General features: G+C 41.4%; 2 protein-coding genes across 7 annotated transcripts; both read left to right on the top strand.

The window, feature by feature from the left end:
• Positions 1–1588: 1588 nt before the first annotated feature.
• On the top strand, positions 1589–52191 carry emp2 (epithelial membrane protein 2). Of its 4 annotated transcripts, none has more exons than XM_020700052.2 (7): positions 1589–1712; positions 38529–38581; positions 38926–39034; positions 42739–42992; positions 43083–43191; positions 43289–43429; positions 50768–52191. In XM_020700052.2, the coding sequence occupies exons 4-7, from the start codon at positions 42915–42917 to the stop codon at positions 50935–50937; spliced, it is 498 nt and encodes a 165-aa protein (XP_020555711.1). In that variant the 5' UTR covers positions 1589–1712; positions 38529–38581; positions 38926–39034; positions 42739–42914; the 3' UTR covers positions 50938–52191. The 4 variants fall into 4 exon arrangements, with proteins under 4 accessions (XP_020555711.1, XP_020555710.1, XP_023813454.1 ...); XM_020700051.2 differs by having other exon boundaries at positions 38926–39038; XM_023957686.1 differs by lacking the exon at positions 38926–39034.
• A 466-nt stretch (positions 52192–52657) lies between these two features.
• Positions 52658–92273, top strand: atf7ip2 (activating transcription factor 7 interacting protein 2). Of its 3 annotated transcripts, XM_023957683.1 has the most exons (14): positions 52659–52808; positions 76997–77198; positions 80582–80654; positions 80991–81116; positions 83094–83159; positions 87040–87065; positions 87183–87223; positions 87320–87372; positions 88886–88931; positions 89282–89349; positions 90846–90995; positions 91067–91201; positions 91281–91468; positions 91552–92273. In XM_023957683.1, the coding sequence occupies exons 2-14, from the start codon at positions 77008–77010 to the stop codon at positions 91760–91762; spliced, it is 1374 nt and encodes a 457-aa protein (XP_023813451.1). In that variant the 5' UTR covers positions 52659–52808; positions 76997–77007; the 3' UTR covers positions 91763–92273. The 3 variants fall into 3 exon arrangements, with proteins under 3 accessions (XP_023813452.1, XP_023813451.1, XP_023813453.1); XM_023957684.1 differs by lacking the exon at positions 87320–87372 and having other exon boundaries at positions 52658–52808; positions 87183–87234; XM_023957685.1 differs by lacking the exon at positions 76997–77198 and having other exon boundaries at positions 52663–52808.
• Positions 92274–121896: the final 29623 nt, after the last annotated feature.

Below are 121896 nucleotides of genomic sequence, written 5' to 3'. Positions count from 1 at the left end.
GGTTCTATCTCTCTCTCTGACCGAGTCTGAAAGGTCCCGCTGTCCCGCCTTAACCCAGAGGGAAAAAAAAAAATAGGGGACCTGATTTATAATTATTGTATAGATTAAAATATAAAAAATATGTCTTAAGATTCAGGAGAAGGGTTTAGGATTACAGATATGTGCCAACAACAACATTTTGCTTTGCATGCATTTAAACTCCGTGCGAGCAATGCCGCAATGTGCATCTTGGATATATTATAGTATATTATATTATAGTATAGGGTAACATCAGCCTTTATTTTGTCTGGACACGATTGACAACACAAATTCACATGATTGCATGGTTTCTCAGGACTGCTCGAAGTGGCACTTCCGCCTTCATAAGCGCCTCAAAGTTACTCCTCTGCTCAGAGACTCGGTTCTCCCAGAAGACACGGTCCTCCTGGGCCTGGCAGCTCACTCAGAACAGTGGGATGGACTGAGGTCTGAAGCGTCCTCCGGAGAACCCTACGTAACGTTACAAAGCACCCTTCCCTGCCCGCAAAAACACGAAAAATCTGGCTGAACTGAACAGAGACATGCGGGGCTCGTGCAGAGCATGTAGCCACACCAAGTGAGCACTGACGTCATCCCCCCGCCTCCCTCCTGGAAATGCTGACTGGTATTGAATTTTGCTACACTTTTTGCATGGGTGAATGTGAAAACGCAAATGCAATCCCCTCTTTGCATTTTCGCTTTAATTATGTCACAGAATGAGCAATGTTTAAGTAGAAAATAAATAGCATTTTAAAGGAGTGACATTTAAATTTTATTTTTGAGTGATTTGATGCAGTTACATTTTGAAAATTAAAAAGCATTTCTGTTAATCCATTTTAATAGTCAAATTAGACATTTATAAATGAAGTTTGGTACACATTTACTAGAGAAATTTTTGAAAATTAAATGTCAAACACCATTTTCATTATCATTTTAATTAAGTGACAGAATAAGCAGTGTTAAAGAAGAAAAAGAAAAAGTGGTTTGGTGGATTGCTTTTTCATTATAATTTTGAGTCAAAAAATGCAGCTTCATTTTGAAAATGAAAAAGCATTTCTGGTATTGACTTTTATTTTTAATTATGCTACAGAAAAACTTCCATAGGAAATGTTACCGGCAGGTGATCTTTTTAAAACAGCATTTTGTAGGGCTCTCCGAATCTACAATTCCAAAATCTTGTTTGAACTATTTTAGTGAAAAAAAGTGTTTAAATGTATTTTTTTTTTAAATAAACCATCAATATTTTCATCTTAGGAACTCAGTGACTTTAAAACTATTCACAAATAGCCAGTGTAAAATGCTCGTATTGATTAGATTTTTCTTGTGAAATCAGTGACGTCGTATTTCCAAATCATGAAAGAAAAAAGTATAAAGCATTGTGCCAAATTCAAATTTAAAATCCAGGGCACTAGATAGTCCAGCACCGTATAGTTTTTTACTAGTTTGGAATTCGGACATAGCCTATGAGATTTTGGCTTCTTTGAGGTTTGGAGGTATACTTCCGGTTTGGAACGAGAGAGAGAGAGAGAGAGAGAGAGAGGAGAGAGAGAGGGGGGGGGGGGGGGGGTCAGGCTGTCCAGTGATATGCTCCAAAGCCACACCCACCCGCCGTTCCTCCCTCTGTGCTCTGCGCTTTGCCTTTTTTCCACATCCATACATCCACGCAGTTCTGCTCCTTTTTTCTCGCCAAGTCGGTACGTAGTTTTTCTTTTGTCTAAAGTGCTTTTTTGAACTTTCCACGTCGTATGTTTGTAGAAGAAACAAGAAGACTCCGTTGCGGTCGTTTAGCCGTTGATTCCAAGTCCAACTCCAACAAGCCTAGCAATTCGGAGAGAAGGGGATGAAATTTTGAAATAATTTCCAAAATAACATTCATTTTTTTTGAGAGAGTTGTGCAAATAGATACAATTTATGTATGTATGAAAAGTAATGCTTGTATCCTGGTACTCTTGATTTCTTAAATCTTTCTTAAATCAAGGTAAATTGCAAGTTTTTTTTCATTAAACCGAAGTTTTATTAAGGTTGTCTGTATCAAATTATCTTATTTAGTTTATTACTTATGCTTTGTGAGAGGTATTTGTGATTTGTAACTGGAAAGAAACACGAGCTTTGACGTGGTTTTAGTGTTAGGTGCTCTTAAGAGTTGTTTACGAGAAGAAAAACTTGCGAGTTGGACATCAGGCGAAGATGTAGGCAAGCTATTATTCTTTTTCTCTTTTTATTTCCCCAAACATATGGTGCAGCGTGGTAGCCATTACTCAATGTCATAAGGCAAGACATGCTTATAAAAGCATGAAGGAATACCTCTGTTAGAGGGAAGCCTCTTAACAAAGCAGGAAAATATTTATGTGTGCATTTAAACGGTTCCAGGTTAGCTCTTTCGCGGTAAAATAGTAAAATACTCAGGATGCCTGTAAATGCATCATCGTACATTGCATCGAAAATAAAATGAAAAGAAATAAAATTACATTAAAAAAGTAAGAGAAGCAGGAGATGTCAGAATTTACTAGTTTAGATTATTTCACTGTGTCCCCTGCTGCTATAAACCCCCTCCCACGGGTTACAGACGGAGCAGCGGCTTTTTCCTGCCACAGTGCGGGGCAGCTGCTGCTCTTCATTCATCATTGGGAGAGTCTTTGAATGATTTCATGGAGATCTGAGCTGCTCATTGATGTTTTTGTACAGTTTTTTGAAATACATAAACCTGATCTTTTTACGGAAGCTCCGTAAACACCGGAAAGGGATACAACAGGTTCTGAAGATGAATGGATGGGGTGCAATCACTTCCAGAGCCACGGGTGCATAAAATCATGAAGGGCATGCAGACTGCTTCTCCAAACATTTGTGAATCTCATTCTCAGGAACTCTGTGAACTCTAGCCAGGTATTGTGATAAGATATCCAGCTTTTCATGCTTTTCTGTCTTTACGGTCAACTGTCAGTAAAAGTGAAAAACAAAGTGAAAGTGAGTATGAACTAGAGTGGTAGAACACATTGACTGACAGAGGAGGGTCTGTGGATGTTGAGGTGTGTTGTGCATAGAGGTGGCCAAGTTCATGCAGTTGATCACTACAGAGCTCAAAACCTTATGTAGGTTTCAGATTAGCTGAAGAAGCAGATTTTCTGTATAGAAATTCTGTTTGCATTCACATATCAATAAAGTGCACCAGAGCCCACTTTGTTTAACTAAGACCCTTGTTTTGAACTGGACCACAGTTCATCTGTTTGATCAGTACCAGTTCACATAAGATTTAACACTTGCCAAATGTTGCGAACTGTTCGAGGTAAGGTACCATAGTGGGAATCAAACCTGCTAGTTTGAATGTTCCCTTCGTTTCAGTGAAAGGAATGTTGAATGGTTCAGCATACCAAGAGGTTTTGGACAATTTCATGCTCTCCAACTTAGGAGGAACAGTGGGGGGATGGGCCCCTTCCTGTTCAAAAATAACTAAACAACACTGCAATGCAACGAATGACCATGGAGACATGAATAAGCTTGGTGTGGAAGAACTTGATTAGCTAAACTTGACCTCAATGAGCCAGATTCTGTTCAATATCTAAAGTGTGTCTGAAGGAAAGATCAAAGAATCCTTTAGGGTTCTAAGGGAGGAAAAACATATTAAACCCTTTGATGTGTGAATCAGATGTTACTTATGTTCATATGGTAACATATGAACAAATATGTTCACATATGAAGGCAAATATACTTTAAGCATAACAACCATTTTAAGCTATGATGCACTACCCACATAATTACCCATAATTACATTTAATTTTTGTGTAAGCATTCTGGTTATACACTACTATAGTGGGTTTGACCTAAGAATAGCCAAATGCTGAAGATAAAGCAAGTGAAATGAGAAATAACCATGAAGGTGTAAACCGAACAGTTAAATATAAAAAAAAAAAAACAGACTAGAATAAAACAGACCTGTATTAACTATATGTGTATGTATACCTTTTAAAGACCATTAAAACTCATCACTTGACATGACATTGACAATTCTTTTTAATCTCTTGTGTGTGAGTGAGGTTTTCTAAGAGGCTAACTTTTGACAATTGGGTTGTATTTTATTGCCTTTTTGTAAATTAACTCTCCGTGGAAATAGACTGCTCAATCTTTAAGTTTTGTGTGTTTATCCCTGCAAGTTGCTGTCTATAATGATTTGCATTAATATTTTTAGGGTCCGTTCATAATATTAAGAGACATCTAGTGACAGAAGATACAATTTGCAGCCAAAAATTGTATATCATGGTGCCTCCAATGAAAACTATCGACAACGTATTCCTTGTTTCTTTTGGATTACTGTATAAATTTGTAAATGAAAGAAAAGGGGTAAAGATAATATTGCATTTGAACGTTTAAAGTGGCCATTTGCAAAACATTTAGCAGCTTAACGTGTCTGATCAAGTAATAGTGGTTAAAGGAGCCAATAAACTACTGTAATTCCTTTAGCTTTTCTTGATTTTCCATGGCTAGACACGAGAGTTAAAGATAAAACAGAGACCACGGCAGAGGGTGGAGAGGGGGACAGTGAAAGAGAGCTTGATTCAGAGGCCCAGTTAAGTCTACTGCTTTGTGTTATATGAAAGAGTAACAAAAAGGACATTAAAAGTCAGCATTTTCCAGCCCACAAGAGAAGCAGTAGACATCCGTGCACACTCACACATCCACACACACGCTGCTCTCATAACCTAAACATCCTAGCCACCTATTATAACGCTGAGTGGAGAGGAGGAATGACAGCTTCTGGATGGGTGTTAGTGCATGATAGGGACAGGAGGCTCCAGTCGTCTGTCTTCATGTTGCTTCGTGTTCGGCTACACAAAAATAATAATTGTGTTTCCAAAAATTGAAAGGTCATGTGAAGCCAAATGTGAGATGTGTACAGTAACATGACTTGCATTATGCAGCATCACTTCTTTTTACAAGCTTGTGCTTTTTTTTTCCATCAATCGACATTCTGTAGTCTCTTTATGTGCAGAGTTGATCTAATAAATCCAAAGCTTATGATCACATCCCCCTTGGAAACGTGGGTTCAAGCGGCCACTTTTACTCAAAAGTCTTTGTAAACGTGCGTAAACGCGCATTTCAGGCTTCCGCATTTAAAAGTCTTGTGTTTACATGCAGCAATGAAGTTTTGGGTCTTTGCATCAGGGATTCAAATTTGGTAGTGATGTATTGATGATGTACTGACATGATGGTAATCCATATCCACCGTTGCAAGGAAACTAACAATAAGCGGAACTGTTTCTGTTTCGTACCAAAAACGCAAGATTTCCTCCTCTTCAACATATTGCACCAAGCCTCTTCCAAGCGTAGGTGGCAGACATGCACTAGTAAACTGTAGAGAAATAAAAAGAAGCCCCTGCCTTCTTGTCCAATGTGAACACCACAGGCTAAACATCTGTTTAAGAACATGTGTTCTTGAATGCGTTTAGCACGATGCAGAATTCCGGCGTACGTAGCTTAAAGCGGCTAAAAGACGTTTTGAGCAGAGAAAGATTCATTTTCATTTTGTACTGATGTTTTTTATTTTTATTTATTTGTTTTTAGTAAATACACCTGATCCAGGTGACCAGTAATTACTGAAGCAGGGCTACCTAGGTTAGCTCAAAATAAATAGGGTTCAAGAGCTCTGGGTCTCTCTTCATGTTTCTCAGTAAAATCATATCTTATGAACACAAACACATGACACATGAATGTAATGCAAATTGACCAGCAGAGGGTCTTGTGTGTGTGTGTAGAGCGAAACACGAGATGTGAAACATTAATGTTATTCATTCCATCATTTCAAAGCAAATGAATTCAGCATGCAAATGGTTTAGTTGTACGTATTTCCTGGTTGTCACTACGTTTTGTTTAGATTCTCACAGTTAGCTCTGTTTTTTTTAATCCTTTTTTTTTTTAAGTTTACATGAAAATATTTTAGAAAGTCTTTATTTTTTTGCTACTATAAGTTTTTACTGCCTTCATTTTCTATTTTCATGCTTCAAGGTGAAATGACGACCATTTGACCTTTATGTCACTTGAGATTCTGCATTTGAGTGAATATTGGCAATGTTTAAACTTGCTTTTGACTGAATTGTAAATTTTTTTCTTTGTCTTTCTTGCACATTCCTCCAACTGGGCCATGTCTCTTATCCCTCCATGTTTCTGCATTTTTTCCCTGAAAGCCAATAGTTTGCTGCCTCCAGAGTTCATCAGATTAAACCGAAATTACACTAGAGGTGGTGTGCAGCCACTGAAATAATACAAATAGCTGGTTATTTGTTTTTTGTGTTTTTTGACATGCCTGTTTCTTGCTTTCCCTATATGGCCTAAATTATTTAAGATTTAATCTTTGAGTAATTGATGCAAAGAAACAACGTTACTAGAATAAATTTCAAATTATTGCTCGTGTCTCACTATTTAAAAGGAAAACTTTGACTTGTGCAGTTTATAGAGTGACTCCAGGGCTCCAGACTAACTTTTTTCACTAGGAGCACAGTGGCCCCTAACTGAAAATTTTAGGGGCGCAACCAGAAAATTTAGGGGCGCATACCGTAAATCAACATTCTAACCAAATCTACTAATTTCCACTGTATTACTAATAAGTGCTTTAATAATAGATGCAGAAATTACAATGTGCTGTTTCAAATTCAGTGTCACATTTTATTCTGCACTTTTGAAGATGCAACAAAACAAAAGCATCGCTGTCATGACAGTACAAATTTATCTTTGTGACACCAAATAGGTGCAGCCAAGATGCACAATAAGCGTGTTTGAGATCACCCAGGTGAAATCAACGCTGCGCAGATCACCTGGTGTGTGACATATATTTTTGTTTTTGCTCCAACATCAACTGTCAATCGAGAAAGGGGTGGGAGCAAGGGGCAAACCTACCCGGACACAGCTGGAAACTGAACTGACTGAAAGCTGCTCTACAGACTACAAAACAATGCATTATGGGACATGTGTCCTGATGGTTTTTGTAGTGGAGTGATTAATTAAAATAATTTAAAATACCAATTCATTAAAAAAAAGGCTACATACATCACAAAACATTAAAATAATCATAAAATATATAATAACACAGATCATACTAAGGGGGAGAAGAATATTAAAACTAAATTGAATGTTAAGGACAATTCCAATTTCCTGTCCTCCTTCAGTCTTGCTGCAGATTCGCTTTCATCTCACAGCCCCCCACCCCCCCCGGTCTCCCCAACGATCCAGGCGAGCCGCTGGTTCATCTCAAACATGTCTATCGTTGCATTTTCCCCACGTATTTTCAGTGTGTCTAAAACTAATGTTGTTTTTGCTCGCACGTGTTTAAAGTTCAAGCCCCGTTAGCTGTCACGCATGTAGGTGTGGGACATTTATTCTCCTCAGCTGACCCGACTCCCGCGGGAGCGGTGTGCTGCCGTAACAACCGCGCATGACCGTTTTATTGCGCCGCCGTAACCGTAACCAAAACCTAAACCTTCCTCCGGTTCTGTGCGGCCCAGAGAAAAGTTCAGCACGGACTGCATGTATGTAGAAAATTACGCGCGAATAAATGCGTTCTAAAGGAAAGTAAGGAACTCCTTAATGTGGTCCGGGGAGGGGGCTGTCAGGTTTCCTGCTTTCAAACCCTGTCATTGTCACGCCCCCCAAGTGTCATATACTCCACTGTGATTGGTTGGTCAGCTTCGCGCACGACAATGAAAAAGTGTCTTTCATACAAACTGGCGGGCTGCAGTAACATTAAACCTTCATATTAAGGCGGGGACCGCAAAATATCATCTTGGGGGCCGCAAATAGCCTGCGGGCCGCGAGTTTGAGACCCCTGCTGTACACTCTGGCCCTGGTACACCAGCCGCAGGTGGGAAGAACGAATCAATAGTTCGCTTGCTCATAGCTCAGACGCACATATCAGTTTGTGATGATATTTGTCTCTCCGTTTCCTTCCCACAGATGTTTACGCGCACTCGATTATCTCTAGGCCCCTCCCCCTACACGCATTTTAGCCACTCACAGTGGCTTTCCCTATTCTTCTCACACGCAGTGGCCGCCTCGCACACAGGCATCACGCGAGAGTGTACGTGCTCGCGTTTCATGAGTATGTGCGCGAGTGTGTGTGTCTGCCTGCGTCCGTGTGCGCTCGCGTCTCATTAATTATTTCATTGATCATTGACGTGCCCCTTCCACGTTTAATGTATAAAAAATACGAAGGGTGGGGGAAGCAAATTTACTGGTCGCGCATGGGCGACTGGATGTAAAATTCAGTCGCACACTCTCAAATTTTGGTCGCAAAATGCGACCAATTGCTCGCAGTCTGGAGCCCTGGACTCCCAAATGTGTCTTCAGAGTATCTCCTCAGCTTTACTTTGTGGTCTCTTGCACATTTTACTAAATAAGTAAAATGAAACATAGTAGATCATTCATCTCCTATCTGGTTGTAAGACTGTGTATATGACTGTAGACACATTTTCTTTCCCTTCCCCTTTTAAAAAAAAAGGTGTTGCTAACAGCCAGTTGGAGATCTTTGATAGAGATGCAATCACCTGTCTCACACCTGTGAGCCGCGACGCAAGTCTCGTTAGCTGCGACTCATGAGACTTGAGTTGTGACTTATAGGCGTGAGCTGTGACCCGGGAGCTGGCTCATCAAGGGGCGGTCCAAAATGGCGGCTTGAGCAGACGCTCCTTTTCATCCAGCTGCGCTAAAATTTGTATTACTTTGGAAAACCATTCATTTAAACGCTAAATAATCTGTTTTGCTGAGCCTGAACACCTTGAATACTTACCAGAATAAAAATGGCTTCTGAAAACAGAAAAAGAAGCTCAAAGCCAGACAATAATAGTTCGGCTAATGCTAATTCCACAACTGCTAGCGGCAGCGACTCAGGCAATGCAGATTATGACTGCATTTAATTACCCGACGAACAAGATATGATTGGAGCACGTCAGACCTAAACGGGCAACCCAGGCAGAGAGAAAAGCACTGACCACGTCAGCGGATTTAGTGGAGGACATAGGAACTACCTCAGGCCATCCACCATGGTTAACAAATGAGTGTAATCCTGTGAGGGAGGCAGTAGACCAACCAAATCCACGTGAACATGGTAGAAACGCTTGGCTGGGATCGGGAAGGTTTTTAGGGGGGCTTTAGTGTGCCGGTGAACTGTGGCAAGCTGAAATGCAATGCAAGACGCGGCCTATCCCTTAACGTCCTTACACAACCCAAGCCACACAAAATGGCACTTACCAGCTTCACTGATGCGCGGACACCTGGGTGCGAGAGGGAATGAACAAAATCAAAAATGCCGCGACGCCATCCCGCAGCTGCACATGGGACAGTGGGAAAAGTGATCATGTCTATTAGGGGTGTAAGAAAAAATCGATTCTGCAATATATCGCAATACGTCATTTGGCAATACTTGTATCGATTCATATGCTGCCAGATCGATATTTATTTAATTATTTCTGAGCGGCCTTCAGCGTCTGACTCTTGTTGTCCACTTCACCCTCCGACCGCTAGTTGGCAGCAAGGGCACGGAGCCTCTTTGAGCAGATCTACTCTGCACAAGACAATAGGAAGACTGCAGCCAGAGCAGAGGCAGCTTGTTCTGTTGTTATGAGACATGAACTATTTAGTTTTTACTTGGAATGGATACCAAACAGAAACTCTGAGCCATGTTGCTGCCAGTAAGATATGAAAACGTGGATTGCTGTGCTTTTTAGCGGCTCATATAAATAAGATGGACAATGAAGCAAGGCAGCAGCTAATAGGCTAATGTGCTTAGCATCTGCTAACATACTAGCAAAGCGGGCTAAAGTTCTGCAGAACCTCAAAGCAATAGATTCTAGTTTAGGGACCTTATGGATCAGAGGGATGTGTACAATGCTCTGAAAAAGGCAGACATTGTGGTGATCAGCATTACCAGTTTACTTCCGTGTGTGAGAAGGGTGGCTGCAAAGGTGCAACAGAGCAGATATGTAAACAAAGCCCCTTTTTTTGTCACATTAAAGCAACTTTCCTTCGTTCTGTCATGCTGCCTCATCATCACACTTTGTTTCTGGAAAGAATCAGTGTGTGTCCCCCACCCTTTATTTTTAAAGCACCATTCAGGCTCCTGAACTGTTTAAAAGCACTAGAAAAGCTACATTAATGCTAAAAATAAACAGCATTTTATTTCCCCAATAGAAACTTATTGGTTAAGGCTCATTCATTCTTTGTTTTTTCTTACACTGAAAAAAATATATACATTTTTTAAATCAGACAATGTTGACTGTTCCCTTTCTATATTTTAACTTACCAAAATAAAAGCACTATGAATTTGCTTTGGTAAACAAAACTTATATATGAGATACAATTGCAGTGCTTAATATTGTGATCATTAAACGGAATTTGACCATTTTATTACAGTGGAAGACATTAAAGTTCAGGTTGAGTTTTTTCAAAGTCATATTTAAAAAAACAGAAAGAAAACATGTTTTGGTAAAATATCGGGATACGTATCGTATCGCAGGGCGCGTATCGGGATACACACCCCTAATGTCTATTAGTCTGCGGTTCCCATGTCAAACAAACTATGTGTACACTAGAGCTGTGACAGTGTCGAATTTTTCATCACCGCAGAGATGAACCACCAGGGGGCGCGGTGTCGCGGTTAACCTCATATAACCTCATAATAGGGTGAGGGGGTGGGGGGCTTAGCCTGCGATGAGCCTGGGGGGGGGGTTTACTAGGCAGTGGCCCCCCTCCTATGGTTGCCGTATGGAGTGGGCCCCCCTTCTTTCGGTTTTATTTGCACCTTAGACATGTAGGGCCCTTGGTAGGGGGGGTGCTTGGACATCACTGCCAGCAAGCAGCGGATGTCCTCCTAGCACCCTACCCGCCAATTTTAACCACACTTTAGACATTTAGGGTCCCTTGGTGGGGAGGGTGAGGGGACGTCACTGTGAGTAATCAGGAGATGTCCCCTCAGTGCCCTACCCGCCAATTTTAACTGCACCCCCCTTAGCACACACACCCCTCCCCCCTCAATATATACATTCCAACATAAACACACACACATGCACACACACACCCTCTCAAACACACATACACGCACACACATTTTGCAAGGAAGGTGGGACCTAGGACCATCTGTCCCCTGCCTCTTCCCTGGTGGGGGGTACGGGCCCCTTTGCAACGGCGGCCGTGTCCCCGGGGTGCCGGCTTCCTGGGCCCGGCGGTGCTCTCTACGCGCGGCGGGGGGGTTCACATTACATCTGAGCCGGGACTGTTCGTGTTCCTGGGGGGTGGGTTCTGGTCCTTGCTCCTGAGCGCTGGGCCCCGCCAAATTTCCAACTGTGGCCGAGCCTGGTCGGGCCATATTTACAACACCCCTTGTGGGCCCTCTTTTTTCCCCGGGGTTCCCCCCTCTTGGGCGGGGGCCGCGGGCCCCTGCCTCGCTCCTCCCTGGACCAACCGTGGGCCGGGCGGATGGCTGCCTGGAGTGCGGAGCGGGTCTCCCTTGGGGGGTCCTGGCTCGTACCTGGGGTTGGGGCGGGGGGATGCCCAGAACTCCTGGGTGGTGGTGGGGTGCTCGTCTGGGGCTGTGGGCGTCTTTCTCCGGTGGGGCCCTGCGTTGGGTTCTCCCGGCGCGGCGGGGGGGCTGCTCTCCTGGTTGGGCTGGGGCGGCGCTCTCTCTCCCTCCGTGCCTCCCTGCTCTCTGTCTCTGGGGGCCTTGCAGCGGTCCTGCTGGCCCTGGCCTGGGTGGCGGGCTTGGTCGCCCGGGCGGCGGTTGTTCCCTGCCGGTTCCCGTGTGGCGTTGGGGGGATTCCGGCTGCCGCTGCTGCTGCGGTGGGGGTCTTGGGATGGGGATGGCTGGGCACTCTCCCTCCTTCTTTCCACGTTCCACCATCCATTTTAGGAGAACATAAACACTCACCTGAGCACAGGTGTTAGCTCACCTTTGCACATAACAGTTTGCATGACTGAATGACTGAAATATTTCACACTAGTTGGTTTTAAGGCATAAGTATGCGTGTGAACACTATCTGTTTTGTATACATGTCGACAGGTGGACATTTTTTGCAGCTAGCAGGTGTGTTTATAACATTTGAATGTGTGTGTGGACAGGCTCCGCCCTTATTGTACTACATTTGAACCTTACCATAATGATTAACAACCAGTAAACTTGTTGCTTTATGCTGCTTCATGGTCTTATCCCCCTTCCCCTCCTATTATCACCCCCTACCCCCCCTCTCTCTATCGTCCCTCTCTCTTCTTCCCCTCTTTCCTTTTCCGTCCGGTCCAACACCAAAGATTTTCAGACATGATTGAAATTAATAAAGTTTGGCCTCAATTACAAAAGGGGTTTATCCAGACATACCTTTGGTTTGTCTGAAGATTAATAACCCCTCTTGTTAAAGTAAAATCTGTCCAACACAAGAAGCCCTCAGCTCTCATCTGTCTGCCCAGCTGTTGGACAGGACAAGTTAAAAAAAAAAAAAAAAAAAAACCGCAGCGCCCCCCCCCCCCACCCCCCCCCCCCCAAAAAAAAAAAACACAAAATCCCCCGGCGGCAAAAAATAGTTCCCAGACAAAACATGTAGTGATAATCATGGAAATCTAACAGTGCGCGCTCATGTTTGGTGTTACGGAGTGAAGGAGGACAGTAATAACCCCCCCCCCAACACAAAATCCTCCGGTGGGCGGCCGGGGTCGCGCACTTAAGAACGCACGCAGCTTGTAATGGAAATGAATACAATGGAAATTAACAATTAGAAAGCAGTAAATTTGTGGTATTTCCTTGCGAGACGGAAACTTCTGTTGTAGATTAAGGATGTGTGCTTCTGAAATCGCGCGCCTGTTTGTGTAACTGTAAAGGGAGCCGCGTGCCACGTGCAGCGCAGAGTCAGACAGTGAGAGCGCGCGCGTGGTGGGAGATAAGGAGACAACAGTCTGAAAGAAAGAAGGAAAGTCTGAACACAGGACTAGCAGAAAAAGGAAATTATCAGCAAAGATGAATGCGTTTAATATGTTTATTATAGTTCCAAACACGCACCATATGCAAAAAGTAAAAAAAAAAAGTGCGTAAAAAAAGTGCGGTGATGCGGTTATCGTCACAGCCCTAGTGTACACAATAAATCTGCACCGATAATGGGAACAGAAACTGAGACAATGACAAATTCTTAACTGAACTTGCGTCCATGAAGACAAACAGATGTCCTTCTGGTCCCAAAAGTCCCAATAGTAGATCTGTTAGTCGCATGTAGCGGCGAGCCACCGGTGGATGTCTCCGAGCCGGTGGGGGAACCAAACTCTTCTGGGAGCCATAGTCCACCAAGAAGCGATGTCCGGAGCGAGAGTCCATCACAAACGGAAGTTCTCCATGTTCGCCAGCACTCAGAGCTGCTACTGAGTGCCGGCTGCTGGGTTTCCCGAACTTGAAAACGCACATGGTGGATCACAGCGCTTTGCCTTCTTTCCGAACCTCTGATGGAAACAGCACAGGGATCTACCGCAGCGCGAGCCCACGCCGACTGCAGACACAGACACCAGGTCGTACTCCGTCATTTGAAACATGTGACACATGCGTCACATGCGTCACAGCATGTGACATTACATCAGACGTCACATACTGCATGGTGAAACGCCTGGTAGCCAGCAGAACTTGGTCAGGTTCTTCAGCCAGTCCTCTGTAATCTCCAGCCGCCAGGTAAGGAGAGTTGGCCAAAGCCACGCGCACTGCGGCAAAACAAATTTCGTAAAAAGAAAACCGCCTTCATCTGAGCTGAGCAGCGAGAACATGCTGTCCATTAAATCCACAAGCGAACTGTCTCCCAGGCCTGACATTCTGAGGATCTTCTCTACTCTCTCTGAAGCAGACAGGCTGTATCTAGGTAGGTGAAGCTCCTTCATAGCCGCATAATTAACCTGCGGGGGCCGGCTGCGCAGATGAAAAAGGGCCTCAACATGCTAGAACTAGGATGCAAGATCGCTCTACCAGAACTCGGGCAGCTTCACGGCGGCGGCAGCTAGCATGGCCGGGTCCCCGCGCGTGAGAGATGGCGAAGTCATTGATGATGATGTTGAAACTTGCGCGTCTGCTGGTTCTGACAAAATTCACGATTGGGGTCACCAATGTGGCAATGATGAGGAGACACGTCTTGACTTCTGCACGTGAAGCTTTTATTCACTCATATGCCAACACAAGATAAGGCGGGCAAATCATCCTATATATAAACACAGTATCAGACCACGCCCATAGCAACTGCAAAGCCTGTTGGGTAACACCTCACAATGATCAAAAAAAGGGAAGCAAAGAAGCAATACGAAGTTAAGACTTTTTCTTATCGTGAATAATTGTCTTCCACTTCTCACCCTGTACCATTTTTGCCACGGATGTTACTTATGCTTCAGGTCTAATTACCGGTTTTATGATGGAGGAAATTGGGCTGTCATGAATCACAACCCATGGAGTCAGGTAAGCCACCGAAAGTAGGTCGGAGCTATTTGCAGCGCTTGCCGTCTCTGTTATTTGGAGCGGTTGTAGCTCAGTAGTTTATCATTCATTGCGCTTTTAGCATATGGTCTTTACACTGGACTGTCACTATCTGATACTTGCGCATGTACCTATAGTTGGAAGAGGCTTGGTGCAAAATGTTGAAACGGTGCAAATCTTGCACATCTTCTTCCAGTCTTTTTCTTTCACAGATATATTCCAATATATGACTGACTTGGCATCCTATAATTCCACCTTGGCACAAACCCTCATTATTGGTTTCTCCTTCAAGATCAATTTTTAAACAGTCTGGCACTTCTGTGACTTAAAAAGCACGCTACCCATACATCTCTACCAAATCCTAGTCCCTTATTGGTCATAGTTATACTAGTTTACCTTCAGTGGTAAACTAGTATAGCTAGTTCTATGTTCTATATTTTGTACGTAGAGCCTGAAAATGGACTTAAAAACTTGCGTAGCGATGCATAAATCATATGCATATAAACACATTTACATAGACTTTCCATTGAAAGGGCTCGTTAAATGTGTGTTGCTGAGGCTGTTGTGAACAAACCATTAAGTTTGAAGGTTTAATATCTGGCTACACAGGTACACATTAAAGCAGGGGTTCTCAAAGTTTTGTAGCAGAAGGCCAAATTAAGAACTCGACATTTGACTGGGGGCCAATTTTGGTGAAAAAATTGATGTTTTTATTAACTTTAATGACCAAGTGTAATTTATGCAATTAACCAGGCCCTCCAGGTGTTTTCCCGGAGGTTGCTGTCCAGATTTTCTACTCGTCTAGTATTTGTATCATTTGACAGACTTATTTCTTCAAACCTTTTCTTTTGCTCTAGATAAACAATAGCCGCGTTAACATGGGCAAAAGTAATCGAAAAGAACGCCTGATCGGAAAGAAAATGCGTCATGTAAATGCCCGTTCGGAATACTCTGCCCCGATGAGACTCGTTCGGATTAGAATTTCTTTCCGATCGAGATAGGTTGGTTATACTGATCGTTTATCCGATCGTGGAGCATGTAAACGGTCATTCCGATCGTGTGTCACTTCTGCTCTGGGTTACGTCACGCATAGATGGTATTTCGCTGAGAGAAAGCTTTGGAGCACATACGGGACCCATCAGCTGCTCTGCGGACGCCCCGTGAAAAGCGCCGCTCCGCTCTCGCCCCGCTGGCTCTCCCCTCTCTTTCGCCCCTCACGAGGGAGATGAGGGGCAGGAGCGCTTGCCACCCGAGGCTCACTCGGTCCACTGGCACCCGAGTGATCAGAGCAGCTGGATTAATAACTTCGTGTCTGAGGGGAGGAGGATGCTTGTTCGGTGTGCGTTTTTTTTGTTTTGTCTTGTTATGTGTGGGAGAATTCAGACTGCGAGCCGTCCCGCCGCTCTGGGTTAGCGGCTGCAGGACTCAGGAGAGCCGCCAGCTCACGCAGCGAGTTAGGGGAAGCAGAAAGAAATGTCGCTCAGTCCTTTTCAACACTACTGCGCATGCCCAAATGATTCATTCCGACCGAAAGTGTGAGCCATGGGAACGTTTGTTCTAATCGGAAAAAGGTTTTGTGATCCCATGTGCACGGGTGAATTTTAACCCGACCATTGATCCGATCAAGATATTCTGCCCATGTAACCTTGGCTAATGTCAGCTACTTTTAGCATACATTCTTATTACAAAGTCCCCGTCACTTAAGGGCTTTGCTGGGCCATTTCCAAAGCCACAACGTAGCTAGCTTCTCTCACAGCTTCACTGGATTTAGCCATTTTTGTAAACATCAGGTGTGCATCATAGCTTCGATGTAGTTGTGGCAGCTTATTGTTGCTCTCCTCTCCGGTAAAATTTGTCATCGTTTTTATGATTTGTAACATAGTGACGATTTATATTAAATTCTTTGAGCATTGCATTTGTCTGCTTGCAAATATGGCACATGACTTTATCCAGCCCTTGAGGTACAACAAAGTAAGCATTTGTCCACTTAGCTTGACATTGTGTTTCTTATCGCCAACACAACGTTTTTCCTCAAAGGAACCTGCTCTGGCTCTCTTTTATTAAGGGCCACAAAAAATCTTTCTGCGGGCCGCCATTGGCACCCGGGCTGCACTTTGAGAACCCCTGCATTAGAGTGTACTTGGGCACTGAACTAGTTATCTTCCGTGGGATAGTTTAAGTGGCTCATGAGTGTTTAAATTTGCGAACAAATCCTTAGATGTTAAACTATAGAAGAGCTAAGAGTTTGATTTGTAGTAATGTGCTATATTAGAATGTTTTGCAGAGATGACAAATCACTTTTGTTGATGTACATTGGATTACACTACATGGCACAATAATGATGAACTGATGTTGTGATAACTCTTAGGCTCTAGAGGTGCAGCCCCAGGGCTCCAGACTAACTTTTTTCACTAGGAGCACAGTGGCCCCTAACTGAAAATTTTAGGAGCACAACCAGAGAATTTAGGGGCGCATACCGTAAATCAACATTCTAACCAAATCTATTAATTTCCACTGTATTACTAATAAATACTTTAATAATAGATGCAGAAATTACAATGTGCTATTTCAAATTCAGTGTCACATTTTATTCTGCACTTTTGAAGATGCAACAACAAGGTAAACTGACAGCACCATTGTTGTCATGACAGTACAAATAGTAAAGAAAACGGATGGAAATGTATCTTTGTGACACCAAATAGGTGCAGCCAAAATGCACAATAACTATGTTTGAGATCACCCAGGTGAACTCAACGCTGCGCAGATCACCTGGTGTGTGACATATATTTTTGTTTTTGCTCCAACATCAACTGTCAATCATCACAAAAATATCGCTAGAAAGGGGTGGGAGCAAGGGGCAAACCTACCCGGACACTGCTGGAAACTGAACTGACTGAAAGCTGCCCTACAGACTACAAAACAATGCATTATGGGACTTGTGTCCAGGTGGTTTTTGTAGTGGAGTGATTAATTAAAATAATTTAAAATACCAATTCATTAAAAAAGGCTACATACATCACAAAACATTAAAATAATCATAAAATATATAATAACACAGATCATACTAAGGGGGAGAGGAATATTAAAACTAAATTGAATGTTAAGGACAACTCCAATTTGCTGTTGTCCTTCAGTCTTGCTGCAGATTCGCTTTCATCTCACAGCCCCCCCGCCTGGTCTCCCCAACGATCCAGGCGAGGTGCTGGTTCATCTCAAACATCTATCTATCGTTGCATTTTCCCCACGTATTTTCAGTGAGTCTAAAACTAATGTTGTTTTTGCTCGAGCGTGTTTAAAGTTCAAGCCCCGTTAACTGTCACGCATGTAGGTGTGGGACATTTATTCTCCTCAGCTGACCCGACTCCCGCGGGAGCGGTGTGCTGCCGTAACGACATAACCGTTTGATGCGCCGCCGTAACCGTAACCAAAACCTAAACCTTCCTCCGGTTCTGTGCGGCCCAGAGAAAAGTTCAGCACGGACTGCATGTATGTAGAAAATTACGCGCGAATAAATGCGTTCTAAAGGAAAGTAAGGAACTCCTTAATGAGGTCCGGGGAGGGGGCTGTCAGGTTTCTTGCTTTCAGGCCCTGTCATTGTCACGCCCCCCAATAGTCATATACCCCACTGTGATTGGTTGGTCAGCTTCGCGCACGACAATGAAAAAGTGTCATTCATACAAACTGGCGGTCTGCAGTAACATTAAACCTTCATATTAAGGCGGGGACCGCAAAATATCATCTTGGGGGCCGCAAATAGCCCGCGGGCCGCGAGTTTGAGACCCCTGCTGTACACTCTGGCACTGGTACACTAGCCGCAGGTCGGAAGAACGAATCAATAGTTCGCTTGCTCATAGCTCAGACGCACATATCAGGTTGTGATGATATTTGTCTCCATTTCCTTCCAACAGATGTTTACGCGCACTCGATTTTCTCTAGGCCCCTTCCCCTACACGCATTTTAGCCACTCACAGTGGCTTTCCCTATTCTTCTCACACGCAGTGGCTGCCTCACACACAGGCATCACGCAAGAGTGTACGTGCTCGCGTTTCATTAGTATGTGCGCGAGTGTGTGTGTCTGCCTGCGTGCGTGTGCGCTCGCGTCTCATTGATTATTTCATTGATCATTGACGTGCCCCTTCCACGTTTAATGTATAAAAAATACGTAGGGTGGGGGAGGCAAATTTACTGGTCGCACATGTGCGACTGGATGTAAAATTCAGTCGCAAAATCTCAAATTTTGGTCGCAAAATGCGACCAATTGCTCGCAGTCTGGAGCCCTGAGCCCCATGTTGCTCTAAGTAATCATTAAATACTTAATTTCATTAATGGTCACAGTTAAGTATAGAAATATTTAATACTATACTGCTTATCTGGAGTTGGGCCGTGACGGCAGCAGTCTGAGCAGACCTTCTTCTTCAGAAAAACCTCATCTAGTTCTAACAAGAAAACCAGAAGGTTCTCCCTGGTCTGCCAAGAGACAAAGTCTCTTCATGGTGTCCTGGGGCCTCATTTATAAACGTTGCGTACGCACAAAAGAAGGCGTACGCCACTCTCTACGCAATAGTTGAGATTTATAAAAAGCAAACTTGACGGGAAAATGTGCGGTCCTCCACGCAAGCTCTGACCCAGGCGTACGCACAAAAACGGGTGAAATGAGAAATGGCGACACCGTCGGCAGATGGAAGAAACACGTGAAAGTGACAGTGTGTGCCAAATCGTGCTGGCATGTGCTGTGCTACACAATGTGGCACAGCTTAAAAACGTGCCTCTACCCCCTGGCGCTGATTGCTGTGTTGGCCCCGACCCTGAACCCCATCCCCACGCATTTGAGCCAAACGCTGCTGCTGTGCGCCAGCGTTTGGAAGTGATGCGTCGCTTCTAAAGAAAAAGAGGTGTGGAAAATATTATTTATTTAAGAATTCCCTCATCGTGCAGTTTATTTCAGTCAGGGCGATCTTGATTTCGCCCAACTCCTTGGCCACCTCTCTGATTGAACTACTGACTTCCCTCTGCATTCAAGGACTGCATCGGTGAGGACACGTCCACTGCTGGAGGGTTGAGAGCCGCGTGCCATGGAGACGCTGGGTCCAGACGGCTACTCAGCTGCAGCATCGTAACCACTGGCCCCGCTGGAACACCCAGCAACTAAAATAAAATTGTTCTATATTAATAATCTGTAATTGTGTAGCCTGCATACATGTGACTTGACTGCATTCATTTTAATTATTTCTCTTACCTGTGTCACCCTGACCCTGGCGCGTCGGCGTCCCCTCCGTCTCAGTCAGGTGACTGAGGCGGAGGAGGACGCCGATAAGGGGGACTTAATAGGGATTCCCCAATAATAGCGGACAGTTTCTCATCAAGAGGGGTCAGCTCCGGTGTCCCCCCCCCCACACACACGTGGCGGACACACTCTGCCGATGCAGCGCTAGACGTTTTTTTGCCTCGACTTTGATGTCCGATCATTTCTTTCATTTCTTTTTTATTTCGGCCACGTCCGAGGTTGTGAGGCTGCAGCATTTTCGGCGTCTGCCACCGTTTGCCGCTCACGTGCCTTTTTGGCATTAGTAAGGCCACACTGTGCCCTCCAAACAACACTATTCTCCTCTTTTCCACCTCGCCAACGATAACTTCTACTTCACATTGAGTGAAGTTACGTTTTTTTGATTTCCCCTCTGTGTTTGCCATGATTTAGCAAGCCATGAATATTAATTTGTGGGCGTTTCACGGACTATTTATGGGCAACTATGGGCGTGTCATGTAGCCGCAAAAGCTGCGCTGCATTTAGAATCGGTTGTGATTTATAAAGGGAAAGATGCGTAGGATGTGCGTGCGCACGGTTTTATAACTCCGAATATTTCTGTGCGTACGCACGTCCTATGTTTCATCCGTACGCCACTTCTGACGCAAATCCTACGCAAAGTTTTATAAATGAGACCCCTGGTGTCCTTCCTCTCAATATCTCCCCAGCAGGTCTTTATGAAGTCCTCCCAGGCATCCTCATCCTGTTTCTGAGGGAGTACTCAGCCACACTGCAGAGGAAACTCATTTTATTGTCACTTTACTATTTCAACAAAATAGTAACTTTAAACTTTTTTAGTTTTGTATTTTTGGTTTCTATTCTTCTTATTGTTATTTAACTCATCTTTTTGTATAGAATTTCTTAAATATTTCTTTTTGTCATTGTGGTCCTTTTTTTTCACACCAGGATTCAGTTTTCTGTCATCACAGTTGCTTTCTGTCAGTTGATTTTCCTCAATGTTTTTAAGAGTTTGGTTTTCCATTTGTTTTAGTCCGATCTTCACATTTGCATTCCTCTTTTTAGCCTCGGTTCAAGTTTTTGTAACTTTTATTATTTGTATTTGTGTCGTGCTAAGATTTGAATTATTAAATCAAGTTCTGACTCCTGTATTTGGATTTTCCAATACCACAATCCCTCACATCTGGCAGCAACGTGTACCAAAAAGCTCAAGCTAGGAAAAAAAGATTCTGTAAATCTGGCTTTTTTTTTCATTTCTTTTTTTTATCATTGTAAACAGTTAAATCTAGGAGTGTAGTTGGAAAAAGAACAAGGTAGATGAAAATATGAGACACAAAATTGTAATGTAAAAAAATGTAAAAGCTGACTGCCTTCCACGGTTGTAATGAGATGGTTAAATGAAGATTGCATCTTGAGTGGTTCACACACAGAACTATTATGACTGACAACAAAACAACTGCAGGTCTCTTGTGTACTAATGATACAAAAGTTAAGGTCAAACAACATAAAAACAAAGGCTGAACCAGCATTTGAACCATTCCACTCAAAAACTACCTACTTATGCACTCCAAAAAGAGTATTTGTATTGTAGTTGGAAAGAAACTTTTTACATTGATCTAACTTCATTATTTAGTTTGGTGAAAGTAAATAATTTTTTGAGTTCAGTCATCTTAAAAATAACATGTAGTTGTCTGACAGTTATTTTACTTTCAATCAACTTAATTCAATTAAGTTGGTGTAACTTGGAGTGAAGCTGTCAATGCGTCATGACGTCATAACGTAAGGGAGCACAAGGAATTGTGGGATACCATTTTCTTTGCCTGTCTGGGCAGATTGGGGTTTAAGTGTGAGTTTTTGTCTATGTTTTTTGTTGTCTAGCTGTTTTGTTCTTTTTTTACTAGTTTTTTAACCTGTTATGTTTATTTCTTTCTGCACCATGTGTTAGAGTGTGGGAAAGGATGATGTCCCATTATTGAAGACAGAGTTTACGACATTTGATCTCCTGCCCTGTAGTGCAAACACAGCTTGGTCATCCATGTATTCGATATGAAAATGGCAAGGCCTGTTGGCCTACACTTTAATGTATGTAAAATCAATTAAATCATAATTAAAAAAATAAATAGAATAAAAGCCAAAGCCAGAAATACATTTTATTGAGTAGGATAAATACAGTCTGGACCATAAATATTTGGACAGAGACTCATTCTTTCTAATTTTGTTTTTGTACATTACCACAGTGAATTTTAAATAAAACAACTCAGATGCCATTGAAGTGCAGACTTTCAGCTTTTATTCCATGCGTTGAACAAAAAGACTGCATAAAAATGTGAAAAACTAAAGCATTTTTTAAACACAATCCCTTCATTTCATGGGCTCTTAAGTAATTGGACAAATGAAATAACTGCAAACAAAATGGTCATTACTAATATTTGGTTGAAAACCCTTTGTTGGCAATGACAGCCTGAAGTCTTCAACTCATGGACATCACCAGATGCTGGGTGTGACAATGAGCAGTTGTCACATTTAAGAAACAGGCAGAAAAGGTTAATTGACAGAGTTTATTAGTTTGATGCAGCTAAGGTTGAGCAGCAGCAGCGACGTTCTTCTAGGTCAGGAGCACCTGTGAAAGCACATAGATTTAAATATTTATGTTTTACAGCTGCTGGATGTATGTCTATTAGGGGTGTGTATTGGCAAGAGTCTGGCGATATGATACGTATCCCGATACGCGCCCTGCGATACGATACGTATCCCGATATTTTACCAAAACATGTTTTCTGTTTTTTTAAATATAACTTTGAAAAAACTCAACCTGAATTTTAATGTCTTCCACTGTAATAAAATGGTCAAATTCCGTTTAATGATCACAATATTAAGCACTGCAATTGTATTTCATATATAAGTTTTGTTTACCAAAGCAAATTCATAGTGCTTTTATTTTGGTAAGTTAAAATATAGAAAGGGAACAGTCATCATTGTCTGATTTAAAAAATGTATATATTTTTTTCAGTGTAAGAAAAAACAAAGAATGAATGAGCCTTAACCAATAAGTTTCTATTGGGGAAATAAAATGCTGTTTATTTTTAGCATTAATGTAGCTTTTCTAGTGCTTTTGAACAGTTCAGGAGCCTGAATGGTGCTTTAAAAATAAAGGGTGGGGGACACACACTGATTCTTTCCAGAAACAAAGTGTGATGATGAGGCAGCATGACAGAACGAAGGAAAGTTGCTTTAATGTGACAAAAAAAGGGGCTTTGTTTACATATCTGCTCTGTTGCACCTTTGCAGCCACCCTTCTCACACACGGAAGTAAACTGGTAATGCTGATCACCACAATGTCTGCCTTTTTCAGAGCATTGTACACATCCCTCTGATCCATAAGGTCCCTAAACTAGAATCTATGGCTGTGTCCGAATTACCGCCCTAACCACTATATAGTGCACTATATAGTGCGGTCGCCATTTTGTAGTGCTGTCCGAATCTACAGTTCAAAAATCATGTGCACTAGAAATTTCCCAGAATTCTCTACGAAAAACCAGTGTGGATCGATGCTCACTCGATCGGCGAATATTGCCCAGAATGCACTGCGTTCATACCAGAATGCATTGCGTGTGACCCACAATACACTGAGCTTGAATTATTCGAAGATGGCGGACGGTTGCGCGAGAAAGAGGACTTAAAAATGTAAGTATATTTAAAAGTATCAAGTATCTGTTGTAAAATATATTTGTAAATACGTAAGATGATGTGTTTAATATGTTTTATTCCTCAATCGACTATCTACATTGCTTGGAAGCTCATCAATTTCGGTAATGCTAAAGCTAACGCTAGCGCGAATTAGCGCCGAATGCTAAAAACAAACGCTGTTGATATTACATAAAAAAACGAGTGAGTTCTAACCGTAGTAATAAGTTAACACATTTTTTAAATGTATTTATATATGTAGGGACTGAAGAGGATAAGGAAAATCTGATCCATCTGTGGTGGAGAAAGATAGCCTGTTTGTTATCAGGCAAGCTCGTGCCGGATGGGAGTGAGAGACACTTGATCAGATTTGTATTTATTTATCATAAACTGTAATCATTGTCATGTTGGGGTAAAGGTTGTTGTTGAAAGAGGAGAGGAGGAAAGAGCACGAAGGGACAATGAGTGACAGGAGAGTCTGTTAAGCTTACCTGAGTTTAAAATATTGTTCACAAAATGTAACGTCGTCGTTGTTTTTGCAATTTGTTTAATAAATGCAGTAACAAAAATGAATTATTTACATGCATTATTTAAATCTGAGCCATTTTTAACAATCTCAAAAGAATTTTCATATAAATATCAAATGTACATATTTACATTTTCGTTTTATGTTAACATTTATTTTTATACATCTTAACAATAATCCTGGTCTTCTAGAGTCATGTGTGTCACAGTTGGAGCTGAAAGGAATGCAGAGATTTGTCTTCGCAGACGGACGCCACTTTACCCGTCCTACTGGTTCCTGCTGTGGCTCAACATCTGTGGCTCCCAGCAGTCCCCTTCGATGATGCACAGATTGTGCAGAACTGAACTGCAGGCAATGATTTTCATTGCGAAGGTTGGTTTTACTTCCAGTGCCCCCAGAAATATTGCTCTCCTCCTCATATTCATAATGCCAAATGCTCTCTCCACCACAGAGCATGCCTTGGCGTGGTGCTGGTTGTAACAGGCCTCAACCACATTCCTCATGGGTTCAATGTAGGGTGTCAGCAGCGTGATGGGATGAAGAATGCAGGGATACCCACCATCACCCAAAAGGATCCTTCAGGTGGGTAATGTTTTATTTACATAAATTGGGCTTTTACGTAGAAGCTGTGAACTGTGGACTGATCCTTGATTCCCAACAAAAATATCTCTAAATTTGGCATTAGTCACGTACAGCCTGCAGTTGAATGGAATAAAAAAGCTTCCTGTTAAAATAACAAGCTGCATTTTCTTTTAGGGCCTTTATTCTTAAGTGGCAGCCATCGATACTCCCTACGACCTTTTGGAAGGTGGAAGACTCAGCGAGCTGCTAAAAAACCAGAGGTGACTAATGGCAGTTCATTCCCACTGGATGCTGGGTGACCCTGCTCATCAGCTGGAGGATGCGGTCTGCCGTCCTGTGGACAACGTCGCTCACAGTGGACCGTGGCATGTCAAAGGCCCTGGTTACCACACCGTAAGATGTGCCACACGCCAGCCAGAAAAGAAACACCAGGACCTCAGTCTCCTGTGTGCCCCCCCCAGAGTGTGAGGAACCCAAAACTGCTCCACCAGATGCTTGATGGTCCTGCGGGTCAACCGATCTGCGGGTCTGCCTGTCTGGTCTTGTGTCGGACTGACCGTCAGCGTGAAGGGCCACGACATACACCTTTATGTTGGCAAAGCAGTAGAGACATGGAAGACCCTGTAAAATAGAAAAATAATTATTTCATTGAGAAAATTAAATCTGATTTTTTTGAATGTTTCATTTTATTCTGATGTCTTAAATTTTAGTTTATGATGTATTTATAAATGCTGGAAAATCTCGTGGGTTTTTTTTGGCTGGGTTTTTGGATTTTTATATAAATATTTAAAAATTAAAGTATTTTTGTTTAAAACAAGTGATATGGTTTGACTCTGAATAAAAAATACTAAACTTTGATCTCACAAGTGTTTCATGTAGTTAGACTATACAGTTCATAGTCCAGTGTTGAAAAATAATGTTAAAAAGTCTTACCCAGCAGACGGTGTAACCTTGAGCACAATTAGTAACAAATGCTTAAATTGAACTAATAAAAAAAACTTTAAGTTTAACTCACAAGTTGTTCATGTCTGGCCAGGGCTTCCAGAGGAAATCTTCTGAGACGTCTGCTTCTCCTCCTTGCTGTCCTGTGATGCTGCATATCTGCTCGTTTTCGGTTTGATCTCACGAAAAACGGTTGAATCATTGCCAGGAACACGGACAGATTCATATATAAAGCTATTTTCAGTAACGTAGAAGATAAAACTACAGAAAAAAAATGCTTCCTCGCAAGAGCCCGTAAATCGTTCAGCGGCACAAAAATAAATATTGCCATGGACTAATGACTTGAGGGTTTATTTATCAACTAATACATAAAATCTACACCAATTTGTTTGTAATTTTATTATTTATAAATCAGCCACGTTTTCCATGATCAGAACACAGCAGATTCATAAATAGTCTTCATAAAATGTTTATATTTATTATATTTTTACTTTGACAAATGGGTGTCATTCTCGGCGTTAAATAGAAGTAGTTCCCCTCCAGACCAGGTGGTGGCGGTAATGCGCCACTTTGTTTTCGTGCCGAGCGCCATTTGAAAACACCCGAAAGAGAAAACTAGTGAGCACGGGTGTCCGAATTGCTTTTAAAATTCAGAGAACTATATAGAGAACTATATAGTGCCGCACTATATAGGGTTTTAGTAGTTAAGGGTTAGGGCGGCAATTCGGACACAGCCTATTGCTTTGAGGTTCTGCAGAACTTCAGCCCGCTTTGCTAGTATGTTAGCAGATGCTAAGCACATTAGCCTATTAGCTGCTGCCGTGCTTCATTGTCCATCTTATTTATCTGAGCCGCTAAAAAGCACAGCAATCCACGTTTTCATATCTTACTGGCAGCAACATGGCTCAGAGTTTCTGTTTGGTATCCATTCCAAGTAAAAACTAAATAGTTCATGTCTCATAACAACAGAACAAGCTGCCTCTGCTCTGGCTGCAGTCTTCATATTGTCTTGTGCAGAGTAGATCTGCTCAAAGAGGCTCTGTGCGCTCTGCTGCCGACTAGCGGTCGGAGGGTGAGGTGGACAACAAGAGTCAGACGCTGAAGGCCGCTCAGAAATAATTAAATAAATATCGATCTGGCAGCATATGAATCGATACAAGTATTGCCAAATGACGTATTGCGATATATTGCAGAATCGATTTTTTTCTACACCCCTAATGTCTATGCTTTGTCTGATTGTGGTGACTCACCTCTGTTTTCTATGTCAGGAATGGTCCGCCAGCAAAAGAGGTCCCTAAGGGTACAAGGGCCTTATATTGGTTCCAGGGAGGGAACCAAAATCATTGTAAAGTTAACAGGGGAGATTTAGAGTAGTAATTTTATTATTGGAGTGAATTATTGAAATGTTTTAGGAACAGTCTGTGAATTCTATGTTTGCATGGAGAAATTATCTATTTTTATAGGGGTTGGGGAAACTTTGAATGTACATATTTTAATATTTTGTGTAAATAGATTATCTGTGGGAACCTGGGTGGATGGTAGCTCCCAAAGGTGAAATCCTATAAAGGTGGGAGTTGTAACCATTAGGAGGTTGTTGTTGGTTGGTAGTTAGAGCTTGGGACATGACTGTGAAATGCCAACAGAAGAAATTGGAAAATAAATTTTGAGCTAAACTCAAGTCCTGAGACTCCGCCTGTGCTTCTACCATGAGGATGGCCTCCGAGACTACGAGCTGAACGTGACACTGGGTTTTCTCCTTCTGAATGCTCTGCCAGGCCTTTTCTGCAGCGGCTTTCAGTCGCTGTTAGTTTGTGGGCCTTTCTGTCTGAAGTTTAGTCTTCAAAAAGTGAAATGCATGCTCAACTGGGTTAAGATCAGGTGACTGACTTGGCCATTCAAGAATATTCCACTTCTTTGCTTTAATAAACTCCTGATTTGCTTTGGCTGTATGTTTTGGGTCATTGTCCATCTGTATTATGAAACGCTGCCCAATTAGTTTGGCTGCATTCACCTGGATCTGTGCAGACAGTATGTCTCTGAACACCTCAGAATTCATTCGGCTGCTTCTGTCCTGTGTCACATCATCAATAAACACTAGTGTCCCAGTGCCACTAGAAGCCATGCACGCCCATGCCATCACACTGCCTCCACAGTGTTTTACTGATGATTTAGTGTGCTTTGGATCATGAGCTTTCCACGCCTTCTCCATACTCTTCTCTTGCCATAATTCTGGTAGAGGTCGATTTTGGTTTCATCTGTCCAAAGAATGTTTTTCCAGAACTGTACTGGCTTTTTTAGATGCGTCTTAGCAAAGTCCAACCTAGCCTTCCTATTCTGAAGGCTTATGAGTGGCTTGCATCTTGCAGTTTACCCTCTGTATCTACTTTCATGCAGTCTTCTTTTTATGGTAGACTTGGATATTGATACGCCTACCTCCTGGAGACTGTTGTTCACTTGGTTGGCTGTTGTGAACGGGTTCCTCTTCAACATGGAAAGGATTCTGCAATCATCCACCACTGTTGTCTTCCATGGACGCCCAGGTCTTTTTGCGTTGCTGAGTTCACCAGTGCTTTCTTTCATTCTCTGGATGTACCACACTATTGATTTTGCCTCTCCTAATACTGTAGCAATTTCTTGCACGTTTTTTTTCTGTTTTCTCAGCTTAATGATGGCTCCTTTCCACTGCTTGGAGAGCTCCTTTGACCGCATGCTGTCTTTTCACAGCAAAATCTTCAAAATGCAAGCACAAGTCCTCTAATCCAGTGTTTTTCAACCTTTTTTGAGCCACGGCACACTTTAACCTTGACAAAAATCCCGCGGCACACCAGCACCCCCCCCCCACACACACACAAAAAAAAGCAGAAACTCATAGTCTGTTTTGATCTGCAGCCCCCCCCCCCCCGGCAATCTGACGTGCATTTTTGTGATAATTGTGGTAGAAAAAGCAGGAAGTTGCAGATGTTTTTTCTAAAAGATGTAATAAAAGTTAAGTTACATACAAACTGTATGTTCGTTGTGGTTTCAATCCGTGTAACAAGGACGACTCATTGTACGCTAAGGCGCTGTCCCTTTAAGCCAATGCATCATGGGAGATGTAGTGTGAATACGGCGAGAAAACGGCAGAAACACTTGCGTCTCTGAGTTTCATGGTTTTGTTCACTTGTTCCACGGTCTGATACCGGATTCTGTGGAAAGCTACACCGCTAAAGACGAGCTTTAGCTGGTGTTTTTGTTGGAAATGAGTGAGTTATGAGCTAAATTGGAACAAGGAAGTTTAGACTTTAAACACTTCTGATTGGTCAGACTGATGACATGTGATTAAGCCTTCAAGAATGATTGGTGGAGTCGTGGAGACAGTAAAAGTTGCGGGACTTTTCAGAAAACAGTCATAGCTGCAGGTAAATCGCGGTGTCGTCATTCTTATCAAAATGTCTTTAATAGAATCAGTTAAACACAAAGAAATAAGTATTTTGTGATCTTTCATATTCCTAACTACTCAGTGTTTTATCAGGACCTGTTTGGATGAACAAAGAGCTGATTTCCTGGAGATGGTTAATGTTTTTAGATCAGTTAATGAGGACAATTTTCCACGGCACACTTGACCATCTCCCACGGCACACTAGTGTGCCGCGGCACACTGGTTGAAAAACACTGCTCTAATCTACTCCAGGCATTTTATGTGATTCACTCATAGTGACATAACAAGGGAATTGCTCACACCTGCCCATACAATAGCATGAAAGTCAATTGTCCAATTACTTACAAGCCCATGAAATGAAGGGATTGTGTTTAAAAAATGCTTTAGTTTTTCACATTTTTATACAATCTTTTTGTTCAACCCATGGAATAAAAGCTGTCTGCACTTCAATGGCATCTCAGTTGTTTTATTTAAAATTCACTGTGGTAATGTACAGAAACAAAATTAGAAAGAATGAGTCTCTGTCCAAATATTTATGGTCCTGACTGTATATGATATTAAGTTAGATTAATGAGTTATTTGAGTTGTATAAACAAAAAAATTTAAGTTAGATCAACATGTTAAATTGAGTCGGACAGACGTAAAAAATTAAGTTGAATAAACTTAATTCAATTAATTCAATTCAATTGAATTCAATTGAAGTGATTCATTTAAGTTAAATCAACTTTTTTCAGTTTAGAGTGAAATAAAATAATTTCTTTCTGACCACTGGACCACAGGAAAACAATGCATTTAAGGAGTTTATGTCCTTTAACATGTCATAGTCTATATTAAAGGGTTGAATATCACAGAATATACATTAGAACCCCACAAATTTAAAAAAACACTCGCTTACTTTGATACTCTATCGCTGTCTTGCTTAAGTACAGACACCAAACAAGCATTTTCTGTAATTTTGGAGGAACTCGAGAGGACTTTGAGGTGACAAATATTTATGTTTCATTAAGTCTGCCTTTTTCCTCAGTTGTTTGGATAAGCTGTAAGTCTGTAAATGGCTCCAGATGCAAAAGTGCTTATACAGTCGTCTTGTTTATGTTTCTTTACCATGCAGCTAATTTTAGTTCGATGAAATGTTAAGTTTGTGCTGCATTAGTGCTGTAAGTGTAACAAGCAAGATTAATTCAGTGGAATTTTGTTCGCGGTAAATTCTCTGCTTGCCACCTGTCCAAAATGTGTTCCTAAGTTTGACGCTGTGGCATCGTGTTGGGAGGAGCTTCCAGCTAATGATCTTAGCCTGATTGCTACATGCAGCAGTGTATGTGTTTATCCCATTTGGAATCATTGGAAGACACGGATGATGTGGAGAGATCGGGTAGATTTTTATGAACAGCTCTACAAAACCATCGGTAATCACGTCTCCATGTCTGGGTTCACGCGATCATTCAAAGATTCTTCCGTTACCAGCAGCTTCACTCCCCCTCCGAGAGCTGTGTCTGTATGACAGCCCCAAACAATGATGTAGGTAGGTAAGGTATCTAGGTATGGTGTTCTGTGGATGCAACGCAGCATTCTTTGTCCAACGTAATCGATGAGTTGAGTTCTTACCAAAAAGTTCCATTTTGGATTAATTCAACCATAGGACATTCTTCCAATCCTCTTCTGGATCATACGAATGCTCTCTACTCTAGACTTTAGACGGGCCTGCAACTGCTTACCTATTGCAGATTTAGTCTCCCCAGCCTGGTGCAGTTTAACAATTTTGTTTCTGGTGTCCATAGACAGCTCTTTGGTCTTGGCCATAGTGGAGTTTGGAGTGTGACTGAGGTTGTGGATAGGTGTCTTTTATAGGTGTTCAAACGGGTGCCAATAGTACAGGTAACAAGTGGAGGACAGAGGATCCTCTTACAGAAGAAGTTACAGGTTTGTGAGAACCAGAAATTTTGCTTGTTTGTAGGTGACCAAATACTTATTTTCCAGCATAATTTACAAAATCAGACAATGTGATTTTCTGGATTTCCTTTTTTCATAGGTACAGTGGTGGACAAAATTGTTGGTACCCCTCAGGTAAAGAAAGAAAGTCCACAATGCTCACTGAAATTACTTAAAATGTTCAAAAGTAACAAAAAATTAAAATGTATTGAAAATTAAATGATAAAAATCAGCCATTACTTTTGAGTTGTTGATTAACATAATTATTTAAAAAAACAAACTAATGAAATAGGGCTGGACAAAAATGATGGTACCTCCACAAAAGACTGAGAACTAATTGCCCAGGGGGTCTTGATGTGATGTCCTTTAATTGACATCACAGCTGTTTTCAAACCCATTTTCAGTCTGCCTATTTAAAGGGAGACCGATAGTCATGTTGCTGTTTGGTGAAAAGCTGTGTACCACACTGAACATGGACAACAGGAAGCAAAGGAGAGAATTGTCCCAGGACATTAGAAACAAAATCTACACAAATATCGTAAAGGTAAAGGCTATAAAACTATCTCTAAGCAGCTTGAAGTTCCTGTGACGACAGTGGCACATATTATTCAGATGTTTAAGACCCACGAGACAGTAGCCAACCTCCCTGGACATGGCCGGAAGAGGAAAATTGATGTGGAGAAGGATAGTTCACACTGTATCCAAAGAGCCCAGAACAACCTCCAAAGACATTAAAGGTGAACTCCTAGATCAAGGTACATCAGTGTCAGATTGCACCATTCGTTGTTGCTTGAGCCAGAGTGGACTTCATTGGAGACGACAGAGGAGGACACCACTGTTGAAAGGAAATCATAAAAAAGCGAGACTGGAATTTGCAAAAATGCATGTTGACAAGCCACAAAGCTTCTGGGAACAGATGAGACAAAACTGGAGCTTTTTGGTAAGGCACATCAGCTCTATGTTGGTGGACTCAAAAATGAAACATACAACGAAAAGAACACTGTCCCTACTGTGAAACATGTAGGAGGCTCAGCTCTGTTTTGGGGCTGCTTTGCTGCATCTGGCACAGGGTGTCTTGAAGTTGTGCAAGGTCAAATGAAATCTCAAGATTATCAAGGCATTCTGGATAGAAATGTGCTGCCTAGTGTCAGAAAGCTTGGACTCAGTCGCAGGTCATGGGTCTTCCAACAGGACAACTATCCAAAACCCAGCCAAAAACACCCAAGAATGGCTAAGAGAAAAGCGTTGGACTATTCTAAAGTGGCCTTCTATGAGCCCAGATCTGAATCCCATTGAACATCTGTGAAAGGAGCTGAAACATGCCATTTGGAGAAGACACCCGTCAAACCTGAGACAACTGGAGCAGTTTGTTCATGAGGAGTGGGACAAAATACCTGTCGACAGATGCAGAAGGCATCATTGACAAATACAGAAACCGTTTAATTGCAGTGATTGCCTCAAAAGGCAAAAATATTAAGTTATGGGTACCATTATTTTTGTCCTACCCTATTTCATTAGTTTTTCATTCATTCATTTTCTTAACCCTTTTTCCCTTTCGGTGTCACGGGGCTGCTGGAGCCTATCCCGGCCACTTGTGGGCGAAGGCAGGGGACAACCTGGACAGGTTGCCAGTCTGTCGCAGGGTAGAATGTCCACAAACACACACCCATTCACACTCACACCTAGGGACAATTTAGAGTTGCCAATTAACCTATGACGCATGTTTTTGGTTGGTGGGAAGAAGCCAGAGACCCCGGAGAGAACCCACGCGTACATGGGGAGAACATGCAAACTCCACACAGAAAGGTCCCTCGTTGATGTAATTTTTCAGGTCCCCCAGCCGGGACTTGAACCAGAGGCCTTCTTGCTGTGAGGCAAGAGCGCTAACCACTGCGCCACCGTGCAGCTGTTTTTCATTCATCCATCTTCTATTCTGTTTATCCCTTTCGGGGTCACTGGGCTGCCGGAGCCTATCCCGGCTCTAGGTTCATTAGTTTTTTTTTGTTTTTTTAATAATTCTTTTAATCGACAACTCGAAAGTAATGGCTGATTTTTTGATTTTCAATAAATTTTTATGTTTTGTTACTTTTGAACGTTTCAAGACATTTCAGTGAGCATTGTGGACTTTCTTTAACTGATGGGTCCCAACAATTTTGTCCACCACTGTATACTTATTAGGAAAATTACATGCCTCTCTCATCAAGTGGTAGAACTTGTGCGATTGTTGGCTAATTAAATACTTTTTTACCCTACTGTATGCACCCGTACGATGTCCACACAAACTATCCTCTGATTAATTTCCTAAATTCTAACAGACAGGCTGTAACAAGGAGCTCACACTTATCACTTTAACAGCACTAATGAGCTCCCTGCAAAATCAGGGGGCTGAAAAAAGAAAAATCCGAACTTTGGCCCTTACTTACCCTTACGTGTTGTTTAAAGGACCTATTTCATGCAAAATGAACTTTTTGAGGGTTTAATTGTAATATAATGTTAATTCATTGCCAAAAAAATCTCAATGCAGTATTAGATCCATTTACACATCTCTGAGTATTTCTCAAAAAACCTGCGCTCTGAGTACCAGGCCATCCACAAAAACGGGTAGGTTCTCGAATTTATACGTATAAGGAAGAGCTCCTTCCAGGAAGAGTCTGCGCTGCCAGCACCGTCCACAAGTTAAAACACACACTTTCTCTACAGAGCTAGTGGTGATCTGCAGAACACTTTCATATGCACATGCATCTTGTGATGTTTGTTTTCGTGTGAGAAACATGGACACGCTGCCGAGGCTGGCTCTAGGTTGACGTCCTGAAATGGGCGGCACCCACAAGGAGTGAAAGGCGGTGCTTTAAAGATCGAGTCTTCTTACTTCTGGGTAGGAAACGATCTTGCGAAAATCACAAATATTTCATAGAAAAATCATTCTTTAGTGTGCCAAAGGTAATATATGTTCAGATATATGTTGCACCATGTCCATAGAAAAATTTGCATTAAAATTTTGCTCTAATGGCTCACCAACCAGCCTTTGAAAAACACCCGTAGGGTAGTTGTAACTATGGCATAAGAGGCTGGTGGAGTAGTGGTTAGCACTCTCGTCTCACAATGAGAAGGCCCTAGTTCAAATCCCCAATACTGCGGTGAAGATAGTTTTAGGTTGGATATTCGACAGACATCCAGTTCGGATCTCCAGTGATGTCTCTTAGGCCGCATTTACACTGCAGATCTTAATGCCCAAATCCGATTTTCTGTCTATATCCTATTTTTTTGATGACCCTCTTACATCATCTTTTAAAAGTGACCCGTATTCGATTTTTTCATTTACACTATACAATGGTGTAACCATCAAACATAGATGTTCTGAGGACTACGTAACGTAGCAGCATTTCCGCCTTCCACGGACCTGAGCACTGACCGCACAGATTAAAAAAATTATTTGCGAGAAGGCCCTTAATAATAATCATAACAGTAATAAAAGCACATTTAGAATTAGAAGTTGGTCCAAACGGCAAACGTTTAGCATGGCCAAACCCTCCCCTTTTTGTTGTGTTTCTTTTGTGTGACTGCGGTTGACCGATGAAGCATGTTTTTGGACGGTAGGAGGAGATTTCAGAAGATTTCAGAGTGGCCTTTTCTTGTGGCCAGTTTAAGGCACACCTGTGCAATAATCATGCTGTCTAATCAGCATCTTGATATGGCACACCTGTGAGGTGAGATGGATTGTCTTGGCAAAGAAGAAATGCTCACTATCATAGATTTAGACAGATTTGTGAACAATATTTCAGAGAACTGGTTATTTTGTGTATGTGGAAAATGTTTCACATCTTTGAGTTCATACCATAAAAAATGGGAGCAATAACAAAAGTGTTGCGTTTATATTTTTGGTCGGTGTAAATAAATGAGGATAAAACGTTTCCTCATGTTGTGTTTAAATAATCGTATTTATTTTATTTGACCCAAAGAGATGAAATATTCTGAATTGTGGCACTGAGATATCAACATCAGACACACCGCTTAATTTGTAATTATAGATGATGCAAAATGTATATGCATTTTTCTATTATTGCATATAAATCATATATATTTTTTCAATAGCTCCCGAACCACATGACCCAAAGAAATGAAACCTATGCTGAATTGTGGCACTGACATCCCAACATCAGACTCCAATTTATTTTGCAATTATAGATGATGCAAAATGTATATGAATTTTTCTATTAAATTTCCAGAAGTTTTCATATAATTATATATTTTTTTTCAATAGCTCCCAAACCACGTGACAGAAAGAGATTAAACCTATAGCAAAATAAAGTTGTGTGTCTGATGTGGGGATGTCAATGCCACAATTCTGCAATGGTTTCATCTCTTTGGTTCAGGCGGTTTGGTATGGAGTTAATTCAGTCTCAATAATCAGAAATGCACACAACCTGTTTCACAAATACACACGCTCTGATTCACAACTGTTTTTTTACGCAAACGTGTTATATAAATTTGAAAATGCACACGTGTTTCACAAATGCACAGCCTAGGTTTCACAAACACACACATGCACACCAAATGTTTCACACATGCACAATAAGTGTTTCTCACAAATGTGCACGCTGTGTTTCACAAAAACACAATGGATTTTTCAGAAATTCACAACAAATTTTCAGAAATGCACAAAAGATGCTTTACAGACATCATTTTTAGGTACACTTGTAATATGAACTCACAGATCTTGCAAATTTTAAAATGTGCATTCGCAAACCAGATAAATTTTTTTACGGTGAATATTGAGACTCCCTTCACGCTGCAGGCAACTAATGTCCCCATTTGCTAATGAATCTGTCAATCAAACTAATCAGCAAAGCAGGGGTGCTCGCTATCAGCCAATCAAATGGCCCCTTAGACTTTTTCCAGCTTTCACACTGATGTCAGAACTGAAGGTGCATGGCAAACGTTTTAAAGTCCAGGAGATGCAAAGCCCCCTAGTTTGGAGTAACACAATCAAATCATACATTATGATTAAAGTCAGTATTGTAACTCTGTTCATACTTTAGGGGTAACACAATCGGACAGTTGAGGCTGACTTCACTCTCAGCCCAGATTTGAAGAATGAAAAAAAAAGATGTGAGGCTGAATTGTTCTGTCATTGACAGGGAGGTTGGCTTGAGGTAACGTAGTCACGCTGCATTTTTAATATGGAGAGTGGTACAAAGTGATGCCAGTTTCTGTTGAGTTGAAGTTGAAGATTTTTCTCCTCCACCTTCTCATGATCCAGACCGAAGGGAACCGATATCTGAGTGCTAAAAGGACGCTAGCATCATATCTAATAAGGATAAAGATTAGCAAACTATCCTGAGTGAAACATTCATTACAAATCTCATCACCAGGACACAGTTCCCTGGATTCAATGCCAACTGCATTCAACAACTGTTGCCTTGCTTTCAGGTCCACTTGAAAGTTGCACAAGCCAGTAATTTTTGACGACCGAAGACAATGAACCTACGAGCCGTGCTAAAGCTAACACGCTAATGACCCACCGGCAGAATCAAAGATGGGCAGGGCTTTTTGTCACCTGTGTGAAAGCTGGAGAAAGTCTAGAAGGGCCATTCGATTGGCTGAAAGCGAGCACGCCTGCTTTGCTGATGAGTTTGATTGACAGATTCACTAGCCAATGATGACATTAGTTGACCTGCAGCGTGATGTGAGTCTCAATGTTCACCGTAGAAAAATCTCTCACAAATATGGGGAGATTCACAAATGAGAGCGGGTTTGTGAATGCACATTTTAAAATTTGCATTTTAGGTACAAGTGTACCTAAAAATGATGTCTGTGAACCATCTATTCTGTATTTCTGAAAATTTATTGTGAATTTCTGAAAAATCGATTGTGTTTTTGTGAAACACAGCGTGCACATTTGTGAGAAAATAAATTGGTGTGTCTGATGTTGAGATGTCAGTGCCACAATTTGGCATATGTTCCATCTCTTTGGGTCACCTGGTTTGGGAGCTAATGAAAAACATGACCAGATTTCATATGCAAACATTTGAAATTTAAATATAAAAATTCATATAAAATTTTTGTGTGTATGGTGTATGTTGGAGCCATAATTTGGCATATATTTGGAATCATAAGGTCACAGGGTTTGGAAGCTATTAAAAAAACAGACTGTTTACTTCAAAGAAAGATTCTTGTAAAATATTGAGTATCTACTATTGCAAAACTTCTCATTAAAACATTGCAAAATAAATAAAAATGTTTAGACACAACATGAGGAAATGTTTCATTGTACTCTATTTTATTTTTGCAAAGCATTTTGTCCTGGGATTGATCTAAAATCTTCTCCATCTCATGCACATGTTAATTTGTTGACGGTCCCTAAGAGACCCCGCTGGAGATCCCCGCTGAATGTCTGTCAAATATCCAACCTAAAACTAACTTCACCTCAGTATCCCTATCCCCATTTGGTCCTTTCTGTGTGCAGTTTGAATGTTCTCCCTGTGCATGCGTGGGTTTGTTCTAGGTAATCTTTCCTTCAGCAGTCCAAAAACATGCTTCATTATTTTGTTGGACACTTAATTGTCCCTTAGGTGTAAATGTTACTGTGTGGCTCTAGCAACCCTTTGACCCTGAACAGGAATAACGAGGTTTGGAGATGGATTGATAGATGGAAATGTTATTGGTTTGTGTATGCTAAGGAAGCTCCGGCCAGCTAAAGTGACAATGAATTAATTGCTCTTTATTAAGGTTTTCATTCACATCATCTTTGAAAAAAATACATAGAAAGTCTTGACGTGCATGCAGATGAAAAAATCATTTGGTCTGGACCGAGTACGCTTAATTTGGTCCGGATCGAGTCCTGAACCTTGCGTTTGGTCTGTATTCAGACTGCCGTCAAGTAGGCCTGCACAATATACCGCAAATTTATCGTTATCGCGACATCAAGCTGTGCAATATGCATACCGCAAAAGACGGCGAAAATCGCAATAAATGGTTACCTTGACCCTTGTGTTATCCTAGGCACTTTAACATTTGGAGTGGGGTCATCTAGACCCACTAGACAGTGCACTGAACCTTTTTTCTTCAATGATTTGTGATCTTCACTGGTGTCCATGGATTACATTAAATCTTTCCACATTTATCCACCTTTGTCATGGTACGGAGAACACTGCAAAGTAAGGGGGGGGGTTCATCTAAGATTGCACAAGGGTTAAATGTGCTAAAACAAACTCATGGCAGCTTGAAATATTGAATAAATGAAATAAATCCCTTTATGCATTTAACCAATCGGAAGGACCCGTTTACGTTGTTGATCAATCAGATGAGCCCTTTTATGTTTGATGTTTGCCTCCTATGTCGACAAGGGTCATTTGGAGTATAATTTTTATACTGTTGCATTGAAATGGAAATTATGTTTTTGGTTGGTTTGATATTTGTTTATATACCGCAAATTATATCGTTATCGCAATATTAATCACCAATATCGCATATCGCGAGTTTTCCTCATATCGTGCAGCCCTACCGTCAAGCAACCTTTCCTGTTTCAAACCAAAGCTTGTAAGCATACCCACATGACTGAAGATCTCTTCAGTCGTTTGCTAGGAATTACATGGGCAGGGCAAAGCAACCAGAGACAGAAAATATTGAAGTCCTTCACTGATTCAAATTTCCCATTTCGCTGACTAATTTTGAAGGCCTATATTAACACTTTTTACTTGCTACTTAGGTTCAGTGGAGGCATACTGCAAAGCTGTTACTGGCAAGATGTCAGCTATGAAGGTATGCTAAAAAATGCTCATGACATAGATTTATGGGATAACATTCCGAGAAGCAATGTGTATCATGTTAAAAATTGTTTTAACTATCCTGCATTCATCTGACCACATTTCAATGAGTTGTGTGTGTCTCATTGTTGTGATGTTATGGCATTGTTTTTAAGAGAATATTGTTAAGGTAGCTTTTAGAGCAGCGTCGGGTGCGTCCTGTGTAACGAGACACAGAAAAGCATGTGAGAAGCATTTTCAGCTGTGTTAAAATAAAGGTTCTAACAAGTAAGCAGTTGGACACTTATTACTGTCTGATAAAACGACAATCATTGCTTTACATTTGTCCGTGGCTCACAGGTTGCTTCATTCCTAATCTGTTTACATCACATGACAACTAGCTGAGGTGGCCTGGTCCCTTTGCTGAAAAACAGCCCCAAAGCCTGATGCTTCCACCCCCATGCTTACAGTAGGTATGATGTTCTTTGGATGCAACTCAGCATTCTCTCTCCACCAAACACGACAAGTTGAGTACTTACCAAAAAGTTCTATTTTGGTTTTATCTGACCATAGGACATTCTCCCAATCCTATTCTGGATCACCCAAATACTCTCTAGCAGACTTAAGACGTGGACTGGGTTTAACAGGGGGACACATCTGGCACTGCAGGATTTAAGTCCCTGGCAGCCATTGTTACTTTGGTCCATCTCTTTACAGCACATTCACTAGATCTTTTTTTGCTCGCTGTTTTTGTAATAATTTTGACCTCATGAAGTGAGATCTTGCAGGGAACCCCTAGATTGAGTGAGATTATCAGTGGTCTTGTATGTTTTCCATTTCCTAATAATTGCTCTCACAGTTGATTTCTTCACACCAAGCTGCTTACCTTATGCGGATTCAGTCTTCCCAGCCTGGTGTACGTCAACAAATTTATTTCTGGTGTCCAGCTCTTTGGTCTTGGCCATAGTAGAGTTTGGAGTGTGACATTTTGGGTTGTGGACAGGTGTCTTTTATATAGATAACGATTTTGAACAGGTGTCATTAATACAGGTAATGAGTGGACTACCGGTTGAACGGTGGTGCAGTGGTTGGCGCTCTTGCCTCACAGCAAGAAGGCCCCTGGTTCAAGTCCCGACTGAGGGACCTGAAACAGAAAATCAATTGGGGACCTTTCTGTGTGGAGTTTTGCATGTTCTTTCCGTGCGTGTTCTCCCCGTGAACCCCATGTGTGGGTTCTCTCCCTCCTACCGTCCAAAATTATGCTTCATAGGTCAATTGGCATCTTGAAATTGTCCCTAGGTGTGAATGTGATGGGTGTGTGCGACAGACTGGCGAACTGTCCAGGGTGTACCCTGCCTTCGCCCACAATGAATGAATGAGTGGAGTACAGAGGTTTCTTTACAGAAGAAGTTACAGGTCTGTGAGAGCCAGAAATCTTGCTAGTTTGTAGGTGACCAAATTCTTATTTTCTGGATTTTTTTCTATTTGGTCTGTCATTTGGGGTACACCTATGAGGAAAATTAGGTGGCCTCTCTCTTATTTTTAAGTGGGAGAACTTGCACAATTGGTGGCTAACTAAATCCTTTTTTGCCGCACTGTAAATCTAGTCTATTGTCTATACCATCATTATGATATGCAGCGTTAGAAAAAGGGGGGAAAAAATGGTTGTCTTCCGGACAACCTGGCAAGTAATATTTGGTTGTCCTCCCCAATTCAATTTTTGATTGTCCTTCGATACCAATATTCAACAGCAATGAAGCCTACTCAGATGTCAGTACTTACATCTTTATTTCTTCTATACATCTAATATCAACTGCCTCTTATGATGGACATTTAGAAAAACTCTTTAAATATTAAAAACAAACATTTTACTCAATATTGAAGCATCTGGTTACACAAAGTATTGCCAAAAACTTGAAACCAATATCTTTATAACTAGTATCTTTACACAGATTTAAATATATCTGTTCTTTTTTATCTTTGGTTTTGATAATTGTTGCTTAAAGACTATAAAATACAAAGACTGTTGTACAAATTTATAATATCATGTGGATCCCATGGAAAATGTTTTTTTTCTGCTCATGTCAATCTGTTCCGTTATGAGTGAAAGTTATAGTGTTTTATGTGTTTTAAATCTTCTATTTTATGGGCTGATTATTTTGAACGTGTTTTGGAGACATCTAGCGGTCGCGCCAGGTACTGTTGTTCAACACATTTATTTTAATAATCTTTATTGAAAAGTGCACATGTAGAAACAGAAAGGATTCGCTAGCATGCACGCACTTCGTTTGTCAGTGGAAAGAATTTGCTGCATACGTCTCAATTCAGAGGTTGCCAAAAACTAATCCTTGACACTTGAAAAATAGTCGAAAAAAAAACAAAATGTTGAATAAAAGTTCAGGTTGTCACACGGACAACCATCAGGTTCATTTTTGGTTGTCCTCTGTGAAATCTGGTTGTCTCGGACAACAGGATAACCGCTTATTTCAAACGCTGATATGCCCTTGTAGATGACATGTCTGTTCTTGTTCCTGTATTTTGCTAAATGAACTGAACTGAACCTCACAGTGTTCCTGGTGGCACAAGGGTTGTGGCATCTGTTTGTGAATGTGTGATTGTATGGGTGAATGGAAATGACTATAAAGCACTTTGAGTCTTCTAAAAAAGTAATAAAGAACTATATAAGTAATATGCCATTTATATATTTTCCTTAATCCTTACTATGCATTTTTTGCTGCTTCAATTTATAGCCTGACAAAATATGGTAGTTTCTGCAGTAATTCAACAGAAATTTTCCTCTAAATTGTGGATGGGACCATTAGGACGGAGCAACTCTGGCCCCCTTCCCCTCGCCATTACTGGGAGCTCTGCGCAGGGAGCTTGTGGCCCGCCCAGCGTATTTTTATGTCACAAATACTATATTTTTTGTACTGTGTTTTTTCATCTACTCCTGAGTCAGGATTTGAATAAAGAATTACTTGAGCACGTTTAGATTAATTCTCTTTATTTGTCCTCCATCAAATAATGTCAAAAGAACATGTTAAAACACCAAAAACACAGTTTCATCAGAGTGGATCTTATAAGCTGATCCCTTCACATAATTAGTTTCAATGTTTTAAGTTTTTTTTCGTCAAACTATCTTCACCTTTTACACACATTTTTGTCATGCAAACCCCAAAATTGTGTTTTCGCCTTCTTTGATTGAAAATGCATCACACACTTTTGTTTTTAGCTTTTGTTAGTCTAATGTTTTGAACACCCAATCCAAAGAAAATTATGTTTTTTGGTGTTTTTTATATGTTCTTGTGATATTTTTCTCAAGATATAGGACATATTTAAAATAATTTAAGCTTAAAATTGCATTTCTGAGTCTGTCTTTACTCATATCATTGTAAATCAGGAGCAGACATAAAAATGCTGTTTGAGAAGCCCTCAGGTGTTATGTAGACAAATAGATCCATGAATGTCTTTGTTTTCCTCGTTCGAGCTGGCATCTTGCTCAAAACTGTATGGCTGGATAGCTCCAATAAAGCACACCAATTTTTGTTTTATCACCAATGTTGGGTTGGGGTTGTAAGCTAATAATAATAATTAATAATTGATACTTTATTTATCCCACAATGGGGAAATTATTTTCCGCATTTTGACCCATCACCTGTGGGGACTGGTGAGCTGCAGATTAGCCGTGCTTGGGGGGCAACAGCTGGCCGGGGAGAGCGGGGATCGATCCGCCAACCCTTCAGTAGTTGGATGACGTGCTCTACTGCCTGAGCTAAACTGCTGCCCAATGGGAGAGAGTGTAAAGACAGAGATTACAGGAAATAAGTGGAAGCTTACTTCCATGCCAACAATCCCACCCACAACTACGAGATGAGTTTCTGATGAACTCCTGCTGCTTTGCAGAAACGATGTCCAAGAAAATGACACGGGCTTCGAGATTTTGCCTAAAAACTGCATATTCATAATTTAAAGACCATTGGGAACGTTTTTATAATAGATAGGGTGATGATTGGAGTGGGCTTCTGAAGCCTACTTTAAAGTAAAGTATACAAATAAACATGTTTTTTTACAAAACAGTCTTTCTTGTCTGCTAATGTGAGCTGATGAAAAGGATGCCACTTTTATTATTTTTTGCGTGTTACTAAACAAATATTTGTGTGTTGTTTCTAACAGATTCATGTGAGAACTTTGATCTTGTCTGTAAGATCAGCCTCCCGTTTAACAGTCAGCATAAATACTGAAGCAGTTGCACTTCAAGCAGCACCAAAGTTCCTGCAAACTGACATTCATTCCGCGAGAGAGCCCATCTAACTGCTTTGATCGAAGAAAGAAAAGACTGAGGGGGAGTCATGTTTATCATCCTAGCCCTCATCATCCTCTTTCATTTCGCCGGAGTCATCTTACTCTTCATTTCCACCATTCACAATGTAAGGCTTAAGAACCATCCTTTGCAGAGCATTTGCAGTAAGTATTTCTCAATCTAATCAACGTGATCTGTTCTTTACATGCATTTATAGGCATGGTGGGTGGTGTCTCCACCCGAGCGTGAAGTAATTTACGCCGACTTGTGGTACTCCTGCAATTCCACCTGCTACCCTATAGAGAACAGCCACACTGTGGAAGCAGGTGAGTGAGTCAGAGTTTCCCAGCTTCAAACACATATAATATATATGTTTGAAACTGTTGAAGTTTGTGTTTAACTGTATTGTTCTCTGCTCCACAGCTTACCTGCAGGTGGTGCAGGCTACTATGATCCTGTCCACTATTCTGTGCTGCATCAGTTTCTTCACCTTCATCCTTCAGCTCTTCAGGATTAAGCAGGGCGAGAGGTTCATTTTTACGGCAATTATCGAGCTGCTGGCTTGTACGTAAACACTGACGGTGCACTGCTCTGTACTAATGAAGATTTTCTTCAACAGAAGCTCATTTAATCAAGTGTTTGCTAAAATTATAAATTCTTTAAAAGGTTTCAGTGCTTTGCTATTACCAAGTATAAACATTTTGCATGTTAAAGACCAAGTGAACTATTTTTATTTCACCATTTGATGTGCTGGTGGTTACTAGCTATAAAAAGACTACCCTTTCCCTAAGAGTTACGGAAGGTCAAAGAGCATGTGTTATTTAGGTGTTGCTGGTGACATCTCCAGTGTTGAAGGGTTAAACACTTAAATTGTGAGGAAATCTGCAGATTTCTGCATTACGTGTTTCTTTAATTTCTCTTGTAAGCAGCAATGTAAAATACACGTTACACAAAAACTCGATTATATAAATCTCTTTGAAAGGCCACATAGCTCTCCCTTCATAGTTACCAGGCATACTTTATCCATTTTTATACAGTGCTTAAAGACCCACTGATAAAACTTTTGTTTTTGGTGAAAGTGTATGAAGGAAATTAAGCTCACATAACGGTTTAGCTCGTGCTGGTTTGCGGCGCCTTCCGTCCGTGAAACCTGGGTACAAATCCGGGCTGCTCCCTGTTCCCTTCTCTACTCTTGTGCCGGTCCCAAGCCCGGTTGATTTTTAGAGGGTTGCGTCAGGAAGGGCATCCGGCGTAAAACATTGCCAAGATTACCATGCGAATCTTCCGCTGTAAAGTGGCTGATTCGCTGTGGCGACCCCTGATGGGACAAGCCGAAAGTGAAAGAAGAAGCTCAAATAACATTTATGAGTTTTTTGCTATTCAAATCATTGGCTACGTTCACACTGCAGGGCTTAATGCTCAATTCCGATTTTTTGAAAAAATCAGATTTTTTTGCAAGGCCGTTCCCATTTCCAATTAAATCCGAACTTTTGTGATCTCCTGTGTGACCGTGAAATGACCCAAAAGTGACCCGCATGCACATAAGAGTACTCAATGGTGAACGACGTCACTTGTTGTTTGCGGAAGTAGCTAATGTTAACAATGGATGTCAACAACAGTGTTGTCAACGGCGGAACTCTTTTTGCATTATTAAATTCATTTTCACAAAGGAGCCAGCACAATTACAATCTTCTCATTTTAAGAAGCCATTGGAGCCAGGATCGTCCGTACCCACTGTTGTGGAATGGGGATGTGAATATGCTGGGGCCGCGCGCGTGTGTGTAAGAGAGAGGAGACCGCGTAGAGCGCCGGAGGGAGTGCGGGGGGGGCAGCGGTGTCCCTGGGGAAGGTCTGGGTCGCATTTGAAAAGATCGGATCTGTGTCGTTCAGACTGTCATGAAAAGATCAGATACAGGTCGCATAGAGGCAAAAAAATCGGAATTGGGTTGTATCAGCCTTTAGTGTGAATGTAGTCATTGTGATCAAGGAGTTGATGAAAAAATACAGCATGAAAAAGATTGTATTTGTGATGTAGAAAATGCCCTGCGACAGACTGGCGACCTGTCCAGGATGTTCTCTGCCTTCGCCCACAAGTGGCTGGGATAAGCTCTGGCAGCCCTGTGACCCTGAAACAGACAAAATGGCTTAGAAGATAAACGAATGAATGAAAATACCCTGGACGGGCCTCAAGCTCCCTGCTCCACTCCATTATGATGCATCCACTTCTAGACAAATAGATCAATGTTTTCCTTGTCTGAGCTGGATAGCTCCAATATTACCAACCATTGTGTTACACCGGTAATGTTAGCTTGGGGAGGGGCTGTAAGCTAGCGAAAGAGCGCATAAACACATGGATGATTGGAAGAGGAGGGATCAGTGACGTGCAGTCACTGTGATTTATTAGAAAAACTTACATTAAGCAAATATTATTTTCCACTGATCCGTTTTAAAGATACATTTTCAGTTGTCTTGACACGTTTTCCACAGTTTCTGAGTTAAAATGACCAAATTTGAGTGTTGCGCGGTCACGTACGGAGCACTTCGCCTTGTGTCTGACTGCAGGACTCAATTTTAACACTGACGTGCTGTCACAGCGCTGACTGTAAATGCAAAGAAAAGGCAGGGGGCAGACAAGAGCTGACAGCTGCTTTGCAGTAGAAACAGAACAGACGTCTTTCTTCATTGGCCATAATCTCCATTGAGAGGGAGATACTCATTAAACTAAAGGAAGATAAGGAAGGCTTTTACAACAGGGTCATAGAGCTTTTTGTGGAGAAGGATCGGCGAATGGACTCAAAAGGTAAGGCCAAATATGGTTTTCACATTTTTTTTTGTCTGGGGCCTAAGCCCCTGGTAGGGTCACCCATGGCAGACAGGTCCTGGGTGACGAGCCAGACAAAGAGCGGTTCAGAACCCCCTGATGACGAGTAAAAACAAAGACCCGTTTACGTCGCCCGGATTGCCGTCACCAGGGCCCCACTCTGGAGCCAGGCCCAGGGTTGGGGCTCGCAGGCGAGCGCCCGGTGACCGGGGCTTTTCCCATGGGCCCCAGTCATGCATAGCCCGAAGGAGCGACGTGGGACCACTCTCCCATGGGCCCACCACCCGTAGGAGACCCCAAAAGGGGCCGGTGCATTGTGGTTTGGGTGGCAGTCGAGGGCAGGTGCCTCGGCGGCCCAAACCCCGGTCATGGATATTGGCTTTTGGGACATGGAATGTCACCTCTCTGGGAGGGAAGGAGCCTGAGCTGGTGCGAGAGGTTGAGAGATACCGTCTAGATATAGTCGGGCTCACCTCCACACATAGCCTGGGCTGTGAAACTCAGTCCTTAGAGAGGGGTTGGACTCTCTACCACTCTGGAGTTGCTCAAGGTGAGAGGCGGCGGGCTGGTGTGGGCTTACTCGTGAGCCCCCAGCTTAGCCGCCAAGTGTTGGAGTTCACCCCGGTGGACGAGAGGGTCAAGTCCCTCCTCCTTCGGGTGGGGGACAGGTCTCTAACTGTGGTTTCGGCTTACGGGCCGAACAGCAGCTTGGTGTACCAGACCTTCTTGGTGTCTCTCGAAGGGGTACTGGAAAGTGCCCCAACGGGGGACTCCATTGTCCTCCTGGGGGACTTCAATGCCCACGTGGGCAATGACAGTGCCACCTGGAGGGGGGTGATTGGTAGGAGTGCCCCCCCTGATCTGAACCCGAGTGGTTTTTTGTTTTTGGACTTCTGTGCTCGTCACAGTTTGTCCATAACAAACACCATGTTCGAGCACAAGGGTGTCCATCAATACACCTGGCATCAGGACACCCTAGGCAGGAGGTCGATGATCGACTTTGTAGTTGTTTCAGGCAACGTTCGGCCTTGTGTCTTGGACACTCGGGTGAAGAGAGGGGCGGAGCTTTCCACCGATCACTACCTGGTGGTGAGTTGGATTCGCTGGCGGGGAAGGAGGCCAGAAAGACTTGGAAAACCCAAACATACTGTGAGGGTCTGCTGGGAACGTTTGGCTGAGCCCTCCGTTAGGGAAGTCTTTAATTCCCATGGGGACATTGAGTCCGAGTGGACCATGTTTTCCACTTCCATTGTCTCTGCTGCTGCTCGGAGCTGTGGTCGCAAGGTCTCTGGTGCCTGTCGCGGCGGTAACCCCCAAACCCGGTGGTGGACACCGGAAGTAAGGGATGCCGTCAAGCTGAAGAAAGAGTCCTACCAGGTCTGGCTGGCTTGTGGGACTCCAGAGGTAGCTGACAGGTATCGGCAGTCTAAGCGAGCTGCGGCCCGGACCGTTGTGGAGGCAAAAACTCAGGTGTGGGAGGAGTTCGGTGAGGCCATGGAGAAGGACTATCGGTTGGCCTCGAAGAAAGTCTGGCAAACCGTCCGGCGCCTCAGGAGGGGAAAGCAGTTCTCCACAGGCACAGTTTTAAGTGCAGGTCAGGGGCAGTCGACCTCGACTGGGGACATTGTCGGGCGGTGGAAGGAATACTTTGAGGATCTCCTCAATCCCACTGACACGCCTTCTTTTGAAGAAGCAGAGAGTGAGGACTTTGGGGTTAGCCTGTCTATTACCCGGGCTGAAGTCACCGAGGTAGTCAACGAGCTGTTCGGTGGCAGGGCCCCGGGAGTGGATCAGGTCCGCCCTGAGTACCTCAAGTCTCTGGATGCTGTGGGAGTGTCTTGGCTGACACATCTCTGCAGCATCGCGTGGCAGTCGGGAACTGTACCACTGGACAGGCAGACAGGGGTGGTGGTTACCCTCTTTAAGAAGGGGGACCGGAGGGTGTGTTCCAACTACAGGGGAATTGTACTCCTCAGCCTCCCTGGGAAAGTCTATGCCAGGGTACTGGAGAGGAGAGTCCGTCCAATAGTCGAACCTCGGATTCAGGAACAACAGTGCGGTTTCTGTCCTGGTCGTGGAACAGTGGACCAGCTCTACACCCTATCTAGGGTGCTGGAGGGATTGTGGGAGTTCGCTCATCCAGTCCATATGTGTTTTGTGGATTTGGAGAAGGCGTTCGACCGCGTCCCCCGTGGTATCCTGTGGGGGGTGCTCTGGGAGTATGGGGTCCGGGGAGCCTTACTAAGGGCTGTCCGGTCTCTGTATGACCAGAGTAGGAGCTTGGTTCGCATAGCCGGCAGTAAGTCAGACCTGTTCCTGGTCCACGTTGGACTCCGGCAGGGCTGCCCTTTATCACCGGTTCTGTGCATAGTTTTTATGGACAGAATTTCTAGGCGCAGCCAGGGGCCAGAGGGGATCTGGTTTGGGGACCACAGGATTCCCTCTCTGCTTTTTGCAAATGATGTTGTCCTGTTGGCTTCATCGAGCCAGGACCTCCAGCGTGCATTGGGGCGGTTTGCGGCCGAGTGTGAAGCGGCTGGGATGAGGGTCAGCACCGCTATATCCGAGGACATGGTTCTTGACCGGAGAAAGGTAGCTTGCCATCTCTCTGTGAGTGGACTATCCTTACCCCAGGTGGAGAAGTTTAAATATCTGGGAGTCTTGTTCACGAGTGAGGGAAGACCGGAGCGTGAGATTGACAGGCGGATCGGAGCGGCGTCGGTAGTTATGCGGTCGCTGTATCGCTCCGTTGTGGTGAAGAGAGATCTGAGCCGAAAAGCAAAGCTCTCAATTTACCGGTCGATCTTCGTTCCAATACTCACCTATGGTCATGAGCTATGGGTCATGACTGAAAGAACAAGGTCCCGAATACAAGCGGCTGAAATGAGCTTCCTCCGTAGGGTAGCGGGGCGCTCCCTTAGAGATAGGGTGAGAAGCTCGGCCACCTGCGGAGAGCTCAGAGTAGAACCGCTTCTCCTCCACATCGAAAGGAGCCAGTTGAGGTGGCTCGGGTATCTAGTCTGGATGCCTCCTGGACGCCTCCCTGGAGAGGTGTTCCGGGCATGTCCCACTGGACGGAGGCCCCGGGGAAGACCCAGGACACGCTGGAGAGACTACGTCTCTCGGCTGGCCTGGGAACGCATCGGGGTTCCCCCAGAGGAGCTGGAGGAAGTGGCTGGGGCGAGGGAAGTCTGGGCATCTCTGCTTAGACTGCTGCCCCCGCGACCCGGTCCCGGATAAGCGGAGGAAGATGGATGGATGGATAGAAATTTTTTTAAATTAAATAATACGGGAGTAAGTGTAAATAATGTAAGTATTTGAAAACTAAATTTAAGGCCTATAAAAATTATTTTTATGATAATTTTCACAGACAATATTTAATAACGATTAAAACACCAGAATTTAAAGTTGGAAAAATACCAGAAATAGCTACTGAGGGTCAAAATTAAATGTGTGCTGAAATTTTATTTAATTCGTTTACAGTATATATTAATCATTTATACACAAGAAGAGTGTTCTATCCATGTCTATAAAAGAAATATTCTCTGTGGGATAGGGCTGCACGATATGAGGAAAACTTGCGATATGCGATATTAGTGATCAATATTGCGATAACGATAAATTTGCGGTAAATAAACAAATAGAAAAATAAACAAAAACATAATTCCCATTTCATTGCAACAGTTTAAAAATTATACTCCAAATGACCCTCATCGACATGGGGGACAAACGTCAGGGTGGCTAACCCTGGTCCTCAAGAGCCTCAACCCTGTCTGTTTTCCAATTCTCCCTAGACTGCTCGATAATGATAACCAAACCAGGTGTGTTCAGTCAATCAGGATGTGAAATCACTTGAGTCAGCCAATCAACAGCAAGCTGGTTAAGGAGAGCTGGAAAACAGGCAGGGTTGAGGCTCTTCAGGACCAGGGTTAACATAATAGGCCTCCATCTGATTGGTCAACAATGGGAAGGCGTCCATCTGATTGGTCAAAGCATAAAGGGATTTATTTGATGTGTTAAATGCTTCAAGCTGCTAGAAGATTGTTTTAACACATTTTGGGTTTGCGATTTATTGCGATATTCGCCGTCTTTTGCGATATGCATATTGCAGAGCTGGATATTGCGATAACGATAAATTTGCGGTATATTGTGCAGGCCTACTGTGGGACAAATATGTTCTTGTGTGTATTGTATATGCTGTTAGCTGCTGTTGGATGAACGGTGAAATATTCAGATCTTGCAATTGTAAATCTGACTCCAGAGGAGTAAGTGCCTCACCAGCCATTGCTTCACACCACTGGTCCCACCCTCCACTCAGAAGCAACTTTCTAATGAACTCTTGCCGCTCTGCAGAAACTATGTCTCAGAAAACGACAGAGGTTTTTGGAATTTGGCTAGATTGATTATAATAATAATAATAATAATAATAATAATAAAAGGACGAATGGGAACTCTTTTACAAAAGATCAAAATATGATCAGAATGGGACTTTGAAATTAAAGATCACTAGTAATAATAATAATAATAATGAATTAGATTTATCTGCGCTTTTCAAGACACTCAAAGCGCTTACAGTGTGTCCATTATTCATTCACTCCTCATTCATACTTGGTGACGGTAAGCTACGATTGTAGCCACAGCTGCCCTGGGGCAGACTGACAGAGGCGTGGCTGCCATTTCCCGCCTACGGCCCCTCTGACCATCACCGGGACCATTCATGCACATTCACACACCAGTGGAGCCACACTGGAGGCAAGTGGATGACATTTTAGTATTAAGGAGCTTTCTAAGAAACCTTTTTTCACTCATGTACTTTTATTTTGAAAAGCATCTATCTTTTTTTCTGACTGGTAATTGTTCCACTTCTTTTGCAGTTTTTACTTGCTTAGTCCCAACAATTGCCATCTTTTACATTCAAAAACGCACTTCTTGAGCATCTTGATTACTGCTGTTAAGCAGCACACTAGACATGTTTACATATTTTACAGAGAATGCTGCTGTGTGTTTTAGTGCCCTCCTGAGAGATATTTTCTGTCACTTGGTAACAATGTACTATTTATTTTCCTTCCATCTTCTCCCAGCTCTATGTGTGATGATTGCAGCATCCATCTACACTGCTCAGAACAAGAGCTTTCATGTGACCAGTCTTCAGCAAGGCTCCTACGGCTCCTCCTACATCCTGGCGTGGGTCAGCTTCCCCATGACTCTATTTAGTGGCCTCATGTACCTGGTCCTCAGGAAACGCAAATGATGTGATAAGCAGAAAACATGGAGGAAATGTCAACACACAGCTATGAAGTTTAACTATTACATGCAGAACCCCTTTTTAGGTTATTTTTTGGTATTTAAATTTCAGATTGCAGATTTAAACTGGACAAAAGTATGTAAAACAGCGTCATGTGACATGTGAAACATCAAGCTGAGTGTTTCCTGTTAGCAATCCTTTGTATTGAATTTGATTTGTGGTCTAAAAATGTGCCTGATTGTGACACAAATCCTGAATTTATCTAAAAGTCTTTTTTTATTTTTTCTCGTGTACAAATCTGCTATGTGTAAAGCTATATGTAAATGTATTCAGGTCAGTTTAGACATTGTTAGTGGAAAAATATAAAGTTTTTACAAAAAAAGTTTTTTGAACTCACAGGAGTTATATTGAAGTAGTAGTTCTTGTATCTTGGTAAATTTTGACTTTCTTTTATTAATGACTGTTAAGGGTTAAAAGGTGTGCTGTGATATTTGGGATTTAAAAAAAACAAACATGACAACTTGAAAAAGGAATGGAGATGTTATTAGTTAGACTTTTTTGTTTTGTCCATAAAAGAGAGAAAATATAGTTATTTGAAACCATTGTTTATTTTATTTTTTTTGTTTAAATTTTTTTATAAAAATTCAATTGGATGGTGTTGCTGTTTTTATCACTCTGGCTGACAAACTATAAGCCTTTTCCTGGGACATTTTTCAATGAATTCCTTCATTTATAATAGTATAAATCTTGGACCATTCTAACTGTTAAGTGCAAAAATGATCCTTTTATTTGGTATTTCCTCGTTTTCGTCATTTGAGAGGTTCATGCGAAATTTATCATTTAAGAAATGAATAAGTTCTCAAAATTATAATTAAATATCCTATTGAAACATCCATTCACTTAATTTCAGTGTTAAACTACATTCAGTTAGATTTTATTTTGTAGGTAATTTTTTTAAAAGTTTTAATTACTCCAACAGCATTTTTTTGGAGGGAGATTATTCAGTATGATTGATACTGACCACATTTACAACATAAGAAATACAAACATGTTTGCAAATCTTTACATTTTTAGATTATTGCTGTAAAACCTCAGAATAAAGTTAACCAAATATAATTATATTGATGTCATGTGTTCATCTTCATTTTTGACTAGAATAAAGTAATTTTTAACTGTTTCTTTCTTACTGCATACATTTTGGCTTGGTTTTATTTTTTTTATTATTGTAAAACAATTAAATAAAACATGCTATTTATTATTTACCTCTGTTGTAATATGAGTGGCAGCTTTCATCATTTTAAAAACACCGGTCAAAACCCTTTGTTGTCCTCGGCTGACAGCGTACTAATTGGAGAACTGCACCACAGAAATGTGTGTGTGTGTGTGTGTTTTTTTTAGAGGATTGATGTTTTGTTGCAGATTAATATTTCAATAAATTTAAATGTTTTAAAAATGTTCATCTGGTTGATATATGTCCTTTGTTTTTAAATGGAGTTAAATGGAGTTCACATTTAGAACCTTTTAAACACGTTTTCTTTTCTTTTTTTCTTTTATGCAACAGATAAGTAATGTAATTTTTTAGCTTTTGCAGTTTTTAATAACTTAATGAAATAGAAAATGTAATTTTGTTGCAAATCGTGAAAACATCTGACGCATGACAAAAGACGACCCCCACAAAACGACAACAAATGCAACGCTTCTCATTCCAGTCGCTAGGTGACAGTAATGCGTATGGCAGCTAGTTTTTCAGTCGCTTACTAAATCAAGCAGAACTAAGACAGACAAAGAAGTGCAAGAACAGAGGCTCATAACTGTTTCTAAACTGCAGTTGATACAAAGCTTCGTAAAGTATTCGAGACAGCTTTCAAATACATAAGGTATGTTAACATTTTATTACGTTTATTTTTGTTTCCTTAATTTTCATAGGGAATTTAACGAAGCCTCGTCGCGACGGTAAGCAGATCATGTCATAAATGATATAGTACCACCGGCTACGTTTGTTTAATATGTTCATTAACGTTTTTTCCCCCTATAGGCTTTGTTAAAAATGGAATTCACACCTTCCCTTAAAAAAATAGTACATTTAAATGTGATACCAGTGAGGTAGTACACTACAATTTAGTAGTACAAGATTTATTTCAAATCAAATTAACATACATTGAAAAAATAAGTCTACAAACGATTTTGAAAATAGGATTTGAAAGGGGAATGGAAGAATCTTATGCTTATAAAAATCCAACCCCCCTTCCCCTCAACAACACTCGTAACAACAAAATTAAATAATTTGACATACTAAGGATAACATACGAGAAACACCTGGCGAAGACAGACAGACACGCCCAAATACTCCGCCCAAACACCAAACCCCCTATAAAAAAGGAAGGAGGAAACAAGATGTCTTGGCTGAAAAAAGAAACAAGAACAAAACAAACCAACAACTTTGGTAAAGATCATTCAAAAGAATACAGATACTCCTCAGTGATTCATTGCATCTGGGTACTTATTCATTATGTGTTTTTTAAAAATACCTTTAAAATGAACAAGATTTTTACAAGTTTTCATATTATCCGATAAATTGTTCCAGAGTGTGACATCCTTCACTGAGATACACATTGATTTTAGGGTTATCCTTGATAGAATTTGTTGATTCCTCTCGAATTATATTTATTAACAGCATCTCTGTTTTCAATCAAAGATTGAATATTAGTTGGCAGAGAATTTATTGGTGCTTTATACATAATTGGGCAGTTTTAAAATCAACCAAATCCTGTAATTTTAAATTAAATGTATTAAGAAAAAGTGGATTGGTGTGCTCATTATATTTATGAACGAATCTGATAGCTCACTTTTGGAGTATAACTAAAGGATGCAAATTTGTTTTGTAGCAATTTCCCCACACATTTCTATACAATAATTCAAATATGCCATTATGAAGGAATGATACAAAATAAATAAAGAGGATTGATTAAGCCAGTGTTTTTCAACCTTTTTTGAGCCACGGCACACTTTAACCTTGACAAAAATCCCGCAGCTCACCATCATCCCAAAAAAAAAAAGAAAAAGGAGAAACTTGGAGTCTGTATTGACCTACTGTCCCTCATGATCTCACATGCATTTTTGTGATAATTGTGGCAGAAAAAGCTGGAAGCTGCAGCTGTTTTTTCTAAAAGATGTAATAAAAGTTAAGTTAGTAGTAGTAGTAGTAGTCTTTTTTATTTTGGACTAGTGAAACAAATGTAAAATAACAGAATAAGACAAGAACGAGACAAAACTTACAAAAACAAGAAAAAGACAAGTAAATTATACAAAACAAAACAAAACAAAATGATATAAACACCAGTCCAAAAGGGAGTGAGAAGAAGAAAAATCTTATAAACTCTCACCCCCCTTTACCCTAAGCCCTTACTTTCCCACCATCAGAGTCCAGTGCCCTACCCAAGTGTATATGTACATATATACATGTAATTTTCATTTCCAAACAACATACAAATGAATAACAAAACGCATTGTCAAAGTATGCAGATTTATAAATGCTGACATTCTGTATTTTTTTGTATTTGCACATATTTATCCATGATCATCTTCCTGTATCTATATTTAAATTCTTTTATGTTTGGACATTGTTTCAAGCATTTACTGGTTCTGTTCCACAACTTCACTCCACAAATTGAAACACAGAATCTCTTTTTATTTGTACGTGCTTTATGTATGACAAATGTATCTTTTTCCCTAAAATTGTATTTTTCCTCTTTTGTAATAAATAACCTTTGGATATCTGTGGGTAATAAGTTGTTTTTGGCCTTGAATATTATTTGAGCGGTACAATACTCTACTAGATCGTAAAATTTGAGTAATTTTGATTCTATGAATAATTTATTTGTGTGCTCAAGGTAACTGACTTTGTGTATGATTCGTATTGCTCTCTTCTGAAGTATTGAAAGTGAATGTAATGTTGTTTTATAGTTGTTCCCCCAAACCTCTACACAATAAGAAAAATATGGTAAAACTAATGTACAGTATAACATGTGGAGTGATTTGTGGTCCAGAACCAGTTTAGCTTTATTTAAGACAGAAATACTTCTGGATAGTTTAGCTTGTATGTAGCTAATATGTGCTTTCCAGGTAAGTTTGTCATCAATTATGACCCCAAGAAATTTATTTTCATAAATTCTTTCAAGTTTCACCCCATTTATGTGCATGTCAATGTTAATATTTTTACCCTTATGGTGACCAAATAACATCATTTTTGTTTTACTTAAATTTAGTGAAAGCTTATTTACATCAAACCACAGCTTCAGTTTTTCCATCTCCTTCTTAACAATTTCAATGAGTTGCTGCAAATCATCCCCATCACAAAACACATTAGTATCATCAGCAAATAGAACTAGCCGTAATTTGTTAGAAACCTGAAATAAATCATTTATATATAAAATATATTTTATATATAAAATATACTATATATATTTTATATATAGTTAGAAGATTTAAAAACTGTTTGATGTGTGTTCGTTGTTGTTTCAAGATGTTAAGAAGAGTCTCATTTTGCACCGACACGCTGTCACTTTAACATAATGCATCATGGGACATGTAGTGCAAAAATCCGCCGAACCCAGAAAGACTAGCGTCTCTGAGCTTCATTGTTTTGTTCACTCGTTCCACAGTCTGACACCGGATTCTGTGGAAAGCTACATCGCAAAAGACGAGCTTCAGCTGTTATTTTAGTTAGAACTGAGAGATTTATGAGCAGATCAGAACAAGGAAGTGAAGACTTTAACCACTTCTAATTGGTCAGACTGATGACGTGTGATTAAACCTACAAGAATGATTGACGGAGATACTTAAAGGGGTGGGACTTTTCCGAAAACAGCTTTGGTTGCAGCTAAATTGCGGTACCATCATTCTTATCAAAATATAATAATAATAGAATAAAATATGGATGAACAAAGAGCTGATATCCTAGAGATGGAAAATGTTGTTAGATCAGTTAATGTGAGCAATTTCCCACGGCACACTTGACCATCTCCCATGGCACACTGGTTGAAAAACACTGGATTAAGCATGAAACTACACCTTTTCATCAAACCAACACATTTAGCCACTTTTGAACGCAAATGATGTATATGGGATTTCCAACAAGGCTTGTCATCAATAATTACACCTGAAAGCACATGTTTTTGCAGTCTCTCAATTGGTGTATCATTAATGATAATTTGCATTGGCACTTCCTTACTCTCTCTCCTGAATAGCATAAATTTAGTCTTTTTTAGATTCAAAGATCATTTATTCCTACTAAACCAATGTTTTAACTTGTAAAAGAGTGATTTCACTTAGAAGTTTCTCTAAGTTCTGCCCTGAACATAAAATGCTGGTATCGTCTGTAAAAAGTATGAATTTCATAATTTGTGATAATTTGCATATATCATTAATATAAATTAAAAACAGAGTTGGTCCAAGAATTGAACCTTGAGGTACACCGCATATGATTTTCCTATTTTTAAATTTATTATTACCGAACTGTACAAACTGCTGTCTATCCTCCAGTTAGCTCTTTAACCAGTTTTGTGTAACTCCTCTGAGTCAATACTTTATCAATTTATTCAGTAAAATATGATGGTCAATCGTATCGAAGGCTTTCTGTAGCTCTATGAAAATTCCAATGATGAATTACATTTTTTCAATACAGTTGGTAATCTCTTCAACAAGTTCAATCAAGGCAAGTGATGTAGATCTTCCTTGTCGGAAGCCATATTGGCTGTTGAATAGCAAATTGTTTTTCTCGATAAAGTTAAGTAATCTTAAATTAAATAATTTTTTCTAATATTATTGAAAGCTGAGGCAATAAAGAAATTGGATAGTAATTTGTAAAACTTTGCTTATCTCCTGTTTTAAATAAAGCAATTACTTTGGCAGTTTTCTTTTTGTTGGGAAACTGTCCACATTTAAATGACAAATTGAAAATATGTGTAAGTAGTTTGATACTAGCTTCAGCAACATTTTGAATGGTTCTCATATCAACACCATCCGCATCCTGGGATTTTTTATTACTACATGTCCTAATGGTCTCCAATACCTCCTTCTCATTAGTAGGCATGGGAAACGTTGTATTTTAATTTTCCAGTGGGACAACTGGGAAGATATGAAAAAAGTTTTTAGGAGTAAGACGGGAGAGGATAAATAATAAAAAGAAAGTATTATGAGGTAGATATATTAATATTTAAACATAACTAAATAAAAAATGCAACAGTAGTTCTGATGTGACAGTTTCTGTGGTTTTGTTCAGTGTTCTTGAGTGGTCTGGAGTCAGGAGTTCATTAGAGTGACAGCTCTGGGGAAGAAGCTGTCCTTTTGGCGAGTGGTTTTGGGGCGCGTAGTCCTAAAGCGCCGCCCAAACGTGAGAAGGCTGAAAAGGCAGTGATGAGAGGTGTCCTTTGCAATTCTGCCAGCCCGCCTTCTGACTCTGGACCGGTACAGGTCCTGAATGGAGGGAAGAGTGGAACCAATAATCCTCTCAGCAGATTTGATGATTATCTATAGTCTGTTCCTGTCGTGTGTAGTTGCTGATCCAAACCAGACCGTGATGGATGTGGTCAGGACAGCTTGGATAATTGCCGTGTAGAAGATAATCAGCAGCTCCTGAGGCAGGTTGAACTTCTTGAGTTGTCGCAGGAAGTACAATCTGTGCTGAGCCTTTTTCCGGAGTAAGTCAATGTGAGCGGTGCACTTAAGGTTCCGTGAGATGGTGGACCCTAGGATACTGTGAGAGCCTGTTGAGGGTACAGTGCTGTTGAGAATTGTGGGTGGGGGGTGGGGTAGGGGGGGGGGGTAGGGGGGGTTCCTCCTGAAGTCCTCTGTCATCTCCACTGTTTTAAGTGGGTTCAACTCCAGGTGGTTCTGGCTGCACCAGATGAGCCCAAAGACTGTGGTGTCGTCTGCAAACTTCAAGAGTTTCACAGAGGGTGCTCTTGATCTGCAGTGATTGGTGTAGAGCAGGGGTCGGGAACCTTTTTGGCCAAGAGAGCCATAAACGCCACATATTTTTAAATGTAATTTCAAAAGAGCCATACAATAATGTAGCGTCCCTTTCCCACACTGAGCCACGGAGACTTAACCTCTTTTCAGGTTCTTTATTCTGGTGACTGCAGACCGCAACGAACGCCGTACAATTAATTCAGCAACTCCTGAATCTCTCCCGCCGAGACGAGAGAGAGCGCTTCTCCCAACTTTATATTCTCTCACTGCCGCATCAGCCCTCCCATTTCCCTTATTCGGCCCATAGCTGAACCCCATTGGTCCAAACTACCTAACAACCACCTGAGCGACAGAACTGAGGGCCAATCAGATCTCTGCTTGATGCGTTCCATGAACTCCAGAACTTTTAACGCGGCCCAGTCACCCAGTCCAAGTCAGACCGCGACAATATGTTTAAAACTAAATATACAAGTGAATGTGTGCATTTGATGTAATTTCAACATTTTTAAAGTACAATAAGTCTGTGGATTCTTTTTCATAACATTGTTATTCTGTTGCTAATAAATGATGAGTATTTCTCGTGGTGGTTTTGCTGATGGTCTAGTCTGGTTGATACGTGGTGAGTTTCTGCTTCATGCAGGCGTTGAGACTTTAAACGTGATCGTAGGTCTGAATGTTCTATAGATATGAGACAGATATGGAACCAAACACACACTCACACGCTGCAGTGAGTGACGGACAGCGGGTCTTTTACTATCCCTGCGCGATTCACCTGTTGCCTGTCCCCCCACCCCCACCCTCTGCTTTCTCCCTCTCACATCCCGTCCCCGAAACTGCGCGCTCTTCCTCAAAGACGGGAGCGCGCCGTTTTAGGCACGGCAATTCAAAGGTTTCCGGCTGGTACAAACTCTGTGAAATAATAGATAATAGTAAACTGATAGTTTTCTCTCCAAGCACCGATACTACTCCGCGCCTCTGGCATCGCATCGCACCCGGGAAGGACTGGTCTGATGAAAAAAAAAAAGTAAAATTAAGGATTTGTCTGCGAGCCACATGTGACCATCAAAAGAGCCATATATGGCTCGCGAGCCATAGGTTCCCGACCCCTGGTGTAGAGGGAGAAGAGCAGAGTGGAGAGAACACACCCCTGGGGAGCACCACTGTTAAGGATCCGGGTGCTTGATGTGAAGCGTACCAGTTTCAGCTGCTGCCTCCTGTCAGTCAGGAAACTGGTGATCCACTGACAGGTGGGGAGAGGCACGGTGAGCTGGGACAGTTTGTGGTAAAAAGGCTCTCGGACAATGGTATTAAATGCAGAGCTAAAGTCCACAAATGGGACCCGTGCATACGTGTCTGCAAAGTCAAGATGGTGCAGGATGTAGTGGAGAGCCATGTTGACTGCGTCATCCCCTGACCTATTCTCTCTGTAGGCAAACTGCAAGGGGTCTAGTGGAGGGTCAGCGATGACCTTCAGGTGGTCCAGCACCACCAGTCGTTCAAAAGATTTCATGACCACAGAGGTCAGGGCAACTGGTCTGTAGTCATTTAATCCTGTGACTGGGGACTTTTTGGGGACAGGGATGATGGTGGAGAGTTTGAGACAAGCAGGGACCACACACATCTCTGGGAAGCTTTTGAAGATCCTGGTGAAGATGGGAGCTAGCTGGTCAGCACAGACTTTCAGGCAGGAGGGAGAGACTCCATTGGCTCCTGTAGCTTTTCTGATCTTCTGCTTCTGGAACTGTTGGCGAACATCTCGTTCACAGATCCTCAGTGCAGATGAGGGGGCAGGTATGAGGGGCCGTATAAGACATTATTTATTCTGAACCATTCACATTCATACATTCTTGCTCTCGCAGTCATATATACTCTCTTTCGCATACATATATTCTCTCTTGCACATACATACTCTCTTTCGCATGCATATATTCTCTTACGCATGCATATATTCTCACTTGCACATCCATATATTCTCTCTCTCGCATGCATATATATTCTCTTACGCATACATATATTCTCACTTGCACATCCATATATTCTCTCTCTCGCATGCATATATATTACTTTACACATACATACATTCTCACTCTCATTGTCACTCTTAAAAAAGAATGTATGTATGTGAAAGACAAGTATATATGTACGTGTGAGGAAGAGTTTATATGTGCGTGTGAGAGAGGAGTATGCATGAAACGGAAGTGACTTTGCATGAAAATGAAGGCACTTTGAATGAAAAGGAAGGCACTTTGCATGAAACGGAAGGCAGATGATTTCTCGTGCTCTGATTGGACGAGAGGCCGCCACCTCCCATTTTGAACAGACGCTAACATGAACCAATAAGAAGGAGCCACGGAGGTCCTGCAGCAGGCCATCGGAACCTTAAGAAATATTTTATCTTCACCTCAAGTGGTCACAAATCTGTCTGCATCTCTAGAGACACAAAGGAATGTCTCAAATACCAATAATGGTAATAGAAGTGCCACCGAAACAGAAAATCCGTATCCACCTTATTCCTAGCCCCCATGAGCCTTTGTGTGAATTATGGGCGACACTTCCTGTAGACGCCGGAACACGCATTTACATTAAAACAAATTCCTCTTGTTTTCGATCAATAACTACATATAAATGTGGGAAAACCAGCTGTCATTTCTTAAAAAAGGCAACGGTGAGGTGGAGATGAAATATTTGTTAAGGTTCCGATGGCTGCAGGACCCCCGTGGCTCCTTCTTGCCGGTTCGTTTTTTTTTTTTAAATAAACTTTATTAACAATATCTTGCACATACAAAATACCAAACACAAAACTCCACTGTGTGCAAAATACAATCTTCACGTTTGCCATGAGAATGAACAAAAAAAACATAATGATAACCATGTAAAAAAGGTTATGCAAAAAGAAAACAAAAATAATAAGGCAAAGGAATCTGTTAAAGTTTCAGGAGAGACCATGTTTCAACTGTTCTGACAGCTTTTTTGTTAGTGGAAGATTTAATACTGTTCACATACAAAACCATTTCTTTCTGAAAAACATAAAACACTGTTTTTTTGTTGGCATATTTACACTTGTGTATAAAGTATTTAGCCATAATTATAAGTAAATTAACTACATATATTTTTTCTGCATTAAGTCTTCCTTGTGTAAAATATCCAAAAATAATATGCTCGTAAAATAATCTATAATCTTCACATAGATGAGTTCTTATAAAATGTATCACATCTTTCCAAAATAGTTGAGTGAAATAGCAAAACCAAATAAGATGAGGCACAGTTTCTGGTGAGGAATGACAGAATGAACAGTTTATGTCCAGATCTTTTTTAAACTTAGTAAAGAAATGTTTCACTGGATAAAATTTGTGAAGAATTTTGAAAGAAATTTATCTGATTTTATTGGTGATGATATACTTTTGTGGCAGGGTCCAAACCTTTTCCCACTGAATTCTACATCCAAAGCTGTTCCAGTATGAGATAACATACGGTTCTGTGGCAATCTCATTTTAAAACAGAGAACGGATACTTTGATTATTACTGCTAGCTGAAAAACATACCTTTCCACACCACAAGTCTGTTAATTTGGGATTTCTTGCTGGTTCATGTTAGCGTCTGCACTGTAATCCCTAGCGAGTTGACTGAATTTAAAAATTATTGTGTAACAGATTACGCAACAGTTAAGTTATATTATTAAAACTTTTAAGTTAACATTTATTAAAATTCATATTGTCAGTTGGCTTAAATTTGTATTATTTCATATAAAAAATATTAAGATTCCTCAACTCATAAAAGAGAGATTATTTACTTAAAGTCTTTAATTAATATTTTCCAACTAAAAAACGCTTAAACTAACTATATTTTTATATTACTCAACTCATAAAATATGTAAAATTCACTCAAATGCTTTATAAATTCTTTAACTCATTAAATGTGTAGCATTGAAAATATTTAAAATTCTTCAGCTTAAAATGTATTCTAAACAGAGATATTGATACTGCCCCACTACATTTTAAAAGCTAACATTGATAAAAACCAACAAACGTGAAGGCCACACAATAGTGATTGCTTAATACACTTTTTTTAATTGCTCTTTTAAAAAAAAAAGCACAAATATCAAGAGGATGAAGAAAGAATCAGTGCAATAAAACTGCATTATAAGAGTGCCACACAACATATTGACAAAAAGAGTTGGTTTTGTATTGTACGGCAGAAAAAGCAAATGATCACAACAAAACACATTAGTTACATAACACTTAAACCAACAAATAGTCCATTCTGGAAGACTCACTCAACGAAACATTCTTCAGCGTCAATAAATGTCCTTTCAGTGGTTTGCTGTCCTCAAGGCTCAAGACAGCATTCTGAATAAATATGAAGGCAAGTTCAAGTTTTTTGGGGTGCTGTAGGTCCAGAGCATAGATGTCCCCGAAGAGTTAGAAGAGATTAGTCAGCCACATGTGTGGGACCACTGACGGCAGCATCAGGAGCATCACCACGACAACTGAGAAGATACCCGCAGTGGTGTCTGTGAGGTCTGGTATTCTGGAAAATACAAAACAAAAAACACAGATGAGTTCAGACCCTCAAAGATATTCATCACACTAATGTCCAAAACTGACATTCCTGCCATCTGTCAATGGGAATATTTTCATGCTAACATTCTGTTAGCTTTTAATCAACTGGCTATGATGTTTTAAGGACCAACTCCAATTAAAATTGTGTTTTTAAAAAGTTCTTTAGCATTTTTCTGAAGGAGGACATTTATAAAATAATTTAAGACTAAAGCTTCATTTTTCTTTATTCAAATAATGATGGATCAGGAGCAGAAAAGGTAAACGAAAAGGTTCCCACTCCTTCCAATCAGGAGTCCCTGATGTTCGCCTTTCATCTTACGTCTCATTTTTAAAACCATTTAAAAATATCACTCAGTTTACAAACTACAAACAATTGCCCTATTTATTATGTCACTCAATAAAATCTCAATCAATATTAAAGGATTAGTGAAAACCATTGACAGGGAGTCGTGTGCACTTACTGTACAGGTCTTGAAGAGGTTGGAGGCATCTTCATGCAGATAAACAGGAAGTGCAAGGAGGACAAGTGCCCGTCTCATGTTCACGTCACGTTGGTCCTAAAAGAATAAAAAGAAATATACATTACCTTTGAAGCAAATGCAGAGCAAACACTTCCAATATTTATTTAAGGAACTTTAAGAAATAATAAAATGATACCTTTTCTAGATGTCTATTTCTAGTAAGAGGACAATACAGTGTTCATGGCATGATCCACTTCAGGTCAAAGACCCAAAGTCATTTTTAAGGCAAGTTACACCTTGGCTTCTTACAGCTGTTTACAAATGATTGTTATCCGTTTTTGAATTATGCACATTAGAAATTCACCTGGAGGTCATAAATCCTAACCAAGCTGGCCAGTTCCTGTCTGTTTTGGTGGACTTGGTCTCAGAAAAGGGCAGCTTTAAGTTACACAAACATGTAAAAACTGCACAATTTCCTCTGACTGCATCTACTCTACATAAATCCATTTCAGATCTTGACAGATGAGTTTTCATGGTTTCAAATGACGGAATGGTGCTAATGCAACATCATTTTATTATTGTAATATACTGTCATAAAGACATGACAATATTCCAAAGTGTCTCCACATACATGGCAGTGGAAACACTTTGGAATATTGGCTATGTAGTACTGCAGTATTATATGTAGTACTGCATAGTGCCAAAGTAACAGAACACAACTTGCACCTCCATTCCATTGTGCCACCTTCAGCCTGCAATCTAAATATGTTTAGTTAAATTGTAAATAATTTCAACTCTATTTAGACCTTTGGCTAGTTAAAATGTGCATAAATGTTTCCATGCTGCCGTATAAATCTAATAATGGTAATAGTTCAGGATGAATGTATTAAATAAGTATAAAACTCACCCACTGACACCTCTTTTCTGGTGAAATGGTGACTTTCTGGTGAACTTTCTGAAGTTCAGTATCTGAAAAAGTCCAAAAGAGATTTTTCAATGTTAAAAAATGTTTCAATTATATTCTCATCAAAAAACATTTATTGCACTACACAACCTATTCAGCACATCCCTTAGCCAGCTAAAACTTGCTCTGAGCATCTACAGCAGAGAGGCAAAGAAGTATGGTCTCATGGTGAACTGGACAAAAACCAAATTCATGCACGTTGGTGACGGCCCAGACCCACCCCTTCTCCAGCTCGGCAACAATGTCATCGAGCCTGTGAAGAGCTTTACATACCTGGGATCCATAGTGACGGCTAACGGTGACCTAAAACCAGAGATCACCCGCAGAAGGGCACTGGCAGCATCAGCCCTGCAGTCTCTCAAAAAACCATTGTGGCGTCATCAAAACATCTCGCGCAAGACAAAGCTCCGGATCTACAACCTAGCTGTACTTCCCATTCTGCTTTATGGTTCTGAGACATGGCCCTTAAATAAGAGCTTAGCCGCAAGAATAGATGGCTTCGACAGCCGGGCTCTCAGGACCATTGAGAACATCAAGTGGCCCCAACATGTCTCTAACAAAGCCTTAAGAGCTTAAACTTGCCAGCCCCAAGCCTCTTGCCTTGTTGCGCAACGCCGCATCAGATGGTTCGGCCATCTTCTCCGTTTTACCTCTTACCATCCGACGCGGGCCATCTTTGAGTTTAACCCAGGGGCTGCGGGCTGGAAACGACCTCGAGGCAAACCCCGTACTCGGTGGACAGATGTTATTGCAGGGGATGTTAAACCTTATGGGGTTGCTATGAAGGATACTGAGCTTCTGGCACAAGACCGGAAAGCTTGGAAGACCCTTGTTTTTTTGGTCGGCTCTACGCACTGGGAAAGGGGCATCCCCCCCCCTATTGACACAACCTATTGCATTTTTTGTTTTTTTTAAATAGCTCTAGACAAAGGCCGCCTGTAACTGAGACAAGTTACCTGGCTGGCCTTGGCGTCTACCTGGAGGTGAAACACTGAACACTCTGTAGTTCGGTACCTGAACACAACACGAGCACGTTGATTAATTTATTTTTACAAAAACCTTTTTTATAATGGAGATCAGTGATTTATAAAAGCTTAAAGCTGCATTCAAAACCCAATGCTTCCATGTAGCAACCAGGCTTAATACTGTTGGCGGTAGCTCCTCCCACACAACCGTTAGAGGCTTTGAGTGACATTTTTGGACAAATGTCCAGCAGCAAACTTTAGCCACAGACAGAGGCCTCCAACGCGAATTTCACACGCGGATCACATTTAGTGTGATTGCAGCATAACAGATCATTTCTACCTCTGAAAAAAAAAACAACAACTCATCACTGTCGTAACTTACGGGCAGAAATGCATTTTGGGTTTGGCTCGCCATACGTCTGCTATGACAAACTAATCATGTATACATTGCCACATTAAGCTCTAAAACAATCGTAACACACATATGTTTAAACAACAGTAAACCACATTTACTGTAGTATAAGAGCATTTTTAAAGCATTCATTCAAAATAAACCATGAACGATACTTAACTTACCAAATTAAATCAGGGCTGAAGACAAGACGGCACCATCAGCGATGAGGCGGATGGAAAAAAAAAACCCGAGGTTGGGGCGTCTTGAAGCGGGACGAAATTGCAACGCTTTGCAAAAAAATAAAATGCTCGACTTTCAATTTCAAACGTCGCATACTCTCATTCGGCAAACCCAACATGGCCACCTGAGCTAACGTAGAGAAAACGAAAGACCCTCCCACCAGTACGTGATGACGTCATGATGCTACTTCAGGGATCTTAAAATTTTTGAGTGCTAGATACAAATAAGCTTTAAAATATTTAGCACTGTTAAGTTAAATTTGAAAAAATCTTGATAGAGCTTAATACTTTATAGTTGAATCAACTACAAAATGACATTTAAGTTGTGTAACCTTAATAGTTATGAGTCAGTACAAGTGTTAGGGTTTACAGTGTGTTCAAAATGGGAGGTAGCGGCCTCTTGTCCAATCAGAGCACGAGAAATCATCTGCCTTCCGTTTCATGCAAAGTGCCTTCCTTTTCATTCAAAGTGCCTTCATTTTCATGCAAAGTCACTTCCGTTTCATGCATACTCCTCTCTCACACGCACATATAAACTCTTCCTCACACGTACATATATACTTGTCTTTCACATACATACATTCTTTTTTAAGAGTGACAATGAGAGTGAGAATGTATGTATGTGTAAAGTAATATATATGCATGCGAGTGAGAGAATATATGGATGTGCAAGTGAGAATATATGTATGCGTAAGAGAATATATGTATGCGAAAGAGAGTATATATGACTGTGAGAGCAAGAATGTATGAATGTGAATGGTTCAGAATAAACAATGTCTTATACGGACCCTCATAGGCAGGTATGTGGGAGGTTGGGATTGCAGGTCGATCCTGTGTGATGGAAATGGTGGCCGAGGGGGGAGGTGAAGTTCTTTCAAACCTTGAGTAGAAGTCGTTAAGCTCTTAAACCAGGTGGTAACTGTCTGAGGTGATGGTCTCCGGTAGTTAGTGATTGTCTGCAGGCCTTTCCAAACTGCAGTAGAGTCATTGCCAGAACACTGGTCCGTCATCTTTGCAGTGTAGGTCCTCTTTGTGGCCTTGATCTCCTTTGTTAACTTATTCCTGGCCTGCTTGTACCGGTCCCGATCACCTTTTCCTGACATTGTTGCCTAAGCTTAGCAGTGAACCATGGTTTGTTGTTGTTGAATGGGCAGAAGGTTTTGGTCTGCACACACATGTCCTCACAAAAACTGATGTAGGATGAGTGAGTTCATTCAGGTCTGAAGCAGCAGCCTCGAAGACTCTCCAGTCAGTTCAGTCAAAGCAGGCTTGCAGTTACATCTTTGACTCATTCGTCCATCTCTTCACGGTCCTCACTATGGGCTTAGCTGATTTTAGCCATTGCTTATATCTTGGGATGAGAATAGACTAGGCAGTTGTCGGAAATTCCCAGAGCAGCGCGGGGAACAGAATGATACGCGTCCTCTACTATATTTTCAAAGTTACTGTACAAGCTCCTACTGTTGAAGCGAATTATTGATAACTTGTTGTCCAATTATATTGTTTCTTTAAATGTAGTGTCGGTAATATAGGCACATTTATTGGTGTTTTTCAAAATGTTACTATCTGGATCTATGTCATTCAACCTATTTTGATATTTATAATTAAACAGCTGGGGAAATCTAGATCAAATCTAGATAAAATCTTCTGATGAGGATGAATTGTCACTGAAGTTATTCATAGTTCCGTAGTTGTTTCTCAGTAACATGAATGCAGGAAGAGCAGGTGAGCGGTCAGAGAGCAAGGGCCACATACAATCAAACAGAGATACAAGGAACAGAAATAACAGTCACCCCACACCCACACACCCATTTTGGCACTCATACACTACATACAGTGACTTAGAATAAACACAAATGCCTTTAGGCTCTCCTGGGGTGATGCATATTAGATTAAATTTAGGATATATCAGCTGAGGTGATGCAAATTAATAGCTCACAATTCTTGCGCTCTCAAATTGTCCTGTCATCGATAACGTCATTCAGTTATACTGTCGTTGCTGACGTCTTACGTTGAAAATGCGGAAGGAAACAAATACAGTATGTCTCAGAAAAAATAAATCCAGCAAAATTATTATTAATTTGTATTATTATTAGTGACTGGTCCAAAGGAGTCAATGCATTTTTCTGCGTCCTTTGCCTCCTCAAATAAATGCAGTCTGATGACAGCAGGATACAGCAGGAAGATGTTGAAGCCCAAAACATGAGCCTGTTCCATAACTGGATAACATAAAGGCCTACGTTGGGCCGTGGCATCGCTGTAATGCGGGGTAAAACGGATTATGTTGCCTTCAATTCTCACCTCTGACTTCACGGCACTTGCGGTGTCTGTCCGTGAAGCGTAGACATTTCAGAATGGTGGTCCTTGGCCTCTCCGGTTTTGCGCGGAGGGCCAGAGCAGTGAGCCCGCATCAGCTCCGGGGGATTCTCAGCCAATTCAGGGAACATTTCGAGAGGTTCTGCGTCAGGTAGGACAAGACGTTCCACTGTTCCTCTCCCTCTTTCACGTTGACAATATGTAGATTAGCTCTACTTATTCGATCTCCCATTGATGTAATTTTATCCAGAAGTTGCTTCAGAGTTTCATCATGCCTAGCTGTTGCTCTTCATCATCAGGTACAGAGAGTGTATTGTCCATTTCTTTGTTGTTTTTTTTGGGAGGCATTATCCGCTCTTGTTGAGGCAAAATGCAGAAAATGCTGAATGTTATCAAATATAGTCCTGTGTATGGTCTTGGAGCGCAATTTTATGAATCCAGGAGAAGCCTCAAGCAAACGTATGGAGAGAAATTAGACTCAGTCGGATTTGTGCGTGCGTAATTCTTGATTTGTGCGTAAATTAGGATTTGTAAGAGCATATTCTTGCTTTGTGCGTGCGTAAATTAAGATTTGTGCACAAATTAGGATTTATGCGGGATTTGTTACTCACATAATACGTTTTGTGTACAAGTTAAAAAAATATAAAATGAAAAAAATACAAAATGCAATTTACGTATGCACAAATTAAGATTACATCAGCTTGAAACTACTTACACACACACATCTTTAACAAACACGCACGAATCCCTTGTTAAGCACACACGAAGCCAAAGTTACGCACGGATCTACCGTGAGACTGTTTTCACATCTCACAAATTCGTCCGTAAGTGCTGCGTTTAAATACCAGTGGAATGCTCGGTCATTAGAATTTTCCTATCAGCCTTCCCTTCTAAACGTATCCAGACAATGACTCAATCAATACATGAAGACAGTAGATGTTAGTGTTGAACATAGAGGCTACTTACTTCGGGGCGCTGACCACCGAGATGGGCTGCCATTCTTCCCGTGACTCTCTGTCTGACTGCCTTTGATTTTTCCGGAAGAAAAAAAACAGTGCCCCCTACTGGTCGTTCCTGTTACGCATTTTGTATTGTAGGAAAATATATTTCGCTCTGAGATTTTTCCACGCATGTTCTGATAGTCGGGAGAGATAAAAGACCAAGATTCAGCCGGATAAAGTCACAGAAGGTTTATTCCCTAACAAAAGTTCTAAGACAGAATTAAAACAGATCTGGGTCCTCATTTTAGAAGGCCTTCAAAACGCAAGAAGTTACAGGCGTTTTACATGAAAGGCCACAAGACAGAAGAAGACAATAAAATTATGCTCTGTTCAGACTTTTAAAGACAATTCGGGTTTCCTCCTCCCGCGGAAAACATGACGTCGAATCTCCGCCCTGGAACACTTGCATTGGCTGATCGATGATCCGTCTCCTCCTTCAGCCAATCGTAGAGGGTCATTCTCCGTGACCAGTTCCTCTCCTCAGGGAATGACTTCAAAGGGACACCTAGTGTTGCAGTAAACTCCGTCCCTTTCTGTCCACAACAAATCAGATTGACAGCAGGAAATCCATGGAGGTTCTGGGTCAAAGTTCAGTCTTTTGTTCTTCTTGAGAACTGGACATCCAGAGCGGTTCTCACAGACATACTCTATTCCTCAGGTGGTTTAGATTAGAGTGCTGGCTCCATTTCTGCTGGCCAGTGCCCCGAGAGGTCAGCATCCCCCGAGAGGTCAGCATCCCCCTTCTCTGTAGGGGAATGACTGACAGTTGCTGTCCATAGGTCACATCTCAGGAATGTGAGGTCAGGATGCACGGAGTTCAGTTAAAGCACACACTTTAGCTATGGAATAAACTAAAGGTGATATATGTAAAACAGAAAACGTAATAAAATAAGACAGAGAAACCCTTCTAAAGTGAGGACCAAAAATATAATTTCCTTCAGTATCAATTCGGTGTCTCGGAGAATAATATACTTTTAATAAATATATTAGCGTTTAAAAGTGAACGTCATATTCTCAGATAATAATTTTTATTTTCCTTTAAAGTTTTTTTTAAGCCCTGCTACACCCACTGAAGGAAATACGTTTAGAAGGGAAGGCTGATAGGAAAATTCTAATGACAGAGCATTCCACTGGTATTTAAACGCAGCACTAACGGACGAATTTGTGAGACGTGAAAACAGTCTCACGGTAGATCCGTGCGTAACTTTGGCTTCGTGTGTGCGTAACGGTCCTTCTACTTCGGATCTTACTTTTTATGTACTATCTTTATACTGTAATCCTAAAGAAAATGTCTATTTGCATTTAATTTTCGAAGTGCTGAACCTTTTCCATGGCTGTACAAACCCAGAGTCAGGAAGGGTTAATTTTTTAGTATTACAGGTTACGGTTAGGGTCAAACAGTAACGTGCGGTCAGATGAGGCAAGTGAAGCTCAGCCTCACCTGTCATTGTGATAAAATAGAAAAACGTGCATTAAGTAGATTTTATTTTCCACTGATCTGTGTTAAAGATACATCTTCAGTTGACTCGACACATTTTCCACAGTATGTGATCGTGCAGTGTTACAGTGTTGTTAAAGGAGACGTGCGGTGAGAATGCTGATGTAAGCACGCAGAAAAGGCTGTAGATGAAGCAAGCCTCACCAGCAGAGGGCAGACGTGAGCTGACAGCTGCTTTGAAGCTACACTGGTGCCGTAGAAAGAACAGACCGAGGACATCTTTCTGCATTGAGAGGGTCGAGACTCGTTAAACTAATGGAAAATAAGTAAAACTTTTCCACCAGATCATAGAGCTTTTTATGCAGAAGGATCGGCGCATGGACATAAAAAGTAAAAGGCCAAACATAGTTTTCAATTTTTGTTTTACAAAAATTTCATGGGAGTAATTGGAAAGAAATTTAAGTATTTGAAAACTAAATTTTAGGCCTAAAATAATTATTTTTATTCTAATTTTAACAGACAACATTTGATAATGTAAAAGCAGCAGAATTTGAAGTTGGAAAAATACCAGAAATAGTTACTGAGGGTCAAAATTAAATGTGTGCTGAACAAATCTGTATACTTTAATTTTTTTACAATAGATATGAATCCTTTGTTCACAAGAAGAGTGTTCTATCCATGTCTATAAAAGAAATATTCTCTGTAAGACAAATATGTTTTTGTGTGTATCGTATATGCTGTTAGCTGCTGTTGGATGAACGTTGAAATATTCAGATCTTGCAATTGTAAATCTGACTCCAGAGGAGTCAGTGCCTCACCAGCCATCAACCTCACCGCACTTCACTGGGGTCAAATAATAATCACCTAATGATTCCTGAGTGCTGCAGTTTCTGTTGCTCACCGCTCCCCCAAGGGATGGATCAACTGTGGAGAACACATTTCTCACACCTAGGAGCGTGACAACTAATCTGACTTTTTTTAAGTTTAACTTTAAACAAGTGCTGCCAACAACAACATTTTATGGAAGTGTATCAGTCGCATAATTCAAAATAAAAGTCGACACCGGAAAAGTTTTTAAATTTTCAAAAAAAGCTGCATTCGTTGACTCAGAAATAAAATTAAAAAATCAATCCGTCAAATGGCTTTTTCTTCTTAAACATCGCTCATTTTTTCACTTAATTAAAATGATTAAGAAAATGGTAGTTGACATTTCATTTTTAAAAAGTTCTCTGGTAAATGTGTGCCAAAATTCCATTAGAAATATCTAATTTGACAATTAAAATGGATGAACTGAATTGCTTTCTTCATTTTAATAATGCAACTGCATCAACTGACTAAAAAATAAAATTAAAAACCATTATCCATATAGTTTTTTCATTTTCTACTTTAACACTGCACAATCTGTGACAAAATTAATGCGATAATGCAAAGAGGATATTATATTTTCCCTTTCACATCCACCATGCAAAAACTGTTCCATAATTCATTTCCAGTCAGCAGTTCCAGGGGGGAGGCAGGGTGAAGATGTCAGTATGGTATGGCGCTGCAGAAGAGGCTTTGGAGCACGAACAGAACCGACCGGCTGCTCTACGGGAGAAAAGCGTGTCTCTGAGAAGTGCAGCCGGACTCGTAGATTCTTGTTTGTGCGCAGAGCCCCGCCTTCAGCCCCTTAGACTTATGGGAAGTGGGGAATCTTGGGTGTAAAACCATGAGTTAGGGGGCTTTGAGCAGAAGTGACTTGCATGCTGTTTGGCCGCTTGTGTGTGTACTGTTAAATGGTCTCTGGTCCCGGACAGGAGGGGCATGAAAAGGAGCGGCCAGTTAAGCAGCAGCTGAGCCCTCATTTGCCTGCCACATTGTTAAAATGAGATGAGTCATTGCAATGTATCAATATTCTAGCAATAGCCTACGTGCACGATAGAACTTCCGGTTAACTTCCGTGTTGCGAGTGTGAGGCCGACAACTTCCTGTTGGTCGTGTTATTGTTGTGGGGAGTTTTGTTGAGTTGCTAGTTTTGAGTAAATAGTAGCGGATTTCGGGTAAAAGACAGGCGTTTGGTGTTTCAACGCGTGACAAAGACTTCACAACATTGTTGTGTACCCGTGTGCGAATTTGTCAAAGTACAACAGTACTAATATAAGCTTTCATAGCTTTCCAGTATATGTGTCGGTGAGAGCCGAATGGTGAACACGGCGGGAGGACTTCACCCCAAGCAAGACGCGTCATGTTTTGTTTTTGCAGCAATCGGAAAGAAAATGCGTCATGTAAACACGCCGTTCGGAATACTTTGCCCCGGTCAGACTTGTTCGGATCAAAATTTCTTTCCGATCGAGATAGCTGGGTTATACCGATCGTTTAGCATGTAAACGGTTCATTCCGATCGTGTGTCACCACTGCTCTTGTTTACGTCACGCATAGATGGTGTTTCGCTGAGAGAAAGCCTTGGAGCTCATATGGGACCGACCAACTGCTCAGCGGACGCCCCGTGAAAAGCGCCGCACCACTCTCGCCTTGCTGGCTCTCCCCTCTCTTTCACCCCTCACGAGGGAGATGCGGGGGGATGCGTGCCCACTGAGGTCTGGACCCGGCACCCGAGCTCTGCGTTCGGGTTTCGGTGCCAGTGGACCGAGTGAACCTCTGAGCAGAGCAGCCGGATTTATTAATGTGTTTGAGGGGAGGGTGCTTTGTTACGTGTGAGAATTCGGACTGCGAGCCGACCCGCCGCTCTGGGTTAGCGGCTGCAGGACTCGCGAGGACAGAGCAGAGCACACAGTTTGCTTTTCAGAGCAGAAATGTCGCTCAGTTCTTAGAAACTGTTCAAAAACATCACATGGAATTGTGTTTCTAGTTGTGCCCCGACAAAATAAAGGCTGATATTATTCCCAGAGATTTACGTGCAGGCAGTATTCAGATTGCAGCGTTTCCCGCATGGTTTGTCCTGGATTTTGTGTCCATCAAAAGGCCAATGTGGGCTAATGTTGTTAGCCTCTCCTATCACTGGGTTCTTCTTCAGTTCTGTTCTTCCACAAAAAAAGCACTGACCACAAGGATTAAATATAAAATGATGAGCGAACAGGCACTTCATAACATTCACAACATTAATAAAAGCACGTTTGGAAGATCGCCTCTTATATACCAAGCTGCTGCATAAATATGTGACAGCAAAGGTTTGTTTACAACGGGACACATTTCCCTTTCGGTATTTTCGACACTATATTTTTTTCGATATTTTGCCCATGTAACCACGATCCTGTAGATGTCGTTCACGGCGATTTTCGGGAGACCTTGTAGACAACGGGTGAAATATGCCATTTCGCAATCAAAATCTGCCGTGTCGCTGCTATAGAAGTCGCAAACCGGAAATGGTCGGCCTCACACTCAAGGCGGCGGAAGTAGAACTCCTTAGTTATGTGCACGGAGCCTATTATCAGCTTTTCATATAAAAAATCAATCATTAATTTTAAATTAAAAAAAATGATAAAAGCACATTTTTTTAATGAAGGTTAAAATGTATTTATGCTACACATAACTGAAATGTAATGTATTTAATGTGTTTATTGTGAATATGAATTACTTGGACACCAGAAGGATGCTCTGTCCAGATGTTTGCGTATTTGTTGTTGTAAGCGTCATTGAAAGAGGAATGTTGAGATACAAAGAATTAACAGTTAAATGCTGTTGGATGAATGGTAAAATATTCAGTTTTTACTATCATAAATCTGACTTGAGAGGAGTTGGTGCCTCACCAGCCGTCAACCTCACTGCACGTCACTGAGTAGTTGTGTGTGTCAGAGAGAGGCAGAGAAAAGAGTGAGATAGAGAGTGTATGTGTATGGGATGAGAGAGGGAGGTGCCTGTGTGTGTGGAGGGGGTATCAGACCTTCAGGGTAGTCGCTGTGTTAACTCTGGCTAAGCTGCATTTGATGTGTGTATTGAGGGTGGACACTTTCCTTGAAATAAACAGAAGTACAGTACTTGCTGTTGTATTGTAGGGAGAGGAGTGTTTTCTGGAAAATAATACGGCTTTAATTGTGTGTGTGTGTGTTTGTGTGTGTACGTCTTGGCAGGTCAGTGTGGGGTGTGGCTCTTTGACTCTCACAGTGAAAAACATTCAGCTCTTGGTGTCAAACTTGTTCGCCACCCCTTGCCTAATGTGTTGTTATGGGACTTCGGCAGAGGACGTAGGAGAAAGACAGCATGAGAACGGGGGAGGGAAGTGTGGCTGAATGAGGTTTTACGTAAAGAGACCAGATGGTTTTTTTAAACGCGTCACCGTCTCTGTTAATCTGTGACTCCATGCGTGCACATCTCACAGAGGCTACAGCTTTGATGGTGTGGGATTTTTAATCACCGCGGTGATGAAGCAGCAGAAGTCGCGGTTAACAGCAACCTGCACCCAAGCCCCCGCCCCCTGCCGCCACCGAACATAAAATCCCCCATCGGCCGCGTCGCAAATGAATACAATTCATAATTACAAGGCAATGTTCTTTACAAACAAATAACAGTAAAAACTATCTAACTAATGAACTAACTATATAGGTGTTGTAGGATGAGTATGTGTGTCAGCGCGCTGCGTGTGACGCGCAAGAGTGAGTAAGAGTGCGCACAAGTGTGTTGGGGGTGCACGTTCATGTTTGGTGTGACGGAGTTAAGGAGAACAGTGATAAAAGGTCTCCCCCAGGAAAACTCTGGAGTAGAGCTGTGGCGGTGTGGAATGGAATTTTGATCACCGCGGTGATGAAGCAGCAAGAGTCGCGACCCCCCCCCCCCCCCCCCCCCCCCCCAAAACACAAAATCCTCCGGCGGGCGGCCGCGTCGTGCAAAGACGAATGTGTTTATTATAGTTCAAATAACGCACCATATGCAGAACTTTAAAAATATTAAATAAATAAATATAAAAGAGGAACGTGCGTTGACGTGTCACCGCGGTGATGCAGTTATTGTCACACGCCTATCAGACGCTGTGCAAATACAAAAGAATCAAATGAACTCGGAGCTTGCTGTCATCCCAGGGGGCTTGACGAAGGAACTCCAACTGCTGGACATCGGTGTAAACATGGTGTACACACCGGGACGAATTTCGCCCGCGATATTCGTCCCGGCACCAATGTGAGTGTGCACACCGACGCGAAAAAACGCCACGCGTCAAAGCGTCACTTTTTAAAAAACGCCTCGCGTTCGTTTTTTTGGTTTGACGCGCCGCGTCAAAACTATACGACCAATGAGAATGGCGCTTTTGCACATGTGTCTGGAGCTTCTGAAATTACAGTAGAACACAACTTGGGGGCGCTCAAACACAAAACTGCCTTTCTGAGCACATATACCAGCGTAGAAGATAAACGCCAAGTAGCGTCTACACTGCCGCGAAGAAATAATATCGGACATTCTAAAATATCCCAGAACCTTGAAATATTCATGTTTTCCTTGTATGATTCTGACAAGCGCTTAAATACTTGCTCTCTTCTTCTGAGTGAAAAGCGACTTTAAGAAGCGTAAAGTTGCGCAGCGCCACCTTGTGTACAGGAGTATTTCTGTTTTACATTAAGCGCCATCTAATGTCAGGGAATGAAATTGCATGTTCGCTCGGCTCATCGTCAGCGAAAATCGCCTGGGTGTGAACACAAAAAACGTGCGAAAAATGCTGGCGAATATTCGCCAGGCCTTAAAGGCCCGTACACACCGGTTGCGAGGTTGCAGTTGTAAGGTTGCGAACGGCGTGGGAGCGATGGATGATGGACGGGAACTAACTTTCACTAAGATTGGGAGGCAGCGCCGGGCGAGTTATGCCACAATCTGTGAATGGATTGTAGATGCTTGGGCTAATGTGTCTGCTTCCACTGTTCTTTGAGCTTTCGCAATAGCCGGCATTATTAATGAAGAGCCGCACGGCAACGAGACGGACTCTGACAATGACAAAAGTGAACCTGGCGTATTTGACAAACATTTAGCCCAGCTGTTTCTTTACAGATACAGAAGATGAGAAAAATAGAAAGTAAATCACAACCAACTCAGTTTCGCTCCTGCTGCTTTTTTAAACACACACTAGCATGCGTATTTTAATGTGTTAATGTGCCCGCACCCTAGAACCCGGTGCGCCCTTTGTGTGTGTCAAATACAGAAAAATCACCCATAACTGAAACTGCACCCTATAACCCAGTGCGGCCCATAGTCGTGAAAATACTGTAAGTGACAGAATGAGCGGTGTTGAAAAAGAAAAAGTAATTTGGTGGATTGATTTTGCATTTTATTTTTGAGTCAACAAACACAGTTTTATTGTGAAAATAAAAAAGCATTTCCTGTATTGACGATTATTTTGAATTATCAGACAGACATGCTTCCATAAAATTAAGCCTTGGATGGACTTAAAGCAGTGAGCATCTTTGGCTGTACCTGTTATGTTTGGCCCTCATTAATTTCCATGAATTTTTGTGCTGGTCGGACGTAAATATGTGCGAACATCATCAGCCAAGCCTAACATGTTCCTATTTAGTCTGAAGGATTCAGTTAGTATAATTCCTACACTACATTTGCATGGTCTTTGGTATACTTGCTATACCAATACTCAAGTATATTTAATACATTAACCTTCACATGATTTTGCCAAGTGTTAAACAAACGTGTGGTACTAATATTCAGGTTTTAATGTATTTATTCATTTATTATTTTTTTCCTAATTTAGGTCTCTGTTCACAGATAAACTATTTCCAAAGCATAATATTTTTATAATGGTGTATCTTATTATCTTTTGTTGTTTCACAGGTTTAACAAGTATGCCAGTGCTTCCAGATCAAGTCAGACCGCTTGGAGGTTCTGCTGGTAAACACAAGCCAGTCAAACGTGCCACCAAGAGACCCTTAGACACTCGGGTGGCCATTGGGACAGCCTTTGACACATGGCGCTCACTGAAAAAAGCCAAAGGTTTACAGTCTGATGCCGAAGTGGCAAAATATCTTCTTGATCTGTGAGTCACTATCATGATTGGATCACAAAAAACTCCTCTGTGGTCTGATTGTTTTAAAAAAAAAATCATTTTAGTAGAATACTAGTTAATTGACTAACGGTTAAAATATTTTTTTTTTGTGTCTTTTGAAAGATTGTTTAAGGGGTCTGCAATCTTTAAAGGGCCTATACCATGCTATTCTAATGCTGCATTTACACCGGACTCGATTTGCGCATCAGGGGTGTCAAGTTTTAATGTTAAGTCAAAGAACAGACGCAATCTGAGGTCCTGCGGCGCGATTGGGGCAGCAGGCGCGGTAAGCCCCATCAACCAATAAATTGAATTGAATTAAAAGTGAATTGAATGAAGACATTTTGAAGATCACCGCTAGCTTTGTAGAGAAAGTAGGTGTTTTTTGTTTGCCGGGGGGGTGGTGCTGGCAGCGCAGTCTCTTCCTGGAAGGGTCTCTTCTCACTTTTCTATAATAGCTAATGAGAATCTGCTCGTTGTTGTGAGTTGAGAGGGGAAAGTGCCTTGAGCGCAGGTTTTTAGAGAAATACTCAGAAATTTGTGAATGGATCAAAATACCACTTTGGGGTTTCTTTTCGTGAAGAATAAACATTATAATGCACTTCATATTTCAAAAAACGATTTTGCATGGTATAGGCCCTTTAACTCCAAAAGAGCCATTTGGTCCGGTTCAGGGGTCTACAACCTTCCGGAGACTTATGTGGCTCTTTTACCCCTTAATCTTTGGTTAAAGAAAAAAAAAAGTTTTAAAAGTTACTGTAATGCAGTGCTTCTCAATTATTTTTTGCCCCCCCCCCCCCCCCCCCCCCCCTTAGGAAAAAGAAAACGTTTCGCGCCTCCCCTAGCCCCCCTTCCCCCCCACACACACACAGTCGCCGCGGTGACAATATATTAGGATATAAAAAATGGCTAAGTATACCTAAAATTGTATCTTTTAACATTAACAAAAAAAACAATATAAATCCACTTTCAACAAATATTAACTTTATTTAGCCACACAGAAAACCTGGTATAGTCTAAAACAGAAAAAAAAGATTAGTGATTAGTGATTTTTTTTTCTTTCTTTTTTCTAAATGATCTATTGTTTATTCATGATCTCATAAAGTGCAGCTGTTTTACTGCATTACCTGCTGTCTTTATGTCAAATACTAACACCAACTAAACCACAGGGAGACAAAGAATACATTTATGGAAAATAGAGACATATAACAAAAATATCTACAGTATTTAATAAAGAATGACAGGAGACGGCAGGACGGCAGTTCACAGGTTTCAGGCTATTACAAACTCATATAACAGATAATAGGAAACCTACAGTGGCGCAGATTTTTTTCCAAGCACTGAGCTGCTGTCACCACAGCCCCCCTTTTTGCGCCCCGAGCAATTGCCCGTTTTACCTGTGCCTAAAACCGCTACTACTGCGCGCCCCCCCTGGCATCGCATCGCCCCACTGTTTGAGAAGCACTGCTGTAATGTAAAAAGTAAGTAAGTAGTCAAATAAAAAAAAAATTTGAAGCGAACTCAAACTTTATTCAAGTCATTCACAAAACAGTTGAAGGACAGTACATATTACAAGTACTAAAACATTTTGACAGATTTTTGCTGACATGCGCCACAAATGATAAAATAAACTTTTTTTAAAAATCACTGTTTACATTGCATGGCCCACTGCTACATTTGCTGCATTGAGATGATCCTGTGACACGGCGTGAATTTATTTTGAAAGAAAGTCATATGAACTTCTTTCAAGTTTTAAACTATTTTATAGTTTGAAAAAAAGGCTATTTTCTCTTCATGTTTGTTTTATTTAAGCAAAAAATCAATTGTTAATTTATGTTTATCATTATAGTAATAACACGAATACAGTGTCTTATTTTTCTAAAGGGTGTAGTAAGACTTTTCGGCTCTTGTTGTTAGTAAGAAGTCAACCCAAGTGGCTCATTAAGTGTTAAAGGTTGCAGACCCATTTAGGAAAATACACTTTAGTTTTCCAAACTCTATTTTTCTGTATTGTTTTTGTCAGTTTTGGGCCGTCAAGGCCTTCAAGTCCTTCTCTGAAAGCTTAAATAAAATCTGGAACATGTGTTAATTATATATAGTCCATGGATACTCATTAAATCATTCCAAATGGTCTGTCCTTTTCCTTTTATTGTGTTTATGATGGTTATACTTCTTCCAGATAGACATGTATTTTTCTATTTGAGCATTTAACCAATCGCATTTCAGCAGTCTTTTGTTGCCAGGCAGGGTCAGAGCTAAAAAAAGGGCCTTCACTATCTGTTTGGCAGGCCCTCTAATGTGAAATCAATGTCAGACATTAATTTCCTTCAACCAATCCGATTTTGCGTTGGTGTCAGCAGGGGTTTCTAAGAGGCTTATGCAACTTAACTGTATTCAGACCTTCTGACTGGATGACACCAGAAGTTTCAGGAATACAGGAAAATTTTCCCACATGCAGTCTTGTCCAGTTTGAGACAGAGCCATGGAGCACTTTTTGATCCGTGTTAGTTAAAAACAGACTTGACTGTAATGTACGCTATGGATGATTTTGCAGGAAAATCTCCTGCTGATGTCCTTGGCTTCCTTCCTCAGAAAAATCTGAGTGAAAGCATGAAGCAGCTGTACAGATTTGTTTGCATGGCGCTGACCATCCCCGTGTCCACTGCATCTGTCAAGCGGACATTTTCGGCTCTAGAGCAAATTAAAAGCTATGCAGAAACACAACTGGACAGACTCGGCTCTCAGCACTGGCCTTGATGGCAATGGAAAAAGACTTTTTGATGGAACTGAAGCGCGATAATCTACATAACAGGGTGATCGAACTGTTTTTGAGGAAAGAGAGGAGGACGGATTTTGTCTTAAAATAATCCGATTTTCTTTGATTAGTGAAATGATAAATATCATAATAATATTTTAAATTTATGTGGTTATTTTCAATGCTTTTTGCTGGCTGTAGTTGCATAACGAGATTTATTTTCTTTTTACAGTTTATTCAGTTTATTTAGAGGCATTTATTGTGGCTACATGAATTTTCAATATGCAATGCAGAGCTCGTTTTTGCATTGTAAAATGGTTAAAAGGGGGTTGAGTGATTCAGACCTAGCACTACTGATAGCCTAGGTGTGTAATGTCCCTGGTTTTTGTGAACATTAAGTCATTCCTTGATAAAGTGTACCTTCTGAGTATTTACAACAATTTAAATAAATACTTAAAAATGAAATATTGAGCTTAACTTTCTTTATATATTTCCTTCATCAGAAAAATGCCACAAGAACAAGTTAAAAACACCAAAAACACAATTTTTATTGGAGTGGGTCTTTAATTCAATAAGTTCTATGTGGGCATTTTTTTAACACTTTGTTTGTTTTTTTAAGAAAATTGGACAACTCAACCCCAGCTTCGCCCTCAACTATACCAATTGATTTAAAGAGATTTTCCCAGTCAGAGGTGAGTAAAAACATCAAAAGCTTTGTGATTCTTGTGTTTATCTTACCTTTTTAAAGATTTCTTTTAATCCATATTTCAAATTTGTGTTCTAATGTCTTAAATTTTTAATGTTTTCTCTAATGTTTTAAATTGGAAACAAATTCTAACTGTCCTTAAGCTAAACCTTGAGCCACATTGAAAGGAAGAATGCTTAAAGGCCATATATAACTGTGCCTTAATCCTGATCATTTTCATAAATTCAGCAATCAGTCACTATATTAACCTGTATTTTCAACATTTTGGTGAAGTTTTCTTTTTGTATTTATCTTGAAAGCTAAAAGTTGTCTGGGTTTGCAGGTGCAAAAGCTGATTAAGAAGGAAGTCCACATGGCAGTGAAAATGAAAGAAATCCAGCTGCAGGGTTTGATAGACAGTATTAAGAAGATCAACCATGAAGCTGACTTAGAAATCCAGAAACTCCAGGTGAGCTGAAAGCTTATGTCTTGTTACATGCAAACATATTGCTACGTTTACACGTTTTTTAATTTTTACCAGCAAATCTCTACCACCCACAGTTAGAAGAAACTTGGTGCAAAATGTCTAAGCAGTGCAAATGTCATACATTTTGCTCCTGGCATTTTCTTTCACAGCTCTATTCCAAAATATGAAAAACTTGGTGTAATAAGTTTGCCTGGGCTAAGATCGAAATTATACATTTTTCCTCCATGATCAATTTTCAAACAGTGAGCACTTTACTGAAATGAAAGGGACTCCATCTATACCTCAGTACCAAATCCAAATCCCTGGTTGGTCAAAGTTCAACCTGGTTTAACTTGTACATCAAGTTATGTGGCAGTGCGTTTCTACGTAGAACTTGAAAACCGTTGTGAAAACTTGCATAGCTACAAGTGAATGCAAGAGTCTTGAACGTAGAAGTCTAAAACGCACATTTACATGTGTTCAAATAGACTTATTAATGGAAGTTGTCACTTGAACACGTCTTGTTGAGGGCGTGTGAACGTATCTTAAAGGGCCTATATCATGCTTTTCTTGAGCCTTTCAGAATAAATATATCTATATATATATATATAGTGGGGCAAAAAAGTATTTGGTCAGCCAGCAATTGTGCAAGTTCTCCCACCTAAAATGATGAGAAGCCTGTAATTCTCCTCATAAGTATACCTCTACTATGAGACAAAATGAGAAAAAACATCCAGATAATCAAATTGTCTGATTTTTTTAAAGGGTTTATTCGTAAAGTATGGTGGAAAATAAGTGGTCATAGCAAAAGTTCAACTTAAGTTCAACCCTTGTTGGCAATGACAATGTTGGTCCATTACTCCATGCAAATCTCCTCTAGATTAGTGATGATTTGGGGCTGTCGCTGGGCAACACAGACTTTCAACACCCTTTTTCTATGGGGTTGAGATCTGGAGATTGGCTAGGCCACTCTAAAACCTTGAAATGCTTTTTACAAAGCCACTCCTTCGTGTGTTTCGGATGGTTGTCATGCTGACCCAGCCACGTTTCATCTTCAATACCCTAGCTGACGCAAGGAGTTTTTCACTCAAAATCTGACGATACATGGCCCCATTCATTTTTTTTACACGGATGAGTCTTCCAGGTTAACAATTTTAATTCTGGTTACTTAGAAGCTTTTGGTCTTGGCCATAGTGGAGTTTGGAGTGTGACTGTTTAAGGTTGTGGACCGGTGTTTTTTATATAGATAATGAGTTCAAACAGGTGCCATTAATACAGGAAATGATTGGAGTACAGACGATCCTCTTACTGAAAAAGTTACAAATCTGTGAGATCCAGAAATCTTATTTGTTGGTGACCAAATACGTTTTCCTACCATGCAGTGAGACGTCTTGACTTGCATATAAAATTAGAGTTTAGCCGATCACAGGTAGCTCTGCGGAGAAGGTGGGTGTGTGTGTGCTAGCCTGGGGGGAAGTTAGCTGCACAGACTCTTGCTGGAAGGGGCTATTCCTCATTTTCAAACGTATGAATGTGAGAACCCAATCGTTTTCGTGGTTTGGCAGGGGCTGGTGCTCAGAGCGCATGAATAGATCCAAATACAGCTTAAGGTTTTTTTTGGTGAGGAATTAATATCATAATACATTCAAAACCTCAAAAAAATTTATTTTGCATGATATAGGCCCTTTAAGACTTATTGATCTGAGCTTTCTAACATCATCTTGAATCCCATATGGACTTTCAAAAATGTTTCAAAGCTGTTGATCACGTTGTCGCGAAAGCGACTGATCACTACCAATCAGAATCTATGATCAAAACAAAAATGGAAACCTGTCTAATTAAAAAGTATAATCTGTATGTTTCAGTTTGCTTGTTTATTTTCAGATTTCTATTTTTACTTTTTAAATCATTGTCAACTTTAGTGTAAAGCTGCATGTTCTCTTTTAACGGATAAAAATTTGCTTTCCCTTTTTCCTTTAGGCTCAAATTGACACAGTGTCTATAAAAGTGGATGAAGCTTTTGCTTATCTGACATCTCAGAGCAAGGTGCGCATGCATAATTATACAGATTCTATGCCGTAACTATGGGGTAAGGAATCTGACAGTAAGAAATATATTCATAAAGACAAAGTTGTTCATAAATGAATACTTTGTGCACAACTTTGCAGGAAAAAATATGAATATAATGTTTAGTTTTATGTTTAACATGTATGTTTGTCTTTGTTTTGAGCACGACTTTTCTTTTTTTCCCCATTCAATTACATTTTATTTATGTAGCCCAATATTACAACAATAATTGTCTTAAAGGGCTACATACTAATAATTGTATAAGAACATGAAATCAATCCTAGAATATAATAGGTCATTGCTATACTAAACTAAACAGACTAAGCTAAACTGGGCATCCCTGCACTTAGACTCTCCGTCTTGGTAAGGCAAATCTCCTAAAAAAACGGATTCTGGGGGAAAAAGAGGAAGAAACCTCAGGGATGTCCACATGAAGGAGGGATCCTCTCCTTGGATGGACAGGCAATGTACCAGAACTATTAGAGAAGAATTAGCTTATCTAACGCTACAACTGCATGTTTGAATAGTGTAGCACAGTGGTTCTCAAACTTTTTCTCTTGTTCCCCCCTTTGGAGGAGGATAAAGGTTCATCATAAAATTGAATTTTCTATATTTAAATAAATTAAAGGATTTTAAATGTTCCTTTTTGTTCAAAGATACGGAAAATGGTACCACAAACGGTGCAAAAAAAGGATTTTAAGTGTTCCTATATCCTAATTTCCACCCTAACCAATAAATAGTGCACTATATAATGTGTTCGCTATTTTTTAGTGCTGTCCTAATCTACAATTACCAAATCGAGTGCCCCAGAAATTTCTCAGAAGTCTCTGTGAAAAACCAGTGTGCATCGAGGCTCACTAGATTAGCGAATATAGACCACATTGCATTGCGTTGAAACAATTTCCCCCCCAAAAAATTATTTAAATGTTTTTGTAATAAATCATCGTTTTTTATCTTCAGAAGACAGTGGACTCATAAATAATCGTTGAAAAATGCTCATATTAATAAAAATGTAACTTCATGAAATCCTTGACGTCACATCCAACGTTTAAAAAAAATACGTAGTGAGCAAGGTGTCCGAATTGTTTTTAAAATTCATGGCACCACATAGTGCCGCACTATATAGAATTTTTAGTAGTTAGGGGTTAGGGTGGGAATTCGGACACGTGTTGTCAAACAATCAAATTTTTTTTATGAGGGAAATGATAAATATCATAATAAATAATTTTCTAAAAGAAAAATGTTCACCGTGCGACCTCAGACACACCGGTTTTAGCATACATACGCACACACACTCATTCCACAACACATACTTTTCTGCATTCTTCAAAAAAATCTGATCACAGTTGCAAAGAAAGGCAGGTTTAGGTATCCAATCCAAACCGGTCGCATGTGCGAAATACGTCAATGTCCATTCTTTTAAGATGTTAAAACTGCCGTTAACAAGAATAATTACGTCTTCAAATGTCACGATTAGGATTTGGTTGATGTAAGTAATGTAAGCCCCACAGTTGAGAACCACTGGTGTAGCAGAGTGACTTCATCCATATGGAGTTGGGGGACGGCTGGGGGTGCGAGACGAGCCAGACGCGAGGTCCACGGCCAGTACAGGAGCAGGAGTACAGTTAAGCCAGAGGTCCATTACCAATTACAGGTGTCCCCTGTTAACTCGCTGTCAAAAATACTTCATGTGGTCACAGATATATATATCAAGTCAGGGAACATAGATTATTCAAATTATGCATGCGTATTGGGATTTATTTTTTTAAACTAAAAAACAAAGGAGCTTTTTAAAATGGTACAAATTCTATAACAGGAAAATATTTTGCTACCATAGCTCTGGTAATGGAATAAAATCGATCATAAAACAGTGATCTCCAGTCATTTTGTCTGTGCCAGGTGTCAACAGCTGATCATGTAAACAATGCACCAGAAGATAGTTTCAGACCCAGCAGTGATGGGAAAACAGGCCAAAAAGCGATAGCAGACATGCCACTCTACTCATTAGGAGTAAAAAGGTGCATGTCTGTCAAAATTGGTTGATATTAAGAGTAATCAAAACAAAGAATGGGCTAGGCTAACTGGCAGCCGACTGTTGCTGGTGTAAAAAAGATCAAATTACAGTGAATTAACAGGGGAAATGTTGTATTCAAGACAAGCAAGAGATGTAATCAAAACAAATCACATATTTGGTGTTGTCTTGATGACATTTTTCTTTACAAGGGTTTACATACACGGAAAATAGTCACTATTAATATATCAAACTAGTGTCCTCTAATGTCAGGGGTGTCCAAACCTTTTGCAGAGGGGGCCAGATTTCGGCCTGCATTATTTGAACCCCTTTAAAAACTTCAAATGCACTATTTAATGTACATTTTATTGCAATGGCATACTATTGACTTCCTCAGGTAGAACAGAAAAAACAGCTAAATACATTTTTCCCAGAATTACTGAGATTGCGCTAATAAATTTGTGCTAATAAATTTGCCTAATGGAAATTTGACAATGAAAAGAAAAGCATTTATCGAATTTTATTTTAGCTGTGCTAAAGAGAAGAAACAACTCATTTGTGATAGAAAATAAAACCCTTTACAGACCGTGTAAAAATGCCAATACAGAGGGCAAAGACGAATCAGAAATTGACTGTCACTTAATACATTTTTTATCTCATGTTTGGATTGTGTTGTGGCGTCCTCTCTCTTTGCATTTGAAATAATTTCATTTTTTTAAATTACAACCATAGTTTTTCTTTGTAAAATAATGTAATAATTTGTCCGGTAAAAAATGTGCCAGGCCGGTAGATTTTTTTTTTTTTATATCTTCCGGCCAACTTGGCTGGTGAGTAAAAATTTAAATGTTGACCAGGGGAGTTGTGACTTCAAACTTGGAGCATCAAAACACATGCAGCAAAATCAGTTCGAAGGTTGTAGCTGCCAAAACTGGGAGTATTACAACATTTGTTTCAACACCTAAAACAGACACTATTGAGTGCGAGAAGTGTTTCTCTTTGAGATCTCAAGCTCACAGTAGCCCACAAAATATCTGCTGCATTGTTCTGCAAACATTTTTTGCTTGTATTTAGTTGAACTTTGTGTTAAAAACTATTTGTTAAGAAAGTTAAAAGAAGGGAGACATTTTGTTTTTATTAAAATTGGTGTGAAAACATTGGAGATTTTATTTTTTGGCCATATCACCCAGCTCTAGTTGGTGTTGTCCTTACAAAGTTAATTTTCTATACCTCTGATATCAAAAGCAAGAATCAGAAATGTACATTTGAGGAAATGAGTATTTGATCCCTTGATGAGTTTGTAGGTTTACGCACTTAAAAAGAAACTGACATTTTGTCATCAATCAAACATTATTTTTTATTACATCCCATTGGTAGTAGGTTAATATAATGTGGGTTTGCCACAAAACACAAAGTCTTTACAGGAGTTTTAACAATCCTTAATTCTCTCAATAAAATGCAAATAGATTTATTAAAATTCATTAAAGTTGATTTCTATCTCTAAACCTACCATTAGGATGACAGACTCAAACCTACAAAATTAAGAAGGGGTCAAATACTTATTTCCCCCACTGTATGAGTAGTAGCAAGTTTCCTGCAGTACAATAAAAAAAAAAAGAAATTAATTACTCTACACACTCTTAAAAGAACCACACATACAGTCTAAAAACAAAGTTTAGGAATATAAGAATATATGATGCTGCAGAAAAAGAAATATATGGTGGACGATGTGTGTTTTAAAATAAGTTTTTATTTTGAAAAGTGCAAAGGTTTCATATATTTTATTTTATATTTCCTAATATTTATGTATTTTTAAAGCTTATATTTTTATATGATCTGCAACCTCTCTAGTGTCCACCTACTGTTGACATCATCAGGTATGTAAAGCCCCTCTTTTAATTTTAGTCCTAAAAAAAAGTTAAATTATCATGTGACTTAGACTTATGATTGATTTATGTTGTTGGAATAACTGAAACATGTTGTGAACTGTTTAGGCAAGACCTGGACGACATAACCGTGGAAACCAGCTCACAGAGTGAGAGTTCGGTAACGCTAAATATTATTTAATCCTTTGGGTTAAATGTTTCGTTTATCCGTGTCTTTTTTTCTTTTAATTTATTTGAATTGGCAGATGAAATGCTGGAACTCAAGACAACAAAAAAGGGAGAGACATTGCAAATAATAGTAACTGAACTTTTTTTTCATTCTTTGCATTTTAGAAAAGTTTAAATCACTTTACACTACTCACAATATGTTAGGGATATTGTTTTTTGCATGAGTGCTTTCCCCATTTGTCTGAATTGTCTGAATTTTTATTAGTTTGATATCTATTAACCCAGAAATTAATACTATAATAAAGATGGCCCCAAATAACAAAAGAAATGACCATTCCAACAGCGGGTATTGACACCATTTGCCGCAATGACAGGTTGTCAGTGACGTCTCATGCTCCTCACTGGGCTCATGATGTTCTGAGACAATACGTTCCACAACTGCTACATGCAGTTCTACCATGTCACTTGGGGGTTGGACTACGATCATCCAGTCTCTGCTTCAGCTGGTCCCAGACATGTTCTATAGGGTTCAGGTCAGGGTACATTGTGAGGCACTCTCACTTCCTGAAGTCCAATTGTGACAATTCTGGCATTATGTGGTGGAGCTTTATCATCCATGAACAGAAAATTGAAGGTGTGCTGGTGGACTGTGATGTCTCTGAGGTAAGAATGAGTAACGACTGGGCCATCTACAATAACCAGATAGGTTTTGCGCTGGCTGGTTATGATGGCCAAACTGTTGCACCTACTCCACCAAAGGGAACACTGGAGACCACGTTGACCTTGATGTATCGATCACTGGGAACTGACTACCATCATTTCTGTGCAAGGTTACCTGACACTCATCAGTAAACAAGACGGTAGACTATTGCTGCATTGTTCAGGCCAAAAGGTTCACTGTAAACATTTATGGCGGTGTCTTGGTATCACTGGAGTCAGTTGCAAATGGTTTGTATGGAAACCCTAGTCCCCTAACATCTGGTAAACAGGCCTGCAGCTGTGTGGCCTTTGGCAGACCATGTCTGAATTCAGAGGTCTTTAGGTAGTGGTCATTGCTGTGGTCTGTCCAGTGACAGACCACAGCAATGACCACAACCTAAAGAAGTGCGGGGCTCCACTCCTGGTTCTGTCACAAACTCTGCCAGTAGTTCTCTGTCTTGATCCATGTCTGCTGATGACACTTTGAGACTTAGCAAATTCACCTCTAACATCTAACTGCCTACTTCCAACCCAAAGGCGCACTATGGCCAGGTGGAGCTGCTTGTATTTACTGATGTCGTGTGTTCATGCGTTTCCACTTTCAATAATGAACTCGGAATGACTTAATGGAAAATTTAGCTTTTTCTACCAACAGCATACTGAAATTGATGCCACATTGAAAAGGTTTTTCTTTCAGATTTTGTTTTTTGTTTTGGCCCCAATAAGACACGACACACAGTACAGTGAGACCATTACGGGAAAACGCAAAATGAGGTGCTTCTATCACCTCAACATCTTGAAAATGTGTGAAGTAAGACAAACACTGTGTGTGTGATATCCACTAAGTTTTTAATATGTCCCTAACTTATTCTGAGTAGTGTAATTCATCGATCCAACTTTCTTCTTCTAACACAATGTAACAACCTGCCATTGTTTTTCCACAGGATGAAATCAAAAATGCACTGGAGAGGCTTCGTTCAGAAAAAGATGGTAAATTGATGGTCGTATATTTGATTTTACCAAGTTTATTTTGTAAAACTAGAATTGACCTCTTAACCCTTGTGCTATCTCAAAATGACCCCACCCTTACATTACCGTGTTATTCCTACCACGACAAAGGTGGATAAAAGGTGAAGAGGATTTCATCTAATCCGTAGACACCAGTGAAAATCATAAATCATAGAAGAAAAAAGGTTAAGCATACTGTCTTGTGGGGTCCAGATGACCCCACTCTCAACATTAAAGTTGCTTGGATAGCACAAGGGTTAAGCATTTTAAGTCAACTTAATTAACCTCATTGTCATTTTCTCTGTTATTTGTTGTATTCGTTTTGTGGGTAGCGTCTGTGTCAGGTTTGAATGCAGAAGCGTTTCCACCTTTTCTTACGCCTTATAGTTCGAGATTGAAGGTAGGGGTTGTTTTGATTTTTTTTGTTTCTTTGCATTTGCTTTTACTACTTTTTTACTACAAAAATAACCTTTTTCTCTGTTTGTTATATATAAATTAGAATGTGATAACTTGTTTACGGAAAAGCTTATTGAGACAAAAAGTGACCCTTTTATATGATCTGGAATGATTCAGTATCTGTTAAATGGAGAATAAAGGCTTGTCCACATGGAATTTTCATCAACACTTAATATTGCAAAATTATGTACAATAAGTAATAAATAATAAATAATCTCAAGCTTTTCTCTAAATCAACTAAAGAAACAAAAAACAATGATAAAGAATGGGGACATCTGGTGGCCAATTAAAGGCAAAACAATCAGCAATACAAGTTTAGAAAAGATTGAATTTTAATGTAAAGTACATTGCTGTTGAATTAAAAAGGAAACTATGGAGCTCTGAACATGGCATTCAAAAACTAATAGTACATTTTTCCCTATAATTATTAAATTGCGGCCAAAAAATAGTATTTTGTCTGCTCCAGTTAACATATTTTGGCCACAATTTGGCATTTTGTGCACACAAATGAGTACTTTGGTATCTTCAAATGCTACTAAGTTAAATGCTAATAAATGCTAATAAAAGACTAATTTGTGCGCACAAAATGCTAATTTGTAGCCACAAAATCTTTATTAGAAGGTTTCTTTTTTCCTTAATGTCATGCCAATGTCATGCCCTGAACTCCATAGAAAACAGACTTGTTATTTACTGCAGCTTCAGCTTAAAAAAGCTGCATTCTTGCTGCACTTACTGCCTTTAACCTGTCACAATTTTCATGTAAAGTTATAAATAGAAATAGAAATATCTTTAGTTGTCATTGTACGTTGTACAACGAAATTACAGATATCTATATTTATCCATCAGATAAATATAGTCTAATATTATAGAATATAACCATTATGAAGAGTCTTACTACAGTATTGGGATTATTTAAACAGAATATAAACTGTCAGAAAAAAAACGATGGCCTATACAATGTTAGTCGTCAGTAAAGTACACAAATTATGCATTTATCATAAAAAGACACTTTCACGTGTCAGGCTAGAACTTTTAAGCTCTTCTGATGGACTGTTTCTAAGAATCACATGTACCCTATGTTAATGTACATAAAGTTAGGGTTTCTTTTTTGGTAAGAGTTAAAACTTACTGCTTGGGTTTTTTTTCTTTAACAAAACTTTGCAACAAACCCAAAAATAAAAACTAGTTATAGAGCTCTAACTGAGCACAGGAGGATTGTTCAAGAAACGGCAAAGGATCCCTGAAAAGTTGTGACAACAAATCTTACACAAGTAATGTGTGAGTTTGATTGTAAAATAATTTTTAAATGTGAGTTACAAACTCATAAAGCCAAAGTCTAACTTAAAAAAAACCTGCAAAATGAAAGGAAAAGTTAAAACTTCAAGGTTTTTTGTTTTTGAATTATTTTTGTCTAAAAAAATGTATTGCTTCGCTTTCCAGAAATGTACGGATATGAAAACGCTAGAGAAGAAAGATCTTCAGCAGGACAGTGAGAAATTGAAACAGTCAGATGAGCCAAAGGCTAAAAAGATCAAAGCTGATCCTCTTGAGAGCAACAGTCCTGTAAAGACAAAGCAAACCAACAATCTGGTATTACTTATACATCATAATGTTTATTTCCTAGACTGTCTACTGCAATCTTATTGGTGTTTTTCTTTAAGATTGTGAAAGAAGAAAGTCACACGGATGAGACTTTAGAACAGTTTGATGAGCCAAAGGCTAACCTTGTCAAAATTGAATGCAATCCTCCTGAGTGCAGCTACGCTACTAAAGAAAACAATGGAAGGAGCGATCAGGTATTGCACAGACTCATGGTGTTGATATATTAGACTGCTGGCGAGTCTTTTTACATAAACAGTTTTTTTCTGTCCACAGGAACTGCTTTCCTACCCTCCGCTTCCTCCAGTTCCCTTTCCGCTGTTTCTAAACATTAAAGCGGCTTCATACAGCATCCCTCAGAAACTAGCGGTCGACGTGGCCCTCATCAGAAACCCCACTGGACTCTCAGTGAGCTGGGACGTGATGGACGAAGATCCCTGTGCACCGCCAATGGAAAGTTACACGTAAGACAGAGCAGCCTATTAATAGAAGGGGATATCTGATGCTCAGTGATGACATGTGTGTACATGTCTTCTTACTGCTGCAGCATCTTCCTGACGATGGAAAAAGTAAAAGGTAGCGGCATCTTCCCAGACTGGCAGACCTACAATAAAATGGAGGCCAAGACCCTTCCCATGTGCGCCCTCATCAAGAACTACATACCAGGCCACAGAGTGTGCCTTGCTGTCATGGGCAAAGACAAATTCGGCCGATATGGACCCTACAGTGAAGTTGTTACCTCCATCATACCAGAATAAGAGCAAAGAGGAACCGGAAAACCTTTATTCCATGTTTTTTCATGTAAACAAAGATGTTAGTCTGTGCTTTTTTTTACTTTTTTTTTGCCTAGTATCATTTCATTGTAAATGTTTTGAAAAAGCAGTGACTGCTATTTTGAATATCTTTCATGTTATACTTTAATGAGAGATTCACACAAACTTGCTGCTTAACATTGTAATAAATCATTTGTTTTATTCTGTCAACTAAATAGATTAAAGAAAGTTTAGGAAGTTTTTTTTAAAGCATTTCACTCTGAATCAAAAAGTATTATTATAACTAAGTTAAAATTACGTGTAGTGTTCTTTTTTTAGAAGTTTCAACATTTTTGTAAAGTACAAAGTTTGCGTTTGTTAATTTTCTGTATTCGTGGTGAATGTGCATTCCCATAGATCAAAGTATTTTCAGCTGTACTGGTGCTAGTGCAGAGAACATCTTAGGTTAAGTGTGGAAAGGTTTACAGCATTTCATGATTAAAGAGAATTAAGTAAGTCCTGGAGTGTGTACTTTTTCTTTTGAAAAATAAAAAACGTTTTTCTCTAAATGTAATTGCATCAGGAATGAAACATTCCTGAGCAGTCCAAAATAATATGATCCAAATGTTGTAGAAACAATGACAAATGATGATGATTATCTCACCATGCTTTAGAGTTCAGTCTATTGTTTGATTTGTAGCTGTTATATTTTTTTCCTTCTCCTTTTTTCCCATGAGCTTGACATCACCCATAGAATTTCTTTATCTTTTTTTAATATGTTCATTGTTCTTTATCACAAACTATAAATCATAAACAGTGCCCAGCATAAATGATGATACCCCCTTTAAAAAGTACTAATTTAATCAGTAGCTCATTGAACAAAAGAAAAATTTCCAAACTTAAAAGGTTGAGTTTCATTGAACACTTTAACTCCATAACATGAAATTAAGGTCAATTATCTAACTTAGTTCACATAATCCTCAGTTTTATTCAAATTGGTTGAAGCAAAAATGAATACATCCTGCAACAAAAACTAATACATCTAGTATTTTGAATGAGCATCATGATTTTTAAAGACAGCACCAAGTCTTCTAAGCATAGAATGAACAAGTTGGCGACATAATGCTACATTTATCTTTTTCCATACTTTAAGAATAACCTCTTTTAGAGTCTGGATACTGAATGGAGAGTGATGCTCAACTTGTCGCTTCAGAATTCCCCACAGGTGTTCGATTGGGTTCAGATCAGGAGATATAATTGGCCATTAAATCACCTTCACCCTGTTCTTCAGAAATGCAACACTAGCTGTAGAAGTGTGTTAGGGATCATTGTCATGTTGGAAAAATGCTCGACGACTAAGTGCATGAAGTGATGGTAGCATCTTCTCCTTCAGGAGCAGTACATTGTTGAGTTCACGATACCATCAATGAAATGCAGCTCCCTCACACCAGCAGCACTCATGCAGCCCCACATCCTTACCACCATGTTTCACCTTAGGCACCATGCATTTTTCTTTGATATCCTCACCTTTGCGACGCCATACAGTTGTAAACCTTGTGCTATCCTAGGCACTTCAACATTGGGAGTTGGGTCATCTAGACCCACTAGACATTGCGCTGAACCTTTTTTCTTCAATGATTTGTGATCTTCACTGGTGTCCATGGATTACATGAAATCTTTCCACCTTTATCCACCTTTGTCATGGTAGGGAGAACACGTCAATGAAAGGGTGGGGTCATCTAAGATAGCACAAGGGTTAAAAGCATTAGTTCCAAAAACTGTGATCTTTGTCTCATCACTCCAGAGTATTGAGTCCCAGTAGTCTTCATATTTTTCAGTGATTTTCTTCAACCCTTCTCTTCAGAAGACGCACCTGTCGAGACGTTAGCTTCCGTGGACGGCCTGAAAGTCTCTGTGAGATGGTTGCACTTCCATCTTTCTTAGATTTTTTGATCACTTTTACTTTAGTATTTTGACTGGTATGTAAAGCTTTGGGGATCTTCCTGTGGCCCTTATATTTTTTGTGCACAGAATTTAATTTTTTTCTCAATTTTGTGACATTCCTTTTTCACGGGGAGCCAGCGCTGACACCTTGAAATAGGATGGGCTTTTCCTTTGTTAAGAAACGCCCTTTTATAGTCACCTGTGTGCTGGACACCTTTTAAATGAATCATAAGACTCACCTGTTGTTGAATGCCTGTTAATTAGAATTTTGTTGTCTTAAGTTTTTTTTTTTGTCGTAAGACTATGACTGGGGTGTACTCATTTTTGCAAAATGGGCTTGAATTATTTTGTTAGGAAAATCACTGTGTGTAAATTAACATATCTTTTTCCCAATCAATGGCCCGCCTTTGTAGGTGTATTTTGTTGTATAGTATTTTACAGAAAATATTGATTCTAAAAGGACACTAAAGGTTTTCTGACAAATGTAGTGGGGAACACTCATTTATGCTAAGCACTGTATATTCTTCCAAAAATACACATTGGACCACAGACCAAGCAGCAAACAGAAGATTAACCCTTGTGCTATCTTAGATGACCCCACCCTTACATTGACTTGTTCTCCCTACCATGATAAAGGTGGAAAGATTTCATGTAATCCATGGACACCAGTGAAGATCACAAATCATTGAAGAAAAAAGGTTCAGCTCACTGTCTAGTGGGTCTAGATGACCCAACTCCCAATGTTAAAGTGCTTAGGATAGCACAAGGGTTACAAATGCAACAACAGACAACAAAAAGACTAAAAGTAATGCAATGAAGGGAAAAAAGACAGTTTACATAAACTCGTAAACCATCAGAGAGTTTTAGAACTTTATTACATTCAAATTTTTAAAAACAAAAAATTGGGGCTAAGCTTGAAAACCCCTGAAATGTATTAATACAAACTTATTTCTAAAATGATTTAATTGTTAAAAAGGAATTTAACATTTTTATGTCACCCATAGAAAATGACTTACTTTCTGCTCCAGTGAGATTAAGCTAATTAATTTGCCATTTTTTCGTGATATGGAAACCACAATTTTGGAGCCTGAAATCATCAGCGAGCAGTGGTCCATGTTGGTCTGAGTCATCGTTTCTATGGCAACCACTCTTGCCATTCAGGAGTGAGCTTGTTGTAGGGGCCACACCCCTACCGTTTGAAAGCGGTCTACACAAAATTTGTCAATCAAAAGTTTCACATCGTTTTATTGAGGCATATGATTGGTCAGTTTACAACTTGAATAACTTCCACTACAAAAAATGTGAAAAAAATATTAGGATTAGCAAGAACATTGAAAAAAAAGCAGCAGAGCAAGAAAGGTTATTCTATGCTTCTTCGAGCCAGCAGGTACTTTCTGTTTGGAACACCAGGGGAAAGAGGTCATTCAGTCCAGTTCTCATATACAGTCAACGGTTCACACACAATTTCTAATTTATCCTTGAGGGCGTTTCAGGGCGTTTAATCATATTTTAATTATCTTAATACCAATTTGAAAACTTTGATATTTAGGGGGTGTTCATATTTTTATTCAGCAGGTATTCACTCACTTTGTCAAAAAGGAAAGTCTGAAATAAATTGAGCTAAAGATGTTTTGGGGTTTGTGCTGAGGGTCAGGTGCAGCTTTATATTACCGTCTCTAGTAAGGAAAAGAGAACAATTGCAAAGGGAATCATTACACTGTCACTCATACTGCCACTCCCAATATCAGCATTACTCCTTAATTGTTCCCCCTTCTCCCCCCTGACCGCTGCTGAATGATGGGCCACCTGACATCCCTCGGAACCACACGTCCACATTTATCCTGACAGGTGGAAATAAACGCAATTGCTTCATTAGTCTTTACAGCAGATGAGGGGGAAGTTTGGAAACTTCAAGCAAGTGGACACTGATTGAAAAGGAAAAGAAGCAGAGAATGAGAGGGTAGCAGGATGCTGAGATGTTCTTCAGTCCCTTTACAGCAACATGAATAAAGCATAGGAAACACATTTTTTGTTGCCTTACTCTGTCCTTGAACCTTAAGCCAAATTCACGTTTATCTATGTTGCAGTGTTCCACCAATACATCAATATGCTAAGTTGACTAATTTCAATATCTTTTGTGGTAGGACTCAGGCTCCATTTATCCAGGGGAGCATCCATCCGTGCTTTGGAGGTTCCCCCTCATGTTGTTTGTTGTAATTACATTGAAGGCATTTTATTTTCAGCTGTGTAACCCTTGTGCTATCTTAGATGACCCCCACCTTAAAAACATTGACGTGTTCTCCCTGGTGGAAAGATTTCTTGTAATCCATGGACACCAGTGAGGTTCACAAATCATTGAAGAAAAAAGTTTTAATGCACTGTCTAGTAGGTCTAGATGACCCAACTCCCAATGGCAGTTAGCCTTGATTGTGGGTTTCAAAGCATCCATTCGCTCCACATGCTTCAAGTTCCTAGGATAGCACAAGGGTTAAAGGAGTTTGCTTTTGCCTCCCTACTTTCATTTAGTGAATAGCCCAAGGCAGGGGCGGGCAAACTACAGTTCAGTGCCATATGCGGCCCATTAAACTTTTCAAGTCAAAGTTTTGAAAAGAAATTCAAAAATGTTTCGTTTAAAAAAGTTGGTAAGGTGCAAGACTGGCACAGAGGAAACCAGGGTTCGATTCCCAGTGACGGAATGAACTATTAATTGGACAATTACCATACCAATGGTAAGCTAGTAACATAATCCATGGAGGGCTCTTGGGCAAGACCCTTAACACCACTCCCTGCCTCATTAACCATGAAAAACAATGAAACACATGCCATGCTGGCTCAGACGTTGCCCGGCCAAGCAAGGTCTGTTTTAAGAGCTGGGGAACCAGAGCACCCTGATGGAAAGTGGGCTACTGGAACAAGATGAAAATGGACTATATGTGAGAATAAGGCTCTGTTGGAATGTTACTATGGAAGTAATCCTACTCAGAGAGGTTACATGAAGAATGTGGAGCAAATGGAATCTTTGAAACCCACAATCAAGACACTTTAACATTGGGAGTTGGGTCATCTAGGCCCACTAGTCGGGGGCTGAACCTTTTTTCTTCAATGATTTGTGAACCTCACTGGTGTCCATGGATTATATGAAATCTTTCCACCTTTATCCACCTTTGTTATGGTAGGGAGAACACGTCAATTTATGGGTGGGGTCATCTAAGATAGCACAAGGGTTAAATGGGTTTAATTGTTATTTTTTCTCATTTGGGACAGTAAGATTAAAGTCAATGTAAAGTCAAAAGTTTATGTCTTACGCTGCCATCTAGTGGTCACGTAAAGTGCGGTACGTGAAGTGGGAAGCTTGGTTTGGGAAAGAGAGGCACTTGCTGCGTGTTGGGGAGTGGTGCGGATGCGTGAAAAGAAAAGCTCTTTGATGTATTCAGAACCCTGTGAGAAGCGATGATCTTTTTACAAATTAAAAAGTGGCTCAAGAAAAGCAAGTCTGGACCTTTTCGAAGCCTTCTTGTGTTTTGCATATGCTAAATCAATATATTTGGCTGAGGGCAGAATATAAGATCTAGACAAGATCATGTCCAGGATGAACACCAGGCAACCCCGACACCAGCTACAATGGTCAAGTGATGTTCCACCTGAAAGTCTCCTGGAAACTGTGAATGAAGCATTGTGGGCAATCCCTACCACAACAATCACTAAAACCAATGAACTGGTTTACACTCGCTGCTGGTTTACACAGCAGCGGTGATCCTTGAGATGCTTGGCTAAAAGGGCAACCATGGGAGAAACTATACCCACCGTGGAAGCAATGGTTGGAGGCTGAAATCAAGGCAGCTTCAAGGAATGTGAGTCAACTGAGAGAGGCCCCAAGAGGTGCAATGAAAAAGCAAGTACCTAAGAGATAAAGCCAGATGCCCATACCTGAAGCACTGGAAACTGCCAAACAAAGGCTCCTGGCCTTGAGCAGCCGCCTAAAGAGATACACAAGCGACAATGAAGACAGATGGATAAACAGGCTGTTCGCAACTCAACCTGCGAACGTATACGCTTAGTGGCAGGGTCAAAACAACTGACCAGACCCACCAAGGCTGGTAACTGAACAGTTCTGAAAAAGTATATGGAAAGAAAGAGACAGCGCATAACAGCAATGCCCAGTAACTTCTCTCTCTGAGAAAAGAACACAACAACCTCCCTGAACAGAATCCAGTAACCATCACAGTGGCAGACATCCAAAAAGAGTCTCAGGTATGATGAACTGGACTGCACCAGGCCCTGACATGATATATATCTACTGGCTAAAGAAACCTCACTGCACTCCAGGAGCGCCTGGCAGCACAAATGAATCAGCTGTGAAGAGATGGAACTCACCCCGAATGTCTAACAGAAGGGCAAACAATCCTGATCCAGAAGGATACCTCAAAGGGTGCAGTCCCATCCAACTACCGGCCAATTACCTGTCTTTCCAAAATGTGGAAGCTCATACCAGGCATCATTGCAACCAAGATAAATAGGCACATGGGTCAAAACATGAAAAACGCACAGAAGGGCATTGATAGAGACTGCAGAGGAGCCAAACACCAACTCCTGGTTGACAGAAAAGTCATTCAAGACTGAAGTGAATGAGACACAAACCTGTGCACAGCCTGGATTGATTATAAGAAAGCCTATGACTCAATGCCACACACATAGATCACTGAATGCTTAGAGCTGCACCACATCAAGCAGGTTCTAAGAGCCTTCATAGGAAAATCGATGAAGCTGTGGAAAACCACCCTTGAAGCAATTGGCAAGCCACTTGCACAAATTTCCATCAAAGCATATACCACTGGTCGATCTGAACCTTCTCAGCAAAATAATCAACAAGACTGGCCATGGATACCGACTCAGAAATGGGGCCACCTTCAGTCCCCTCCTCTACATGGATGACAGCAAGCTATATGCTAAGAGCGAGCATTACATTGACTCTCTGATCCACTCCACCGGGATCTACAGTACTGATGTACTGTCTTAGGATGTCATTCGGGGTTTAGAAATGTAGCTGGTGACAAAGAGAGGCAAGGTAGTCCATACAGGAGGGGTCTCGCTCCCAGAAGGAACAATAGCAGATATTGAGGACAGCTGCAAGTGTGTTGTAATTTTACAGGCAAATGGCAACCTGGAACAGGCAGCAAGGAAAGCTGCAACAGCCAAATACCTCCAACGAGTTAGGCAAGTCCAGAGAGGCCAGCTCAATGGCAAGAACAAGACCCTGGAAATAAACAGTTACGCACTGCCAGTCATCAGATAAACTGTAGGAATAATAAGATGGCCAAAGGAAGAGATACAGACCAGACACGAAAGCTCCTCACCATACATGGAGGGTTTGATCCCAAATCCGGCATCCTGAGACTGTATGCTAATCACAAGGAAGGCCTCAGAGGACTAGTGAGCATGGAAGCCACTATCCAGGATGAAACATCCAAAATGCATGAATACATCAAGCTCAAGGCCCCAACTGACAGTGTGCTCAGTGAATCCAGCACATAACTGCAGGGTGTAAGATGCTGGCAGGGAAAGCATACATGGAGCGCCACAATCAGGTGGCTGGAATATTATGAACATGTGTGCAGAATATGAACTGGAAACTCCAAAGTCAAAATGGGAAACTCTTCCAAAAGTGGTAGAGAATGAGAGAGCAACCAGGAAACTGACAGGAGTGCAATGGCAAATCAACCAGACATTGTAGTACCGGATTAAGAACAGAGGAAAGCCGTTGTGGTGGATGTGGAAGTACCAAATCTAGGAAACATCAGGAAGAAGGAAAATGAGAAAGTAGAGGAAACCAGAGATTCAGAGAAGAACTGGAGAAAGTATGGAAAGTTTAGGGTGACAGTGGTGCCCGTGGTAATTGGAGCACGCTGGGCAGTAACCCCCAAGCTGGGGGAGTGGTTACAGCAGATCCCTGGAAAGACCTCAGACATCTCAGTACAGAAAAGCGCAGTGCTAGGAACAGCTAACATAATGTGCAGGACCTCCGAGGCCTCTGGCAGAGGACCCGAGCTTGGGTGAAAAACCGTCCGCGGAGGGTGAGAGGGGCGTTTTTTTCTTTTATTTAAAAAACATAAATCTGGGGGTCATGTGATGATATTTGCGTGAGAGGACGTACTTTGCCAGCCTCCCGCCATAAATTCAAATTTAACCTGCTTACTTTTTTTAAATCCCGGAAATCTTTTACATTTCCATTTTCTAAGCCTTTTTCCAACCTGAACGATCTATATCTGCTCCAAAAAATGTCGAATAAAACTCGCTCTGAATCCAAAATGAAGCCGCCGCAACCAGCTAGCTAAAATGCTAGCTTGGAAAGCAGCGCTGCAGCCTCCATCGCCCAAACTGTGACATAGAGGATCGGCGAGCTGATGGAGGAGAAATTCCTGGATCTGCGATCTACATCAGGATTATCTGTCTGAAAGAGGGCTCTGAGGGACAATCTGCGGTGACATTTTTTGAATCCTGGCTCCCAGAGGTTCTAAGGATGGAGACCAAGCGCGGAGTTATAAAGCTGGACAGGGCGCACCGCGCACTTGGCCCGCCAAAGGAGGACCGCTGCAGACCCGTCATCATCAAGCTGCATAACTTCACTGACAGACAGCGGATCCTTACAGCGGCCAGGGAGAAAGGAGAGATCATCTACAGAGGCAGCAGGATCTACATCCGTCAGGACTTCTCGGTTCAGGTGCGTGAAGCCCGACAGAAGTTCAACGGAACGTGCCAGCGCCTGATCCAGGGCGGGGTCCGGTTCTCCATGCGCGACCCTGTCATGTTCTGCTTCAGCCTTAAAGGCGCGGAGCGATCCTTCAGGATCTCACAGGCAGCAGAGGAGTTCCTGGAAAAAACGGTTTGAAATAACTACTGCTCAGAGAATTTTGGTCTGAGGCAATAAACTGACTAAACTTCACTGATGACATCATGAAAATAAGTCTGGAAAAAAAAATCTATTTTGTTTTTGAGGGTTCCATCAGCTATTTGCTTGAAGCTGTGTTGATTACCTTATAGATAGAACGATGAATGTTAATTTTGTTATTCCATGTAAGGCTAACATGTATAGACCGGGGTTTAGCTGTAAATAACTGGGCGGGATGTGTAGTGTAGCAGCTCAGCGGTAGGACTAGAGATTCTGGAGCTGTCTGGTGCACTCTCTGAGCTGGAGGAGATGTCCCTCAGCTTCACTCATCCCAGGAATGTTGTTCCCAATGGAAGGGTAATGTTGTTTGTGTTGTGTGTGTTGTGTGTGTGGGGTATTGTTGTGGGGGGGAGTTCGTTGTTTGGGGACAGATTGTTAAAGACAGCCATTTTCACCTATTATTTTTATTTTTTGTAATTTTTCTTTCTATGTATAAGCAGTGCACAGGCCCACAAACATTCCAAGAGACTATTGGTTTTCAAAATGCTAAATGTTACTCTATAAAAACTAACATAAACTCTAACAGCAACAGATGGCTGATTCAAAGATGATCTCACTTAATGTAAAAGGCACCAACCATGTTATCAAACACCGGAAAATCTTATCCTTTCTCAGCAAGGAGAAATGTCAGATGGCCATGCTCCAGGAAACTCATCTTTCAGATACAGAACATGTAAAACTGAGGAGGAGCTGGGTGGGACAGGTGTTTTATTCATCTTTTAATTCAAAAAGAGGCTAAACAAGTCTACAGATATAAACAAAATCATGAAATTGTTTGACCAAGACCTTTATAGCTCTCAATGTGAATCCTCTGCTGACAGCAGAGCAGATTTTCTTGACAAAATAAAACTTCCTACTCTGTCTGATGAACACAAAAAAATTCTAAATAATTCAATGAGCAAAGAGGAAGTCTCTGAGGCCATATCTCAGGGGTCGGGAACCTTTTTGGCCAAGAGAGCCATAAATGCCACATATTTTGAAATGTAATTTCGAAAGAGCCATACAATAATGTAGTGTCCCTTCCCCACACTGAGGCACGGAGACTTAACCTCTTTTAAAGTTCTTTATTCCGATTACTGCAGACCGCAACAAACGCCGTTCAATTAATTCATCAACTCCTGAATCTCTCCCGCCGACACGAGAGCGCTTCTCCCAACTTTATATTCACCTGCTCCCGCTGCAGCCCTCCCATTTCCCTTATTCGGCCCATAGCTGAACCCCATTGGTCCAAACTACCTAACAACAGGCTGAGCGACAGAACTGAGGGCCAATCAGATCTCTGCTTGACGCGTTCAATGAACTCCAGAACTTTTAACGCGGCCCAACAGCCATCCAACTCAGTCCGCGACAATTTGTTTAAAACTAAATATACAAATGAATGTGTGCATTTGATTTAATTTCAACATTTTTAAAGTACAATAAGTCTGTGGATTCTTTTTAATAACATTGTTATTCTGTTGCTAATAAATGATGAGTATTTCTCGTGGTAGTTTTGCTGATGGTCTAGTCTGGTTGATACGTGGTGAGTTTTTGCTTCGTTCAGGCGTTGAGACTTCAAACGTGATCTTAGGTCTGAATGTTCTGTAGATGTGAGACAGACTGATCACATGCAGATACGGAGCCAAACACACACTCACACGCTGCAGTGAATGACGGGCAGCAGGTTTTACGTTTTTACAATCCCTGCGCGATTCACCTGCTGCCTGTCCCCACAACACCTCAGCCCCACCCTCTGCTTTCTCCCTCACACATCCCGTCCCCGCATCTGCGCGCTCTTTCTCAGAGACGGGAGCGCGTAGTTTTAAGCACGGCAATTCACAGGTTTCCAGCTGGTACAAACTCTGTGAAATAATAGATAATACTAACTGATAGCGCTGGCGCAGATTTCTCTCTCTAAGCACTGCTACTACTGCGCGCCTCTGGCATCGCATCGCGCCCGAGAAGGACTGGTCTAATGAAAAAAAAAAACTATAATTAAAGATTTGTCTGCGAGCCACATGTGACCATCAAAAGAGCCATATATGGCTCGCGAGCCATAGGTTCCCGACCCCTGCCATATCTGCTCTGAAGGGAGGCAAAGCTCCAGGACCAGATGGTTTTGGCCCTGAATTTTATAAAACATTTTGTAAGATGCTGGTTGGTCCACTAACAGATATGTTTGTAGATTAATTTCAGAAAGGCTTCCTTCCCCCCCACATTAAGTCATGCACATGTGTCTGTGATCTCAAAAAAAGACAAACTAGCTGACTTATGTGGGTCTTATCGACCCATCAGTCTTATTTCTGTTGACAGCAAGGTGCTCTCTAAACTTCTTGCTCAAAGGCTGCAGAACTTCCTCCCAACCCTCGTTCACCCAGACCAGTTAGGGTTTGTGCCGGGTCGGTTATTCCCCAGCAAGGTGAGAAGGCTGCTGAATATTATACAGTTCTCTTCTAAAAGGAAGCAGAAAGCCCTGGCTGTCTCTCTCGATGCTGGAAAAGCTTTCAATTGGATAGAGTGGAAGTACCTTTTTGACGTTCTCCATAGATTCGGACTTGGGGGTAGCTTTCTTAGATGGATACAGGCCATTTACCATTCACCTACAGCCTCTGTGTTGACTGATGGTCGCTGCTCTGAACCCTTTGCATTAGCGAGAGACGTGCGCCAAGGTTTTCCTCTTAGCCCACTTCTTTTTGCCTTAGCATTTGAGCCACTAGCTGAAACTATGCGCATGCAAGCTGAGGTTAAGGGAATATCGCTGGGGAACATGGAGCATAAGATTGCTTTGTATGCTGATGACATCATACAATTCTTAACACTACCTAAACAATCAATTCCCACTACTCTTAACCCTTGTGCTGTCCATTGGGAGTTGGGTCATCTAGACCCACTAGACATTGCGCTGAACCTTTTTTCTTCAATGATTTGTGATCTTCACTGGTGTCCATGGATTACATGAAATCTTTCCACCTTTATCCACCTTTGTCATGGTAGGGGGAACACCTCAATGTAAGGGGGGGGGGGGGGGGTCATCTAAGATAGCACAAGGGTTAAAGACTTTAACAAATTTAGTTCTATATCAAGCCAAATCAGAAGCTATGCCTTTGGGAGGCCTGACTAAGGCTGACGTTCCCAATGATTTCCCATTCAAACGGACTGTTGGTGGTTTGCTGTATCTCGGCGTGAAAATGTCCCCAGATCTGAACGATATGTTGAAACTGAACTTCTCCCCCATCTGCACACAGATAAAGAAGGATCTACAGCGATGGCATAAACTCCCTCTGTTGATGTTGGTTCGAATTAGTTTAATCAAAATGAATTTTCTGCCACGTCTCTTGTATCCTCTGCAGATGCCCCCTCTATATATATCTAAGAAAACTAATAGAGATCTGGAAAAGGCATTTACCAACTTTATATGGCTTGGGAAGAAGCCAAGACAGAAACTTAAGATTTTGCAGTTGCATCCCAAAATGGGTGGTCTCTCCGTACCAAATATAATTTTCTATAACTGGGCCTGCCACGCCCATCATTACTGGCTGTGGCTACATACATATCTAAAGAGGGAGAACTGCATTGACTCATGGGCATGCTCTCCTCATTCTCCCTGGGGATTGATCACCTGTGATGTGGCCAAAATCCCACTAACGATTAGAAAAAATCCTATTATTTATAATGGTATTAGAGTTTGGCGTGATGTGTTAAAACACCTGGGAAAGACAAAACTTAAGTCTTTGCTTTCCCCAATAACTCAAAATCCTGATTTTCCTGCTGGTGTGGGCCCATCTGTGTTCTCCTCCTGGCGTAAATTAGGGATTAATGTAATTGGTGATTTAATCAAAGACGGCACTGTTATGTCCTTTCAACAACTACAAACCACATTTCATGTTCCTCAAAAATATTTTTTTGCACATCTCCAACTGAGACATTTTATTTCTTCTCATGTTATTTCCACCTCCGCTGTAAATGATGTAGAAGACTTCTTGGGGTGTCGCAAAGACAGGAGGCACCTGATTGGATCATCTTATTCTCTCCTTAACTCTTTAGGCACATGCCTCCTTCCATATATTTCCCATAAATGGGAAATAGATTTAGACTCTCAATATATAGAAGATGATTGGCATGATTCAATTTACGTTCACGTGCAACAGACTAAGAGAGACTCAGTATAGAATAATCCACAGACTCCGCATGACTCCTGTTATTTTACACAAAATTATTCGTTCTATGTCTCCTTTGTGCTTAAGATGTAATTTGGGGAAAGGAACATATTTTCACTGTTTTTGGGAATGCAGGAAAATTTCTAGATTCTGGATGTATATTTCATCTGTGATCAGTGAGATCTTCAAATTAAAAATCAAGAAGGATCCAGGTGTCTTCCTGCTGGGCCTTCCCTTGAGGAAATTACAGATTCCTACTGCAAATTATAAGCTTCTGGAGAAACTGCTTTTAATTGTATCTTGATACATTGGACAAAGGAGTCCCCTCCCACTGTCACTGTTTGGTACAGAGAGGTGTTCAGTAAACTTCCTAATGAGAGGTTCAGTGGCGGTTCTACACTAACTTACTCCCTGGGCGAGTAACCCCACCAGCGCCCCCCCCCCCCCCCCCCCCGCGCACACATACAAAATTTGACAACATCCTGTTGTGTTCCCTATCTTCTATTTAGCCATTTTACTCAAAAAATGCATGAATTTTCTAGACTCGTATTACAGGGGGGTCAAACTCAGTCACACAGTGGCCTAAGTTAAAAACACGCTTAAGGTTTTGGGCCGAAGAAGATAAACATTTACTGAACTACACACTAAAAGCTAAACTTTTAAACCTTTTACACTGAACTTTTTGAACATAAATATGAATAAAAACAGGAACATTAATCCAGAATAACTCAAGTTAAACCTTAAATAACTTGTAATATTTTGTTCTCCATTTAAATATATTCTGTCAAAATTATACAAATATGAACATGCTGCAGGACAAAAAACAAAGAAAGCCTGGAAATATTAATAAGAAATTACAAATCAAATAATTCCATTTTTTTGCTCTTTCATCATTTTTTAGAGCATTTTTTTTTTAGAGCTGGACTCCTGCTTCATTTTTAGCAATAATTTCTTAATGTGTGACGCCCTGTGTGTGTCTTTGTGAAACATATCAGAGGGATTAGATCTAAAAAAAAAACTTATTGTGATTAATATGTTTATGTCTTATAAAACATTAAAGACTAAATCTTAGAACTCATCAGTGGGATTACTCCAAAAATATTTGGCATTTCCCTAAATTTGTGCAACACCAACAGTAGAAATCCTCCAAAAAAACTCAATCCATAAAAAATGGTCTGCGCTCATGCCCCCTCCCCCTCCCCTTCCCTCTGACACACGCGGCTCCGTCTCTATGACGGGAGGCGCAGCTGCGGCCCAGAGTTGATTGTTAGATAGAAAAAGACTCCCAATCACCTGTTAGTGTGGTTCAGCCAGCCACCGGCGAGTTGCGCTCCCCTCTCGAGTTTTTTGACTTATGTTCCAAAGACTACCGCAAAGAGGTGTGGCCGCAAGCGTCTTGTAGCAGAGGGCGGTGGTCACGTGCGCATCGGGTCTGCTGTGTCGGAGCAAAGAATTGTGGGAAATAATCTCCATTGCCAGCTTTCTTCGAAATTGGGTTGAGCACGGATGTTTGTTCTGCCTAATTCCTTTTCATGTGCCTGTTTTACGTTGTTTCACTCTGAGGTATTCTTTTTTTTTTTTGTTTTGTTTTTTTGCACCATAAGTGTGAAGAGGAAATAGGAGGAAGACATTCTTAATAGTCTGATGTGTCGCAGGAAAAGCAATAAGTGTCGGCTGCTGAAGCAATTTCAAATTAAAAGCTCCAAGCTTCCTCTTTGAATTCAGTATGTAGCACATTATGTGTAACGCATCAGGCACGGCAAATGCCGCCCCCTATGACGTGCCGCCCTGGGCGACCGCCCACATCGCCCATATTAAAAACCGCCACTGGAGAGGTTACATGCAGTTATGGAAGGAAGGCAGGAGATATTTTTTACAACATGGTCTCGATTTTTAAACAATCTGGCTGCCGACTTAAAGGGTCTACTTTTACAGGACAAAACATTAATTGAAAGCAATCTTCTTTAATGCCTTGTTCATAAACAAACTGGTCAGTGCACTGAAACACCTCGGGGGTATTCCAGAAAGCATGCTTAAACTACCCTGACTTTAATCCTGAGCTCTGGCTGAAATCCGCCTGAACTTGCTTACTCGGGGTATGTCGGTTCCAAAAGACCGGATATGAGTTGACGTAATTACGCTCGACTTGGTAACCCTGGGTTAATGCTCGTGCACAGCAGGTACATAAAGACATTCTCAATGGATCGCCGATTTCTGGAGTCACCATGGAAACGCGCGGAGAAAAAAAGAAAGCGCTATACTTCCGTGAGACGGAGTCTGAGATTAATGAGGGCGTATGAAGATTATACGTCCATCAAAAAAGTAATACGGCTGCATCAGCAAAAGAAAGAGTTTCTGCTTGGAGAAACAGAATGGACAAAGTAAACGCACGAGTTTCTGATCTTATTTCCATTTTCATGTGACGCATATATATATATATACATATATATATATTAAAAAAAAATTCATGTTCTTGTATGTATTGCCTGTATACCTTTATATATATATATATATATATATATATATATATATATATATATATATATATATATATTTATATTAATTATTTTACTTGTATGGCTGTCTTAAGTTGAAGGGTGGGGTGGGGTGGGGGGGGGGTTGACATCTTTTTGATACTTGATGCTTAAATTGTTCAAATGTTTTTGTGTTCGAATTGTTCAAATTTTGAAAACAGTAATAAAAAAAAAATCCAGAAAATAACATTATCTGATTTTTAAAGAAATTTTTTGCCATCCCATAAAAAAAGAATAGAAAAGTCTAAACCAGTGGATTTAGAGCAAAAAATTAGATCGTTAGAAGAAGGATACAGCAACTTTACGGATCAGTATTACGATGAGTAGGGATGAGTACCGAGCCCGGGTATTGAACGAGCCCCGGGGCAACATTCTTAAAGACCGCAGTATTGTTAAGATATGACCTCAACGGTTCTGCTATCGGTACTGGAGAAGTCGTATTTTTTTGTGTCCCACAAGATATAAACGTTATCTGCCATATATTACCCTTGTGCTATCCTAGGCACTTTAACATTGGGAGTTGGGTCATCTAGACCCCCTAGACAGTGCGCTGAAACTTATTTCTTTAATGATTTGTGAACCTCACTGGTGTCCATGGATTACATGAAATCTTTCCACCTTTTTCCACCTTTGTCATGGTAGGGAGAACACCTCAATGTAAGGGTGGGGTCATCTAAGATAGCACAAGGGTTAACATTGGGAGTTGGGTCATCTAGACCCCTAGACAGTGCGCTGAACCTTATTTCTTTAATGATTTGTGAACCTCACTGGTGTCCATGGATTACATGAAATCTTTCCACCTTTTTCCACCTTTGTCATGGTAGGGAGAACACCTCAATGTAAGGGTGGGGTCATCTAAGATAGCACAAGGGTTAACTTCAGTTGCATTAACAGTGGGATACTCCCCAGTTTTACCCTTAGCTTGGTTTGGTTGGCCCTGTTGGAAGTGGATCAAAACTAAAGCTGACCACAGCGCCTGGCAGCGCATGACTTTTGAGAAAGTGGTATTGCTTAAAACGCTTTGAGCTTTGATCTGGAGAAATGGATTTTTACTCTTTGCCGTTTTTCTTTCTCAATTGAAACACTCACGTTGCATTTAGTCCACAAAATTTCTTTACACTAAAGTGAGCCATTAAGTCAGCCAAGTTCTGTGGTCTCCAGGATTATAAGATTCATCGGGATCCTTCACATTTTCCAAAAAAGCAAGTTTTCCAAGTAAACGGATCTAGCAGGTGCTAAACTTGTGTGAAGGATTACAGTAAAACCTCCTGTTTGTGCTATTTTTATGAACAAATTTATTTGGAGGTGGAGTTGGGTATGTGACACAAAAGAAAAGAAAGGGAAATCAGAACCTCAGAGGGTGCTGATACTGTAGTATCGCGAGACCCCAACGAAACAAGTGTGGTGAATCAACTTGGCGGTGCGTAAGCAGTTGAACAAACATTTTCGACCTTGTTTCATTATTCCGCCATTTTAAAATAATTCCAGTAAACTAACATAACCTGATAAGATTATTAAGCTTTTGTCAGCCTGGAGGACCTGGACAAATACATCGACGAGTGTTATCATACCTGCGTCATGGGGAAACCCACCACCCCTTCCTCCAAGCGTGGACACCCTTAAGATTCTCCTGGGGCTGCCTCCTCTCCAGGCAGCGGCGTGAGCAACATCCTGGATTCAATTGATAAAAAACTCTCCAGCCTTGATTGCTGCCTTAATCTGCTGGAGATGCTCCACTGAGAATTCTAAGGCCTAGAATCTCTGGAGTTCAGCCAGCAAAAGGTGCGGGAGCTCGAAGCGGAGAACCAGGCCCTTAGAGAGAACGTCAAGACCCTGAGCAGCGACACCGCTCATGTCTCTGAGGAGAACTGTTAGGAAACTGGATTTTCTAGAAAGGACTGTATTAATAAAATATTAGGTTGGTTCGTTCCCTTTTCAGTTTCCAGCACACAGAAATGAATGAATAATGACTCAGAGACGGTTACTTAGCTTCGGTGTAGATTTACTCCGCACAAAACAGCACAGATTTGTACGCAGGGTTACAGACAGAGGAACAGGATCACAAGGTCTGAACCAGGTCTGAACAAAGACACTCAGAACAGGGCTTGGTATATATACCTGACATTTACATATTCAAAAGATGGTCTGGGGATCTATGGTGTGAAAAACCCACCCACATGCTGTTGCAGGCTGGATACTTGAAGGTCATAAAGCTTCAAGTGTCAGATCTCTCTGATGTTCCCACAGACATTTGCCAGAGCACAAACACCAGAACACACAAAAAGTAAAAAGGGAGGATGAGGAGAAACTGTGAGGACAATAGCTTGTTTGTGCTGTCTTAGGCTGTAATATAATTGTCATGGCGCCTCTGTCAGTCACCTTCCCCCCTCCCTCTCCTGCTCGGCTCTGGACGCGACCAGCTGGTTCCAATCATCACCTCGTTAAACCGCCTACTTCAGGAGATCCAGGACCTGACGTCAACGCCAGTCCGTTGTTCTTACCACGGTGCATAGTCTGGCTCTCGCATGTCTTGTGCCTTACCTTGGCTTGATCACGCTGATTTTGCTTCTCTGTTCCGCTCTCAGGAATCATCCTCACGAGTGTGCTCCTCGGGCTACAGTTCTCCAGTTCCCCTCTACGTCTTCCCTTCAGATCCAGCAAGCCCTCAGTCTCGAGCTCCGTCTGCCTCCACCCTCCAGTCAGCCGCCACGCAGCAACAAAGACTTGGTCACAGACTCTCCTACAGAGAAATTAAACCTTCCTTATACTTACCTCTCGTTTCCGAGTTTCTTCCGGGTTCCAGCGCCTGGGTCCTTTCGAATTCCCACGGGACCATGACAGAACGGACTGGCCATACTCCGGACCCAGCTGACCCGGAAGGACTCCGCCACGCCACATCTGTTCAAGGTACTCTCCTTAGTCGTCAAGCAGACGCCCTTACTCAACTGTCCGCAGCTCAACAGGACCTTTTCCGCAGACTCGACAGTATTACTCATACTCTCGCAGAATTAACAAGGCAACCCTCGAATCCCACAGTCTCAGCTCAAACTGCTGCTTCCGGCAACAACCCAACTTCCGCTGACGCCATGACCCCCGAAAACTTCCGCCTGCAGCCGGAACCATTCAGCGGCGATGTTGCAGCCTGCGGAGCATTCCTCCTACAGTGTTAGCTTATCTTTCAGCAGGCCCCCAGATTCTACCAGTCAGACCACAGCAGAATATCATTAATTGTAAACGCCCTCCGTAACAAAGCACTCTAGTGGGCCCAGGCTTTTTTGGCTTCTAATCCCATTTCTCATCTGCCATTCGATCGTTTCATCTGAGAATTTCGCCTCGTGTTTGATCAGCCTCGCAAACAGGAGGAAGCCACCCGACGGTTGCTTAGCTTAAAACAAGGCAATCGCTCGGTGAGTGAACATTTGATCGATTTTCGCATTTTAGCGGTGGAGGCCGGCTGGCCTGACCCCGCACTCAAGGGTATTTTCTATCAGTCCCTTAATGAGAAAATTAAGGATCATTTATGTTCACAACCCGAACCTGACTCTTTTGAGGAGCTAGTCTCAGCAGCCCTCCGATCTGATGTGCGGCTGCGTGAACGTCAAGCCGAACGGAGCCACAAACCAACCGGTTTCCCTCGGAACCCCGGAGCTCCGGGTCAGGTTTTTTCTTTTCCCGCACACGAGTCCCCCACACATGTTTTGGAGGAGCCCATGCAGATAGGCCATTAAAAAAACTAACGGCAGAGGAACGGCAGAGGAACGTCAGAAACGTCGCGACGAAGGTTTGTGCTTCTATTGCGGGCGTCCCGGTCATGTAATTTCCCAATGTGGAAAACGTTTAAACTCCAGAGCCCCTCGTTAGATGACAGGCCACGGGGGGTCGAAAACGTTCACGTCAAAGAAATAAAGTTTTTGTATGTACCTGTCAAAATTACTCATCAGGGTCAAGTCAGTGAATTTAGTGCTCTCATCGATTCTGGCGCTGAACATAGTCTTATCGACTCACAGCTCGTTAACCACCTCTCGTTGCCTTTCGAACCCCTCGAGTCCCCTACTAAAGCTGCCGGATTAGGTGGTAAACAACTTTTTCGCATCACGTCTCGTACCAAACCGGTCCTCATTCTCACCTCCGGCAACCATAGAGATAACCACCAGTTTTTTATCACACAATGCCCTCAGACCCCTATCATCCTGGGTTTCTCCTGGCTCCAAACTCATAATCCACCCATCGATTGGGCCGTTCCTCGCATCACCAACTGGAGTACTTATTGCATGGCAAACTGTCTTCATTCCGCCATTCCCTCCTCTGTTTCCATCACCTCGGAGTCCGAAATGAATATCGACCTGTCCAATGTTCCTTCCTGCTATCACGACCTCAGAACTGTTTTTTGTAAATCCAAAGCCAGTACACTACCACCCCATAGACCATATGACTGTGCCATAGAACTGCTCAACGGCGCCCCACTCCCTAAGGGAAGACTGTTCAATCTTTCCGGTCCTGAAAAGGAGGCCATGGAAAACTACATTCAGGAAGCCCTTTCTCTCCACCACATCCGTCCCTCTACATCTCCAGTCGGTGCAGGATTTTTCTTCGTGCAGAAAAAGGACAAAACCCTGAGACCCTGCATCGACTACCGTGAGTTGAATCAGATTACTGTTAAGGACAAGTATTCACTTCCACTCATTAATTCTGTTTTTGATTCTGTCCAGGAGGCTAAAATATTTTCCAAACTTGATCTCCGTAATGCCTACCATCTGGTCCGCGTCTGTGAGGGTGATGAATGGAAAACCGCTTTCAACACCCCTTGGGGTCACTATGAATACCAGGTCATGCCATTTCGGCCTCACGAACGCCCCTGCTATTTTCCAACGGCTCGTGAATGACGTACTTCGTGATTTCCTAAATAGGTTTGTTTTCGTTTATCTGGACGATATCTTAATTTATTCGTCCAGTCAAACCCAGCATGAGCATCACGTTCGCTTGGTTCTGGAAAGACTACTAGAGAACCAACTATTTGTAAAAGCGGAAAAATGCGAATTCCATACTTCTTCTATCCCCTTTTTGGGGTATATTATTGAAGCCGGTAACATTCGGCCCGATCCGGCAAAGATAGACACAGTCACTCAATGGGAGGTCCCACAAACCCGCAAAAAGTTACAGCAATTTCTGGGCTTCGCAAATTTCTACAGAAGGTTCATCCGAAATTACAGCAGCATCGCGGCTCCACTCACTCAGCTCACTTCTGTTAATAAGCCCTTTGTTTGGACCCCTGCTGCCGACATGGCATTTAAAAGACTCAAAGGACTTTTTGTCACGGCACCCATTCTGATACAACCTGATGGCAAGAAACAATTCATTGTTGAAGTAGACGCCTCCGATTCCGGTGTGGGAGCCGTGCTATCTCAGCGCGAAGGAACCTCCAACAAATTAAAACCATGCGCTTATTTTTCTCGTAAACTGAGCCCAGCCGAGCGGAATTATGACGTGGGCAACCGAGAGCTTCTGGCAATTAAACTGGCTCTGGAAGAGTGGCGTCACTGGCTGGAGGGGGCAGAACAACCCTTTATTGTTTGGACTGATCATAAGAACCTCGCATACTTACGCAGTGCAAAACGCCTAAACTCCCGTCAAGCCCGCTGGTGTCTGTTCTTCGATCGATTCAATTTCAACATCACTTATCGACCCGGCAGTCGTAACATCAAGCCAGACGCCTTATACAGAAAATACTCAGTTACGGAACCTACCTCTGAATCCACTATCATCCCCACCTCCTGTTTTATAGGTAATCTCACCTGGGAGATCGAGAACAAAGTCCAACAAGCCCAAGGTGGGATACCTGATCATGCTACCTGTCCTCCTGGAACTTTGTATGTACCCGACTCTCTGAGATCTGAGGTGTTGACGTGGGGGCACGCCTCTAAGATTGCCTGTCATGGGGGGGTTCGTAGAACCACCAACCTGCTACGTCGACGGTTTTTCTGGCCTTCCTTGGAGAAAGACGTCCGTGAGTACGTGGCAGCTTGCTCAGATTTTGCTCGCTCTAAGAACTCTAATTCACCCCCCTCCGGACATCTGTTGCCTCTGCCCACACCTAGTCGCCCTTGGTCACACATTGCACTAGATTTTGTTACCGGTCTGCCTCCGTCCCAAGGGCACACTGTAATTCTAACGGTCATTGATCGCTTTTCCAAGGCTGTCCATTTCATTCCACTAGCACAACTCCCCTCTGCCTCCGAAACTGCGGATATCCTGGTCCATCATGTGTTTCGTTACCATGGAATTCCTAGTGATATCGTGTCTGACCGCGGACCCCAATTCACGTCTCAAGTTTGGAGGTCGTTCTGCTCCGCCCTCGGGGCCACGGTCAGTCTTAGTTCTGGCTACCATCCGCAGTCCAACGGGCAGAGAGAGGGCAAACCAAGAGTTGGAAGCAGCTCTTCGATGCTTGGTGGCGCAAAATGAAGCAGACTGGTCCAAATACCTCATCTGGGTGGAGTATGCTCACAACACTCACTCCTCTACCGCTACTGGCATGTCCCCCTTTGAAGCCTCCTTAGGGTTCTCACCCCCTCTGTTTCCCTCTCAGGAACTCGATATGGCAGTGCCCTCGGTCCAGCTCCATCTTCAACGGTGTCAGGACATTTGGCGGCAGGCCAGGGCGGCTCTCCTCCGCACCAAGGAGAGCAACTGCCAGATCGCTAATCGTCACAGGGTGGTGGGACCCGTCTATCTACCGGGGCAGAAGGTGTGGCTGTCATCCCGCAATATTCCTGTTCAGGCGTCCTCTCATAAGCTGGCACCCAGATACATCGGCCCTTACGAGATCGACCACATCATCAACCCCTCCTGCGTCCGGCTGTGCCTACCTGCTGCTTTGAAGGTACATCCCGCATTCCATATTTCTCAAATCAAGTACCCCTCCCCTCAACGACCGCCTGGAGGCGGTCGTTGAGGGGGGGGGTACTGTCATGGCGCCTCTGTCAGTCACCTTCCCCCCTCCCTCTCCTGCTCGGCTCTGGACGCGACCAGCTGGTTCCAATCATCACCTCGTTAAATCCTACTTCAGGAGATCCAGGACCTGACGTCAACGCCAGTCCGTTGTTCTTACCACGGTGCATAGTCTGGCTCTCACATGTCTTGTGCCTTACCTTGGCTTGATCACGCTGATTTTGCTTCTCCGTTCCGCTCTCAGGAATCATCCTCACGAGTGTGCTCCTCGGGCTACAGTTCTCCAGTTCCCCTCTACGTCTTCCCTTCGGATCCAGCAAGCCCTCAGTCTCGAGCTCCGTCTGCCTCCACCCTCCAGTCAGCCGCCACGCAGCAACAAAGACTTGGTCACAGACTCTCCTACAGAGAAATTAAACCTTCCTTATACTTACCTCTCGTTTCCGAGTTTCTTCCGGGTTCCAGCGCCTGGGTCCTTTCGAATTCCCACGGGACCATGACAATAATTTTGAGATGATAATACATGCTCAGTGAATTAAGTTTAAACCATTAGTGTAATAAAAGGTATAGGTAAATGTAATAATAGTAAAAAGGGAGTTTCTAACTATTCTATTTCTAATTATTCCTAACAAGAACCGTTCCATCAAGGAAACCCTCCTGGATCTTCAGGCGAGAAGCATGAGGGACAATCTGGTGATCTTGGGGATTCCAGAGGAGGCAGGGGGAGACCCGGAGGCCACGGTGAAGTCCTTCATGGAGGTCTACCTGGAGCTCCCCAAGGAGGAGGTGCAGAAGATCTCTTTCCACAGGGTTCACCGCCTCGGAGGAAGAAGGTCCGACAACCAGCATCCGCGTACAATTGTTGCCAAATTTGAACATTTTAAACAAAAGGAGCTGGTGAAGGGCCGAGGAAAGGAGCTGAAGGGAACGGCAGAAATCCTCCATAGAAGAAAGATCCTTTTCCCGCTGAGGAGGACGCACCTTACCGCCGGCTCCAGAGCGGTGTTGGCCGTCGACAAACTGTACGTGGACGGCCAGCTGTTCCGGGACCCAGAGATCACCCTTTGCTGAAAGTTTTCAGATACGCACTGAGAACATCTGCGCTGCCCAGAAGAAACCCGCTAAACTAATTTCAATGAATGGAAAACCGGATTATCAATAATCCTCGATCTCAGGAAAACAGTTTTTTTCCTTCACCTCTCACTCATATTTCTGTTGTTTTTGTTTTCTCGTCTTTCTCTTTTATTCTTTCTTTTCCTTAGTCCCCTCCTCTCCCCCCCCCCGCTTATATGTAAATCACCTAAAAGTAACGCATCCAAGCGCATGCATGGGCATGCACACGCAATCCCGCACACACACGCTGACAAACTGCAAACACCTCACACAGTCTCTCATAGGACGCACGCAACATGCAGCTTAAGATAGCCAGAAAATGTTCACGCGCACACACGCACAGCTTTCTACTGCACAGAGGGCACGCGCACATGCACTTCGCTTCTCTGTGCAGCGGGTTTGCACCGAGGACACAGACGCATTATTTAGCTTTACACCTTCCCAGTTAGAGCAGTTACGACCAGTCTTAACATGGTTAGCTGGAATGTGCATGGACTTGGGTCAAAGAGACTGAAAGTGTTACAACACCTGTGTGGTCTAAACACAGATATAGCAGGTGACCCACTTATCTAAATCAGCTGATCATCTTCAGTGCTGCTCACAGTTTCCATTCATATATTCTGCTAGTTACAACTCCGAACAAAGAGGAGTTGCTGCTTTGATGAATAAAAACATTACATTTACTCATAAGGATACAGTTACTGACCCAGAAGGCAGATTTGTAATCATTAATATATCCATTCAGAATAAGGACTTTTGTATAGCGAGTGTCAATGGCCCAAATGTTGACGACTCTTCCTTCTTTCACAGATTTCTTCACCTCACTTTCGGTTCACTATGACTCCACAATTCTCATAGGAGGAGACATCAACCTTGTTCTGGACCCTGAACTTGACAGACTCAGCACAGCAGCAAACCAGTGCACAAGGCGGTCTGCAAGCATACTAAAGCAGTACATGAATGATCTGGGTCTCTGCGATGTTTGGCGCTCATGTCAACCAAACACTAAAGGGTTCACCTTTTTTTTCCAGTTCAACACTCACACTCTCGTTTAGACTATTTAGTAGTCAGTAACTTTCTTTTAAAAGACATCCAAAGTTCCAACATTCATCCAATTATTATCAGTGATCATGCACCAGTTTCTACAAAGAAATCTAAGGAAATATCCACACCCTCAGGTACAACCTGGAGGTTTAATACGTCACTTTTAAAAGTCCAAAAATGTATTGAATTCTTTAAAAAAGAGTGGGCAACCTTCTTAGAATTCAACAATACTCCGGATATCTCACCATGTCTTCTTTGGGATACAGCAAAAGCAGTCAAGAGAGGGAAAATCATTTCTTATTCAACGCATACAAAACACAAAGAGAAAGCAGATTTATTAGAACTAGAAAATAAAATCCAAACTCTGGAGGATGCTTCTGCTGCTTCTGCACAGGTACACATTCTGGGAGATCTGAAAAAATTAAAGCTTCAGTTAAATTACATCATCAAAAAACAAACACAATACCAAATACAAAGGCTACGACTTGAAAGATTTGAAAACTCAAACAAATCTAGCAAATTTCTTGCTAACCATCTTGAAATTAATAAAGAAAATTTACTTATCTAAATCTACAACTACACATTTAAAGTCCAGCAGACGAGCTTCATCCAGCCGTGGTTGGGGGGACAGTCAAAGGCGCGAGTCGAGCCGGAGACAGGAACCACAGCCAGGTGTAGGAGCAGGAGCAGAGACGAGGTACTCGGTCAGGTACAGAGCAGAGACGAGACAGAGATGAGCCAGAGGCAGGATCCTCAGCCAGGTGTAGGAGCGCGAGCAAAGGCGAGGTAAACGGTCAGGAACTGGAGCACGGATGAACCAACTGGAGTCTGGAAGCACTCCCACTCCCCAGGAGGGGAGAGGGAAAGAGGGACAATGCATGAATCGCACTGTACCAAACAGAGGCATGGAGAACTAAATGATAAATTATGGTCAAGAATAGAGGAGAGGAAGGGTAGAAGTAGAAGAGAAAAGAGGACAGAACCCCAGTGCACCATAGTTACCCCAGCTTCAACTTCTAGCAGCCTTTTAAAAGAAATAGTTATTAAGTTTAATTTAAACAAATTAACATTAAGTTAAATAATCTCTGAATACTAAGTAGTCTGACAATAAGCCTGTCCAAAGAGGAATTTTTTAAGTCTAACTTTGAATGTAGAAACTGAGTCGGCCTCTTTTACATGAGCTGGGAGTTTATTCCATAAGACAGGGGCTTGGTGGCTAAACGCTCTACCTCCAACCGTACTTTTACTAATTCTAGGAACCACAAGCAGTCCTGCATTTTGCGAACGAAGTGTTCTTATTGGATGGTAAGGGACTATGAGGTCCTTAATATAGGACGGGGCCATTCAATGTAAGGCCTTATAGGTTAACAGGAGGATCTTGAACTTGATTCTATAATCAACTGGGAGCCAATGGAGCGAAACTAACACAGGAGTGATGTGATCTCTTCTGCTAGTTCCAGCTAACAATCTAGCTGCTGCGTTCTGAACAAGCTGCAGACTTCTTAAGGAACTCTTAGGACACGCTGCTAACAAGGAGTTACAGTAATCCAGCCTCGACATAACAAATGCATGGATGAGTTTTTCAGCATCACTCTTAGAAAGTATATTTCTGATCTTAGCAATATTCCGCAGGTGAAAAAAGGCAGTTCTACACACCTGAGATATATGAGCCTTAAATGATAAATCCTGGTCAAATAAAACCCCAAAGTTTCTAACTGTGGAATTAGGGGCTATGCTTAAGCCATCCAAGGAGACTATCTGAGCAGACAGAGCATCTCTGAGGTTTTTAGGACCAAGTATAATGACCTCAGTTTTTTCTGGGTTCAAGAGGAGGTAATTGATTGTCATCCAGGTCTTGATGTCACTGATGCAGGCGTTCACTTTCTCTATCTGGTCATTCTGGCCAGGCTTCATGGATAAATACAACTGCGTATCGTCGGCATAACAATGGAAATGAATGCTGTGTTTCCTGATTATGTTTCCTAGGGGTAGCATATAAAGCGTAAACAGGATCGGTCCCAAGACTGAGCCCTGTGGGACTCCATAGTTGACTCGAGTGCACTGAGAGGAATGGGCATTTACATTAACGAACTGATACCTATCGGACAGATAGGATTTAAACCAGTGGAGAGCAGATCCTCTGATCCCTATGTCCTGCTCTGGTCTATGGAGTAAAATACTGTGGTCGATAGTGTCAAAGGCAGCACTGAGGTCCAACAGGACAAGAATAGAAAGTAGTCCCTTTTCTGAGGCCAATAACAAGTCATTAGAGACTCTAACTAGTGCAGTTTCCGTACTGTGGTGGGGTCTAAACCCCGACTGAAAGTCTTCAAAGTGGCTGTTGTCCTGTAGGTGGCAGTAAAGCTGCTTAACTACAACTCTTTCTAGGATTTTAGAAATAAAGGGCAGGTTTGATATCGGTCTATAGTTGGCCAAGATGCTAGGATCCAAACTGGGCTTTTTCAGAAGAGGTTTAACAACTGCATATTTAAAAGACTGTGGCACGTAACCCGTTTCCAGAGAGGTATTTATCATTGTTAATATGGGATCATTAATTAGGGGAAAAGTTTCTTTAAAAAGTCTAGTGGGAATTGGGTCTAACAGACACGTTGAGGATTTGGAGGACGTAATAATTGATGTTATTTCCGCTTGATCCACAGCAGTGAAGCAGTCTAATGTTAAAGAGGTTTCTATGGTTGCCTCCATTTCTACCGCTTCAGCCTGTTCTGGGCTGATAGTAGGAATAACTTGATTTAACTTATGTCTAATATTTGAGATTTTACTATAGAAAAATGTAAGAAAATCATCAGAGCAGAGAGGAACAGGAACTTGTGGTTCTAATGAGCTCTGACTGCGAGTTAATTTAGCAATAGTGCTAAAAAGAAATCTTGGATTGTTTCCATTCTCTGATATTAAGGTTGAATAGTACTGGCTTCTAGCTCTACGCAGAGCTTTTTTATAATTTAATAGGCTATGTTTCCAGATATCCAGAGACTGCTCTCAACCTGAGCGGCGCCATTCTCTTTCCAACTTACGGGTTTCTTGTTTAAGAGAACGAGTTTCAGCGTTAAACCACGGTGCTACTCGGTTTTGTCTGACGAACTTAGGTTTCAAGGGGGCAACAACATCGAGTGTACTCCTGAGGGCTTGTAAGGCATCATTAACAAAGTGGTCATTTATACTAGGACGGATGCTATGGGAGCTGGTCTCAGAGTATTTTCTCAGAATATCACTAAGTACTGGCTGAACTGTGAGTTTAAACTCAGACACAGAACGGTCAGTTAAGGTTCTTCTAAGCTATTTCTTATTCACTGGGGCAGAAGGATGTTCCAGTGTAAACCGGAAGGTAATCATAAAGTGATCAGAAATGATGGGGTTAAGAGGAAGGAACCTCAGCTGGTTGATCTCTATACCATGGGTTAGAACAAGGTCCAGGGTGTGCTTATGACAGTGAGTGGGTTCATTCACACTTTGGGTGAAACCAACATCATCTAAGAAAGCTGCAAAGGCCTTTCCTAGACAGTCACTGGGGTCATCAACATGAATATTGAAATCCCCTATTATTATAGTTTGATCAGAATCTAAGACAATAGTCGATAGGAAGTCGGAAAACTCAGTTAAAAATTCTGAATACGGGCCGGGGGGGGCGATAAATAATTATGAATAAAACAGGTTTTCGAGTCTTCCTGTTTGGGTGATTTATAGACAATATGATGTTTTCAAATGAATTATAAGCATTTTTAACTTTAGGGCTCAGAAGTAAGCTAGACTGTGATATTACTGCCAAACCACCTCCTTTCCCTGAAATCCTGGATTTCTGATAGTTAGCATAAGTGTGTGTGTGTGTGTGTGTGGGGGGGGGGGGGTTGCTTCATTCAATCTAACATAGTCATCCTGTTGGAGCCAAGTTTCTGTTAAGGCTAAAAGACTAAGGTTGTTATCAATGATTAACTCATTGACTAAGAGGGACTTGGAGGAAATGGATCGAATGTTTAATAAACCGCATTTAATTACATCATAATTCTGCTTGTGGGTACTGCTGTTTGTCACTTTAAGGTTTCTATGACGCGCTCCTTTTACTTGTCTTTCAGCACATAAGCCAAAGCTCAAACCTGCTTGACTTTCCCTGCATGGGTTTTGCACCAGCACTAACCCTAAGGGAGGCTCAGAAGAGCGTTTTACACTGCTGCTCTGCGCCCGGGTCTCGTCTCTGGATTGTCAGGTTGACAGACTAAGGCTAGCAAAAATGTTTCTAGAAAGAAGAGCGGCACCGTCCCGAGTGGGATGGACGCCGTCTCTCCGCATGAGACCGGGCTTCCCCCAAAACGCGCTCCAGTTATCCACAAAACCAACGCCGTTTTCTGGGCACCATCTAGAAAGCCAGCGGTTAAATGATGAAAAGCGGCTGTACATTTCATCACTGACTAAGTTCGGCAGGGGATCAGAGAAAATTACAGTGTCGGACATCGTCTTAGCCAGTTTACACACCGAAGCTACGTTTAACTTAACCACCTCTGATTGTCTCCGTCGGGCATCATTACCGCCTGCGTGAATCACGACTCGACGGAACCTGGACTTACTCTGAGCTAACATCCTAAGGTTCCCCACGATGTCACCAACTCTGGCCCCCGGATAACACCTGACTGTAGCCGCTGGGAGCTCCACGTTTCTAACTTCAGAAGAGCCGATAACCAGAGTTGAGGGTTCAGCGGGTGTGTCGCTGAGGGGGGAGAACCTATTACTAACGTGGAGTCTCGGGGGCTCTAAGTTTTTGCGTTTAGCACTATGTTTCCTCCCAACCGGTGCAAACCCCTGACTGTCTCCCGGCTGTTGGGAGGGCGCTGGGGTGCTAACTAAGTTAGTCCTGGTAGCGCGGCCCGTGCTACGAGTAACGACCTGGCTAGCCGGCTTAGCTTCCACTGTGCGGAGCCGCGCTTCTAACTGCTCCAGCCTGGCCTCCAAGTCTAACACAAGACTAAACTTAACACACCTACCGCTATCTTCACTAAAGGAGGCAGGATCGTCACTAAACATATGGCACATAGGGCAGGAGAAAGGGGGAAAGGCGGAAGGAGTGGTGGCCATGTTAGGTTCTAAACTAAGGCTAGCGGTGTTTAGGTAAAGAGAAGTGGTTTATTTAGCAAAATGAGAAAAGTGAAAAGTGAGCAGCAAGCGGTTTAACAGTAGTGTATTCGCTACTAAAAGGTGCTAGATGTGAATATTAACCCAGATAACCCTTAGAGTAAGAAAGAGTAGTCAGGCTAATGCCAAACAAGAGGACAACAGTCACACACGACTAGAACTGGGAAAGGCTCACCCGGAAATGACGTCACAGAAATGAAAATCGTACCCAAAGTTAATTATCTCTTTTCAATGATCCCCACACAACCACCAATAAAAATGGTTCAAAACATTAGACTCCTAAATATATCAAGCTTTTTATGGAATAATAAGGCTGCAAGAATTAGTCTAAAAACT

The sequence above is a fragment of the Oryzias latipes genome, chromosome 8 (genome assembly GCF_002234675.1).
Source record: "Oryzias latipes chromosome 8, ASM223467v1".
NCBI lineage: Eukaryota > Metazoa > Chordata > Actinopteri > Beloniformes > Adrianichthyidae > Oryzias > Oryzias latipes.
Note: the sequence above shows the minus strand (reverse complement) of the source record. Positions and strands in the feature narration are given on the sequence as shown.

Coding starts and splice junctions, on each gene's coding strand:
- emp2 (XM_004084627.4), top strand. CDS start 42,915: ATGTTTATCATCCTAGCCCTCATCATCCTCTTTCATTTCGCCGGAGTC. Junction 42,993..43,082: donor TCATTTCCACCATTCACAAT/GTAAGGCTTAAG, acceptor ATGCATTTATAG/GCATGGTGGGTGGTGTCTCC. Junction 43,430..50,767: donor AATTATCGAGCTGCTGGCTT/GTACGTAAACAC, acceptor ATCTTCTCCCAG/CTCTATGTGTGATGATTGCA.
- atf7ip2 (XM_023957683.1), top strand. CDS start 77,008: ATGCCAGTGCTTCCAGATCAAGTCAGACCGCTTGGAGGTTCTGCTGGT. Junction 83,160..87,039: donor ATCTGACATCTCAGAGCAAG/GTGCGCATGCAT, acceptor CAACCTCTCTAG/TGTCCACCTACTGTTGACAT. Junction 90,996..91,066: donor CAAAGCAAACCAACAATCTG/GTATTACTTATA, acceptor TTTTTCTTTAAG/ATTGTGAAAGAAGAAAGTCA.